Source organism: Micromesistius poutassou (genome assembly GCF_964030765.1).
Source record: "Micromesistius poutassou genome assembly, chromosome: 20".
NCBI lineage: Eukaryota > Metazoa > Chordata > Actinopteri > Gadiformes > Gadidae > Micromesistius > Micromesistius poutassou.
In genome coordinates, this window is record NC_140290.1 from 13852416 (window position 1) to 13983034 (window position 130619).

Genomic DNA, 130619 nt, shown 5'->3' on the forward strand with positions numbered 1-130619 from the left:
TGCTTTTAAACACAGTACACTCTGAATGATAGGGGTGGGAATCTCTTGGCACCTCAAGATTCAATTCCATTTCAGAGGTTAACGATTCGATTCTAAAACGATTATTGATGCATCTCGATGCAACATTTTTTTTTCATGTGGATTTCCATGCGTGATTTTCAAAAATATATATACATCTGAGTTTGCTAATCACTTCCTACTTTTGTGATCATTAAAGACAATCAACAGATGAATTACCTTATCTAATCTTTTATATTAGATATAAGTCGGTTCTCTGCGCAGAGAACCCGCAGGCAGAAAGGAGCGTTTTCTGTAGCGCTCTGCAGCAGGCGAACAAATTTAATTCCAAAAAAAAAAAAAGACGGAATCGTTCTAGAGAGAATCGCGTCAAAGATGCATCGAAGAATCTTATTATTTTTCCCACCCCTACTTGAATGACAGCTGTGAACCCACACTCTCAGCCACAGCAGCCCAACTGAGCGCTGTCTCTCCTCCCCCCCCGGTCCCCGGCAGAGTGAAAGCAGCAGCAGCAGCAGTAGCGTGTCCACCATGCTGGTCACCCAGGACTACATGGCGGTGAAGGAGGACGAGATCAGCGTGCTCCAGGGCGAGGTGGTGCAGATCCTGGCCAGCAACCAGCAGAACATGTTCCTGGTGTTCCGCGCGGCCACGGAGCAGGGCCCCGCCGCCGAGGGCTGGATCCCCGGCTACGTGCTCGGACACACGTCGGCGCTCATCGCAGACGGGCCCGACGGAACCGTCAAGTAAGAGACCAGGCCTCCCCCTGGGGTTGATCTCCGGGGTCCTTGGGTCCCATTGTGGACATTTATTCATGAATCTTGAGTTGCATACACTATCGTTCTAAAGTTTGGGGTCACCCAGACGATTTCATGTTTCCATGTCAGCTGTGCTAACATAATTGCACAACGGTTTTCTAATAATCAATTAGCTTTTTAACACGATTAGCTCAACAATGTACCGTTAGAGCACAGGAGTGATGGTTGCTGGAAAGTTATTTCATTAGAAATCAGCCGTTTAGGGCTAGAATAGTCATTTGACTAGACAATAGACTGCATCACTGATTCGTTTAATGTAATCTTATCAAAAACAAGGACATTTCTAAGTGACCCCAAACGTTTGAACGGTAGTGTATATTGGCCAGTTATATTGGCCAAAGTTTACAGGAAATGTAAACTTGACTTTGCGATCGGGTCATATTTGATGGCCATCTTGTATCGGTCCTTACTTGAACTTCGTCTTCATCCAAGCAGGAAGTGTTCCTCATGGCACACGACCCTGCGCATCCGGAAGAAGTCTGAGAAGAAGGAGAGGGAGGGGAAGAAGGAGATCAAGCTGGAGAACGGTTACAGGAAGTCCAAAGATGGCCTGGCCAATAAGGTTTCTGTAAAGGTCAGTGGATCGTGGGATTGGTTGTTCAACGTATAGGTCGTATCTGATTGGGCGCTTCCGTTCTGAAGTTGACTTCCTAATGGGTTGTATTTTTCTTCGCAGCTTCTAAATCCCAACTACATCTACGATGGTGAGTTTGGATTTTTTGTATTTGATCAAAGAAAAATGTAAATACAGTATTTTTTGTTCCATAAATGCAGGGGGGGTCATGACTAAGATTTGTCAAATCGATTAGTCAGGCCAGACCCATCGTCAACTGACTATAGGATCAAATACAATATTTATTTTCATATGTGGCTCAATAATGCCTAATTTGACTTTTGCCTGGTCTAAACACACAAATAATAATTTGACCTCCTTTACAATCAAGTTAACCTTCCATCACATATTGACATTGTGCACATTTGTTCCTGTCATCTGTATTCATTAGACAGAACACATAAGCTGCTATTAGCCTCATATGTTTTATATAGGCTAATATAATATACCGCAATTAATATAAAACAGTCAAAGAGTGGCAGGTCTCTGCAGGGAAGGAGAGCTCTTTTCGGTCTGATTATGCACAGTATTCACATCCACTCATAACCAACCCTGCTCCAGTAGAGAGAATGTAGAAGCCTTTGACAGTTCAACCATTTTAAATGCATGTGAACAATGCCTTTCAGTGTATTGAGGCAAAAGTAAAAACAGAAAATCTGAAAAACAAAAATAAATTGCTGCCAAGCCATATATGAATTTAGCCATCATAGGAAATGCATTACAATAAGGCTAGTTCACTGTAAGATACTTGATAATGGACCACATATGTTCATGAATCTGCTATTTCAATCCTCTATTTTTTTCTCCATATTTATGATTGTGAGGATTTAATTCATACACAGTCTGACTGTAAATGGCTCACACAGAAGCAGGCCTAGTCAAGTCGAAACAGATATTCTCAACGCAAATTTCCCGCGATAATATCAGACTCCAAATCCCACTAAAGTAGCAGCTCTTGAATCTTACCTCCAGCCCCTTTTTAGCGTCACCAACATCGGCTCCCTAGTATTTGTTAGCTCCCGTTACCTGTTAGCTCTGGTGTGTGTGTGTGACCTTTGACCCTGCCGTCGTCTCCAGTGCCGCCGGAGTTCCTGGTGCCCCTGGCTGACGTGACGTGCGACAGCGGAGAGAGCGTCACCCTCAGGTGTAAAGTGTGTGGGAGACCCCGCGCCTCCGTCACCTGGAAGGGCCCCAACCAGAGCCTCCTCACCAACAACGGGCGCTGTAGCATAGCCTACAGGTATGGGTAGCACACAGGTAGCATAGCATACAGGTAGCATAGCATACAGGTAGCATAGCCTACAGGTATGGGCAGCACACAGGTAGCATAGCACACAGGTAGCATAGCATACAGGTATGGGTAGCACACAGGTATGGGTAGCACACAGGTAGCATAGCCTACGGGTATGGGTAGCACACAGGTAGCATAGCCTACGGGTATGGGTAGCACACAGGTAGTGTGGGTTGCCAGGTGGAGGACACTGAGCCAACACCCCAGGGCCTCTTAAACAGGGAGCGTATTCCCATCAGTTAAGAATCACCGCCGTAGGTCAGGTGGTTCCTCATAGGACGCTGATTGGTCTGAACCACTGAAAGTCTGGCAACACGATTAAATGAATCAGATTGTGGCACCAGACAAGGAAACAGCATAATAATGTCACCATCATGCATAGAACCACTTTATTGTGTAGTTAGTCATTAGTCGAGGCCATGGAATGGGAGCGGTTTGGCCCACAGTAAGCGACCTGTACGCTTGGCCAAAGCACATTTCAAACACTTTTCATTTGCATCGTCGTACGTTAACGACGCTTGACTGCCAAAAAATGTGATTATTCGCGGCTCCACATTTCAGTAAGCGTCTTATTACACCTTGGTACTCGGACATTCCGGGCCTCTTATCCCAGACTAATCGCCGCTCCCGCCAGCGGTCTCAGAGAAAGCGGTTGTTGGGTTGAACTCTATCGGAGGAGGAGTGTGTGTTCAGAATGTCATCTGTCATAGTGGTACGTTGGGAGGGGCCCCGATGGCGCGGTCCTCGTTTGAGCGACGTGCCCGGTGGTGCAGTCACAGTCTGGTTTAGAGGACATGTTTCCAGGGTGTTTTCGTTGAGGGGGGTCACTGACTCTGAGATGTGGTTGTCGTAGCGACACCGGTGAGGCGACTCTGAGGATCACCGGCGCCGCCTCGGAGGACGACGGCTCCTACACCTGTGTGGCCACCAACGACCTGGGCACCGTGACGACCACCGCCAGCCTGAGAGTGCTGGGTACAGACCCCTACGCACACGCACGCACGCACGCACACGCACCTACGCACACCTACACACACACTCGCGCACGCACGCACACGCACACCTACACACACACACACACCTACACACACAGAGACACACACACACACACACTCCTACACACAAACACGCACACACACACAGAGACACACCCCTACACACACAGAGACACACCCCTACACACACAAACACACCCCTACACACAGACACACCCCTACACACACAGACACACCCCTACACACAGACAGACACACCCCTACACACACAGAGACACACCCCTACACACACACACAGACACACCTCTTCACAAACACGGCCACACAAAGCCGTTCATCAGCCCTCCCGCCCACACCTGATGAAGGCTGACTGATGAGGTGTGTTGGTGTCGGTGTGTGTTGCAGCTGTGTCCAGTGACGGTGTCCGGGTCAGCTGGAAGGACAACTTTGAGTCTTCCTACACCGAGGTGGCCGAACTGGGCAGGTATGAACCGCCACCAGAAACATCAACAAAAAAAAAACACTCACATATACCAAATAGTTACTTTGGTCCATAACATTTAGAAAACAATTACATGAAATAAAAGTTGAATTAAAATAACATGTCTCCTCCGCTCCTAGGATGTAAAATGTCTTCCTATTAACCTTTCATCGAGTAACCCCCCCCTTCCCCCTCCGGGCCACCAGGGGGCGCTTCTCCGTGGTGAAGCACTGCGACCACCGGGGCGCCAAGCGCTCGGTGGCGGTGAAGCTGGTGAACAAGAAGCTGATGAGGAGGGACCAGGTCACCCAGGAGCTCAGCCTGCTCCAGCGGCTGCAGCACCCCCACCTCGTGGGCCTCCTTGACACCTACGAGACCCCCAGCAGCTACGCCCTGGTCCTGGAGATGTGAGTGAGCTGGTCGTCGTACCCGTGTGTGTGTGTGTTATGAGGACATCGTACCCGTGTTATGAGGTCATCGTACTCGTGTGTTATGAGGTCATCATACCCGTGTTATGAGGACATCGTACTCGTGTGTTATGAGGTCATCATACCCGTGTTATGAGGACATCGTACCCGTGTGTGTTATGAGGTCATCATAACCGTGTTATGAGGACATTGTACGCGTGTGTGTTATGAGGACATCGTACCCGTGTTATGAGGACATCGTACCCGTGTTATGAGGACGTCGTACCCGTGTTATGAGGTCATCGTACCCGTGTTATGAGGACATCGTACCCGTGTTATGAGGACATACCCGTGTTATGAGGTCATCGTACCCGTGTTATGAGGTCATCGTACCCGTGTTATGAGGACATACCCGTGTTATGAGGTCATCGTACCCGTGTTATGAGGACATACCCGTGTTATGAGGTCATCGTACCCGTGGTATGAGGACATACCCGTGTTATGAGGACATCGTACCCGTGTTATGAGGTCATCGTACCCGTGTTATGAGGAAATACCCGTGTTATGAGGACATCGTACCCGTGTTATGAGGTCATCGTACCCGTGTTATGAGGACATACCCGTGTTATGAGGCCATCGTACCCGTGTTATGAGGACATACCCGTGTTATGAGGACATCGTACCCATGTTATGAGGTCATCGTACCCGTGTTATGAGGACATACCCGTGTTATGAGGTCATCGTACCCGTGTTATGAGGTCATCGTACCCGTGTTATGAGGACATCGTACCCGTGTTATGAGGTCATCGTACCCGTGTTATGAGGTCATCGTACCCGTGTTATGAGGACATCGTACCCGTGTTATGAGGACATACCCGTGTTATGAGGTCATCGTACCCGTGTTATGAGGTCATCGTACCCATGTTATGAGGTCATTGTACCCGTGTTATGAGGACATACCCGTGTTATGAGGACATACCCGTGTTATGAGGTCATCGTACCCGTGTTATGAGGTCATCGTACCCGTGTTATGAGGACATACCCGTGTTATGAGGTCATCGTACCCGTGTTATGAGGACATACCCGTGTTATGAGGTCATCGTACCCGTGTTATGAGGACATACCCGTGTTATGAGGTCATCGTACCCGTGTTATGAGGACATACCCGTGTTATGAGGTCATCGTACCCGTGTTATGAGGACATACCCGTGTTATGAGGGCATCGTACCCGTGTTATGTGGACATACCCGTGTTATGAGGTCATCGTACCCGTGTTATGAGGTCATCATACCCATGTTATGAGGTCATCGTACCCGTGTTATGAGGACATACCCGTGTTATGAGGTCATCGTACCCGTGTTATGAGGACATCGTACCCATGTTATGAGGTCATCGTACCCGTGTGTAAAGGTGTTTTTTTTCCTGGGCTCTCAGGGCTGATCAAGGCCGTCTGCTGGACTACATCGTGAGCTGGGGGAATCTGACGGAGGACAAAGTGGCCTGCTACCTTCGGGACGTCCTAGAAGCTTTACACTACCTACACAACAGCCGGATCGTACATCTGGACGTCAAAGTATGCCTTTGCTTCGTCGTTACGTTGCACATATTCATATTTACTGTTGTTAAAACAGATGGTCAAAATAACACGAACACTAGTCATTTATATACATTTTAAAAAGTGTGCAGCAGTCTGAGATGATATTGTTCATCTGTAGCTAGCGTTATAAAAGTATGCATTATGAGTGTGTTCTGTTCTTAGAAATAACACAGACAGTTTCAGGTTTCAGCGAGCGTTGTCGTGTGTTCTCTAACATGGACCTCACGGTGAACCCCGTCTCTCCTCCCCCCCCCCCCACCCCGCCGTCCCGCCCCCCAGCCTGAGAACCTGCTGGTGGCCCAGCCCTCCGGCGGCCCGCCCTCCGTCAAGCTCACGGACTTCGGCGACGCGGTGCAGCTCGGCAGCACCCACCACGTCCACGCCCTGCTGGGCAGCCCCGAGTTCGCCTCGCCCGAGGTGGTGCTGGGCGAGCCGGCGTCGGCGGCGTGCGACCTGTGGAGCCTGGGCGTGGTCACCTACGTGCTGCTCAGCGGCGCCTCGCCCTTCCTGGACGAGAGCGCCGAGGAGACGTGCCTGAACATCTGCCGCCTGGACTTCAGCTTCCCCGGCGACTACTTCCACGGCGTGGGCCGCGCCGCCCGGGACTTTGTGTGCCTGCTGCTGCGGACGGACCCCGGCCGGCGGCCCCCGGCGCGGCTGTGCCTCCAGGAGCCCTGGCTGCAGGGCGGCGCCGTGGCCGACGTCTGCCTGGACACCTCCCGCCTCATCTCCTTCATCGACCGGCGGAAGCACCAGACGGACGCGCGGCCCATCGGCGGCATGAGGAGCTTCCTCCACAGCCGGCTGCAGCCCGGGGTGTGACCCCCCCCTCCACCGCCCCACCTCCACCAACGCGGTGGACAGACGGGTGGATGCGGCGGTACAGGAGAAGACGCCTGGCTGGCCCCTTGTCGGCCCCCCCTCGTCACCTGGGGTCAGAGCAGATGGAGCGTGGCCCCCCGGTGGGATCAGTGGTTTAGACTGGTGGTTAGTGACGGTGGTCCAGCGGTCCCTCATCCACATGATGCCAACATGATGCTGGCCGTGAGTCTGACCCCCCCCCGCCCCCCCCACCACCACCACCACCCGCCTGAGAGGCGGAGCCTGTACGCCGATCTCTTCCTCTTTCACATGTCGCTCCGGTTCAAAGTCCTCTTCGCCCAATGAAAGCGATGAACCTGTTGTTCACGTCAGCCAATCAAAAGCCCTGGAGAAGAGTTCTCAGCCAACCAATGGGTGGATGTCCTTGTCTACTGCTGCTTGCTGTTTTCAGAATCAAAGCCCTTTTTTTTTTTTTTATAGTAAAGCGAAACGAAAAAAAGTGAAAAAAATAAAGATGGAGAATGAAGTAATTTATTTTGCAAGACATCGGAATCGATCAAAAAAAGACACGAGATTGAGCCTTGAAGCGACTGCACCGAGTAGCAGAGCTTCCACGGGAGAGCGACGCGAGCTAGGAACGGCCGAGCAAGGACGACCTCTGACCTCTGACCTCTGAGGAAAGGAGGGGAGGCGTCATCCCTCGGCCCCGTTCCTCTTTCACACTCAATCTGACTCTTAGAAGAAGCATCCCTTTTGTTATATAAACTATGTATAGAAAGGAAAAATAATGTCCATAGATTTTCAATTATTTGTTTTAAAACAAAAAAAAGCGTTGATTAATGTTGGTCAGTGGAAGGCTGCCGGGGGCCCCGGAGCCCCCCCCCCCCCCCCATGTGTGACCCAGTGTGCCGGTCAGCCAGTCTCTTTGCTGTCAGTGCTTCTTGTATGTGCCCTATCTACGATAACCATGACGACCACGTTGCACGTAAGACTGCGCTGCACTGTCCGACTTCCCGAAAAACGAAAAAGACTAGACGTAAAAAGGATGGTGGTTTGGGCTTTTCCTAGAACAAACGTTGCGTTGTGCACATATACAGATGTTTAAGCCTTACTTTGTATATAGACTTTGAACCGCCTTCGGAGTCCCCCTCCAAACTCCAAATGCCCGCTTTGGCCGTTGTGGCGGAAATGACTATTTGGGAGACCTAAAAATGTAAAGATTGTGATTGTGTATCAGAGCCTTAGCAGCAGGGATAGCCCGTCACAGGGGTGAATGCAAAGGGGGGAGGGGGATTGCATCGGGGAGGAGATTACTGTAAATGCACTCATCTTATGTTTCTTATTATGTGCAATGTTGCAGCTTTAACATTTTATGCAACTATTTATGAAGACATCTTGTTGTATCTGTAATAAATGTAGAGAAAACCATGTACTTGGTACTGCAAGTGATGCTGGTAGTTGTGTTTATTTAATCTGTGACAGTCCAGTATTTTCAGTAAGGTGTCGATTTAACAGGGTCTTTTTTCTTTTCATGGTGTTTTAAACAACATAATTAAACAATGTTTTGTCCTGGAGGCTTTATATTTAGGTATTGGTTCACCAACGTTGCCATAGCTTTACAAGAACACAGTCTTTTAGAATGTCTAATTGTTCTAACATTTTGCTTAGGTAAGGTGCAAAAATTAAGACTAGTCGATGAAAAAATATATTATTATTCTCAAATTCATATCACAGCTCTAAACACTTTGGGTTTTGGCTTCAACTGACCTGGACTTGAGCATTCTGACTCACGTCTAGATTCGGTTATAATAATTACAAATTGACCAATGCACCATCATCACTTTTGTAAAACCTTGCATCTATAGAAGGGCTAAACGGTCGTTGCTGTTCTATTGAGGTGGATGTAGTGACGGCACAGAACCAATCGTGAAACTGGGTCGTATTGATTCCTACAGGCGTTATGAAGTCACCCTGAAACAATGTTCGTATTCATTCACATACTTCAGCTTGTGAAATGGAACTGCTCAGCAGTTTTAAACGGCTTTGGTCTTTTTGATCCACACATGCCTTACACAACTCCCTGCCGATGCTATTAGGGAAAAGCTGAGGCTTTTCAAACGCAAATAGCTGGATTGGATAGCTCATTTTGGTTTTTCCTTCAATATATATGTTTATAAATTAGCTGGTTGTTTTTTTACTTCCCCTCTTTTGTTTTTTCTTATGTTTTTGTGTACATAGCCTACATACATATTTCTCTAATTTTTTTTTGATTTGGCAGTCAGTTATTTGAGGAGAATGAAATGCATTCAACGCATTTACATTTCTTACTTAAAAAATAATGAATGTATCCATTTTTGATTTGTCAGTCATGTTGTGTTTGTAAATATGTTGTGTAAATATTTGAAACATTATTTTAATGTTAAAGGATAAGTTTGCTATTTTGGACCAAGGGCAGATATAGTTTGTCTAGAATATTTCCAGAGTGTAGACACCAATATTTTGCAAATTGGTTCAGTATTGTTTAATCCTCCTGTGACTAACTAATTGGGCTAGAATGGAGGTTAACAGGGCAAGCTGTTTGTTTGAAAAGAGAATGGCAGTTAATAAAAGCAATTTACACATTCAGGATCTGTACATTTACAATGTCACAATATTTAATATTGACTGTTACATATACATGAAGGGCATTTAGCAGACGCTTTTATCCAAAGCGACGTAGTAGTAGAAGTACATTTGTCAGAAGAAGGTGAAACAATATATCGCTGTCGGTACAGTAAGGATGTCCACTGCGGTGCCACAACAGAGAAGAGTTGTGACATTGATGATCGACATTTGTTTGCTCTGAGCGATGACGGTACCAGACGTCCAGGCTAAGTAGTTCAGCGGAGCATTCGAGCTGGGGTGTGTGGTTTGACCAACGCTTGGATGTAGGCGTGGGCAGTTCCATTGACCACCTTGTTGGCCAGTACGATCATCTTAAATCTGATACACGCTACTACAGGGAGCTAGTGGAGGTCCCTAAAGAGGGTGGTCACATGGCATGGGAGAATTTAGGCAGGTTGAACACGAGGCGACTGTTGTCACTAGAGTCAAGTGCTGCTGGTTGGGGCCACTGGAGTCCAGGTGAAGGAGGTTTACCTGTATCCCCGGGACTCCATAGCCTTAGCTAAGGTGGTCACGTCACTCTTAAACATCATTACTTGTATCTTACTCCATCGCTGTACATTGTCCTTTCCATAAAATATGCAGTTTTATGTTATCCAATCCAACACCATTATATTTGAAATGCATGTTGCTTCCTGGATCAATAATATGCCCTACGTATCGATGCCAAATGGGCGGAGCTTGACCCACCTCTCTGGACCGGGTCCAGCTCCTCAGCCTACACATGTGAGGTCAGACTCATCTCCGCACGGCTCAGCGACCACGGGGCTCCATCCTATTACAGCTCTGGTAACAGGTGGCTGCACCACAGTCTTTCAATGATCATCGTAATGGTTACCTTGATCATTTTATTGCTGCTTATTATCTTAGTGTTATCTATCATTACCATTCTCAGGCAGTAAAGTCATTCATTTCAGCAGTATCATTATCATCCCTTTGTTCTTCTTTCCCTCCACAGATTAAAACCCTCTTGACACAGTTGAGCAGGCTTCATCACAGATCCAACTCAAAGCAGCTCTCCTGTCTGTTTCGCGACCAGAACTCACTTGACTTCAAGTTTTAAAGTGGCCCATGGCTCAACGCTGGCACCTCTTTGACGCTGTTTGCTTTATTATCAGCGAACATGGTAGTTCCATTTAACATATACAATGCTTACTTTAATTTGAGCAAGAGAAGGACTAGCCCCATACATGCTCTGGTGCTCTTCATACCTAACCCATTATACTTAATGTATTCATGGTTCATATAGAGCACCATAGCTCTTATTGGCCACAAACATACAGGGTGTTTTTTCCAAGACACCATTTTCCTACGTGTTCCACCGTATTCTGAACCAATCGTAACGTGTGATCCCAAAGGTGGCTGTTGCATATTTTCTGCAACAAGTCCTTCAGGTGCAGGAACATGCAAGAGCTTCAAGCATTGACCGAGTAAAAATAACTGTGAAAGGCTATTTGGGATTGACCAACACCACTTATTCACGTTTGTATCAAGAAAGAAAGAAAGAAAGACCCATCATCATGCTGCCGCCCGCCACCACAGAGGTAACTCATCCTTTTTGCGCCACTCAACGGCCCGGTGTCACATAACAACAACTTCATGTCAGTCTACGCTATAAACTTGTGCAAGTTGTAGAAAATGTGCAACAGCGAACTCTGAGGTCAAGTTTTACGATGGATAACAGAATACAGTCCAACACCGGCATGGATAGGACTGAAATTCGTCAACATTTTGTTCAAACACAAAAGCACATTTAGCGTGCTGTATTTTTTTTTTTTTTACAAAAACATTATTTCGGGTACGTCCTAATTATGTGTCCCGACGTTACCGTGTGAACTTTAATCGATTGCGTTTGTCGTTTCGGCTTGAGCTAGACCCATCGCCACAGCACATCGTTGATGCATTACATTGTAGCCTACTTACCAGGCTGTGAGCCAGATAGAAAAATAGTCATTTGGGAGTCATTTTAATGCTGTGCAGTGTTAAAGGTATCACAATTACATGGAAAAAGTGGATTCATTCGTTTTGTTAGGTTGTCTGGTTAAGGAGTGATGATGTCTGCGTTGGTCACTTGCGTGGACACGATTCAAGGTGGCTGCTCAATGAACCACCAAGCCATTAGTTGACCTGAAAAAGGGTGCTAGAAAATAGGTCACAAAGAAATGCCATGCGGGTACATGGGATTTCGCCTGTAAGACTCGGAGGGGGCTTTTCAACTCTCAAATCCTACCTACAGCCCTTTTAAGTGTGGCCAACAAGTGATTACCGGTATGTGCATGACTTAAGTGAGTAAATTAAAGTCGTTGCTGCAATTAGCATTTGGCAACAAAGGCAAACCTATTCTAATTTATGAAAATTACGATCACCTGGATTTGTGCTGTTGTAATTAAAAAGTACCAACAATCTACAATAACAAGGGGAAGTGAGATTTATTTCACCCTTCAAACATACATTCAGACGCATCCAGATTCAAATTAAGACTGATTGATTCTTTCTTTACTCCAGAAAGCAGTAATCATAGCAAAGAAAAGTATTAATCTAACCTCCATCACCATCACATTTTTCATGATATGTATTCATTGGGCAGACTAATTGAATGTTGATCTAGGCCCTTTCTGGATGGTGCTAGGATGTGGCTGTTACATTTTCTTCTTGCAGACGTGAATAAAGTAACACGGGGCATCGGTTTGTCCAGGGGTGTATGTCTTGAAATCTCCATAAACACTATGATCCATTTTCCCATGGAAGCCGGCCATCAGTAGAGATTTAAAGCTCTCCAGACAGTGAGGGTAGTAGGACAAGCGGAATTTACTGCGGAACGAAAACACAAACACACACAGTTTTAATTATATTGATCAGATTCACAATGTAAATGATGATTTCCTATGTTACTTGTAGAAATGACAATTATCACGAGTATGAAATCAGGTTATAAGGTAAAATAAAAAGTCATTATTGAAAACAAAAATCTGAACAGAAACTCTTTGATTTACCTGACTTCAGGTGAGCTCTGAACAGTCTCTTGCGGGACCTGAATGGTGTAGTCCAAGGTAATCATATGGGGCTTGTTCTCCACCCAGAGCACCGAGGTGGAAATGTCCTGAGTCAGGTCACTCTTTACAACAACACAAAACAAAGCATTTATAATACAAACTAAAACACAAATCCATGCTTTCCATCGCCATTGTGCTGCCCTAAAACAACGGGGGGAAAAAACGCTCTCTTGAGTTGTTGATGACCCTGAAAACCAACTGTGGGAAGGCATACACTTATTACGTATTTCCCTGGTGAAATTGGTTCATGGACATTGGCCGTTGACCATCGATTGGTGTACATTAACCAGTTGACCCAAGGTGATCAGAGCGGAGTACACTTCCAAGCATACAGTGACTTTTTTTATTTTTATCATTTATGTACAATTAAATTAAAAAAATGTTCTCCATTCATTAGAGTCCAACATGTATAACAAATGTAATGTATACAAAAAATGCATCATTATTATATTCATGCAAACCGTAATCTTTATAACTATGTTTAGTCCTTTTGTTCTTAAATTAATATCTATATCTATAACTAATTGTATTATCTATATATGGAAATGCTCAGTAAATGTATCAATGCAACCAGAGAGCTTGTAGACCCAGCAGTGGATTGTTCAAGATCAATGTGCAAAATAATAGTGTACCTGAGTGCAACACGGCCAAGACTAGACCAAACCAGATCAAAGCAGGACATTTCAGCACAGACTAGCCCAAACCGGAAATTGAGAGATCTCACACACACACGCACGCACACGCACGCACACGCACGCACACGCACGCACACGCACGCACACTACCTTGTAATAGATGTTCTTGCCCTGTGGTGCCCGGCCGGTCTCCAGGATGTAGTCGTAGTTGCGATGGTCGATAATGAGGATCCCTCCTGGTTTCACCATCGTAGCGATGTTCTGAAGGGCCAGTTTCTGGTCGCTCTGGTCCCCTGGAAGCATTTCAAAGACCAGTTCAACTTTGACCAAATAACATAAAGTTTGTATTTAGACCAGCACTATGCAAGCTTTACCATGAATAACCTCTGCTGGCTTTGAGTTGTAGTTTACAGTAATAACAGAGTAACATAGTTCAGGTTTAAAGAAAAATAGATGAGAATAATGTATGGATTGCAACTTATTTACTCTAAAACACATTCACACTAAACTGAAAAAAGACCTTTGAAATCTGGTAAATGGGCGAAAGAGTTTCCAAGGCAGATAACCGCATCAAATCCATCCCCTGGTTTCTGAATGTCTTCTGGTAGAGTCAGCCAGTTTGACTCCTCGATCACTTTGTGCAGAAACAGAAAGGCAGACTTTAATTATTATATGTGACTTTGAGACCATACTTAACATTATCATTTTTGTATTTTCTTACAACTGAGTGACTCTGGATGCCAAATAGCAAAACAAGTAGTGAATAGTATGTCAACATAGGAAAACAAGTATCTTTTAAAAATTAACTGCAATAAAATGGTATTTTAACAGGCATTTAAATTCCATAGGCCTACCCCACTGGTCAAAGGCTGGCTCTTTTCTCCGGTCCCATCTGGATTTCAATGCATACTTGAGCATTTTATCACTGGCATCCACACTCACCATCTTGAATCCATCCTCCAACAACATGATAGAATCAACTCTATAAGACCAAAACAATGTTTTTTTATTTAGGTTATTATTTCTGGTTGCTATACTTTTCTGCCTAGCCTTTCATAAATGATTGTTGCACATATTTAAAAGGTGTTGGCTTTTCAATAGGAATCATTTTTAAGCAATATTCTCTTGGGGTGATGGAAAAGATAAGAAATTACATCTTATCTTGTTCAACCTCAATGGGGGTTAAACCTACAGGAGTTGACCTGATTCCCTTAATACTGAACAGGTAACCACCAAACTACTCCTGAGAGGTTAGTGAACACACGGCATCCTTATCTTAACTTGAGATTATGCAAACAGGTTACGAAACATTCTCCAAGTAGTCCAAGGAGAAAGACTATTAGTTGTCAACATGGGCATAGTGCCGATCTGAACTGCAACTAATAGGTCAATCATGTCAATTATTTATTAGAAATTTATTTTTCTTAAATAAATTGTTACTATAAATATCTTAGCCAATTACACATAAACAGTCCATAATAATAACACCGAGCAGATGCAATACAATTGTATTGCGATACAAATAGAATGTCCGTACAGGTGTAATATTGGGGAATTTATCGCCATTTCATTTGCTTTAATACAATCGGATGCAAATTACATTTTCCTAAATAGGGCACTCCGTGAGGAGAATAGCAACTATATTGCAATGATGCGTTATTGGTCGCTTGCGGCTGCATACATCAGCAGACTAGACATATTGGACAAAACAATGCAGCCCATGCTGTGAGGTGGACTCGAAGCCTGGGGCTTCGTGAAACATGTCATAGCCCTCATTGCATCATGCATTGTTGTCAGTGTTATTTTTTAATGTGTCCATTCGCCTACTAAGCTGAACCTTACCCAGTTCCACAGGCGACGTCCAGTACATTCTTCACACCCTCTTTTTTCAGCAGAGACACCACCCAAGTTTTATACTCTTGCGTTCTGCTCTGCGTGTCTCCGATGTACAGCTGCCAGACTTTAGCAGCCTTGCCGTCGGCATATTGATCGGGGAGTCCCTCGGCCGCCACGCCGAGGGAGCGGGTCCTAAAAACACTGTCGACCGACATGGTGATGAGGCTGCAGACGGATGAGCCGTACTCTGGAAGTTTCTTGTTTGACTGCTGAACTGAACGGTTCGGTATCACTGTTTAACCCCAATATTGTTGACTAACTTTAACCCAATGACACTCACCTATGTTATTACGCCTCCTTTTCCATTGGAGTAATTGAGGGGTGACGCCCCTTCCGCCACCCGATGTCCTAACCATGCCCACTCACAGTGACAGAAACATGGGCTGCATTCCGAAAGTCAATCTGTACCTCGATCTCCATTGTATCCGGTGATGCAGAAGCGGCCCGACATGAAGCGACCGGCGGGGGGCGGAGCATCCCTCGGTGTACCTAACCGGAAGTGGTTCTTCTACGAGCGTGTTTTCATCATTAGGCAGCCACGAGGCTAGAATATTTTGTTCCAAAAAGGAATTTGAACTGTATATGTCCACTATTTTGAATCAAAAGATAATTAATAACTGCGGTTACAATTAATGAATTATAATTTGTGTATCCTTTTCTTTTTTCTTTTATTATTATATTATTTGTGGCTGTTATTGCACCTTATTGTTGGCCTGATCAAATTATATATAATTTGTTATGCACCGGTTTGCATTAGGTGTGCAAAATACGCGTTGGCAATCGGGGGCCCCCATTACATCAGTGCTGAGGTCTTGAAGCGACTCCCAGGCGGCCACTTGATGGTGCATGGGAGCAGATTTATGCGAGCAGTCCAGGGGACGTCACTACCGTCTCTCCAGTTATAATAACACCTCTACCCAAGTCCCGCCCCTGGAACCGCGGAGCCGTCTAATCAGAATCTACATCAGAATGAAACCGTGTAGGGTCCGGGAGGGTAAATTTGGGTGCTAGCTCAAGCCGGCAATTTACCTCGGGCAGTGTAAACGGGCAAACCATGCCGGGGAATAGGGCGTGCATACGACGGGCATATTTGGCAGTGCAAAAAAAGATTCCAAACAAAGCTCGAAGCTACAAAAGACGGATACAAATGACAATGAAAAATGTAAACACCAGGAGAGAGTATAATAAACCATAATTAACAATATATGTTAAGTAAGTATATAAAATAGTAACAACTTTAAAGAACTGCGAGATGGGTTCTTGTCCTCTATATTGGGCTGTTTTTCTGTCTGAGAAAGGCAATATTGAAACATCCATTTGAAAGGTTAATGTGTGTTGCCACCAGCAGCGGCAATGGACAGTCGCCTCCCAGCACCAGCCCTTTCCCAGAGCAGTGGAGCCCAGCGGAGGACGGGGGAAGCAGCACAGGGACCGTCTGTGGCCAGCAGCCCATTGAGTCGGCCTGCAGGGTGGCCCTGGCCGAGCCACACCTCTGCCAGCCACCACTTCAGCCCAAGGCCCCGGCTCCACGGGGGGAGACGGGGAAAGGCCCTGTCGACAGGGAGAGGGTGGCCCCTACGCAGGCCCCCTCTCTGCAGCCTGCCTGTCACGCCTCCACCAGCCCCGTCCAGAAAGCCCTGCAACCGCTACCTCCGCTGCCACCTCCGCCAGTCAAGGCAGCCCAGGTCTCCTGTCTCCAGGACGGAAGGGGAGGGTGAGTTGTCGTGTCACACTGGGCAGGCGTGTGGGGACATCATACAAAAATGTATGAGCATGTTGAATGTCGTGGTGAAATTTTTTCAAACAAAAGTCTAAATAACATAAGAGTTTATTATAAAAAAGAAAAGAAAAATAGTCTCTGAAGAGAGAGACCTCTCAACGCGACAAGCGGTTCTCAACACGAGGTTCAGTGTGCCCTGAACAGTGGGCCAACTCCAGTGGGAGAGCAGGGAAACGTCCTTGGGGGCACAGCTGTAGATAAGAATGCAACTACTCCTTTCGGCAATCCCAGGATGTAGCGTGTTATAGCTGAGAGTAAGCCGGGGCCTTCTCAGTCCCCCCCCATCCCCCAAGGGTGATAAGCGTGGTACAAACAGCGAAATGGCAACTATAGATAATAACTGAGAGCTTACAGTGTCATAGTGTCTTGAGAACACCATGTCTAATGGAAATGTCCATTATCACGTTGTTGTAACTTGCCTAACGTTACCGTACACATTAAAGTGTCTCTCCACAGAATCGGATTCGGCTTGGTGGTGGTAGCTGAAAGTTAATGATGGGCGGGTCGATAACAAGATGTTGTTACTAACATCCTGATGGTATTGAGAATCGATAAAAAAAAATTTAGAACCGGTAGTGTCTTAAAGTATCTGTTTTATAAACTTCCTTTTAATTTATTAATTTTTCAATTGTTGTTTAAGACAGGAACCAATTTTCCTTACGCTTTTTCTCTTCGCTCCCCATAAGGTATAGAAAGGCACGCAGAGAAACAGATTCTTCCAGTTAGTCACACACTAGCAGAAAGGAAACAAAGCATTGTTTGGAGCTTTCACTCTGTTGTCAATAACAATGAAGCCAAATGTGAAAAGTGTCAAAAGTCTGTAGGGTATTGTGGAAATAGCACAAACCTCATGAAACACATGAAAAACTGTCACTCAAAAGAGCATGACGATTGACAGCAGAAGCAACGGGAAGCGGAGAGAAAGCAGGCAAATACCGCCGCATCTCACAGATTGAGTCCGGGTTCTCTGACGGAAGCTTTTCAGAGATACAGGCATTATCCAGGGAGCCTATCCATTGGTAATATATTCAACCATTTGAAAAGTAAGCAGGACATACTCATTACTTCTTAAGGGGCAGAATATTGTAGCACTATAGAAAGTCATGCTTTAAAAGTCAGTCTTTAATAGCACTAACTTGATCCTTTATGGAAAGAAACCTTACTATTCCATTGATCCTGATGTGGTACAATAGGTATCTGTGGATACCTATTTTTATTCAAGGGTTTAGGTTTTATTATTAAATTGACTTTTTGCAACTGGGTTGCAAAAACTGACCTAGAATTTCCACAGTGTTAAAGAGGTGAGAAAAGGTAAATATGTATCTAACCTGGTTTTTCAGCAAATTGTTAAAGATGTGAGATCAATTTGCAACAGATCTTGACTTTACAATAATAATAATGATTTCTGCAGAACAAAGTATCACACTTCACACATTGCTTTTAAGGAAAAGCAATGTGGTGACAGCTTTAAACCAAAAAAGACGTAAGAACAATCAAAACAGCATTGACCTGAAGAGTTGGGGAAGCTGGGTCCAGAGTTTGTTTGTCCATTATGTCATTGATTATTGTGCAAAAATGTCCTAACAAGCATGCCAATGTATCACATCCACTTGTTTACATTCCTGTGACAGTGAATGTGCTACAGAGTGCAAGGCACAAAAATGCCACACCAAAATATCTAAAGGGGCGTGACCCCAGCAAGCGGTTGTCAATAATTTACAATTGGTACCAATTCCATCTGAATTTAATTGCTTGACACATGAAAATAGTCCCTAGTCCTAAGGGGGGCCAGAATGCTTGCAAGTGCCCAACAACATGCTTGCAGAGTAACATCCCTCAGATTATAAGCGTCCTCCCAAGGCAGGAGACTGACGATCACATAAATGTAGTTGAGTTAAAGCGTAGACTGACATTTAAGGGGAACTATGAAAAGAAACATGTAAATCAAGATGCTTTACGTATAAAGATAATAATGTAACTAGAAATAAATGTGTTATTTTGTATAGATGTCTCCCCATGGACTGCGGCGGTTACACAACGCCTGGGGGAGATTCTTGGTACCTCCGGCCACACTCACACAATGGTCGAGGACAGAGGCTTCAATGCATCCATGATATAAAATCACAAACACTTGATGGGATCAATCACAGATGAATGCATAAAATACTGAAGATAAAATAAGGGATAGACTTTAAAACATGTGCACAGTGTGGTTCAACATAATATTGACTTCTCGGTCCACTGAGGCATATTCGACTGTGAACTGTCATTTCTTTGCCAACTAGCAAATGCAAGCGTTTGTTTTATCCAATCCGAAACCAGGCAATCGGAACATCCCTCTTTTAGAAAACCGGAACGAACCTCTTGTGATATCCACTCAGCCGGACACAGTTGACCTTTGACTCGGAGGTTGACAAGCAGGTGGAACTTGGTGTAGTCTTTGAAAATCAAACTTCAAACTTCAAATATATAAAATAAATATGTAAGGAGGGGGGGAACGGGGATAACGAAAACCTACATGTTTATTTTTGATTAGGTCGAGAGCAACACGGTGAACCAAGGAGAGGCCAGACACCACAGGTACGTTTAAACAGTCTAAATTACCAGACAATTAAAATGTTTGTAATAAAAATAAAAAATATCCGTCTAAACTCAATTCCCAGCGTTCCCTAAAAGTCAGTCTACAGTGCTATCCACTGGTCTACCACACGCTGGTGAACTCGGTGACATGCTCCCCGCCCACACTGTCCGTCGTCCGCTCCCACAGAAGCCGTAGTGGGCCTCTGCCCGCTCGTTCCACTGCCCCCATGCTCTGCTCTGCAGTACTTCACTCCAGGGACGTCGCTACACCGGGGCTAGGGGGTGCTATAGCCCCGTCAAAAATCAGTGTAGCCCCAGTGTAACCCTAGCCCCTGTGTATCATAGCTGCTTTTATTGAAAAAAAAAGACAGAACCTCTTTATAAAGTAACTGAAGTCGTGAAAATCTATTATTTTCTTAGCACCCCCACCCAGGTGCTTCTACAAGGGGGCAGTAGTCTGCTCCGCCCCAGCCCATCCGAGCACAACCCCACACCAGCAGCATCTCCCTCTCTGGGAGGACGTTTATGTTACGGCCGGCTGGCTGGCCGTACATATTCAAACTCTGGTTTAGCAAAATGTAAGGGAGAGAGCAGACTGCCCTGGGTCCTTTAAAGAGAACATCTCATCAGGCGGTCACAACATTCATTACTACAATATATATATATATATATATACATACATATATAATATATACACACTAAGTAGTCTTAATACCCTCCACTTCGAGATCCAACACAGAATTTCAAAACCATTGACTGTTCTTAAACGTAAAACTACAGGGGCCTTCCCAAGCTCAGCGTGGGTGAAGTGTTTCTGCACCAACTGTTGCATTAATGTAACCTGAGACCCCATATCCAATAGTCCTTGCAGCCTAACCCCCACAATGGTTACTCCTGCTGTTTACTGACATTGCCTTTTAAACGCTTCAGTGGCCCTTGACTCATCTGGTGGATTTGTGATCCCTGCCCGTCGTAGCTCAGGAACAGGGATGGCTAGTTCAAAGCTGGCTGGGAGGTGGATGGTCTAGTACATAACCGGGCGATATGCCCAGCTTGTCTGCATCGTCTCAGTTGTTTACATATGAGACTGACTGCTGTCGCTCCCTCCCAGGCTATCTTGGGGCCCTGAGGCAGCTGCAGCTGGTTGCACAAGGGGTTTAATTTCGCCAGGAGTCGCTTCAAGCCAGTTCTCCTTCCAGTCAGTATCCTGAAATGGTTGAGGGGAGGGGGGTGGGGGGAAAATGGGAGTTGTTCACAGAAGAGCATGCTTCCTCTGGTTGTGAGTCACAATGCGCCGCATCCAACAGTAGGGCCTCCTGGTGTATTGTGGCCAAACCGTCATCTGGTTTGCGCCGTCCGTAGACTTTCAGGGCCTGAAAGTACGTTCCACAGATACGTTTTCAATTGATTAACCTGACCATCTCGACATTAAAATGTTTCTACACCTCTTTCTCTACACGTCACTCTCTCTCCCTCTCTCTTTACCGTTCTCTTAGTTCCCCTCCCTCATTCTCTTTATCTCTAGTGTGTGTAGCACCTTTTCAATATGAGTAATTGAAGCAAAGAATATTTGCATTGACTTGGACTGTCGGACTTTGTTAATTAGTTTAGTTTAGTTTGTTTTTATTTGATAGGGACAGACACAACATGCATGTGGATTGTGCACAATCCAGAAGAAAAGCATCATAACATTTATAGCTTTAGCTAATTTCCAACGCCCGTCCTTAGAGGGGCCTTTAAAATAACATGCATCAAAATATAGGAGGAACAGCCATCACCCATCCCTCTGTTCTAACATTCATTCATCCATCCATCCATATATGCAATAACATGTTCACATGTACAAATTTTCTCATTATTTTTCCCATGGACAGCACCAGATAAGCTTGAACGATGGGGATATGGATCAGTATACACCGGAATGGTCCTTCAACAACAAAGCTAAAATGACAGACAACTTCATATCGGACATGACAATCCAATTTGAGATGTAGAGGGGATGCCTGGCTCCCTACAAGACATGTAGTGTGTGATGTGAGTTTGAATTGAAAATCATATTTCTTTATGTCCTCAAACAGGAAACTGATCCAGATGACGTGGCTGCCAAGGGAGTCACTGTGGGAATTCTGTATGTCCTTGAGGACTGTGTGGCTGAAGCCTCATCCCCCAAGATCCAAAACATCGCACTCATCTTAGAGGAATCCATAGTAGTAAAGGACCTTCCGGATACTCCCTTGGCCTACCTTCTCGGCCTCCTTTATGCACTCAATGTTTCCTATCCGGAGGACCTTAAGTTCACCTTTGAAACACATCAAAAGGTGTTCCTGGAGAATAGCCCAAAATGCTCTAACCATGTGCGATCTCTAAAGAAAAAGCTTTGTCTTGTCTAAACGTTGCAAACAGAAAAGTGAAATGAAGAAACAGGTTTTCCCTCTTGGACTCTCAGCTGTGAAATTTGACAATTTCACATTATTTAACCTTTATTTAACCAGGTAAAAGACCCGTTGAGATCGAGATCTCATTTTCAAGGGCATAATTGTTTTGTGTTGTGTTCTCAGACTAATTGCTGGTTAATAACTCAAACGTTTGTAAAATGTGTGTTACACCCATTTGTAAGTCTATGTAGTTGTTGCTAAGAAGGCAACATGTGAAATTTGACATTGATTTATATTTTTCTACATAATTGTTACATTGCTACATTGTTCTAGCAAAATGTTAATGCAGAATGTATTTTCAAGTTAGACCTGTGAACCTGTGAAGCCATACATGTCAAGACAGCTGTGAATCATGTGAATTTTAACAGAACTTTTTCATGTTAATTCTCTTGATGCCCAGTCATCAAGTGTTTATCACACGTTTTTATTGTCTTACATTGTATCCTACATGCATCTATATATTTTTTTTTCAACCAAGCAGAGGTGATTGTTATAGTGTAAGTGTGTTAGTGTTGGAATGCTTTATGTTCCTAGCGTTTCTGCTGGTAGAAGCGTTCAACAAACGATTACTTTGCTAGGCAACGTCAGCTTTAGATATGATCCATCTTGTGGAATTTCTACGCATTCAGAAGAGCTTTGGGCCCGGTTTCCGAATAACGTCCACTCTTAGTGTGCTACGAAGACTCATACGTTTAGATGTATCATTTGTTTACCTCTATAGGCGTGGTTCCCGAATGGTAGGAAGGAAAGGTAAGTAAGGAAACACTCCTTACGTCGTTCGTAAATGGCGCTGTCCAGAAAGAATGTGCTGAAACGTGCTTTTCCATTTCAGGCGTAGGTGCAGGCGTTCCAAAAAAATATTGCAGTCTTTGCGAATCAATATTTTTTTTTGGAAAATATAGACACAGCGGAGGAGATTAAGGCAATCACATCCTTGATTACATCTGTCGCAGCGGTTCAAATTAGGCTATTTTCTGTTTAAAAAGGTGTCTGACTTATTTATGAAAATATTTAGAATAAATATAAAATTAATATTAATATATAACAAATATAACTAAAAAAGATGAATATAATTTCTGCCAAAAAAAACATGCAGGTCCAAAAACAAATAAATAAATATATATATAGGCCTATATATATATATATATATATATATATATATATATATACACAATGGTAGTCTCGCATGTTCGTTTTTTATATTTATATATATATAAAACGAACATGCGAGACTACCATTGTGCCTCTGATTTAAGCTGGTAGTTTTCAGTGCCCGACCTAGTAAGGATTATTGTAATGCAGGGATGCAAACAGCGCGCTTTTCGGCGGCTGCCGCTTTTTTCACGGCTGTTTGGGTGAATCGTGTAGATCCGATGAGGTTTTTTTTTGGGGGGGGGGGTCTGGGAGGGTCTTAGGGTCTGATTATAATTTCATCAACAGTAATTCTGTATTGCATCAACGGTAGATGCAATACAGAATTACTGTTGATGAAATTAGGCTATAATCAGACCCTCAGACGCGGCGCCAAACTCCAGGGTCAGACTATGTGAAAATCCTTGCAGCGCGAGATACAGGTGGGGGGGGGGGGGGGGTATTATCGATAATAGAAAATGCGGATCATTTTCTTTCTCGTGTGCCTCGTTTTTCGCCCGTGCCTAAAACCGCCACTGCTTATAATGCTAAAGCCCAGTTCAGGCCAAAGATTCGCGACGCAACTGCTTGCAACTCGCGACTCCTTGCGACGAGACGGGCTGAGACGTTCTAAAAACGGGGCAGTTCACACTGCTGCACCGGGCGGCGATTATTTTTATTTTGGTTGAGAGTAGGCTAGAGTTGCTGTGTTTCGCCATTCTCCACTACTTCTGCATTGTAGTAATTCGCTGGAGCAGTTTGTTTAGATCCCACTAGTTGTATTGCATTCTTTCGTAGTGGCGACTTCTCTACTGCAAGGGAAGCTCGGCTTCACCTACAATTTCGAAAATTAAATGGTCAGATATATACTGTTGTGTTAACATTTCATTGATTAAAAATGCGTTAGAACACGTCCATCTCGAAGACGAGTCCGTTCAGAATCAGCTGCTTATCGCAGGTCGACTGACTCGATTTCCTTCTCATACACTTACGTGTTTAATTTGCGTGTGTTTATACAGATGGGCGCGCACACCAAGCATCACCCGCATTCATTCATTCTATTAAATACTCACTCGCGGTAAAACTATGTTTTTTCCCACGATCAAATACTCATCAATACTAAAAGTAATGGGCTTGTACACGATGTCTGGGTCAAGAACATATGTGTTTGCTGTACGGTGTTTGCAGATGCATTGATTTAAAAGTAGGCTACAACTTACCGCTGTATCAGCTGTTCTTTCCCAAATAACTTTGTTTTGGAAGCCTGGAATATACTTTGCTCGAATGTATTATTGTTATTATTATTATTTTAACGGATGGCATAGCCTACTATACTTCATTCATGCAGGGAAAAAAATGTTTCCACAATCCACACGGATAAGCGGACGACGATGAGGATGAGGACACGCTATTTCTATGCAGTTTCACACGTATGAATAATCTTTGACATCATAATATTTAACATGCAAGTGTAGTGGTGCCTGGTTGCTGCGGGGGAAAATCAGCTTTGCGCCGGGTGCAAACTAGCAATGACACATGCGTCGGTGTAAAAAGTCAATTGCGCCGGGCGCAAGATAGGGCCCTTCTTCTGTTTGGCGCACATGGCTAATTTGCATACGCGCACAGGACTGTCAGAATGGGAACACGTCGGACTGGCAGCATTACGGGGGCGCGATTACGGGCTGGCGGAGTTACATTTAAAAATCGCGTTCAAGTAAAAATAAATAAGAAAAGCGGAATCAATTTGTGGCGCTCGTTGTTCAATATTGGCCTATGTGTGGGAAACATTGGAGTGGGCTTATTTTATCAACAGGCGGCACTGCTTTTTTAAGGATACTAAAATAATTTAATACATTTTAATTGAGTCAAATAGATTGCTGAAGGTGGCGCAGGGCACATTGAGGAAAGGGGGCTGAGTGAACTACTTTGCTCTCCGTTATGATACAGAAAGTCTAGGGTGATCAGACGTCCCGGTTTCAGTCTGGTCGCGTTATGCTACAGTATGGCTAAAATATTCAACTCTTCATTTGCAGAATGAGAGAATTTGATGAGAGTGCGGCACTTACTGTGCAACAAGTGGATAAAGGATGTAAAAACAGTTGGAAGTGGCCTTGGCTAAAAGTTGAATACTATATATATATATTATATATTTAAAAAAAATTATGAAAAAAAAAATTATAATTTTTTTTTTAATATATAAAAAAATTCTTAAAAAAAAATTAATTAAAAAAAATTAATAAAAAAAAATTGGACCTGCGCACAAAAGTTTTTTTTTCGACGTGCGCGCGCATCTTTTTTTTGGGACCTGCGCGCGCACGTCGAAAAAAAAAACTGCGCGCGCAGATAAAAAAAAAAAGATGCGCGCGCACGTCGAAAAAAAAGATGCGCGCGCACGTCGAAAAAAAAGCTGCGCGCGCACGTCGAAAAAAAAAACTGCGCGCGCAGATAAAAAAAAAAAGATGCGCGCGCACGTCAAAAAAAAAGATGCGCGCGCACGTCGAAAAAAAAGCTGCGCGCGCACGTCGAAAAAAATATTTGTGCGCAGGTCCAATTTTTTTTTTATAATTTTTTATAATTTTTTTTTTTTTTAATAAAAAAAATAATTCATAATTTTTTTTTATAATGTTTTTTTTTCATTATTTCTTTTTTTTATAATTTTTTTTTCATTATTTTTTTTTATGTATATATATTTTTTATATATAATAACCGGTAACCGTGTCGCTTTACTGCTTGCGTTTCCCTTTCCTCTGTTTGATGGTGAAGAGGTTCTCGTCGGCGGGGTACATGTCTGTGCCACCGCCTTTAGATGACCTCTTCACTCACTTACGTGTTTAATTTGCGTGTGTTTAGACAGATGGGCGCGCACACACACACACCAAGCATCACCCGCATTCATTCATTCTTTTAAACACTCACTCGCGGTAAAACGATGTTTTCTCACGATCAAAAACTCATCAATCCTAAAAGTAATGGGCTTGTACACGATGTCTTTGTCAAGAACATATGTGTTTGCTGTACGGTGTTTGCAGATGCATTGATTTAAAAGTAGGCCTACAACTTACCGCTGTATCAGCTGTTCTTTCCCAAATCATTTAACCAATCATTTACCCTAAAACTAGATTTTGTTTTGGAAGCCTGGAATATACTTTGCTCGAATGTATTATTGTTATTATTATTATTTTAACGCATGGCATAGCCTACTATACTTAATTCATGGTCATGCATGCAGCCCTATGGACAAAAAATGTTTCCACAATCCACACGCTATTTCTATGCAGTTTCACACGTATGAATAATCTTTGACATCATAATATTTAACATGCAAGTGTAGTGGTGCCTGGTTGCTGCGGGGGGAAATCAGCTTTGCGCCGGGTGCAAACTAGCAACGACACATGCGTCGGTGTAGAAAGTCAATTGCGCCGGGCGCAAGATAGGGCCCTTCTTCTGTTTGGCGCACATGGCTAATTTGCATACGTGCACAGGACTGTCGGAATGGGAACACGTCGGACTAGCAGCATGTAACCATAACAACGGCTAACGTGTAACGGTAACGGTAGTCCCGTTAAAATAATGTCAATGAATCAGCTGAAGCCTAACGTTATCTAAAATCGTTGTTCTGGAACCAAAGATAATACCGTTAGCATCTCCAACTTGTAGGCCTATTTAATAAGCCTAAATTGTTCTGTGCTGTGTCCTGATTGGCTGAAGAGAAATAACCACATCGTTGCGTTCTAAAACTGGACCTGGCGATTTCACATGTTCAATCTTTGGCGACTCCTTGCAACGCCTTGCGACGCCTTGCGACGACCAGTTCACACTGCTGCAACTTTTCCCCTGCGACGTTCTAAAACCGTCTCGTTGCAAGTCGTTGCGTCGCGAATCTTTGGTCTGAACTGGGCTTAAGTGTGTTAGTGTTGGAATGCTTTATGTTTCTAGCGTTTCTGCTGGTAGAAGTGTTCAACAAACGATTACTTTGCTAGGCAACGTGGAACCAGTCAGCTTCAGATATGATCCATCTTGTGGAATCTCTACACATCTAAATGTCTAAATACTTTTTTCAACCACCGCCTCTTTCCCATGACATTTAGTTTTCACCTGACAAATGCGTGAGGAATTCGTTACAATAATTCTTAATAGGTCGGGCACTGAAAACTACCAGCTTAAATCAGAGGCACAATGGTAGTCTAGTTGGAACTTGCAAATGCACAGCATGAAAGTAAATGAGAGACCGAAGTCTATAGAGGCTTGACAGATTTACAAGCCAAAATCTTTTTTATTTGAACAGAGGTTGAGCAGACTCATGGAAATGAAGGTAAAATATTAACAATTGCTTCCTTTGACAGCCACTTATCAATATCAATTTTGGTTAACTCGCCTTCACTTGACTTCACATTATATGCATAATGAAAAGCATTATGTACGGACTGGAAGTAAATAAACCAACCCACTTAGAAGACCATGAAGAAACATCTTCACATTTATTCTGAACCTGCCTTCCATTCATCTTTGAGGTTTCTGCTACTGCAGTATTTCAACCAGCTATAGCATGGTGCTGTTGGGGAGCGGTTCACTTTCTGAAACGCTGTCAGTGTCACACCTGTGTGACACCAGTCCTGAGATGAGGTGTGTGTGTGTGTGTGTGTGTGTGGGGGGGGGGGTGTTGTGTGTGTGTGTGTGTGTGTGTGTGTGTGTGTGTGTGTTAATATAAACCCACAGAATAATAACGAAAAATAGGGATAATGTGGTCTATGGTGTATAGCCTACGTTTGCATAAACCCGTCGTTATTGAGCTAGTTTACTTCAGGTGTAGGCCTACACCTTTTTTGGTAAATACATTCATGGGGTGGTCCAGTTTTACCTCAGCAGTACCCGTTCTTACCAATTACATCCATGGGATCCCACTGTGAGGGATTTATGGCTCACCATCGCCCCCTAGCTCAACATCGCCCCCTATGAGAAATGATCAAGGAGACAACCCAATTATGTGGAGTTAAGATCTTTATTGAAAACCAATAGTAACATCGGTTTAAATACAGGACAGTTGGATAATTCAGGGGAACAGATTTTTGTGCTTCTATTGGTCGAGGGAGCACCAACAGAACATTGAGGACACAATCGAGTCTTTCCACCATAAGGTGAACAGAATAAAAACTAAAAAAGATACAGAAACAAATGAGGGACACACAAAATAAGTATTTCGGATTTGAATAGGGGGGGGGGGGGGGCATTCATTTAGTTGCATCCAAAAAGTGTACTTCTGTTCTCCCTGCAAGTCGTTTTTTAATGCAATTAAGCAGGAAGGGCTATTGAACTGTTTTCCTCATGTAGGTATCAATTGTTGAATAAAATAATTTAGTTCCATTATATTTGTGTATTGTATTCGTGTGTCGCTACCAGTGTTTTGCTTCTCACTATACCTTTTTCATAAAGGCATAGTCGAAAGACCCATACACCGTTTATTATGGGTATGCTTCTTTTACAGGCGTCAAAGAAGAAGAAATACGTACGTACCATATGTAGGCCTACAATATTTTTGTAGAGATCAGGCAGATATATGTGGACCAAATTGTGTCATTTGATGTTATTGCTATTTTAGAATAAAACGTTTGTAGTTTTTCCGAAATGTTCGATGTACAGCAAAATCTATCCCGCTGGATATGATGGGTCCGTTTACAGCAAGTTTCATATTCGGAAATTCCGAGTGTTTAACTTTGACCGAAAAGTATAGGAATTATTGGAATTTCGGCACCAATTATTTTGGAGCCCTGCATAACGGGAATGCAAATATCGTAACATTTGTGCTGAGCTATAGGGGTTACCAATCCGTAATAATAATCACTAGAACAATAGGTATCCACCGATTCACTGTGATTACCTTAATACAAAATTGCTATAGTTTAAAACTGTTGCTTCTTAACTCCCATTGCTCCAACACAAAATACACGTCTGGGAGGTTGCACATTACGTCATTTAACATAACATTTTCTACCCCCACAATAAACCAAACTATCAGAGAGGCGTAAACACAGGTTTTGTCAAGCAGTTTGTACATGCCAATGCGTGGATTTTTTGTTTCCGTCATCGATATTAAGAGGCTCATGATTCTAGTACAAAATATATTGACGCACAGATTTGTCTTAGTTTCTTTACATGTTAATTTAATCTTAAATCAACGTCAACATACTGTAACCTAGGCTTATGAAAGCTAGTTTTGCCGCTGGTGCAGTTCCAAACACTATCTGGACGTAATGAGAAATATTTCCAGATGACTAAATCTTGACCAAAGCCATTACAACCACCATAACCAACAGTCCAATGTGTCGCGATGGAGAAGCCCCAGGAACATTACATCCTACCATTGAAAACCACGCCCCCTATAACGATTTAGGATGGTAGGCGGAATGGATCAGTTCCACAAATGCCAACTGTCCAGTTATGGTCTAACATGAAAGGCATCAACATCCCAAACTTATAAATGGAAAAAAAAGAAACGAGAATGCAATTTGATTTCCTCTGCTGGACTTTTTTTTATAAAAAACATTGGATTCTCGATCACATCAGCAGGGGACCACTATTGTTTGAATTACATTCTACTTGCTTGTCTAAGATGTCAAGTCAATACAAATAATTCCAATTAAAAATGATGGACACATGAATATTCTGTAAACTAAGGAAAAAAGTAGCAAACCTTAGAACCTTGGCCTCTTATAAATAAAAAGGAATTTGATGCTCTCCTTAAAAACGCCAATGCCAATTCAGTACAAAACGATCATATCAACCTTTTACAATAGCAGCTTTGCAGCAGGACTAACCGATCATGAGAAATATTATACATCTATAGATATAGAAATATCCAAGATATATACATCTGTCAGAGCAAGGCATACAGAAAAACACATTGTATACATTTTAGAACTTCCAGACATTTGAAAATATGTGAAAGATTAAAGCTCGCAGATTGAGTTGCCACGGTTCAGATTTATTGTCTAGAGTTAGGCTTTAATTTAGGCAGCAGTTTTGCTGACTGCATTCTATGTTTTTGTGGCAGCCTTTTCTAAATAATAGTAAGCTGCATTTGTAGAGTTCAGCTTCAGAAACTATTTGTGTTTCTATTCAATGTGACTTGAACAGCGTAGAAGCCCGTGTCCTCCATCTACAATCGCATCCTGGGACATCACTCCATGCCCTCAGTGTCTGCCTGGGCCATGTATGCATCTAGTTCAGCATCGAGGTGGCCCTTGGTTTTCGACATGTAGGCATCCAACTGATTGTCCAGCTGTTCCCGGGTTAAAGAGGAGGCGCGACCAGCTATTCTGCCTCGCCCGCGGCCCCGGCCACCTCGGGCAGGAAAGCCACCGCGTCCCCGCAGAACACCGCGACCTGAGGAATTAACAAATGAAACGCTTTGTTTGTACATAAACCAGAAGGTCCTTCTTGGTGCAACTAGTCAACTATTATGGTCAATTATTTGCCGTTTTGCTTTTTTCAGTTGTTGGACAAAAAACAACAACATGGAGCTCATTTTATCCGTTACTATCAGTAAGTTTGTCGTTATATTCAGTAATGCACGACTGTTACCGCAAAAATGTCGAAAAATAAAGAAATAAGATTATTCTCAGGAAATGCAAAAACAATCTTTTAGTCCATTATTAAAATGCAAACTAATAGAAGGGACCTTTCCAACTCAAACTGAAATAACAAACACACCTCTAACACCCACTCCTCTTCCGGCTCCTCGGGAAAGAGGCCCTCCCCTTTGCACTCCCCGGAGCGTAGCTCGTCCTGAAACACCACGACCACGCACGTGAATCAGGCCTGCTGAAATGCGCTTCCCTGAAAGAAATACAAAGAACTGGTAAATAAGAGTTTCTGGACACGATGAACATTGATAATAAAAGATGTGGCAGAACCGCATTCTGAAGAATAGACACCGGTTCCAAAACAATATTGGTTTCGGTATGTCTTGTTTTTAATTAAACAAGTGATATTTAATTCACCAACACTTCTGTAAAGTCAAAAGAGTTTAGGTCCATATATCAATGAAAGTTACTACAGGCTATTTTAAAAGCACAGCGCAGGTTAAATATTTGCATGGTCCATGTTGAGATGTAAATAAGCAAATGATTTTTGTTAAACTCGGCCCCTCTTGTTGTGTAGACGCGTTCTGAAGCAGGGCAGTTGGCCATCCATTGTATCCCAAACGTGTGATTAGCCACTCCCAAAGCGTTATCTTTGTTTTGGCCAACCCATGTAAGCACATAAGAACTGCACAAGCTAGGTAGCTTTCTCAAAAAGTACCAACAAACAAACAAATCCATAAGTTTTGATTCTGTGTGAACACGATACAGACTTGAGGTCTGAGGCTGATGGTGATTATTCTGAACTGATTTGAACGCAGCATAAGCATTAACTTCTGAATCCAAATCCAGCCTAATTTCTGGTGGTAAGAATGTATGTAGACGATCAACTCGTCAACACAAATTTGACATGCATTTAACCTTTTCCCCTCCGAGCCAGTCCGCTGGAGCTGCGGGGTGAAGCCAAAACCCCCAGTTGGATCAAAAATTCCTCACTGCTTAAATGATAAGGAGATTTAACATTCAACAATTCTAATTGATTGCCTCTCAGTCCATGTCAGTGTGCATGTAAATTTTTTTTTTTTTACAATGAATGTCAATTGATGGGCAACTAGCGAATTTCAGAATGCGCTTACTCTGCGAGAAGAGAGAATGTGATTAATTTACTGTTGGTTTAAAGGTAGTATAAGCATTATCTTGCCTACATTAATGGAATAAGTGTGGAAAAAGCACAGAACGAAGAACTCCCTTCTGAGTGACATCCACAAGTTTTACACCTTCTGCCACCACCAAAATGAACCCTTGTTTACTTAGCAGACTCCAAATGGACCCCTAAACCTCTATATCTCACCCTCTATATCTGGCTGACAGGAAAAGAAGGGCTTTATGACATCCACATGGTACTCATTTATACTGCCGCCCAGGAGCTTAACCTCTTTGCTTTATGATGGCCACAAAGAAGGGAGCCCCCTTCAACCCCTCTCTCACTTCTACTGACATATGTTTATGTTAATTCGTTTATGTTGCAGACAAAGCTAAAACATTTCCTGCTTTTTGAAATTATTCCACATACATTCATAAAGTCATATACAGTGGTATCGTTGTCAATAGTTTGAAATCATCCTCAAGTCAATGTTCGTTGGAAGTCAATTTCATCTCATAAGGGTTACATGTGGGTTATTATGTCCATTGGGGTATATGCATGTGCACAGTGATTGCGGCTCTTTGTGACCAATGACTCTTACCTCTGAGGCCCAAAGAACCCCGAGCTGCTCCTCGGATACGTCCTCGGAGACTGCCCCTGGTAATCCCTTGCATCCCTCCTCGACCGGCAGCCCCTCCGGCACGCATCAGTGCCCCAATAGGTCGGCCCAGACGTGCCTGAATGTTGCTTTTCCCCAAGCGCTGCTTCAGGCTCTAACAATGTAAATGATATGGTTTGACATTGTTGAGGAAACAATATCAAAACATAGGAGAAATTATTTAACATATTTCAGGCCAAAACATCTACTAAAAACTAAAATAACATGCAAATACAATTAAAAGTTTAAAATGGGGGTAAAATGTACAAAACAATACAGTTGGTGCCCAGTAAGGCTGTATGGTATGGACTAAAATGGATATCACGGTATGATTTTAGGCATAGATGGTAACAGTATTATATCACAGTATGTTCTTGTATCTTCTAAATTCAATAACTTCTGAAGGGGTAAGATACTGGTTAGGCAGCAAAACTGCATAGAAAAAAATGCAAAATCTTTACACAGGTAAACAGTGACGGCGTTTGTTATCTCGTTCCAACACTGGCTTTTTGTCGTAAGGAGTCAGGTCTGTCTTTGGAAAATGCCTGTGGAAGCGATGTCTGATGCAGAGACAGATTCACGCTACCAGCGTCTGTCTCGTACGGTGTGGAATGAGTGAAGGGTGAAGTGAATGCTTGTGAAGGGACTATCAAAATCCATACCGGTGTACTTTCTATACTGTACACCTAGTGCCCAGTAAACTACTAATCTAAAACACATGACAAAATAAGGGCCCATTATTGAGACCTAATCAGAGAAGTGTGACCAAAAGTTGCAAATCGATCATATAAATCGTGAATGCATATAAATTGAAGAAAGGGACAGGAAATACCACACGGTTTGTAGTCAAGTTATTTCTCCCATGTATTGCAAAGCAGTGCTTGTGCATGATTCAGTGCACTTCCTTAAAAATACCACAAGCTTAAGGCACCTTTTGATCAACCCATAACGTATTGAAATGCATGCTCAGTGTGCCGTAGATTAAAGCATAGCGTGGAGGATAATATATGCAAACTACCTCTATGACAATTAAGAAATCTTTGAAGAAAAGTCTGAAAAATACATCTGTGCTATCCGCATGTTGTATGAAAATGCGTATTTAACGCCACGGATTTGCAATGGAAACATGGGTGTAAGTGCATACTATGCACTTGCCATACTATGCATATACTATGCACTTGCCAGGAGTAGACTAATTGGGTAGCAGCTTGACCAGTGGATAAGTGATATGATAAACAATGGCACAGAGCCGCAGAGTAACCAGACAAAGAACATTGACTGATCTTTACAGTGTTATGTTTCACCTAACAATCGTTGCACATTTTTGGGTTACAGAATTAATCAACTCTGCAATTAGAATGTGGGCTTCTTGGTTGTACTAATATCTCATGTTAGGTTCATAAAAGTAGAGTAATGTCTCACCTGCTTGTAGTGCAGTGCAGCTTGCACCGATGGTCTGTTTTCCATTTGCTGGGCTAGCCGGCGGTTACGTGCACTGGCCAGGTGTTGTTGCTGCATTGTGGCTCGCACACTCACCACTGAGGGCGCCTTGTTCTTCAGCATGTTAGTGAAGCTTGATAGGTAAAAGGAAGGGGTCAACATGGAAATAGAGGAGGGAAGAAGCAGGAAAAAATGGATATATCTGGGAGAGGTCCAAAATCATTTTTCTTTTATACCATCACTGTTGCAGACTGATGTAGCTTTCATCAAGGGGGGTATACACACCAGATTTGTTGACCCTTCATTTCTCTCAAATGGTAACAATACAAAATATTGTTTACTAGGATTAAACCCACGCAAAAGGCATAGAAATGCCAATTTGGAGATGCAGAACAACAAGAGGATGAAGTGTAGAAGCATAGTAAAAGAGAGAAGAGCAACAGAGGACATGTTGCCACTTACAGGCCTCCTGCTGCACTACTGTGATGGCTTCATCATCGTGCCACACAGGAAGCCCTGGGCGGGAGGTGGTTCACACAGCTGCCCAGCCACTTACAACCTGCACCATGCGTTACTTTGTGTGGCTGGTCGAGGGCGTGCAAGCATGTCCAAGTCAGGACTGGGCAGCAGTCTGTTGCATAGAGTGAAAGAAGGTTAGAGAGAGAGGGAGAGAGAGAGAAAAGGGGAGTATCGAGCAAACACAACCTCCATTTGTGCCTCCACTCCCTTTTGAAACAGCATGTGTCTTGCACACTGTTTTACAGGTAACAGCAATTTGCACTCTTTTGATAGATTTTTCTACCAATTAGGGCCACAGCCTTTAAGAACAAAATGTGCCCTGTGCACACAAGATATCGGCTTTAGGGGCTTGCCGAATGCTTTATTCTAGCACAACCATAGCAAGATAATAGCATTTTCAGTGGTCGGTGCACAATTTGTGTCACAGCCGTCTAGCATCCTTGGAAGGTCTGGTCCCCTACAGTGGTATTCTGTGTAGAGACTACCCCTCAATCTTGTGTTTTATTGCTTGATAGCGTCTCACCGCTCGTTTAGAGATACTTTGGTGGTGCTTTTGAGCACGACTTTTTGGGACGAGGGGGCGGTCATTCTGTATTCCTTTGGCTGGAGGTTTCTGTAAAATAACCCAACAAAAAAAACATCGTAAATAGAAGAATACTGAAGCATGGGTTATAAGTAATACCCCATATGTATAGCTATGATAGCAAGTCATCATTCAGGTTAGGCATTGACGATTGATGGCTCTATATTTCACTAAACAACGGAGGATAGATGGGCTGTTAAAGGCTAACGATTCCATACACGCAATAACGATTAATTGGAACAACGCCTGAGTTAGTTGGTAGTTAATAATTGTACACATTAAAAACGTTAGCTCTAAATACATACAAACAAAGCAGTTTTATCATGAACTCAATACTCACTGACCGTTGTGTTAAACGAGAAGAGTAGTTAGCAGTCGAAGCGTTGCGGAGGCTAGTTTCAAAGAGCGTGTTCCGTTAGTGTTTGGTGCCCCACCGTACGCAAAACTAAATACTGGATGAGCGTTCACATGTAGTTTCTTGGTCAGATGTATGTCTAAAATTCCCTCTTCGACGAGTCTTTCTAATAGTTTCTTGATTAACTCCCCTGCTGTTTCATAAAATGGTGCTGGGCAAGGTTAGCCGGACCACGAAAATGGAGTTTATACATTCACTACGGGAAGTCGGGAGCTCGGCGTGCATCGTCACTTCCGCTCTGGGTCGGAGGTTAGTGGCAATGGCGGCGTTAGCGATGGACGAGTCTGTGTCCGAGAAAGATGCGATTGCAGAGGGATTGCTTGACCTATTGAAGCCGTCTGTGCAGCAGCTCGATTTACATGTACACTCCATGAGGTAATATTTTGCTTTTGTTATTTCATATTCAATCGTAAAACCTGTGTCAATTGCTGACAATGCATGTGTACATGTCTAACTGGAGACTTACTGTTTACATTTGTTGTAATACAATAATACCATACAAATAATAATAAATAACATTAAATAAATAACATAACCATCGTCGATACTACAAATACTATCAAGACGGGGGCAGTCTCTAGCCGTGTTTGTGACACAACACTGGTTTAAAGCTGGATGTACGGTTCTGTGTACATCTGTTTTGGTGGTGTCATGGGATGTACGGCTTTTTTTTTTTTTATCAAGCGCGCGTGCGTTAAGTCACATGGGCGAATTAAGCCGCACGCGCGCTTCAATTAAATCGCACTCACGTCCGCTTTAGTAATTCGCACATGCGGTTTACAGATCGTATACGATATAATACTGCTGTTTTATTTTCGGCTGTATAAAACTATTCCCTGTTGTCTTAACAAGACGTTTGTGAAGTCCCATGCAAACATTTGAAGATATTTTCAGCATAACAAACGTTTTGATGACTTTTCAAGTGTTAGATGTGCGTTTTATTTTCGTAATCTCGTTAATGTCCTTAATATCGTTGGCAGTGATTAATCTAGACGCTGCTATCCCTGGAACCACGCAGCTTGCATGTTGTTTAAATAATTGTTTGTAAGTCGATTTGAGCTGGAATGTTGTGTCATTTGATGATGAAAACTGATGATGAAAAAACAATCGAAAGGTTAATTTTATAAATACTATTTTTGTTTAAGAAGAGAATATGAATACAGCTATAAAAATGTATTCTTATTTGGGACGACTAGGCCAACGTGTTTTGAGTGTCTATGACCCCAATGTTGATCATTTGATTAGCCTTTTAGAATGATTTTATCTGTCTTTAATTTATTGATTGTACAGCTCAGAAGACTACACAATAACCATAAATTAATATTCAGACCAGCCCTACAGCAAAGTTAATTTGTATAATAGCTGCTGGATTATTGAACACAGTCTTCACCTTTTAAAGTACAATCTTAAATATAGGATAGGCCATTTGTTTTAGAAGCATTTTGTCATATTTGCTGAATTTCTTTTCACATACTAAAAGCAATCCCAAAATCAAATGCTTTGACAAAAAAAAAAAAGGAACAAATATGAAAACATATCACTTCAGTCATATCACTCAGCCCAATGAAATGATTGGATGGCCAGTTTGTCTACCTACATGTGCATTGCGAATGACTGGATTCTTTCACAATGCTAGGCAGACCTATTGCTATAGCTATCGAGTTAGTCAGTTGAGTTGAGGGGCGGGGCTTTGTAGGGAGGCCTGAAGGGAGAGGTGTGATTTTTTTTTTTTTCGGTTGGATACTTTTTTCTTATGTTTGGATTTAACGTCCTTATCACTTCTTCAACTGACTAACTTAAGTTTTGTATGATTCGTGTTATTTGACTAAACAATTCATATTTTTATATTTTCAGAGAGAGCCAGGTGGAGTTGCGGGAGCACATTGACAATCTGGCCTCAGGTGAAAAACTTTTAGAATGTTGAAGAAGCCATGGGGAAGAAAGTTGTTTAAAGTTGACTTTCATGAGTAAAAAAGCTAATTTCTGTGATTGTGGCTCTCTTATGTTCACTATAATGCTACCTATATAAGTAAATGTATTTAGACAAGAACATGATCAACATGATCACAACAGGATCAACCAATACATTTGATGAAACCAATTTTTCCAAATATTATACATATTTGCATTAAGTCTAGATAAAGCTGGTGAAATATGAAACATCTGAATTGGTTGTTAAGACAAAACAAAGCAGATTTTCTGGATATTTCTTATGCCTTTGACAACATGTCCAGTTAAGTGGAGGACTATCCCCTCACCTCCCCGACAGATGGGTTAGGGACCCGTCTGTAATCTGGGATGCTTTGAGTAAGATCCTCAATCTCCATACTGTAGCCCCCTTGAGAAACAGTTGATTGCTTTGAATTGGTGACAGACATACAGTAGGCTACTCAAGTTGAGTACTTACCTTGAGTCAAGCCAAATGCACTTTTGGGGTGCAGAATGAAAGTTTTCTGCACCCCAGCCGCCATAACTAGTCTATTTTGTATTTTGTTGTTGCATGAATATCTGTTTTTTGCAGAGCTTGGCCGAATAAATGAGCACCAGAAGGTTGCACTAGACCTTGACCCGTATGTGAAGAAACTGCTTAACGCAAGACGCAGAGTTGTGCTGGTAAACAACATACTGCAAAATGCCCAGGTGAGGGTTAATATAGCTATGGATGTTTGGATATTGGAATGATATATCTCTCTTTACACCTGTTAAATATTGTGACGTTACAATTTAGACATGGGCTCAAAGATCCCCACTTGATATCTGTACAAAAACATACCGGTTTATGGTTTCCTCAAAGAATGGTTATAGTGGCAATGGTATACATTTACTTTTAGGGCATTTAGCCGACGCTTTTATCCAAAGAGACTTACAATAAGTACATTTGTCAGAAGGAGAAACAATATATCGCTGCCGGTACAGTAAGGATGTTCATAGAGCGAACTGCCAAGCACTAGCTAGGATAAGACGCTACACAGTGCTAAGTGCTATTTTTTAAGTGGAATGACGTACAACATACAATAAGTGCGTACATTTAGTGCCAGGACGTACAACATGCAATAAGTGCGTAAGAGGGGGGGCTGGCTGTGTAGAGCCTAGGTGAACTCTGAACAAGTGAGTCTTGAGTCTTTTGTGGAAGCTGGTTGTAGTGGCAATGGTATACCAGTTTATATTTAATTTTAGTGCATTTAGCGGACACTTTTATCCAAAGCGGCTTACAATAAGTATGTGTAATGTACACCAGTTTACATTGCTTTGAATGATGTCATGAAGCATGCACCTGGTTTCGTACTCGGATCAAAGGTATATATCTGTGTGTATTCATTATATGTAATATCTTGGTCTTCCCTCCCAGGAACGACTGAGACGACTGAACCATAATGTAGCCAAGGAGACCGCACGACGGAAGACGATGCTGGAGGCATCGGGAGCATTCACCACACGTTCATCCAGCAAACCATGAACCGGGCTCTTGATTTAATTTACAGTCATATATTAGACCTGTTCAATTTTTTTTTACTTTGTTATACAAAACCTTTTCGTAATCTACTGTGTTCAGTGATTTATTTCTTAATTAATGTGTAATGCTTTCACAATGTTGTATTGCAGTAGATGTACTGCGGAAATTACTAGTGTCTGTAGCGTAAGCAAAATACGTCTTTCAGTCTCTAACAAACTTAATAGACTATGCTTGTGAATGTTTTAACATGTATTTTCAATATCAATTTCTAACATCACATAAATGTATTACTATTAAGAGGCTGTATAGGCCATATGTCATACTTTATCTCATGTATACCGCTGAAATGCTCTGACTTACACATTGAATGCTCTCATCGTACTAGCCTACTGAAAGTCCTCCTTATCAAATATTGCATAACTTTGATTCTTTTTTTGTTGCTAGCAGGGCAGTGTTGTTGAGCATGAGTGTTAAGCATTGTTGTACACACACACACTTCACTGGTGTCACTTAATGACAAAGTTACGCAGACCGTGAACACAAAGAATGTGATCTGATTCACAACAGAATGTTCAGAAACTGGTTGGAGGAGAATGGCACAGATGTGTGTGTGTACCCCTCGTACAGATGGGTGCGGATTTGACGGATCAAGGATGCCCGTTCGTGCTAGATAAAGATAACCCTATCGGTGAGAGACAAAGGAAACGCAAGATGAAATGCCCACAAAGACGCGTGCCTGAGATCTGCAATTTCTCTATTTAAGCTCAGCTCGGCCGGATAGAAGCACCTCTCTGGAAAATGTGAAATATAAGGGATGTACAATATATTATATAGCCTACAATAAATTAAGTACTGCAGGCCTATACCCAATTTATTAAATGTCTCTAAAACAACAAATTGTCTGTCTGAAACAAACCAAATATATAAAATGTCTCAAACAAATCAATCAAATGTGATGATAGGCAATAATATAAAATGAAGTACAATAAGGGTGTGTGCACTGGTAAAAATAAAAAAAATAGGTTCCTACAGGCTTATTTCAAGCACATCCTTTTTAGCAGGCACCCATAGTTGAACTGGGGACCTCTTGATCTGCAGCCACTGAGCTATACTATACCTACTTAAATTTTTTTTTTTTTTCAAACCAGTACTTTTAACGCAAACAAAATAGTACCATTGCTCAGATTCTTAAGTTTAATATAAGTGGAATAGATGCCTAGGGTTTTATTTCAAGCGGAAGCTTTGTAAGGGGCACCCCGAGTTGAACGGGTGCCCTCTTGATCTGCAGTCAAATGCTCTGCCACTGAGCTATACCCCCTTTACGCTATACCTACTTAACTTTACATGCTCACCTTTTCTTTTTTCAAACCAGAAGAGTACTTTTAACGTGAAGAAAATAGTGCCATTGCGCAGATTTTTAGAAAAGGCAGTGTAGTGTAAAGGGGGTGTAGCTCAGTGGCAGAGCATTTGACTGCAGATCAAGAGGTCTCCAGTTCAACTGTTGGTGCCCCCTAAAAAGGATGTGCTTGAAATAAACCTCTGGGCATGTATTCCACTTAGATTAAACTTAAAAATCTGAACGATGCCACTCCTTTGTTTGTGTTGAAATTACTCTTCTGGTTTGAAAAGAGAACAGGTGAGCATGTAAAGTTAATAAGGTACAGTGTAAAGGGGGTATAGCTCAGTAGCAGAGCATTTGACTGCAGATCAAGAGGTCCCCAGTTCAACTCTGGGTGCCCCCTAAAAAGGATGTGCTTGAAATAAACCTCTATGCATGTATTCCACTTATATTAAACTTAAAAATCAGAGCAATGGCACTGCTTTGTTTAGGTTGAAATTACTCTTCTGGTTTGAAAAAATAGCAGGTGAGCATGTAAAGTTGGTATAGTGTAAAGGGGGTATAGCTCAGTGGCAGAGCATTTGACTGCAGATCAAGAGGTCCCCAGTTCAACTCTGGGTGCCCCCTAAAAAGGATGTGCTTGAAATAAACCACTAGGCATCCATACTACTTATATTAAACTTAGAAATCTGAGCAATGGCACTACTTTGTTTGTGTTGAAATTACTCTTCTGGTTTGAAAAAGGAACAGGTGAGCATGTAAAGTTGGTATAGTGTAAAGGGGGTATAGCTCAGTGGCAGAGCATTTGACTGCAGATCAAGAGGTCCCCAGTTCAACTCTGGGTGCCCCCTAAAAAGGATGTGCTTGAAATAATCATCTATGCATGGCTTCCACTTATATTAAACTTAAAAACCAGAGCAATGGCACTGCTTTGTTTGTGTTAAAATTACTCTTCTGGTTTGAAAAAAGTACAGGTGAGCATGTAAAGTTAGTATAGTGTAAAGGGGGTATAGCTCAGTGGCAGAGCATTTGACTGCAGATCAAGAGGTCCCCAGTTCAACTCCGGGTGCCCCCTAAAAAGGATGTGCTTGAAATGAACCACTAGGCATCCATACTACTTATATTAAACTTAGAAAACTGAGCAATGGCACTACTTTGTTTGAGTTTAAATTACTCTTCTGGTTTGAAAAAATAACAGGTGAGCATGTAAAGTTGGTATAGTGTAAAGGGGGTATAGCTCAGTGGCAGAGCATTTGACTGCAGATCAAGAGGTCCCCAGTTCAACTCTGGGTGCCCCCTAAAAAGGATGTGCTTGAAATAAACCACTAGGCATCCATACTACTTATATTAAACTTAGAAAACTGAGCAATGGCACTACTTTGTTTGAGTTGAAATTACTCTTCTGGTTTGAAAAAAGAACAGGTGAACATGTAAAGTTGGTATAGTGTAAAGGGGGTATAGCTCAGTGGCAGAGCATTTGACTGCAGATCAAGAGGTCCCCAGTTCAACTCTGGGTGCCCCCTGAAAAGGATGTGCTTGAAATAAACATCTATGCATGTATTCTACTTATATTAAACTTAAAAATCAGAGCAATGGCAGTATTTTGTTTGCGTTGAAATTACTCTTCTGGTTTGAAAAAAGAGCAGGTGAGCATGTAAAGTTAGTATAGTGTAAAGGGGGTATAGCTCAGTGGCAGAGCATTTGACTGCAGATCAAGAGGTCCCCAGTTCAACTCTGGGTGCCCCCTAAAAAGGATGTGCTTGAAATAAACCACTAGGCATCCATACTACTTATATTAAACTTAGAAAACTGAGCAATGGCACTACTTTGTTTGAGTTTAAATTACTCTTCTGGTTTGAAAAAATAACAGGTGAGCATGTAAAGTTGGTATAGTGTAAAGGGGGTATAGCTCAGTGGCAGAGCATTTGACTGCAGATCAAGAGGTCCCCAGTTCAACTCTGGGTGCCCCCTGAAAAGGATGTGCTTGAAATAAACATCTATGCATGTATACTACTTAGATTAAACTTAAAAATCAGAGCAATGGCAGTATTTTGTTTGCGTTGAAATTACTCTTCTGGTTTGAAAAAAGAGCAGGTGAGCATGTAAAGTTAGTATCGTGTAAAGGGGGTATAGCTCAGTGGCAGAGCATTTGACTGCAGATCAAGAGGTCCCCAGTTCAACTCTGGGTGCCCCCTAAAAAGGATGTGCTTGAAATAAACCTCTATGCATGTATTCCACTTATATTAAACTTAAAAATCAGAGCAATGGCACTGCTTTGTTTGTGTTAAAATTACTCTTCTGGTTTGAAAAAAGAACAGGTGAGCATGTAAAGGGGGTATAGCTCAGTGGCAGAGCATTTGACTGCAGATCAAGAGGTCCCCAGTTCAATTCTGGGTGCCCCCTAAAAAGGATGTGCTTGAAATAAACCACTAGGCATCAATACTACTCATATTAAACTTAGAAATCTGAGCAATGGCACAAATTTGATTGAGTTGAAATTACTCTTCTGGTTTGAAAAAAGAACAGGTGAGCATGTAAAGTTGGTATAGTGTAAAGGGGGTATAGCTCAGTGGCAGAGCATTTGACTGCAGATCAAGAGGTCCCCAGTTCAACTCTGGGTGCCCCCTGAAAAGGATGTGCTTGAAATAAGCATCTATCCATGTATTCTACTTAGATTAAACTTAAAAATCAGAGCAATGGCAGTATTTTGTTTGCGTTGAAATTACTCTTCTGGTTTGAAAAAAGAGCAGGTGAGCATGTAAAGTTGGTATAGTGTAAAGGGGGTATAGCTCAGTGGCAGAGCATTTGACTGCAGATCAAGAGGTCCCCAGTTCAACTCTGGGTGCCCCCTAAAAAGGATGTGCTTGAAATAAACCTCTATGCATGTATTCCACTTATATTAAACTTAAAAATCAGAGCAATGGCACTGCTTTGTTTGTGTTAAAATTACTCTTCTGGTTTGAAAAAAGAACAGGTGAGCATGTAAAGTTGGTATCGTGTAAAGGGGGTATAGCTCAGTGGCAGAGCATTTGACTGCAGATCAAGAGGTCCCCAGTTCAACTCTGGGTGCCCCCTAAAAAGGATGTGCTTGAAATAAACCACTAGGCATCTATACTACTCATATTAAACTTAGAAATCTGAGCAATGGCACAATTTTGATTGTGTCAAAATGACTCTTCTGGTTTGAAAAAAGAACAGGTGAGCATGTAAAGTTAGTATAGTGTAAAGGGGGTATAGCTCAGTGGCAGAGCATTTGACTGCAGATCAAGAGGTCCCCAGTTCAACTCTGGGTGCCCCCTTAAAAGGATGTGCTTGAAATAAACCACTAGGCATCCATACTACTTATATTAAACTTAGAAAACTGAGCAATGGCACTACTTTGTTTGCGTTGAAATTACTCTTCTAGTTTGAAAAAAGAACAGGTGAGCATGTAAAGTTGGTATAGTGTAAAGGGGGTATAGCTCAGTGGCAGAGCATTTGACTGCAGATCAAGAGGTCCCCAGTTCAACTCTGGGTGCCCCCTAAAAAGGATGTGCTTGAAATAATCATCTATGCATGGCTTCCACTTATATTAAACTTAAAAACCAGAGCAATGGCACTGCTTTGTTTGTGTTAAAATTACTCTTCTGGTTTGAAAAAAGTACAGGTGAGCATGTAAAGTTAGTATAGTGTAAAGGGGGTATAGCTCAGTGGCAGAGCATTTGACTGCAGATCAAGAGGTCCCCAGTTCAACTCTGGGTGCCCCCTAAAAAGGATGTGCTTGAAATAAACCACTAGGCATCCATACTACTTATATTAAACTTAGAAAACTGAGCAATGGCACTACTTTGTTTGAGTTTAAATTACTCTTCTGGTTTGAAAAAATAACAGGTGAGCATGTAAAGTTGGTATCATGTAAAGGGGGTATAGCTCAGTGGCAGAGCATTTGACTGCAGATCAAGAGGTCCCCAGTTCAACTCTGGGTGCCCCCTAAAAAGGATGTGCTTGAAATAAACCACTAGGCATCCATACTACTTATATTAAACTTAGAAAACTGAGCAATGGCACTACTTTGTTTGAGTTTAAATTACTCTTCTGGTTTGAAAAAATAACAGGTGAGCATGTAAAGTTGGTATCGTGTAAAGGGGGTATAGCTCAGTGGCAGAGCATTTGACTGCAGATCAAGAGGTCCCCAGTTCAACTCTGGGTGCCCCCTAAAAAGGATGTGCTTGAAATAATCATCTATGCATGGCTTCCACCTATATTAAACTTAAAAACCAGAGCGATGGCACTGCTTTGTTTGTGTTAAAATTACTCTTCTGGTTTGAAAAAAGTACAGGTGAGCATGTAAAGTTAGTATAGTGTAAAGGGGGTATAGCTCAGTGGCAGAGCATTTGACTGCAGATCAAGAGGTCCCCAGTTCAACTCTGGGTGCCCCCTAAAAAGGATGTGCTTGAAATGAACCACTAGGCATCCATACTACTTATATTAAACTTAGAAAACTGAGCAATGGCACTACTTTGTTTGAGTTTAAATTAATCTTCTGGTTTGAAAAAAGAGCAGGTGAGCATGTAAAGTTAGTATAGTGTAAAGGGGGTATAGCTCAGTGGCAGAGCATTTGACTGCAGATCAAGAGGTCCCCAGTTCAACTCTGGGTGCCCCCTAAAAAGGATGTGCTTGAAATAAACCACTAGGCATCCATACTACTTATATTAAACTTAGAAAACTGAGCAATGGCACTACTTTGTTTGAGTTGAAATTACTCTTCTGGTTTGAAAAAAGAACAGGTGAGCATGTAAAGTTGGTATCGTGTAAAGGGGGTATAGCTCAGTGGCAGAGCATTTGACTGCAGATCAAGAGGTCCCCAGTTCAACTCTGGGTGCCCCCTAAAAAGGATGTGCTTGAAATAATCATCTATGCATGGCTTCCACTTATATTAAACTTAAAAACCAGAGCAATGGCACTGCTTTGTTTGTGTTAAAATTACTCTTCTGGTTTGAAAAAAGTACAGGTGAGCATGTAAAGTTAGTATAGTGTAAAGGGGGTATAGCTCAGTGGCAGAGCATTTGACTGCAGATCAAGAGGTCCCCAGTTCAACTCTGGGTGCCCCCTAAAAAGGATGTGCTTGAAATGAACCACTAGGCATCCATACTACTTATATTAAACTTAGAAAACTGAGCAATGGCACTACTTTGTTTGAGTTTAAATTAATCTTCTGGTTTGAAAAAATAACAGGTGAGCATGTAAAGTTGGTATAGTGTAAAGGGGGAATAGCTCAGTGGCAGAGCATTTGACTGCAGATCAAGAGGTCCCCAGTTCAACTCTGGGTGCCCCCTAAAAAGGATGTGCTTGAAATAAACCACTAGGCATCCATACTACTTATATTAAACTTAGAAAACTGAGCAATGGCACTACTTTGTTTGAGTTGAAATTACTCTTCTGGTTTGAAAAAAGAACAGGTGAACATGTAAAGTTGGTATAGTGTAAAGGGGGTATAGCTCAGTGGCAGAGCATTTGACTGCAGATCAAGAGGTCCCCAGTTCAACTCTGGGTGCCCCCTGAAAAGGATGTGCTTGAAATAAACATCTATGCATGTATTCTACTTATATTAAACTTAAAAATCAGAGCAATGGCAGTATTTTGTTTGCGTTGAAATTACTCTTCTGGTTTGAAAAAAGAGCAGGTGAGCATGTAAAGTTAGTATAGTGTAAAGGGGGTATAGCTCAGTGGCAGAGCATTTGACTGCAGATCAAGAGGTCCCCAGTTCAACTCTGGGTGCCCCCTAAAAAGGATGTGCTTGAAATAAACCACTAGGCATCCATACTACTTATATTAAACTTAGAAAACTGAGCAATGGCACTACTTTGTTTGAGTTGAAATTACTCTTCTGGTTTGAAAAAAGTACAGGTGAGCATGTAAAGTTAGTATAGTGTAAAGGGGGTATAGCTCAGTGGCAGAGCATTTGACTGCAGATCAAGAGGTCCCCAGTTCAACTCTGGGTGCCCCCTAAAAAGGATGTGCTTGAAATAAACCACTAGGCATCCATACTACTTATATTAAACTTAGAAAACTGAGCAATGGCACTACTTTGTTTGAGTTGAAATTACTCTTCTGGTTTGAAAAAAGAACAGGTGAGCATGTAAAGTTGGTATCGTGTAAAGGGGGTATAGCTCAGTGGCAGAGCATTTGACTGCAGATCAAGAGGTCCCCAGTTCAACTCTGGGTGCCCCCTAAAAAGGATGTGCTTGAAATAATCATCTATGCATGGCTTCCACTTATATTAAACTTAAAAACCAGAGCAATGGCACTGCTTTGTTTGTGTTAAAATTACTCTTCTGGTTTGAAAAAAGTACAGGTGAGCATGTAAAGTTAGTATAGTGTAAAGGGGGTATAGCTCAGTGGCAGAGCATTTGACTGCAGATCAAGAGGTCCCCAGTTCAACTCTGGGTGCCCCCTAAAAAGTATGTGCTTGAAATGAACCACTAGGCATCCATACTACTTATATTAAACTTAGAAAGCTGAGCAATGGCACTACTTTCTTTGAGTTTAAATTAATCTTCTGGTTTGAAAAAATAACAGGTGAGCATGTAAAGTTGGTATAGTGTAAAGGGGGTATAGCTCAGTGGCAGAGCATTTGACTGCAGATCAAGAGGTCCCCAGTTCAACTCTGGGTGCCCCCTAAAAAGGATGTGCTTGAAATAAACCACTAGGCATCCATACTACTTATATTAAACTTAGAAAACTGAGCAATGGCACTACTTTGTTTGAGTTGAAGTTACTCTTCTGGTTTGAAAAAAGAACAGGTGAACATGTAAAGTTGGTATAGTGTAAAGGGGGTATAGCTCAGTGGCAGAGCATTTGACTGCAGATCAAGAGGTCCCCAGTTCAACTCTGGGTGCCCCCTAAAAAGGATGTGCTTGAAATAAACCACTAGGCATCCATACTACTTATATTAAACTTAGAAAACTGAGCAATGGCACTACTTTGTTTGAGTTTAAATTACTCTTCTGGTTTGAAAAAATAACAGGTGAGCATGTAAAGTTGGTATAGTGTAAAGGGGGTATAGCTCAGTGGCAGAGCATTTGACTGCAGATCAAGAGGTCCCCAGTTCAACTCTGGGTGCCCCCTGAAAAGGATGTGCTTGAAATAAACATCTATGCATGTATTCTACTTAGATTAAACTTAAAAATCAGAGCAATGGCAGTATTTTGTTTGCGTTGAAATTACTCTTCTGGTTTGAAAAAAGAGCAGGTGAGCATGTAAAGTTAGTATCGTGTAAAGGGGGTATAGCTCAGTGGCAGAGCATTTGACTGCAGATCAAGAGGTCCCCAGTTCAACTCTGGGTGCCCCCTAAAAAGGATGTGCTTGAAATAAACCTCTATGCATGTATTCCACTTATATTAAACTTAAAAATCAGAGCAATGGCACTGCTTTGTTTGTGTTAAAATTACTCTTCTGGTTTGAAAAAAGAACAGGTGAGCATGTAAAGGGGGTATAGCTCAGTGGCAGAGCATTTGACTGCAGATCAAGAGGTCCCCAGTTCAACTCTGGGTGCCCCCTAAAAAGGATGTGCTTGAAATAAACCACTAGGCATCTATACTACTCATATTAAACTTAGAAATCTGAGCAATGGCACAATTTTGATTGAGTTGAAATTACTCTTCTGGTTTGAAAAAAGAACAGGTGAGCATGTAAAGTTGGTATAGTGTAAAGGGGGTATAGCTCAGTGGCAGAGCATTTGACTGCAGATCAAGAGGTCCCCAGTTCAACTCTGGGTGCCCCCTGAAAAGGATGTGCTTGAAATAAGCATCTATCCATGTATTCTACTTAGATTAAACTTAAAAATCAGAGCAATGGCAGTATTTTGTTTGCGTTGAAATTACTCTTCTGGTTTGAAAAAAGAGCAGGTGAGCATGTAAAGTTGGTATAGTGTAAAGAGGGTATAGCTCAGTGGCAGAGCATTTGACTGCAGATCAAGAGGTCCCCAGTTCAACTCTGGGTGCCCCCTAAAAAGGATGTGCTTGAAATAAACCTCTATGCATGTATTCCACTTATATTAAACTTAAAAATCAGAGCAATGGCACTGCTTTGTTTGTGTTAAAATTACTCTTCTGGTTTGAAAAAAGAACAGGTGAGCATGTAAAGTTGGTATCGTGTAAAGGGGGTATAGCTCAGTGGCAGAGCATTTGACTGCAGATCAAGAGGTCCCCAGTTCAACTCTGGGTGCCCCCTAAAAAGGATGTGCTTGAAATAAACCACTAGGCATCTATACTACTCATATTAAACTTAGAAATCTGAGCAATGGCACAATTTTGATTGAGTTGAAATTACTCTTCTGGTTTGAAAAAAGAACAGGTGAGCATGTAAAGTTGGTATAGTGTAAAGGGGGTATAGCTCAGTGGCAGAGCATTTGACTGCAGATCAAGAGGTCCCCAGTTCAACTCTGGGTGCCCCCTGAAAAGGATGTGCTTGAAATAAGCATCTATCCATGTATTCTACTTAGATTAAACTTAAAAATCAGAGCAATGGCAGTATTTTGTTTGCGTTGAAATTACTCTTCTGGTTTGAAAAAAGAGCAGGTGAGCATGTAAAGTTGGTATAGTGTAAAGGGGGTATAGCTCAGTGGCAGAGCATTTGACTGCAGATCAAGAGGTCCCCAGTTCAACTCTGGGTGCCCCATAAAAAGGATGTGCTTGAAATAAACCTCTATGCATGTATTCCACTTATATTAAACTTAAAAATCAGAGCAATGGCACTGCTTTGTTTGTGTTAAAATTACTCTTCTGGTTTGAAAAAAGAACAGGTGAGCATGTAAAGTTGGTATCGTATAAAGGGGGTATAGCTCAGTGGCAGAGCATTTGACTGCAGATCAAGAGGTCCCCAGTTCAACTCTGGGTGCCCCCTAAAAAGGATGTGCTTGAAATAAACCACTAGGCATCTATACTACTCATATTAAACTTAGAAATCTGAGCAATGGCACAATTTTGATTGTGTCAAAATGACTCTTCTGGTTTGAAAAAAGAACAGGTGAGCATGTAAAGTTAGTATAGTGTAAAGGGGGTATAGCTCAGTGGCAGAGCATTTGACTGCAGATCAAGAGGTCCCCAGTTCAACTCTGGGTGCCCCCTTAAAAGGATGTGCTTGAAATAAACCACTAGGCATCCATACTACTTATATTAAACTTAGAAAACTGAGCAATGGCACTACTTTGTTTGCGTTGAAATTACTCTTCTAGTTTGAAAAAAGAACAGGTGAGCATGTAAAGTCGGTATAGTGTAAAGGGGGTATAGCTCAGTGGCAGAGCATTTAACTGCAGATCAAGAGGTCCCCAGTTCAACTCTGGGTGCCCCCTAAAAAGGATGTGCTTGAAATAATCATCTATGCATGGCTTCCACTTATATTAAACTTAAAAACCAGAGCAATGGCACTGCTTTGTTTGTGTTAAAATTACTCTTCTGGTTTGAAAAAAGTACAGGTGAGCATGTAAAGTTAGTATAGTGTAAAGGGGGTATAGCTCAGTGGCAGAGCATTTGACTGCAGATCAAGAGGTCCCCAGTTCAACTCTGGGTGCCCCCTAAAAAGGATGTGCTTGTAATATACCACTAGGCATCCATACTACTTATATTAAACTTAGAAAACTGAGCAATGGCACTACTTTGTTTGAGTTTAAATTACTCTTCTGGTTTGAAAAAATAACAGGTGAGCATGTAAAGTTGGTATAGTGTAAAGGGGGTATAGCTCAGTGGCAGAGCATTTGACTGCAGATCAAGAGGTCCCCAGTTCAACTCTGGGTGCCCCCTAAAAAGGATGTGCTTGAAATAAACCACTAGGCATCCATACTACTTATATTAAACTTAGAAAACTGAGCAATGGCACTACTTTGTTTGAGATGAAATTACTCTTCTGGTTTGAAAAAAGTACAGGTGAGCATGTAAAGTTAGTATAGTGTAAAGGGGGTATAGCTCAGTGGCAGAGCATTTGACTGCAGATCAAGAGGTCCCCAGTTCAACTCTGGGTGCCCCCTAAAAAGGATGTGCTTGAAATAAACCACTAGGCATCCATACTACTTATATTAAACTTAGAAAACTGAGCAATGGCACTACTTTGTTTGAGTTGAAATTACTCTTCTGGTTTGAAAAAAGAACAGGTGAGCATGTAAAGTTGGTATCGTGTAAAGGGGGTATAGCTCAGTGGCAGAGCATTTGACTGCAGATCAAGAGGTCCCCAGTTCAACTCTGGGTGCCCCCTAAAAAGGATGTGCTTGAAATAAACCTCTATGCATGTATTCCACTTATATTAAACTTAAAAATCAGAGCAATGGCACTGCTTTGTTTGTGTTAAAATTACTCTTCTGGTTTGAAAAAAGAACAGGTGAGCATGTAAAGTTGGTATCGTATAAAGGGGGTATAGCTCAGTGGCAGAGCATTTGACTGCAGATCAAGAGGTCCCCAGTTCAACTCTGGGTGCCCCCTAAAAAGGATGTGCTTGAAATAAACCACTAGGCATCTATACTACTCATATTAAACTTAGAAATCTGAGCAATGGCACAATTTTGATTGTGTCAAAATGACTCTTCTGGTTTGAAAAAAGAACAGGTGAGCATGTAAAGTTAGTATAGTGTAAAGGGGGTATAGCTCAGTGGCAGAGCATTTGACTGCAGATCAAGAGGTCCCCAGTTCAACTCTGGGTGCCCCCTTAAAAGGATGTGCTTGAAATAAACCACTAGGCATCCATACTACTTATATTAAACTTAGAAAACTGAGCAATGGCACTACTTTGTTTGCGTTGAAATTACTCTTCTAGTTTGAAAAAAGAACAGGTGAGCATGTAAAGTCGGTATAGTGTAAAGGGGGTATAGCTCAGTGGCAGAGCATTTAACTGCAGATCAAGAGGTCCCCAGTTCAACTCTGGGTGCCCCCTAAAAAGGATGTGCTTGAAATAATCATCTATGCATGGCTTCCACTTATATTAAACTTAAAAACCAGAGCAATGGCACTGCTTTGTTTGTGTTAAAATTACTCTTCTGGTTTGAAAAAAGTACAGGTGAGCATGTAAAGTTAGTATAGTGTAAAGGGGGTATAGCTCAGTGGCAGAGCATTTGACTGCAGATCAAGAGGTCCCCAGTTCAACTCTGGGTGCCCCCTAAAAAGGATGTGCTTGTAATATACCACTAGGCATCCATACTACTTATATTAAACTTAGAAAACTGAGCAATGGCACTACTTTGTTTGAGTTTAAATTACTCTTCTGGTTTGAAAAAATAACAGGTGAGCATGTAAAGTTGGTATAGTGTAAAGGGGGTATAGCTCAGTGGCAGAGCATTTGACTGCAGATCAAGAGGTCCCCAGTTCAACTCTGGGTGCCCCCTAAAAAGGATGTGCTTGAAATAAACCACTAGGCATCCATACTACTTATATTAAACTTAGAAAACTGAGCAATGGCACTACTTTGTTTGAGATGAAATTACTCTTCTGGTTTGAAAAAAGTACAGGTGAGCATGTAAAGTTAGTATAGTGTAAAGGGGGTATAGCTCAGTGGCAGAGCATTTGACTGCAGATCAAGAGGTCCCCAGTTCAACTCTGGGTGCCCCCTAAAAAGGATGTGCTTGAAATAAACCACTAGGCATCCATACTACTTATATTAAACTTAGAAAACTGAGCAATGGCACTACTTTGTTTGAGTTGAAATTACTCTTCTGGTTTGAAAAAAGAACAGGTGAGCATGTAAAGTTGGTATCGTGTAAAGGGGGTATAGCTCAGTGGCAGAGCATTTGACTGCAGATCAAGAGGTCCCCAGTTCAACTCTGGGTGCCCCCTAAAAAGGATGTGCTTGAAATAAACCTCTATGCATGTATTCCACTTATATTAAACTTAAAAATCAGAGCAATGGCACTGCTTTGTTTGTGTTAAAATTACTCTTCTGGTTTGAAAAAAGAACAGGTGAGCATGTAAAGGGGGTATAGCTCAGTGGCAGAGCATTTGACTGCAGATCAAGAGGTCCCCAGTTCAACTCTGGGTGCCCCCTAAAAAGGATGTGCTTGAAATAAACCACTAGGCATCTGTACTACTCATATTAAACTTAGAAATCTGAGCAATGGCACAAATTTGATTGAGTTGAAATTACTCTTCTGGTTTGAAAAAAGAACAGGTGAGCATGTAAAGTTGGTATAGTGTAAAGGGGGTATAGCTCAGTGGCAGAGCATTTGACTGCAGATCAAGAGGTCCCCAGTTCAACTCTGGGTGCCCCCTGAAAAGGATGTGCTTGAAATAAACATCTATGCATGTATTCTACTTAGACTAAACTTAAAAATCAGAGCAGTGGCAGTATTTTGTTTGCGTTGAAATTACTCTTCTGGTTTGAAAAAAGAGCAGGTGAGCATGTAAAGTTGGTATAGTGTAAAGGGGGTATAGCTCAGTGGCAGAGCATTTGACTGCAGATCAAGAGGTCCCCAGTTCAACTCTGGGTGCCCCCTAAAAAGGATGTGCTTGAAATAAACCTCTATGCATGTATTCCACTTATATTAAACTTAAAAATCAGAGCAATGGCACTGCTTTGTTTGTGTTAAAATTACTCTTCTGGTTTGAAAAAAGTACAGGTGAGCATGTAAAGTTAGTATAGTGTAAAGGGGGTATAGCTCAGTGGCAGAGCATTTGACTGCAGATCAAGAGGTCCCCAGTTCAACTCTGGGTGCCCCCTAAAAAGGATGTGCTTGAAATAATCATCTATGCATGGATTCCACTTATATTAAACTTAAAAGTCAGAGCAATGACACTGCTTTGTTTGTGTTAAAATTACTCTTCTGGTTTAAAAAAAGAACAGGTGAGCATGTAAAGTTTGTATAGTGTAAAAGGGGGTATAGCTCAGTGGCAGAGCATTTGACTGCAGATTAAGAGGTCCCCAGTTCAACTCTGGGTGCCCCTAAAAAGGATGTGCTTGAAATAATCATCTATGCATGGCATCCACTTATATTAAACTTAAAAATCAGAGCAATGACACTGCTTTGTTTGTGTTAAAATTACTCTTCTGGTTTGAAAAGAGAACAGGTGAGCATGTAAAGTTAGTATAGTGTAAAGGGGGTATAGCTCAGTGGCAGAGCATTTGACTGCAGATCAAGAGGTCCCCAGTTCAACTCTGGGTGCCCCCTAAAAAGGATGTGCTTGAAATAATCATCTATGCATGGCTTCCACTTATATTAAACTTAAAAACCAGAGCAATGGCACTGCTTTGTTTGTGTTAAAATTACTCTTCTGGTTTGAAAAAAGTACAGGTGAGCATGTAAAGTTAGTATAGTGTAAAGGGGGTATAGCTCAGTGGCAGAGCATTTGACTGCAGATCAAGAGGTCCCCAGTTCAACTCTGGGTGCCCCCTAAAAAGGATGTCCTTGAAATAAACCACTAGGCATCCATACTACTTATATTAAACTTAGAAAACTGAGCAATGGCACTACTTTGTTTGAGTTTAAATTACTCTTCTGGTTTGAAAAAATAACAGGTGAGCATGTAAAGTTGGTATAGTGTAAAGGGGGTATAGCTCAGTGGCAGAGCATTTGACTGCAGATCAAGAGGTCCCCAGTTCAACTCTGGGTGCCCCCTAAAAAGGATGTGCTTGAAATAAACCACTAGGCATCCATACTACTTATATTAAACTTAGAAAACTGAGCAATGGCACTACTTTGTGTGAGTTGAAATTACTCTTCTGGTTTGAAAAAAGAACAGGTGAGCATGTAAAGTTGGTATAGTGTAAAGGGGGTATAGCTCAGTGGCAGAGCATTTGACTGCAGATCAAGAGGTCCCCAGTTCAACTCTGGGTGCCCCCTGAAAAGGATGTGCTTGAAATAAACATCTATGCATGTATTCTACTTAGATTAAACTTAAAAATCAGAGCAATGGCAGTATTTTGTTTGCGTTGAAATTACTCTTCTGGTTTGAAAAAAGAGCAGGTGAGCATGTAAAGTTGGTATAGTGTAAAGGGGGTATAGCTCAGTGGCAGAGCATTTGACTGCAGATCAAGAGGTCCCCAGTTCAACTCTGGGTGCCCCCTAAAAAGGATGTGCTTGAAATAAACCTCTATGCATGTAATCTACTTATATTAAACTTAAAAATCAGAGCAATGGCAGTATTTTGTTTGCGTTGAAATTACTCTTCTGGTTTGAAAAAAGAGCAGGTGAGCATGTAAAGTTGGTGTAGTGTAAAGGGGGTATAGCTCAGTGGCAGAGCATTTGACTGCAGATCAAGAGGTCCCCAGTTCAACTCTGGGTGCCCCCTAAAAAGGATGCGCTTGAAATAATCATCTATGCATGGCTTCCACTTATATTAAACTTAAAAACCAGAGCAATGGCACTGCTTTGTTTGTGTTAAAATTACTCTTCTGGTTTGAAAAAAGTACAGGTGAGCATGTAAAGTTAGTATAGTGTAAAGGGGGTATAGCTCAGTGGCAGAGCATTTGACTGCAGATCAAGAGGTCCCCAGTTCAACTCTGGGTGCCCCCTAAAAAGGATGTGCTTGAAATAAACCACTAGGCATCCATACTACTTATATTAAACTTAGAAAACTGAGCAATGGCACTACTTTGTTTGAGTTGAAATTACTCTTCTGGTTTGAAAAAAGAACAGGTGAGCATGTAAAGTTGGTATAGTGTAAAGGGGGTATAGCTCAGTGGCAGAGCATTTGACTGCAGATCAAGAGGTCCCCAGTTCAACTCTGGGTGCCCCCTAAAAAGGATGTGCTTGAAATAAACCTCTATGCATGTAATCTACTTATATTAAACTTAAAAATCAGAGCAATGGCAGTATTTTGTTTGCGTTGAAATTACTCTTCTGGTTTGAAAAAAGAGCAGGTGAGCATGTAAAGTTGGTGTAGTGTAAAGGGGGTATAGCTCAGTGGCAGAGCATTTGACTGCAGATCAAGAGGTCCCCAGTTCAACTCTGGGTGCCCCCTAAAAAGGATGTGCTTGAAATAATCATCTATGCATGGCTTCCACTTATATTAAACTTAAAAACCAGAGCAATGGCAGTATTTTGTTTGCGTTGAAATTACTCTTCTGGTTTGAAAAAAGAGCAGGTGAGCATGTAAAGTTGGTGTAGTGTAAAGGGGGTATAGCTCAGTGGCAGAGCATTTGACTGCAGATCAAGAGGTCCCCAGTTCAACTCTGGGTGCCCCCTAAAAAGGATGTGCTTGAAATAATCATCTATGCATGGCTTCCACTTATATTAAACTTAAAAACCAGAGCAATGGCACTGCTTTGTTTGTGTTAAAATTACTCTTCTGGTTTGAAAAAAGTACAGGTGAGCATGTAAAGTTAGTATAGTGTAAAGGGGGTATAGCTCAGTGGCAGAGCATTTGACTGCAGATCAAGAGGTCCCCAGTTCAACTCTGGGTGCCCCCTAAAAAGGATGTGCTTGAAATAAACCACTAGGCATCCATACTACTTATATTAAACTTAGAAAACTGAGCAATGGCACTACTTTGTTTGAGTTTAAATTACTCTTCTGGTTTGAAAAAAGAACAGGTGAGCATGTAAAGTTGGTATCGTGTAAAGGGGGTATAGCTCAGTGGCAGAGCATTTGACTGCAGATCAAGAGGTCCCCAGTTCAACTCTGGGTGCCCCCTAAAAAGGATGTGCTTGAAATAAACCACTAGGTATCCATACTACTTATATTAAACTTAGAAAACTGAGCAATGGCACTACTTTGTTTGAGTTGAAATTACTCTTCTGGTTTGAAAAAAGAACAGGTGAGCATGTAAAGTTGGTATAGTGTAAAGGGGGTATAGCTCAGTGGCAGAGCATTTGACTGCAGATCAAGAGGTCCCCAGTTCAACTCTGGGTGCCCCCTAAAAAGGATGTGCTTGAAATAAACCTCTATGCATGTAATCTACTTATATTAAACTTAAAAATCAGAGCAATGGCAGTATTTTGTTTGCGTTGAAATTACTCTTCTGGTTTGAAAAAAGAGCAGGTGAGCATGTAAAGTTGGTGTAGTGTAAAGGGGGTATAGCTCAGTGGCAGAGCATTTGACTGCAGATCAAGAGGTCCCCAGTTCAACTCTGGGTGCCCCCTAAAAAGGATGTGCTTGAAATAATCATCTATGCATGGCTTCCACTTATATTAAACTTAAAAACCAGAGCAATGGCAGTATTTTGTTTGCGTTGAAATTACTCTTCTGGTTTGAAAAAAGAGCAGGTGAGCATGTAAAGTTGGTGTAGTGTAAAGGGGGTATAGCTCAGTGGCAGAGCATTTGACTGCAGATCAAGAGGTCCCCAGTTCAACTCTGGGTGCCCCCTAAAAAGGATGTGCTTGAAATAATCATCTATGCATGGCTTCCACTTATATTAAACTTAAAAACCAGAGCAATGGCACTGCTTTGTTTGTGTTAAAATTACTCTTCTGGTTTGAAAAAAGAACAGGTGAGCATGTAAAGGGGGTATAGCTCAGTGGCAGAGCATTTGACTGCAGATCAAGAGGTCCCCAGTTCAACTCTGGGTGCCCCTTAAAAAGGATGTGCTTGAAATAAACCACTAGGCATCTATTCTACTCAAATTAAACTTAGAAATCTGAGCAATGGCACAATTTTGATTGTGTCAAAATGACTCTTCTGGTTTGAAAAAAGAACAGGTGAGCATGTAAAGTTAGTATAGTGTAAAGGGGGTATAGCTCAGTGGCAGAGCATTTGACTGCAGATCAAGAGGTCCCCAGTTCAACTCTGGGTGCCCCCTAAAAAGGATGTGCTTGAAATAAACCACTAGGCATCCATACTACTTATATTAAACTTAGAAAACTGAGCAATGGCACTACTTTGTTTGAGTTTAAATTACTCTTCTGGTTTGAAAAAATAACAGGTGAGCATGTAAAGTTGGTATAGTGTAAAGGGGGTATAGCTCAGTGGCAGAGCATTTGACTGCAGATCAAGAGGTCCCCAGTTCAACTCTGGGTGCCCCCTAAAAAGGATGTACTTGAAATAATCATCTATGCATGGATTCCACTTATATTAAACTTAAAAATCAGAGCAATGGCACTGCTTTGATTGTGTCAAAATGACTCTTCTGGTTTGAAAAAAGAACAGGTGAGCATGTAAAGTTGGTATAGTGTAAAGGGGGTATAGCTCAGTGGCAGAGCATTTGACTGCAGATCAAGAGGTCCCCAGTTCAACTCTGGGTGCCCCCTAAAAAGGATGTGCTTGAAATAAACCACTAGGCATCCATACTACTTATATTAAACTTAAAAATCAGAGCAATGGCAGTATTTTGTTTGCGTTGAAATTACTCTTCTGGTTTGAAAAAAGAGCAGGTGAGCATGTGAAGTTGGTATAGTGTAAAGGGGGTATAGCTCAGTGGCAGAGCATTTGACTGCAGATCAAGAGGTCCCCAGTTCAACTCTGGGTGCCCCCTAAAAAGGATGTGCTTGAAATAATCATCTATGCATGGCTTCCACTTATATTAAACTTAAAAACCAGAGCAATGGCACTGCTTTGTTTGTGTTAAAATTACTCTTCTGGTTTGAAAAAAGTACAGGTGAGCATGTAAAGTTAGTATAGTGTAAAGGGGGTATAGCTCAGTGGCAGAGCATTTGACTGCAGATCAAGAGGTCCCCAGTTCAACTCTGGGTGCCCCCTAAAAAGGATGTCCTTGAAATAAACCACTAGGCATCCATACTACTTATATTAAACTTAGAAAACTGAGCAATGGCACTACTTTGTTTGAGTTTAAATTACTCTTCTGGTTTGAAAAAATAACAGGTGAGCATGTAAAGTTGGTATAGTGTAAAGGGGGTATAGCTCAGTGGCAGAGCATTTGACTGCAGATCAAGAGGTCCCCAGTTCAACTCTGGGTGCCCCCTAAAAAGGATGTGCTTGAAATAAACCACTATGCATCCATACTACTTATATTAAACTTAGAAAACTGAGCAATGGCACTACTTTGTGTGAGTTGAAATTACTCTTCTGGTTTGAAAAAAGAACAGGTGAGCATGTAAAGTTGGTATAGTGTAAAGGGGGTATAGCTCAGTGGCAGAGCATTTGACTGCAGATCAAGAGGTCCCCAGTTCAACTCTGGGTGCCCCCTGAAAAGGATGTGCTTGAAATAAACATCTATGCATGTATTCTACTTAGATTAAACTTAAAAATCAGAGCAATGGCAGTATTTTGTTTGCGTTGAAATTACTCTTCTGGTTTGAAAAAAGAGCAGGTGAGCATGTAAAGTTGGTATAGTGTAAAGGGGGTATAGCTCAGTGGCAGAGCATTTGACTGCAGATCAAGAGGTCCCCAGTTCAACTCTGGGTGCCCCCTAAAAAGGATGTGCTTGAAATAAACCTCTATGCATGTAATCTACTTATATTAAACTTAAAAATCAGAGCAATGGCAGTATTTTGTTTGCGTTGAAATTACTCTTCTGGTTTGAAAAAAGAGCAGGTGAGCATGTAAAGTTGGTGTAGTGTAAAGGGGGTATAGCTCAGTGGCAGAGCATTTGACTGCAGATCAAGAGGTCCCCAGTTCAACTCTGGGTGCCCCCTAAAAAGGATGCGCTTGAAATAATCATCTATGCATGGCTTCCACTTATATTAAACTTAAAAACCAGAGCAATGGCACTGCTTTGTTTGTGTTAAAATTACTCTTCTGGTTTGAAAAAAGTACAGGTGAGCATGTAAAGTTAGTATAGTGTAAAGGGGGTATAGCTCAGTGGCAGAGCATTTGACTGCAGATCAAGAGGTCCCCAGTTCAACTCTGGGTGCCCCCTAAAAAGGATGTGCTTGAAATAAACCACTAGGCATCCATACTACTTATATTAAACTTAGAAAACTGAGCAATGGCACTACTTTGTTTGAGTTTAAATTACTCTTCTGGTTTGAAAAAAGAACAGGTGAGCATGTAAAGTTGGTATCGTGTAAAGGGGGTATAGCTCAGTGGCAGAGCATTTGACTGCAGATCAAGAGGTCCCCAGTTCAACTCTGGGTGCCCCCTAAAAAGGATGTGCTTGAAATAAACCACTAGGTATCCATACTACTTATATTAAACTTAGAAAACTGAGCAATGGCACTACTTTGTTTGAGTTGAAATTACTCTTCTGGTTTGAAAAAAGAACAGGTGAGCATGTAAAGTTGGTATAGTGTAAAGGGGGTATAGCTCAGTGGCAGAGCATTTGACTGCAGATCAAGAGGTCCCCAGTTCAACTCTGGGTGCCCCCTAAAAAGGATGTGCTTGAAATAAACCTCTATGCATGTAATCTACTTATATTAAACTTAAAAATCAGAGCAATGGCAGTATTTTGTTTGCGTTGAAATTACTCTTCTGGTTTGAAAAAAGAGCAGGTGAGCATGTAAAGTTGGTGTAGTGTAAAGGGGGTATAGCTCAGTGGCAGAGCATTTGACTGCAGATCAAGAGGTCCCCAGTTCAACTCTGGGTGCCCCCTAAAAAGGATGTGCTTGAAATAATCATCTATGCATGGCTTCCACTTATATTAAACTTAAAAACCAGAGCAATGGCAGTATTTTGTTTGCGTTGAAATTACTCTTCTGGTTTGAAAAAAGAGCAGGTGAGCATGTAAAGTTGGTGTAGTGTAAAGGGGGTATAGCTCAGTGGCAGAGCATTTGACTGCAGATCAAGAGGTCCCCAGTTCAACTCTGGGTGCCCCCTAAAAAGGATGTGCTTGAAATAATCATCTATGCATGGCTTCCACTTATATTAAACTTAAAAACCAGAGCAATGGCACTGCTTTGTTTGTGTTAAAATTACTCTTCTGGTTTGAAAAAAGAACAGGTGAGCATGTAAAGGGGGTATAGCTCAGTGGCAGAGCATTTGACTGCAGATCAAGAGGTCCCCAGTTCAACTCTGGGTGCCCCTTAAAAAGGATGTGCTTGAAATAAACCACTAGGCATCTATTCTACTCAAATTAAACTTAGAAATCTGAGCAATGGCACAATTTTGATTGTGTCAAAATGACTCTTCTGGTTTGAAAAAAGAACAGGTGAGCATGTAAAGTTAGTATAGTGTAAAGGGGGTATAGCTCAGTGGCAGAGCATTTGACTGCAGATCAAGAGGTCCCCAGTTCAACTCTGGGTGCCCCCTAAAAAGGATGTGCTTGAAATAAACCACTAGGCATCCATACTACTTATATTAAACTTAGAAAACTGAGCAATGGCACTACTTTGTTTGAGTTTAAATTACTCTTCTGGTTTGAAAAAATAACAGGTGAGCATGTAAAGTTGGTATAGTGTAAAGGGGGTATAGCTCAGTGGCAGAGCATTTGACTGCAGATCAAGAGGTCCCCAGTTCAACTCTGGGTGCCCCCTAAAAAGGATGTACTTGAAATAATCATCTATGCATGGATTCCACTTATATTAAACTTAAAAATCAGAGCAATGGCACTGCTTTGATTGTGTCAAAATGACTCTTCTGGTTTGAAAAAAGAACAGGTGAGCATGTAAAGTTGGTATAGTGTAAAGGGGGTATAGCTCAGTGGCAGAGCATTTGACTGCAGATCAAGAGGTCCCCAGTTCAACTCTGGGTGCCCCCTAAAAAGGATGTGCTTGAAATAAACCACTAGGCATCCATACTACTTATATTAAACTTAAAAATCAGAGCAATGGCAGTATTTTGTTTGCGTTGAAATTACTCTTCTGGTTTGAAAAAAGAGCAGGTGAGCATGTGAAGTTGGTATAGTGTAAAGGGGGTATAGCTCAGTGGCAGAGCATTTGACTGCAGATCAAGAGGTCCCCAGTTCAACTCTGGGTGCCCCCTAAAAAGGATGTGCTTGAAATAAACCACTAGGCATCTATACTACTCATATTAAACTTAGAAATCTGAGCAATGGCACAATTTTGATTGTGTCAAAATGACTTTTCTGGTTTGAAAAAAGAACAGGTGAGCATGTAAAGTTAGTATGAAAAAAGAAGAGATGAGCATTAAGTAGGTATAGCGTAAAGGGGGTATAGCCACATAGCCAAATAGCCACAGTAATAATAGATAGCAATTCATTTAATTATTTCATTTGCATAATTTAATCTTAGACCCTTAGTGAAAATATACTCTGTTTGTCCTTCATATATGTACATTTATGACAAAATTGTGAGGACTAGGCTTGACGGAACCTTCTGATGGTACAATTGTTGCTGACAGATGGATTTCTCTGAAATATCGCTCAAGTTAGCCTGACAGTTAACCTGCTCCCGACCAGGTTAATTTGGTCGGATAAATTGCCATGGTTACTTAGCGGAGATTCCCTTAAGTCACGTTCACGGAACGCAACTCTAAGAAGCCAGGCTAAGCGAAATAAGCCCGGCTTTGCGCTTAGCCTGGTTGATGGAATACCCCTATGGGCAGAGAGTATGTAGCGACCACTTTATAGAGTCTGATTACGTCCAAGAGGGAGCTTTTGAAGATGGGAGATTTGTTCGCCGTCCCACCAATCGCCTGAAGCCAGATGCTGTGCCAACAATTTTTAATTTTAGTGGCTATAGTGCTGGAGACACTGACAGACCTGTCAAATCGGACCTGGGCGCTGTTCTTATTCGCAGAGACAGAGCGCAGAAACGCGCTTGCCAGGCAGAGGAACGAGAGGTATACTTAGCTTCTACTACTAGGCCTATATGAGAAATTGTCAATTTGTGATTGTCCTGCCAAGTGGGTATGCGTCAAGTCAACATTTCGAGATTATGCTACGTGTCACGATTATCCAAATCCCAGTAGGCCTACCCGATCGCCCCCCGTCAACAATCCCGATCGTGGGGTATTCCAAGAACGGAGGTTTAACAAACAGAGTTAACGCTGAACTCTAGGTTGATTGACCCTGTGCCGACTAACCCAGAGCTGTCGGTTCCACCGCACCGGTTATGAATTAGTTCAATCAACATGGGTTTGGTTAACACAGGGTTGTGCGCGTTCACGGCAAACCTATAAAGAGGTGATGTATGGATCATGGAAATCCTGATCAAAATGGCGAAACGGGCCGCATATTTTACCGATCTCGAGCAGAAATTCAAAGTGGACATGATATTGCTATTCAAGGTAGGCCTACTAATGATATTCTTTTTCCTCCCTCAGCAACTAAAGAATAAAAATGATGGAAGAACAGTGTTTGGTGTGTTTTTTATTTATTTATTGAAATTATTTCTGCAAATGTGGTCTCGCATCCTTTGTCCAGCCCTTACAACCATTTGCGGAATGTGTTCCTCCTCGAGGAACGGGTCAAAGGGGGGAGGCATCTCTTTGTGCAGAGTGGCTATATTGTGGAGGACGGCGCATGCAACAATTACATCGCATGCCCGTTCCGGTGTTACACCGAATTCTGCGACCCACCGAAAAGTGTGACCGGCGGGTCTTTCTTTTCTTGATACAAACGTTAATTCTAAACAGCCTTTTACACAGTAGCCTATAATAGGAAATGCCCAAAGGTAAATCTACGTAATTAAAGACTGACTGTAGCTTTGAATGGGGAAAGAAGCAACGGTGATGGACCGTAGGCCTACTAAACGCCCTAAAATCTATTTATTAAGCACATTTATTAACAAGGTGAGGGGGTGGGGAGATCTTATGTTTTATTTATGTTTTTGTTATAATGCACACCGTTTTTTCGACTTCATGGCTGTCTATTTCAAACTCGTGCTGCGTGCATGTATGCAGAAAATGTGAAACAGCGCCCCCTGGGGTCCCACTTTTCGGTGGGTCGCAGAATTCGGTGTAACACCGGACAAACTCTTCGTCCACGTAGGCATTGGAATCTGGACTTCAATATCCTGAATGTATTTTCAATCTTAACGCGGGTTCTGCTGTGTGCCAGTAAATGTTGTCTGTGGTCCAGGAGCGGGATTAGGGTACGGGGTGATGAGCGTCGGGAGGCATGGATACCCTCGATCTCCTAGGAGATCCCCATCGAATTGCCCTGCGATCAAATACAAACTTTGAGCTATCTTGCACAAGCACAACAATTATATGAGGTCTATGATATATTCATAATGCAACGCACCCTGTTGAAATGTATTGCTCACATTGGATGTGTGCCATCAATGCACCCAATTACATTAGGAAATCTTGAAATATAACACCCAGATGAAAAGTCAACAAGGATAATTTCGGTGCCATTTGGGAACACTTAAAGTAGATAGGCCTAATGCTGACCTGACCTGCAAGTTGGTGAAACTCCATTTTAATGCGTCTCGTGGGTTTATGTCATGGAAAAACGATGAAGTTACGCAACAACCGCTTCAGCGCAAGACAGACTTTACGCACTGAGCGGCAGACGGTAGCTTTGCATATGTGCTCAGCATCTCCTACACTGTACAAAATGCTACCCGTCGCAAAAAAACGGAAAGCTATGCAAATTGTTTGTAGTGAACTGAGGGCAGATCCACGATTGGTAACATTTGCAATGTAGGGTTGGAGAAGGCTAGAATCACGTGAATCACGTGAAAAACGATATCTCTCCAGCAAAAAGTCATCCGGAAAGGACAATATGTCGAGCCGTGGTCTAATTAATCTCTCTGTGAACACGAATTATTTGCGCTCCGATATCAACAGGCCTCTCGTCAAAAGGGCATGCCGTTGTAAACACGCAGAAGCTGTGATAAACGCGGGTTTAAATACCCTGAGCAAAACCGGATTATCTACCAAACTTAACCAGCGCAAAACCTGCTCCGACCAGGTTTGATTGAGAGAATATGTTTCTTATAGCAACTTACATACCGTGTTCATTTTGGAACGGAAAACCTAGGGTTGCCGCTAACCCTGGGTTAACTTAGCTGGGTAAGTGATAAAACCGGCTTCGTGGAATACCCCACCGATCGTCCAACAATCCCGATCGCCCCCCCCCCCCCCTCAACAATCCCGACCAGGTACAAGATTCTACAGAATCTCACTCCGGCCAAAACCCAAAAGTGGCAGCCCTGGAAACGTCTGTTACCGAAGTGTATTGCAATCTCCATAATACTCGTTTTTGCGTTGGCTTTGTTCTGCTGTGTGTAGTCCACATGATGCAAAACAGAGAAATTAGTATACTCACTGTTTGAAGATGGTCTTGTTTGCAGACTAGCTCGCTCCATGCTCTTGATCATTTCTAATCCATCGCCAAGATAATCCATGGTTTACGGAAATAATCAATTTGCGTCGGTTGCACTATTGTCGCATATTCATGTGCACACCCAAATGGCACGACAAGTACTTGTATCATGAAATGAACGAACTGTAAGGCAGCGTGGTAGCCCAGCTGCTGGTGTACTTTTCATAGCTGACCGCTATGTAAACAACATAGAACGTTGTACCAGCCATTCTCGTGACGTCATCACGTTCTGAAAACAAAGATGGCGGCGCACGGGCTGAAATTATTATAATTAATGCAACTTGTTTGTGCTTTATTCTGAATAACGGGTCATATTTCCGACTTTATTTGTATTTATGGTAAATTTAAATATTTAACCAGTGCTATGGACATCTGTTTTATTTGACTGCCGATCTGTTGAATGCATAAGTGGTATTAAGCGTAACATATTTTAATTTAATATTGACCATAGATTTAGAATCAGATAGTTTCGAGTTGACGTGTCTGACTTGCACCCGGTCGTCCGGGGTTCAATCCCCACGCAATTAGTAGCCTAGGAACGATTAGGCCTACTAGCGAAATCAAAGAACTTTTCATGCCATTTATTTCCATTTCTTTGAATATTCTTAATTATGGAATTAATAAAATTAATAAAGGGAATTACAAAATTAAGCCAACGCCAAGAATACTATGAAATACTCTGGACGCAAACTCGGGTCACGCGTAGGGCCTATCACAGGGAAAGTGCTAGAAGACCATTCACCCAACTGCTGATTCCTGATTTCGTTATAATACATAGATTTGTATAAAAATGTTAGAAAAAATAGCCACAGTAGCCTAACAATAGATAGCAATTCATTTAATTATTTCATTTGCATAATCTTAGACCCTTAGTGAAAATATACGCTGTTTGTACTTCATATATGTACATTTATGACAAAATCGTTAGGACTAGGCTTGGCGGAACCTTCTGATGGTGTAATTGTTGCTGACAGATGGATTTCTCTGAAACACCGCTCAAGTTAGCCTGCTACCGACCAGGTTAATTTGGTCGGATAAATTGCCATGGTTACTTAGCGGAGATTCCCTTAAGTCCCCATCACCGTATAATCAAGCTTACTGTAGGATACAGCATGGGTATTTGATGTCAGTGCCAAAGAAACGTTTCAAGAACATCTGTGCCTGAAAACCTGTGTTTCACATTAAAAGTCGACAACAGCAAGTTTTATTTCTTTTATTTAGTAGAAAAACATACCCATGGGGTTTTATACAAAATAGAAAAGTACAAAATAGTCAATGTCCAAATCACCATGTGTGTACATACATACATACATACATATCTCAATCCCTGGGTTACATTGAACAAAAATATCACATCAAAACCCACTGAGAAATATTTCTTGGACAAAGTAGATTTACACAAAACGTTTTCATTGAAAGTGCATTGCCTGATAAGAGCATAATTAAGCAATAATACGAGCAAGAACTGTGGGGGCATATCAGGTGATGTATTATTGGTCTTGAAGGAATCCCACACAACCTGTGCCTTCTGGTAGGCAGTAGTAGAGCAAAATACATTTATCAAAAAGTGCTATAGCATATAAAACAAACTTCAATTACAAATAAACAGCAACCATGAGTCTCCTGACAATATGTCTGATCATAGCATGAAGATTAAAGGAAATAAATCATTTACAATCTGCAACAGCCTTCTCATTCTGAACGGAAAGGAAAGAAACGGTTTTGTGGAATGTCCATTTTGAAAAGCAAAAAAAAACCCTAAAACCAACAGTTGTTTTAGCTGTACATGATGGGTTATTAGCATTCTTATAATCTATTGTGGTGATTGCACGTTTTCAATAGTTCAACCACCAAAAACATCCAAGACACCATCAAATCCATTGTTTACGTGTCACTTGGCCAGTTTAGCTGCTCTATTGGAAAAAAGGTGGCTTGTAATGGCTTTGTTCTTGGGATTCAGCAGACTTGCAGCATTTGTGTGTTGCCATTGAACCCTTCGTCAACCTATGACCAAAAATGAAAAGGAGAATATGAAAGGAGAATATGCAGATGTATGCATGCAAACATCCTCATCATGAATTCAAGATCATCACTGAAGGGCCTCATACTTACTTCTGTGTATACTGGTGGTGGTTGGAACTGGAATGCTGGTGCAGTGATAAACAGTGGGCTGTCATCCCCCTCAAAGTCATCCAGCAATGGTGTGAGAGGCGTGTCAACGTCACAATAAGTGGGTGGCACTGAAGGCATTCTCAAGGACACCCAACTCAGGGAGGCGTTGCTCATGGAGGCGTTGCTCATGGAGGCGTTGCTCATGGAGGCGTTGCTCATGGAGCCGTCCTGACTGCTCATGCTGTTGGTGCGACTGCCTAGGCCAGCTGTTCCGATGACCAAGGGCAGCTCCAGGATCAGCTTCTCACTGCCTGGGATGTGGACATAGATCTAGTGGACAACAAGTGGATCATGGTCAGTCATTTCATTTCCTTTGGGTTCAATTGCTTCTAATAGATGATTTGTTACTTGATATCCAATATCAGATGCGCACTGCTAAAGCCATGCTGAAGACTGTCAAGACATCTCCCTCCACCTGCTACCTGTGGCAGGTTTCCTGGCACGTCACTAACACAACTCTGATCCGCCCCCCCAAGTCCTAACCCACCTGTTTTGTAATAAACAACACCAATATTGATCACAAATAATATGGATAGCGCTCAGCCTCACCCATGTGTCTCTTCGGGTGAATGTAAGACAAACTGCCGAAAATGCAAGCATAACAAAATCAAGAAGCCTCACCATGAGGGCATACTCCACACGGATGATATTACAGCCGAGGATGGATGGCTTGAGCTTGGGGACTCGGATGGACTTCCCTTGCCAGGCATCACACATGCCTGAAATAACGTGGTTCCCCCGAACCGAGGAAAGCTTCTTGAGGAAGACTTTGGTCCGACCGTCGGCCTGGTAGATGTGTTTGGCGTAAATGGCTGCTTTGGGAACCACAATGCGGGAGCAGGTATTCTCAAACTTGGCATTGATGCAGATGTCCTCTCCCTCGCAGAAGCCTCTCCTGTCAATTTTGGCACTGAGTGATACCTGGCCATCTGGAATGAACAGGCAGGTCACCTTCTTCTCCTTTGTACCGCCTGTTGGAGACTGAAATAAAGAGCTGGTTTAAGAAATAGCAATATGCTTCTCATGAGTCTACAAACAAATACTTTTGTAATTACGAGCATGTTTTTTCAGCTATTGTAACTTATAAATCATCTACATTCAGTACAAATCATGCATATATATTTTTTTATTAATATTGAATGCGAATGGGGAAAACAAGCTAAAATCAACAATTACAATCGAGTCGTCAAATGATGTAGGCCAAGACAGGAAGTAAAGTGGTCTCCAAAAAGATTGGTAGCGCTGTGACCACTGGTAGCGCTGTGACCACAGGGAGCGCTATAACCTCAACTGCCTTAAGCTAAGCACTTCCATAGACTGCCATTGCTGTTTAAGATACAGGGACGTCACACCTTATCTCGATGAATAATAACTCACCAACAGATCTGGGGTGCATACATCTAAGGGTTCCTCCACCTCAAAGGTCTTCTTGCACTCGAGTACAGGCTGGCCTGTCCTCTCCATGGAGGCTTTCACATAGTACTGGACACAGCCAAACTTTCCCTTGTAGGAGGACACCAGCTGCCTGTGAGGAAAAGAGGAATCAACACTTAGAACAATCTTTCAGACGTGTTGATTATGATACTATTCAGTGTTTAATTAAAATAAGGGACACAACATACCCTTCCTGGGGGAGCTCAAATCCAAATCTGTATTCATATTTATTGCCCGGCTTCAATATTACCGATCCATCAGTATCTGTTAAAGAAATTAAAAAAAAGTGTTAAAATCCAATCTCTTATTAAGAAAAATATAAAAAACATTTTAATCTGTCATTATATAAATAGTACTACGGAGTATAACAAGCCCACTTCCATCCCCTGCCTCGTTGAAAATATTAACTTTGTAACAAAGTTATCTAGACTAGAGCGTGTAGATCAGGGGCCCAAATGTCCCTGTGGGTAAGGTTTGCTTGTTGTTCGACAATTTTAATGTTATCTCGGACCAGCAGCTGCTCTGAATCACTCCGAGGGACGATTTTAATGTTATCTCGGACCAGCAGCTGCTCTGAATCGGGTTAATATAAAAACCCCAACATCGACTGACTAAGACTTGTACCGAGAACGTTTGACATGTAGGCCTATAATAATACGGACTATTGCCTGGGCTATGTTAAACTATGCATGTTACAAACATGCTAAAAGTGGTTTAAAAAGTTTCACTTCGATGCATTAACCGTAGGCAGAGGTATTTTGAGACCCATATGGTCCCCAAACTAATGCCATGTCTTACCGATCGGCTGGTCGTCCAGCAGGACCACCTGCTCGTACTTGAGGTACTCGGTCTCCTGTCTGCAGCGCTGCTTGCCCTTGGAGTACTGCACCCTAGCGCAGCCCACCCCGCGGACTCGCATGGACGAGACCCGGGTCGCCTGGCTCACCTCCACGATGATCCTCCCTGCTACTTTGTCTCCGCTGCAGTAAAAAGTTTTGTTCGGCTCGTTGAAAATAACATCCAACGTTTTCACACCCTTTGTCATCGCCACCATGACTGCGTAGGCATATATCCTCCTACTAGGGCCTACTTGAAATATCGAGTGAAAAAAAAAAATCGCAAATAATTGATTAAATTATTTGCAATGATTAACGAAAAGTTCGATTTAGATCCTCTTCTTGACTCGGTAACCAATTTTCACGTAGTTCGAAATAAAGAGCAGATGAGGTGAATGCTTCTAGTAAAGGACGCACACCTAGAACTGGGGACGGGGTTGTTATTGCAAGCCCTTGTACACATCAGAAACAAGCGTGGTTCAGCGCATGCACATGGATGCCATTGGTCGAGAAAAGTTGTTTGTGTCAGCCTCAGCCAATCGGCTCTCAATCAGGACGCGTGGACAATGCGTGGCAAAGCGCACCCAGCTTGTGCTTGACTGGTGCCCCTCTGCGAAAGAACACATGAGCTGCGTGTGGAAACCTATTTCCGAAATATTTGATTATTTATTTCACGGTTTGTTCGTAAATAAACAAATTGTAACGCAATTCAATAATAAACATGGTTATGAAATAAATTCTGAAATAAAGAAATGAGGCAATACATACATAAAAGTAAATCTATATATATAAATTAGTCAATATAGTTAAATAAATGAATAAATAAAAAAAGATAGGAAAGTTAAGGTCATTTTACATCAGGTATAAGGACATGAAAAAGCGAGAAATTAAAACTGCGTGGATGAGGGGGATTGTGATGTTTTACTGTAAGTCTGTACAGAAAACGGCGGGTGTTGAAATGGGTAGGCTGTAAACAACTGCTGCCCAACCCCAGAAGCTCCTATACTTTTGGAAAGTACTCACGTGTCCCCCTTCTGAACTCTGCATCGCGGTGGCAGGTAGCGGAATTGCAGCATTTCTTGGAAATATTATTCGTGTTGATTCTTTTGTAAGACAAGAGTCATAAAGGAGGGGTTCTGGCTTGATACATGCAACCTTTGTAGGGGTTAAAAGTTGACTAGACTTGAATACCCCACTCATTGATAGGCTGTGTTCTGTCTCGGTGCTCTTTCCAATGAAAATAAAGTTGAATGTAATCTAAAATATATGTATATAATTATAAAGCTGTGAGGAAGTCTGGCTTCCCTGCTGTTTTTGTTGCAGGTGATCAGTTAAAACTTCGACCACACTAATTCACAACTGTCAGATGAATCTGGGTTCTGGATAAAGTAACAATACGCAAGCGTAAACATGTAATTAACACAAAACATGTCAATAGTATAAATACTAATAAACTATTTAAATAAGACATGCATAAACAGTGCTCATATGAGTACGCTACTCAACGAACTGCGGGAAGTGTGTGTGGATGATGGCTGGTTTAAGCAGCGTCACCTGGCCGAGTCTGATTGGACTGGGGCAGGGTGAGGCTGCACACTGTCGTGGCAATTTCCTTTAACAGATATATATATATATATATATATATATATATATATATATATATATATATATATATATATATATATATATAAATATGACAGATGAGATTTCTCAATGCAAAAAAGCACACAATACTTGGCAGACAATTATCCCAGGTTTAATGCATGCATACATTAGACTCCTCTCTAGCAGAGTGAGACCAGTTTGACAGTTATTTATACCGTTTCAGATCCTTTTCACATTGCAGATGTCAATAATCAAATCAAGTAATGTTTACCCAGAGTTGCCTGTGTTCTTATCAAGCAGAAGAGTGCCTAAGAGGATGTCTTCTCCCTTGTGACCCGTTTACCCAAGTACGAAGGTTACATCATTGATTGACTCTAAGGAAGGTAGGCCGGCTACCCATAGAGAAGGGTTTACATTTATGCCACTGAGGAAGGTGGGACAGCTGACCACAGCACAAGGGTATTGATTCTAAGAAGGAAGGTGGGACAGCTGACCAGAGCACATGGGTTAACATTTTGACGCCATCGCTCACTTGTGAGGTGGCTGAATCACAAAGGTCAATGAATAGTCTACTCTGGGGAAAGGCAGGATGGCAAGACAATACACGAAAGGAAAGAACAAGGCCTAAGTTATAAAATGAACCAACATGTCGATCTTTCCATCACAACACCTGTTGCACATTGAGTAATCGGTGTGCACAGGTTAAACCAGCCATCTCCACACACACAATCTCCTAGATGACAACATGGAGCACCCGGCCATGTATCATAATCAACAAACTTCTACAATAAACCGGTCTTTCAACATCACCAGGCACACTGCGCCCTTTCTTTGTCTAGAGGAGCCCAATAAAAGTCACCTGGCTGGAGTGCGGCAGCCAGCTAGGTGACGTGCACCACAGGCAATTGCTACACTAAGGGCAGGGCACACTACTATGGCTCTTCGGGTTTTAGTGAGCGGACCAATTACAGCCCTTGCTGCTGCGTCGCCTCGACGGAAGGTTACAATTTTTGGGAGGCGCACGTCAGGCCCTTGCGGTGAACGCAAGGAGGGTCCGCAAGGACGGGGTCCGTAACCCCCTTGCGTTGCGTGAACGTGGGACCATAAAGACCCCTTAAAACGTTTGCATAAATAGCAGAGAAATGGGTTAACACCAGCAAGGCATCACTGCCCTCTACTGGCCGAAACCTTATGGGCTGGCCATAATAATCTGTGGTTAAGCTACATGTCTTTGAATAATAATAAATAGAATAAATATATCTACTCTGGAGGTCCTTTGAACTTTGTCTTTTCAAATTGCATGTACCCGTACAACATATTGATACTTTTTTCCAATTGGGCCTTTTGCTTGAGTCTTACTGTAAAACAGTTAACAGAACTCTCATAACCGTATAAAATAAATAGCTATGAAATTGCTGGTATACAGGCAAACCCTGGTGGAGGGAACCATGTTCGGACCGCAGTGGACTTGGTCTTTGGGCCTTGGCATTGAGTGTGGGATTGATCCTTTGCACAGCTGCATAGCAGAGATTTAGCCTGCTGGATATCTTGTGGACATCCTCTGTGAGTAGTTCAGAGTAACCATTGGAATGAGTGTAGATTTACCTGTGAACTGGGGGGCTATTTGTGTGATGTCCATTTGCATACTTAAAATGATATTCTGTTAATGTCCACCTAGATGTATGACGGATGAGCCACGTTTGCTACAGTCCACTGAGTAGGCTGGTAGACTGATCTATCCAGCGCACATCTAGGTGGACACACCCACTTGTGGTGTCAGAAGAGGCGGCTAATCACACTCACACCTGGTGGTATAATATATCACCTTTAACTTCAAATTTCCTTTTACACCTTAACCAAATGTTATTTTTCCACAGATAAACAGTTCAAAGAAGTACAGTATAAGGAATACATTTCAGTTGGGAACAAAAATAATTTTGTATATTTGAATACTGATGTATTAAATGTACCAAAACCTACTTTACATTAGTTCAATATAAATAAATGTATATTATATACCAAACACATTATTTGATATATAAAATGTTTGGTATATACCAAACATGTATATACCATTTTCAGATGATAACAATTAAGCTATGATCTGATCCCTATCAGATTAGAACTTCATCATATATCACTTGTCCACAATGAGTACATCTTTTGTAATTCCAATACTTTGATATTTTGAAATTAAATCATGTAGCAAATGAACTACCATCACCTCCTCGTTCTATTTATTCTCCAACCTCAAGTGACAAACCTAGGGAGCCTTGTGCCGTGTTCTGGAGTACATATTTTAAGGAACCATTTTAATGCATATGTTCTCTTAACAAGGCTAACATAAGTGCCTCCATTTAAAAAAAACTAAATTAATTTGTAAGGAATTTAAGTGTAATATGAACATTTCAGCCGTTACATATGTCACACTGCATAACAAAATTGTTTCAACCTTTATTAAACATAGCTTGCAAGAGATAAATATTACAAAGTTTTTCCTTCAAAATTAGCTTATTTTTTTCAGTCAATGCATAATTTTTTTCAATCAATTGGCAGTATTTAAACAGCTAATCTAAATTTCTTTTCTGAAGACATTTAAATATCAAGGATGTGCAAAAGGTAAGGATTAATGTCATGAGCAAAATACAAACTGATTTATTAAATATCAGATTAAATTTACTTAACTAATATTGTCATTCATTCTCCTGATGTCAATTTTTAATCGATAACATTAATATTCCCTGCATTTTCAACAGCAACTAATGTGACAATAGAACAGATTTCTATTCATATTGTATTTTCCAGCTCCTAGGAAAAGTGATCACTTTTGTTATATGGTTTACAACATTTAAAATAGAGAGGATGGCCTTGACCTTTTTAATGCTAGAGTATTTAAGCAAAAGCATTTCATTCAGTATTACCTTCTTATGCTTTAGAAGAGCAATTTGTTGCCATGAATATACATTTAATCGAGATCATGTAAAAATACTGAATGCATCTATACCAAGATCAGCTTATTTGTATCCCGAAACAGAATTGGTTTGACATTATTGAGGTAATGTTGGTACACAACTACTCACACCTGAACCCCAAGTAGGAGAGGCATTTCACTTTACATGCCCAGTTAAAGAAATATGGTGCATATTCTTTCTACAAAGAACTTGGGGAAGGATGGGGTGCATGGGACTCTCGATACCAGAACCAAATGCTATTATATCTCCCCTGTAAACCAATGACCACTTTCCTCCCAAAGCAATACAAAAGGAAACACATTCTGGGAGATCTACAACAAGAGTTAAATCTCATACATTTTGCACATTTGTAACACAATAATATACGGGGAAATCACAAAACGAAATGACAAGCTTCACAATATTCATGGCTTTTTGTTTGCGTTTTTACACAATATACAACCATTTAAATTGATTCCTTTTTTAGTACAAGGGAGGAAAAAAGCTTATTTACATTAAGTCATTACTTCCAACATAGCAAATATTGTTCCATTTTATAGTCAATACATTTGTTTTTGATTTTTTTACTTCACCATGGGATGTTAACAAAAAGAATGGTTTTGGCAAGCTTATGAATGTACCTTAAAAAAAATCTAGATACAAAGTTATCTGGACGTTTTTACAGTTGGAAGAGAGGGCAAGTGGGAGACACTGTTTTTAAACCATTAACATTTTTTATATAACACACAAAAACAAATTATTCAAAATGTAAACTTCAATGTATGTATTGCACTGATTAATTAAATCCTAGGTAGTTTCAAGGCTATAGGGCTATGAGTGCAGCTTGTTCTCATTTCAATGCGTTTCATCATGTACAAAAACAGCATAATACTCTTAAAAACATATCAGACCAGGGGGTGGGCGTTAACAACTCTAATTGCAATTCAATCAAATCTGTAGCAGTTTAAATTATTTTTGGAAGCCCAGAAAATTCTTCTCATAACAGATCTTATTCCCATTTTAAAGGGTTATTAGACCAAGAAACAAAACAAGGCTTAAGACAAAAATGTTACTTGGATTTGTCTACAGAAATATTTCTAAAAATGGTCTGTGTTAATGAAAAAAAAAATTCAATTAGCTAATTGTGACGCATTACACATTAAAATACATAAGGGACAGAAAAGAGTGTGGGAGAGCTTGCCAAATGAAAGCCCTGTGTGATCAGTCACTCCTACCATTATTCCACTACGGAGTTTGAAGCTCTCTTTGTGGTCATCTCAACTTCAGAATAATACTTTAAATCGACTAAACACTGCTCAAATATTTGGACCGCTGAAAACAGGAGTGTATATGACTCCACAAGAAAACAATTCAAGTGCTTTGTGGAAAATAGCACAAGATGTAAATCATTGGACTTGAAGAAAGCTAAACACTTTATCCAAGAAAGGCAAAGAATACTATAACAGAATAACTGACTTAATAAGTGATGTATACACTAAAATGACAAACAACATACAGTAATCTCCCGCGACACTCTCTCACAAACAATAAGATATTATCCAATCCATCTAATGTCTTGAAATTGTACGACTTTTCCATTAAAATAAGTCTTTTCAATAGGAAATATGAAAAGTGCTCCTCCAGAGTGAGGCTGTGTGCGATCACACAATGATTAATCCAAGTCTCTCTTGCATTGGATAAGATCCATATCCGTTTTTTCCCTCTCGAGTCAGGCATCTATATATATTCAATATAGATATCGTTTGATTATCGTCTCCAAGGGGCCTTCGTACCTCTCAGGTACACCACCATTTTATTCAGGAGACGTTAGAAAAACATTTTTTTTACAACGCGAAAATAGCAATCAGAATACACTAGTACAACAGGAAAAAAGAAGAAAACTGTCCCGAAAAAAGAAGAAAAAATGTCTCTAGGTAGAAAGGCTATTTCTTAAGCGACACAAGCAACTTTTTCCACCTTCAAATTCAAGTTTATGTCAAGTTTGAAAGTAACACATGATACCACAAGTAACTAGCGAGTTGAAACGTCTGCGTACCGGATCACGAAGGACATGGAGGCTTTTTGATGCACTACTTAGTATTGGATCAATAGTTTTGGCCACGGGTCGGTTGACAGGAGTGCTGATCCCGAGCTTCCTCTTAATACTACAACTGCACCATTTTCAGTTTCCTGGTTACATCTAATAAATTGTTGTGGCTGTGGAATATATTTTTCTTTTCCAAGGGCCTTTTCGTTCAGCGGTGTTCTTGAAGAAGGCATGCCTGGGGGTCTGCGCTAGGCTCTTGGTTATTGCAAATTCTTCTCAATATGGCACATATATGTCAAACAATGTGTTCTTGTATTGAATTGGTCACTCTACGACAAGTAAGAAGTGATTCCAATTATAAAACAATCAAACTGAAAAAAGACAATCCCACAATGTGTATCCTAAAAATAACTATGTGCCGACTCGTCTAAATATTCACACGTGAAAAAATATAGACTACTAATACTACTACTACTACTACTACTACTACTACCACCACTTCTACCACCATCACTAATAATACTACTAGTACTACGACTACTAAGCACAATAAAAGAAGAAAGTCTAACAGTCTAGCTAGCGGTCTTCATGGAAATCATTCTCACCATGGCACGTTTACTTCTACCTAATTATGTTCTGCAGTATGTCCATTTTTGTCACTGTACCACAAATAATAAGATGCCAATATAGTGCCAATATTTAAAAACAAAATACTTTTAACAAAAACTAAAGAAATCAAAATTCAGCCCCACAAGGTGTGCTCTCAAAATGCTCTTCTGGTAATGAGTTTCCCCACTCCCAAAAACATGACAGGGTGAGTAATAAAAAAAATAAGATTACGAAGCAAGTGAAATTCGGAACTGGGTCCTAAATAATTCCTTCCACCATTCCTACCAGATTGTAATGCAAGGGAGTGAGTAAAAAGCTTATTGTGAGCAGTGGCCAGCATTTTAATTCTGATGAAGCGCTTGCACTATGCATACAACTAGTTCTAACAAATAACCGCACGCAGGGCGGGAGGAGGAGGCAAGGCAGGCAAGCGATCTCAAACTCTTCATTGAAACACTTGTACGTACGACATTAAACACAATTTAAAATTAACAACATAAATCCACACACCACGTTAACTCTCTAGGACTCTGAACAAGAACTCTGAATGCAGTATCCTACCCTTCAACGCAGTGGAAGCGCATTGAGGAGCCAATAACCGTACAGCAAAGGCTAAATGATAACCCTTGCCAAACCGAATGCTCAAATTAAATATTGACTTACTGCTGGCATTAAATTTGTTGCGGACTACACCTTTGTAATTTGTTCTCATCGCCCATTATTGCCGACACAACTTGGTTTTTAGTAGCCGTCACTACTGTATGAACGACTCACACAGAATCACATTAGGTGTTGAGCAACTATTTTAATAGCAATTCAATTATCTATGTCATTCATTGATAATTGAATTGCAATTTGCACTACAATATGTGGATATAGCTGATTGATCATGGTCAATTATGTTACTGCCAAATAAAATAGGAACAATGTATCTTTTCTACACATTTATATGTCTTTGTTGCTCTATAAATGCCTCTTAACCATGACTATTCCGAGATGGTGACTGTGAGCAGATCAAGTGTTAAGGCCCTGACACACTCTTCCGACTGCCGATCATCGGCAGAATCGCACAGCGCACACACCGAACAGACTCAGGTCACAGAGATTATCTGGTTGGTCTGTCAGGGCCTTTAGGGTGCGGTCTTCTGGGCCACAGGCTGCACTGGACTGCCCAGGTGCTTTTGTGGGTTGTCCATCAAATTGGATGTGAACCATAGAGGCTAGAGGCTTCCCTACAACCTCTGCAATGAAATATGCATACTCTCATCTTTGCTGAATTAAAATGTGGAAATAATTGATACTAGTTGTATTATTTTACAAGCTTATCGATTTATCACACAGATAATGTGCAACCACAAAAAAGCGACTATCACAATCACTTATTGAGCTTAATAAGTGCAATGCACAGACCAGAGACCATAGGCATGGACTTTAATAAACGGGAAACATCACTGCGGACGCCATTGTGAACACGGTATACTTATTATTGTTGATTCCCTAGGTCTTCAAAAAACGTTGATGTGTATAACTTTGTATAGCCGTGTATAGCTTTGTTAAATGTATGTTTTTAATAGAACTATATAGCTTTAAAAAACATACGGTTTGAATAGCCGTAGTATTACTTCAAGACGCTGCCAGTGCCATTTATGTTGGAAATGTGCGGAAAAAACTACGAGAGTGAAGTAGTTTGCAATCAATATTCACTCAATCCCATCCTATTGGCCTATTGGTAGAATGTAGGACTTCAGTGGAGAACCCACCCACATTCACAAGTATGGTTTACTAACATGTTTAGTCTCTAGGAGATTCCCATCATGCATGGAAGTGAACTGAACTGAACAAAACAACGGAAGGTATAATGACAGCTACAAAAGCCATACACGCTCTACAGCTGTACACAAAGACAAAATTTAGGCTCTTCTATATGAAGAGCAACAAATCAAATTGACATAATCTGCCAAGGCTTGGATTCTTCTGCGTTCGTTAATGCTACAACAATTAGATGCTACAATTAGATAAGGGCTACAACAGAAATGTAAATGCTGTTAATCACTGGCTGCACTCTGCACCTCGTGTGTGGCTCTCTGAAGAATGGCGAATATATTTCAAGGTGGTGTGTGGGTTCGCCTGTGTAGGTTAGCCTGTGTGTGCTGTCCCTGGCCTGCACTGTTTCCAGAACATTCATCCCTCCAGTCTTAACTTGCAAACTGACTTTCAGGCTCATGTACTCACATCAATGCAAAAACAATCTATTTAACATCCTATTTTGTGTAGATGATATGGCTAAGCTCATTTGTGTTGTTCAACTAAATATTGACATGCACCAAATAATTTATCCTTAAGTTATTAGGTTGTGTAAGTATAAAAAGATCTGTTTCATATTTTAAAACGTATGGTGTACGTTATTCTGCAACACTAACTTTTAATTTCGAGCTCACTGGATTTCGGACTGAACTCCAAAAGTCGGACTAACACTGAGAAATGCTTTGTGTGCCCTGGTCAGGAGCGCTCGTAAACACACCGCCAACTCATCGCGTCCTTATCAACAACTTCCTGGGTGCCTCCCTGTACGAGCACCCGTGTGATCAAAGCGGTGAACAGGGTGGCCAACTGACCGACTAGCCTAGCCACCGTCAAAGCCATCCATAAGAGTCCCTCTCGCAACAGGGCTGAAAAGCAAAAATAACAACAACAACAACAACAACAAAAGGAACGTGGCTGTGATACTTATAGAAAACACAGCGTAGAGTAATCACAACAACAGGTTTATAATTTAACAACCGTGTCAAACAATTATAAAGTAAGACATTTTGGGTGGACCGACAAGTTTGGTGTATTTGTCTTGCTGATTGCTGTTCTCTGGGGTTAGTTTAAGGTAGGCACATGGACAGGCACTGCATGCTATGGGTAGGGACATGTTGATTGAGGGAAGAGTGCTGTGTCAGGGTTTTTTTTTTTTTTTAAAGGAGTTAGTGGGAGGGGCAAAGAGGACTATTTCTGTCCAGAGATGGACTGTGAGATGGAGCGAGGTGGGATCATGTCCAAAAGGTACTCCCTTTGCCGGTCTGCTAAGCTGGGACTCTTGTGGCTTCCAACAGCTGCTGGGTTCAGGTAGGCAATATTTAACCCTGAGAGACACAAAAAAAAAGAAGAAAGAAAGAACAAACATTTGGTGAGAGAGCTCTCATCAGCATCATCAGAAGAAGGTGACCTATGAAACAATGAGGACGAATCACGACGGCTCTCTCGCCCGCTGACCAGGGATGTTGTAGATCTGGCGACGGCTGTCGTGCTGGAGCCGGTTGCCGCCGCCGCCGCCGCCGCCGCCGCTGCTGCTGCCCCCGGGCCCGCCGTTGCCGCCCCCGCTGGTGCAGCGCTTCGCACTGGTCATGCCCATCAGACTGGTGGCCACGGACAGCTGGGAGGCCTGGGCGAAGTTGGACAGGACGCCGCGTGCCGAGCTGGACATCCCCCGCTGCATCTGGGCCTGGGGCTGGGGCGCCTGGGCAGAGACGCGTTGGGGTTGGGGTTTCTCTTTGGGCATACTTGTATGCATCGTCGTCAATCCTCTCATTGGGATTGGGGCGGGTCAAAATATTAAAGATAAATAACCAGCAAAGGAAGCGTATAAAGTTTTTTTTTTTTTTATGCGTGTTCGTTTTGTGTCCATGATTGAGCTCAGACCGGGGTCCAGCTACAGCGGGCAGTGCCGTTATGAGGGCTAGGGCTGCAACAAACTAGGGACTATGCTGTCATGAGGTCTAGGTTTCAAGAAACTTGGTTGTTGACATGCACGTACTATGGCGGCAATCGTTTGTCCAAGTGATGCTTCGGTCACGCCGTTTAGAGACGTTGAAAATCACTCTGGCTCATCTTCCATTAAAGGAAGTTAGTTTCACATAAAGCAGAGGGAATAAGCGGAGAGCAGTCTTATCAGGTTGTAGACTCTTCAGTAGCTTCAACTAACAACTAACATGGGGATGTGTGATTAAACTGAATAAACTGCACAGGGTCAACAACGCTGGCGCCGATGGCTGGACTCAAAAACTTTGCTTGTGAGACTCAAGACGGATGAGGTTGCCAGTGTTGAATTTGGTTAGTGGCATTCATCTCCTCCTGGCTGCGGAGGAGAGCAGTATCCCTGGCAGCCAGGAGGAGGACGCAGGCCAGTCAGCCTGCGCTCATCACTCACGAAGACACAACGCTTCTGTCTTTCCGCGGTGTGATACGGGACAATGTGTTCCTGATGTATACAGGAGCACTTACTGAGCATGGTCGATTTGCCTCAAACAATGCTGATTTTCTTCACGTTGTGTTAGAGATATCTCTGGGGGGGTTTCTGAACCGTCAAACTCAAAAGAACCCATCGGAAACGTACCTGACGGAGAGCATGATGTCGTATCATGGACTCTGGCTTGCTGGCGTTCTGCCCTGTGTTCTGGGCTGTGCTGGGGGACAGGGCGGCCTGCTGCTGCAGCCTTTGCTCGATCTCCTGTCGTCGAGACACAGACACAGATCAGACACAGACACTCTTGACTCAGACACCGCCCCCCCCCCCCCCCCCCCCGCCCGCCCTTGGACTCAGTGGCTAGGACCCAACGCTGACCTGCTCCTGCTGCAGGGCCTTGACGAAGGCGTTTTTCAGACGGTTCGTGTGCTCCGCCTTCAGAGCCTTCTTCTGGTTGGAGGTCATGCACTGCTCGCAGAGGATCCGCCCGCTCTTCTCCTGCTTCCAGTGGGGGGTGAAGTCGGTCCTGCACTGGGCGCAGTAGAAGGGCTCCATGCGGGACAGCGCCCCCCGCAGCTTCCCTGAGGAGGGAGGAAACCGTGTGAGTGAGGAGCACTTCTGGTGAAGGCCACTGTGTGGATGGAAGATCTTCAACGTTTTTTTTTTTTTTTTTTAACTAGTTTTTTGGCTGTTGTAGGATTTGCCGTTTATGACCCAAGGATCCCTGCTGCTAAACAGCACTCTCTTGGAAAAGAGGTGCTTCACCTCAACGAACAAAAAGGTCAAATATTGATTAAAATAATCTTGTACGTCTGTGTCGAAGTCAGGACCTTGCTTAATGTATTGTCCCAACGCACCCAGGCAAAAAAGACGATGACAGTTAGTTTAACCTTAACACCCTAAACATCTACTTGGACATTAACAGATTGGTCGACCGATGGGGTTTGTTCTGAAGACTAGTTCCATGAAGTGTTTATTCTGAATGCGGACCACGCAGTTCTTTTTTCAAGCACTTTAGCCGAGCATTTCTAGCACGAAATAAGCAGGTACACCGAGTGCAATGTCCCACCCGTCCTTCAACCTGAATGGTTTCTTGTTCTAAAATAGACATTGCAAGTGGCACCGTACATCAGGGATACATTTCTAAACTCAAATAGTACATTACCCCACCCACTAAAAAAGGTACACTATGTAACATTGACACAGAGGCACGTTTAAAGTGTGCTGCAGCACAAATCACAATAATCCGACTCAAAGCTCACGCCGGTTCCCACATTCAGGAAACTGAACAAACAGGAATGCAAGTCAAGCGCAGCAATAAATTATGAGACGAGAGCACGTCTATATCTTGACATAACAAGCAAAGACAAGTCCTGCGACTTAATCAGCTAACGTATACATGTGCAATGTTTTTTTCTGCATTCCACACATTTTCCCCTCCCCCCCCCTGCTCACCCTGGCTGTCGATGACGCTCTGCACCACCTCCTCCAGCCCCACCATGTAGATGAACTCGCTGTTGGCGGCCGACGGCAGGAAGTGGAGCAGCGGCGCCGGCGGCTTGGGCGGGGGGATCTCCAGCAGCGTCTTCTCCAGCTGCTTCCGGAGGGCCAGCTTGGCGGCCGCCTGGCTGCTGGCCTGGTCGGCGATGGAGTTCACGCCGCTCCCCGTGGCGCCGGGCATCGACGAGGGGCTGATGGCGGCTCCGCCCCCGCCGAGGCCTCCCGCGGCGCTGCTGCTGCCGGCCCCGGCGGCGGCGGCGGCGGCGGCGGCCGCCTGCATCTGGGCCAGGTTCATGTACATGGCGGTGGAGCCCGTGCGCTGGGAAGCGGCCACCTGCTGACTGGTCGCCTGTTGTTGTTCGTACGAGGAGCACCAGGAGCGGTTAGGAGCCATCAAGCACTCAAAAAGGGACCTTGCACGGCCGGAGACGCCGACTCACAAACTGAACGCGCTTTAAAAAAAAGGTGACACGTTATACCACCAGGTGTGAGTGTGATTTGCCGGCCTCTTCTGACATCGCAATTGGGCGTGTCCACCTAGATGCATGACGGATAGATGAGCAACGTCTGCCACAGTCCGCTGGGTAGGCTGATCTATCCGGCGCACACATCTAAGTGGACCCTAACGCCCACTTGTGATTTTTTTTAAACGGCTGGTAACCGCTATTCACACTAGCACCTGGTGGTATAATATGTTACCTTTAAGATGTGGTTACAAGTTGAAAATCAACCGGCATGTGTGTTGCTGAATGATAAAATGTACGCATTCAGGAGGAAAAACTAACTTTGAACGTTAGAAGTGGGCAGGATAGACAAGATGCATTTTCTGAGCTGGACAAATTCATGAAGGAAAATAAACAGACTATGACTGGATTTGATAGCCTTTCTCAACACTGACTTACATAAAACCCCATATCGAAAAAATAATACAGGCCACGACCTAACGTGTAGAATGATCTCAGAGTGGCCGTCTGCGGACCTTAACCCAGACTTGCTGCGCTCCAAGCACTTAGTCAAGCCATCTCATGAGGGGAGTATAACTTTATTACTGTAATTACTATATGAGCCTACAATCAATGTGATAAAGTAAAAGCGATATGATTATGGTCGTACGGCTGTTTGTATCATCAGAGCGATGCGAGTGTGTTTGAACAGGCCTGCTGCTTTGTGTGCATGTAAACATTGTCCTGCCTCAATACCCAAAGAGCATCCACAGCTTTTACCCTAGTTTAGCTTCATGTCACTGTACCTGCAGACAACTTTTGAGAATTATCATCATCATCATCATCATTAGAATATATATTTGTTTTGCAGATCTACACGTTCCACGTGAATGACAAAAATGGCAAATCCAGCCGAACGGCTACTTAAAATCGAAAACTACAACTTAAAACTAGGACTGCGAGAAGAAGTCACAAAAAGGTGTTCACAGCCGATCCCTTTTCAAGCCAATAATGGGGGCGGTCTTTACTCCTAGACACAAACACGCCTCTGACAGAGGCCTTCGTTGTTCAGCACTGGCTCTTTTTTTTTGGACTCCGAAAGCGCATTTGAAAACGTTTGTGCCATCAGGGGCCGAGATATAAGCGGTACCAACCCACTATTAAACATAACCCACACAATAACATCAGGTATCCACAGCTCCACTGTGAATACCTCATTAAAAAGACTGTAAGCAGACAATAATGCATCTAGTCTAAATCATTGAGAAGCTCAACACCACTGAATAACAGCAGGGCCATTCCACCGACGAGGTCCTACCTGCTGGTAGCCCACAGAGTTGTTCATGCTGCTGGAGCTGGTGCGGACCATGCCCGGCTTCCCCATCAGCCGCTGGCCCTGCAGCTGGGTGGGGTTGGGCGCCAGAACCCTTTGGGACATCACCATCTGAGGCATGCTGGCGTTGGCTGCTGACCTGATGACGGTGTGACCCTGTGAGCCAAGAAAGAGGTTAGGATGATCTGATGATAATGTTAAATAATTGAGACTACTTTGTGATCCTACTGCTATTTTCTATATTGTATTCATGAGGCCAGGGGAGGAAAACGGACGCAGGAAAGAGCTTTAAATGTTCATCATTGACCGTTTTTTTCTTTCTAAATTGCTTCGGGAACTTCATGTCGAGGGAAGAAGGCAAGAACAGAGCCGTTGTTGTATTGGTTCCGTTCTGACGGCAGTCTTTGTCTGAATGAAGGGCTCTGCGTATTTCATCAACAGAACATCGAGTGGAGGATATCTATAAAAAACGTTAAACACTCGTTTTTACAAAACAATCTGCGTTTGTGGCTTGCTATAATCCGTAGTGTTTGACTGCAGAACACAGGGTACTTTCAATGTCCCACTTCGCCCAATATGCACGGGAGAATGTTCACTCTTCTTCGTCATTTTCAACCTTTTCTTTTTTTTTTTCCAATACACACAGAACAAATATGTACATTACCCTATGAAGATATTGGCTGAGTGCCACAAAATAAGTAACTATTCTACAACCCGTTTTGTACCTAGATTGTATCTAGATACGTGATCTAGAAGCTTACACCTAAACAGGAAGCAAGGGCGCACAAACAGCAGGTATGTTAATACACGCACACACACACACACACACACACACCTGCACATTGCGTAGATTCTGGGGCTCGGCGGCGTTGAGACCAGGTCGAACAGGCAGCTTCCCCATCCCCTGAGAACTGTGAATGGGTGTGGGCTGCAGAGAGGTGGCATTCTGCACCACTGGGACCTGAAATATGGGAACGAAACACACAGCCATTTATCTCTGGGTCTACAACAGCAAAAAAAACAGCAGAAAACCAGTGCCTGGTGTTCCTGTGTGGGTATAACGAACAAACATCTGAAAACACTGCTTGCAAAATGAGTACACGAGTAATCTTTGACATTTAGACCGTGCAATCGATTTGTTTTCTGATAATTCTTGCATCCTTAGCAAGTACTGGAGTGGAGCATTTCACATCAATCTGTTACTGAGACATGCATGTTCTGGCCTTGCATGCTGCTTTATAAATAACAATCACTTGAGATTCCAGTAATAGAATACATTAAGGTGACTCATTGTGGTTGATGAATGAGTCATTTCCATAAACCCTCCACGTATTGTGGACAGCCCCATTGTTCCTCCATGCACATGGGTGACATGGGTAGGTAGGCCACATCGTGGACCAGCCCGGGCACCAGGACCTCAGGACCTCTGCACGCAGAGAGGGGGCTTTGAGCGCTGACCTTCTGGACCACGTTCTCCTTCTGCATCTGGCTCTGGCGCAGCTTCTTCAACAGCACCAGGCGCGCCTCCTCCAGACGCAGCTCCTCCCGCAGGACCTTGATCATCTGCTGCCTCTCCACACCCGTCTTCCCCTGCATGCACGCACGCACGCACACACACACACACACACACACACACACACACACACACACACACACACACACACACACACACACACACACACACACACACACACACACACACACACACACACACACACACACACACACACACACACACACACACACACACACACACCAAGTCAGTGAGAAGTTACCTTCCAGCCAAAAACACTGATCAATCTAAAGAACAGCCATTGCAGATGTAACACATCCATAACGTTTATTTCCAGTGCTCTAGTGTGCCCTGGTCTGTGTTTGGAGACTATGCCTGGGCAATAAAACAATAAATTATCGTATCGTGATAGACTTTTGATCAATATCAATATGAAACATGTTCAATATATATCGGTAAGAGACTGGACCACCGAATCTAGCAGCTTGGTTTGTTACACAAACACGGTTCCATTCTTATATACAATATTTTAATGTTTTTCATTGTTGTATCGACATTGGAGTATTTATCAATGAAGAACAGTGGAAGGTCATATTAAGTGTTAAACAGAAGTGTTTAATTCCAGCATGGTAATTCCTAGTCTTTTTAGGTCATTACAATGATCAATAGTTATCGATATCGATCAATATGATCATAAGTTATATCGTGATATCGTCTTTCAGCCATATCGCCCCCAGGCCTAGTGGAGACCCCCTTGGGGCCGGTGCTCACCCTGAAGATCTCCCTGTTGGCCTGGTGCAGTCTCTCCTCGGGGTGGGGGGTGCTCCTGGGACTGGTGGCCTCGTTGTCAGACAGGACGATCACGTCCGGGGAGAGAGAGCGCCTCTCGCAGGCCGCCTCGCTGGCGATGAGGACACACACACACACACACACACACACACACACACACACACAAGAGACCATGATGGGCCACGAGGACACTCCAGGCTCAAAGAAGAACCAGAGGTTCAGAGGACCGGAGGGCAAGGACCCCTGGTGTTAAGGCTCTTACAGGCGTTTTGATGACAAGTTGGCGGAACAGAACCTATCCCAGAATACCTCTGGAAACGGCGGTGCCAGACTCTAGAAGCGATCTAGAATATGAACAGACTCTCTGTGACAGTGTGGCACTATTTTTTGAGTCACTTTTAATTGATCACATGCCTATACTCGCTGTAGTTGGAGTAGATCCAACGGTGCGAGCAGGCAGACGCTCCTTATAAGATGTGCATGTTGTGCATTCCCGGGCCTTCTGAAAGACGCAAAATGTTTTAATCTAATAAAAATAAAACCATTTTCTTTTCCATTAACATTATTTGTGGGAATTTGAAAACATTCCAATATTGTTATTTTCTTTCTCAAACAATTACGTTCAAATGCCAAATTGCTGGAGTTGTTGGGCTGGGTTTTCCATTTGCTACCATCAGTGAGTGTATGCTGGTAACGGGGTAATCCTGCCAGTCAGCTCATGCTCTCTGTTCCATCTTCCAAATTCATGAGGGAGGGGCACACATCACTCAGAAGCTGAATCCCCTCAGCCTTTAATCACACAGCTCAACAACACTGCCCTCTGTTGACTCAGCCAGGTTACCCATGTTGAAACCTCACTTTTCCCTCACCAGTCACATGATTAGAAACACAATTTGAACTCCAAAAATCAACAGAAACAACATCTTGCGTGTGAGAGAGGGGGATGTTTTAGCAGGTTTGGTTAGTGTGTGGCATATTTTAATTGTTTATTGGCGTTACAGGGTGGTAGATGAATCAACCTGGTTCTTGTTATGGCGACCATTGACAACACATTGGTGGGTTAATGTGGAGTGTGTTTGGTTGATGGCTGGTTTGGGCAGCCTCACCTGGCCCGAGTGATGGTGATGGAGGGTTGATCCTGTCTGCATTGATGGCCCAATGCACTCAAAGTGTGCAGCCTCACCCAGCCCCAGAGTCGAATCAGTCTGACTCAGGCCAGGTAAGGCTGCCCAAACCAGCCATCAACCAAACACACTCGTACGTAATCACCTCATGTTTGTCTACTTCAGAATTCTTCCTCACACAGGTTGCGTGACGTGAATAGCACACGAGAACATCACACACACACACACACCTTCTAGTGTGAGCCTAATATCCACTACAGTATGCATTACGTACATTTCCACAAAGTAAAATTGTGTAAATATGAATTGCCCAAAAACATAATTTACCAAAAAAATGAACCATGATAAAAAAACATTTGCTTTGAGGCTTACTATTTAATAAAAGCTGCACCACCCCGTGTAGAGGACCGGCGCCCACTCACCATCTCCGACTGGCGCTCATGTCCACCGGTTCGTCCATCATGTTCTCCTTCCCGTTCTTGCTGAGCTCCCCGTGGCCGCCCGCTCGCAGGCTGCCGTTCAGCTTCTCCTCGTAGGCCGCGCTGGCGCCCATGATGCTCTGATGCTGCTGCTGCTGCTGGTGGTGGTGTTGGTGGTGTTGGTGATGGTGCTGGCTGCTGATCCCAGGCCCCTTCCCTCCGTCCCCCAGGGACCCGGCCGCCGCCGCCGCCGCCGCCGCCACCGCCGCCCCCTCCAGGGCCGCCAGGTCGGCCAGGTCCTTGCGCTTCAGCAGGGCGAGCATCTTGAGGCGCTCCATGGCCTCGTGGCCCTCCATCTTGAGCCGCTTGGCCAGGGCCTCCTCGCGCTCAGCGGACGACTCCAGGCCGCGCTTCAGCAGGTTCAGCCGCAGCGCCTCTTCTGACATCCGCTCCATCCTGATGGGAGGAGGGGAAAAAAAAACATGAAGGAATTTCAGGTGGTGTTTACGTTTACATTCAGCAGCACTTCTAATCCAAAGCGCCGGCGGAGTCAACCGCGCAAGGCAAGGCGGCCGGCTCGTCACGTCGGTGGAAATTAGGGTTGGGGCGTCTTGCTCATGGACTCCTCGACACACAGCTAGGAGGAGCAGGGGATTGAACTAGCAACCTTCCCGTTAACCAGCCGACCGGCTCTACCTCCAGAGCTAAGCCGGTGTAAAAAGAAAAAAGGAGCTGAACGCACATTTTTGAGAGTTTGGTTTGAAAACAACCGCATCACATCTGATCATCGCCTCCCCAGAATAAACACCAGACTGTTTCAGTTTCATTAATGCTGCATGGGCAAACGCAGAAAATGGTGGTTTAGTAATGCTGCATAAATAAACCACGGGTTGTGCAGCAAGTGTAAGTGTGCAGTGTCCTTTCTGTGTGCAGTATTGTAATTTAATAACGACAACACTGCACACAGAAAAATCACCAATGAACCTGTCAAACCTTCTGTACAGAAACAGCAACACACTCCTTGAATAAGACGCAAACACTTCCTGGGAAAACCTCTAAACATAGTTGTTTTAGTATCAGCAGTACTGCAATAAACCCATTAGTCAAATGTACTGCAGTGTCTGTCTCGCCATCGTCCTCTCATTGAAGTGAGGCCAGCTGGTTCTGTGTTGCCCTAGAGTCAGCCGTTGACGCAGTCGCTCATTGACAGAACACATTATAATCCCGCCTCTTGCACAGGATTGGACTATAACAATTGGTCCGACTTATTGCATTAGCCAATTAGAGGACGTCCTGACACTACAGCCGGGGACTCTTGAAAACGATTGTGTATTATTTATGTCTGTTATGGCATTTGTATTACATTTAATAAAAATACAAAACTATAAATCCAATCTCCAACGCATCTGTTTCGTTTCACCACGACCCCATCTCCAAATCCACCTCCCTCCTCTCACCCCAAAAATCGAATTCCCCCGTATGGCCCCCTGACCCTGAACCATGCCGTGGGTGGGATTAATGTACAACACACCCACCCGTCCACTCCTCCACCCCGCTTGGCACCCTGCTTCCGCCCAACCACCCCCCCCCCCCAAATGCGTCAACTAGCCCTGGTCAGGGTCACGCATTCTGCAGACAATACTACCTGAACGACGCTAAGAGTGCTGGGATTTCCCTCCTTGTGTTTGTAGGGCGCTGTGTGCATGTAGTCTTCATGCACTGAAGAGGCCTATCGTTCTCTGCACAAACCCACTGACTCAGGGCGCTGCGAAGAGTGCGTGATTGAGGCAGTGAAATGTATATAGAAAATATTAGAAATGTATAAAAAAAAACATATCACAGTTATCGCGGCAGATATTAATCACGATAGGTATTAATATTGAGTAAGGGCCCATCCCTAGCTTTACACGACAGAAATACAGATCCATACACACTATCGAACAAGCACTTGTCAACGTTACACGAGGATAGCAACTAAATCCGCGATCAGCCGATCCACCGAATTACCGACCGCTTCCACAAACAAATGTACTTTTCACAGCAAAAGGCTTTGAAATAAAGAAATATGAAACGTGTGCTTCCGTTTATGGAAACATCTGAATTCTATTTAAATTCTATATCATTCGAATCAAGTCCGCAAACTAAATAACGCTAGGAAAGCTGGGAGGGAAAGGTATCGTTAGTCTAGTATAGGTAGCTGCTGGAACCTGACTGGTAGTCCCAGTCACCATGGCTCTAGGGCTAGTGGTGTTAGCTGCTGGAACCTCACCAGGTATCGCCCCAGTTTAACGCCATTGTTTCTGCGTTTCTGTTTTCATTTCACAGCACTAGACTTGGACCGCTGTTTCCTATTTGTTCCCCACTGAAGCTCTCTTTATTGCGGGCGTGATTCTAGAGTAAACATGAACAGCTCTCAGCTCTTGCAGCACTTTCCAATTCTCAAATCTCGCCTACAGCAGCCTCCTATCCCGTTATTATTGTTTGAGGGAGAGTATTTGAGTCGACTCGGAATGAGGATTCCACTATTTAAAATGTTGTGTACAGAGGAAGCACCGCCTCCACAAAACTCTATTTTGTGGGAAGTCCTGCTCAGCTTAGCAGTATTTTGGCCTCTGAAACACCAATGACCAACAAAAGCAGGTACTGTGAAGAACAAGTCTTGGATCGATTGCATTCTGATGTAACACAACAAATCTATACCAACATTTTAAGAATCACAAAGGACAACTATATAATTAGTGTGTGGCCAAAGAGTCTCACAATACGCTTGTGGAAAAAAAAAACTCACAAAGACACCGTGACACACAGACGCTATTACACGGCACGCAGAGCGCTGCACAAGATGGGGAAGCAAAAACAAAATGATTGGAAGGATCCTGGAGCAAAGCAAGGACCTGACTTGTTGTCTTCTGAAAACAGGCCATTGATTCAAGCACTGCATCAAGCACTGCATCCTCTCACTGGAGGGGCTAGAACCTCTGCATTCTCTCACTGGAGGGGCTAGAACCTCTGCATTCTCTCACTGGAGGGGCTAGAACCTCTGCATTCTCTCACTGGAGGGGCTAGAACCTCTGCATTCTCTCACTGGAGGGGCTAGAACCTCTGCATCCTCTCACTGAGGGACTAGAACCTCTGCATCCTCTCACTGAGGGGCTAGAACCTCTGCATCCTCTCACTGGAGGGGCTAGAACCTCTGCATCCTCTCACTGGAGGGGCTAGAACCCAGCTCTGCATCCTCTCACTGGAGGGGCTAGAACCTCTGCAGCACTGAATCCTCTCATTGGAGGGGCTAGAACCTCTGCAGCACTGAATCCTCTCCAAGAAACTCAATGGGGCCCCTTTAGCTGTTTGCTTGTGCTCCGCCTTCCAAGACCAGAATCTCTTGCAGTGTAACCATAGGATGTGGAGCTCAGAAAGTAAATCAAGTCCACTACCTCGAGGACAAATACGAAAGAAGAAAAAAAGGTCGGACTTAAACATTTTTTGCATGCTTTAAACCATTTTATGGCGAGATTATTATGATACATTAAAGATTGGCCCACAGAACGCCGTCAAGTGCAGCGCAAGCAGAGGCAGCAACAACCAACATGGACGCTGACTTCACAACAACGGACGTCCTTGATGCAGTTTGAGACGCTATATTGACAAAAATATTCACTGTATCTGCACTTGAATTGTGTAAAATATAGATTTATCGCTACATATTGATACTGAATATTTGTAACAGTTTCGATACAAATTTCCTTAAAAATATATATATATTAAGAACCAACTAACTAACCCTAACCAGGGTTAGGGTTAGTGTACAGTGTCTGGGCACCATTTTGTAACTAAACATGCTGTTAACAATCAATGTATACAGTAGCCAAGAGGGCGTTTCAGAGGAAGTAAGAATTGCCTTCAATCAGAACACACATTCTTCGTCATCTGGTGGTGGTATGGTGCAATTTTGATTGTTTAGCTTGGTGTCATTTAATTATATTCACTAAAAATCCTGTCAAAAATTGTATATTGGGGTCTCAAGATATCTAACTAACCAATATATGCATTGGTTTAATTTATTAATTTGGAGAATTTGCCTAAACCTACCTCTGCTAAAATCCCTCTATTTTTGCTCTACTTCACTTTATTGGCATCAAATCTTAACCCAGGTACTCGTGAGATGTTGTGCTATGGCCCTATAGGGTTACCGACTGACCGTACTAGGTGGTACTCAATCTAAAACCTTACATTTATTTAGGGCGGATATGAAATCTTCCACTTATGCTGTGTTCTACCTTTATTCTTTAACCACGTCGTATCCACATTTGATTATGTCACTTGCGCAACAATCTCACAGGTGCCATCTTTTATTTGATACCAATATTTAATATTATAGCCCCAGTTGTGGCGATATACTCCATTTACTTTGAGTATTTCATTATCAGAAAACTCCGGAATAGGGCCAGTGATGATGTCCTGTTGTTGGCCCAACAGCCATTTGTAATTCTTCAAACTAATCTACCCCAGAACCCTAGCCCTGAGGAATCTCAAACAGCAGAGTTTCAGTTGATAGGAAAATACTTGGTCAGAAGTAAATTAACTTGGATGTTGTTGTCACACACACACACACACACACACACACACACACACACACACACACACACACACACACACACACACACACACACACACACACACACACACACACACACACACACACACACACACACACACACACACACACACACACCTCTCTAAGATTAGATAATTGCATTTATTAACATTAGATAAAATGCATAAAAGTGTGATATTGTCTTATAGTACCAGAGAGCAGCTGAGGAGAATCAATCTGCAGCGAGAATGACACATTATTTGAACAACATAGAAAGTATGATGGCAACTCAAATTAAGCTAAGAAACTGAACAGGGCTGTAGCAGAGTACATATATGCATGGATCAGGTCAGAAACCCAGGTTCAGACAACTTCTTCAACAGTAACATAACAGGTATGCCCTTCCTTCACAAGATTACTTCAAGTACACTGAAATCCCTGCCCTCTGCAATGAAACAGAATATCTGATCATGGATAATCTTGGGGGAAACCCTTCTTTTCATGCACCACTGACCTATGGACCAGCATGGGCCACATCCACATCCATGACAGTAACTGCAATTCATATCAGAATCCTGGAGGACGAAGAGCTGGTGTTTGGGCCGGACTCTGAGCACACAGCTGGAGCCTGGAGGGAGGCGTGGAAGCAGGGCATGCCCAATATGGTTGGTATCGCCACTGATAACGCCTCAAAACAACAAGAAAGCATCTGAGCAGGTCTTCACGTGGGTCCCCTGCTTTGGGCACAACCTGCACCTCGCCATTATCAAGGGCCTGGTTAGAGACTGTGTCTGGAGCCCTGTCGAGGTAGACCAGACAGCACCTGCTTTCAGAAGGTCACCAAACATGTTCAGACAGACTGAAGGAGAAGCAAAAATATTTGCAGGAGCCCAAACCCAGACTGTTCCGATGATGAGCCGACACGCTGGGACTCTGAGTGTATGAAATGGTGGAGAGACTTACAGAACAACAGCAAGCAGTCTGTTCGGTTCTAGTTGATGATGGGAAGGAATGGCACCTCATGCCTAAAGATTACCACATTACAGTTCTCGAGGCTGTAAAAGAGATATTGAGCCCTGTCAGCTCTTTCAGGGAAGCCCTTAGTGGTGGAAAACACACCACCCTCGCCTCTGTCCTGCCCCATAGTTGGAAGGTATTTTCTACTTTGACCGTTGAGGAAAGTGACAGCAACCTAAAACGTAAACTCAAGGAAAATATTAGAGGAGATCTCAGACGAAGATATGAGGACAGGCATCTGCAGCTGATACTGAACACGGCCAAGTTTCTCCACCCAAGATTCAAGGACAGTTTTGTTACCTTAAGAGAGGAGGTTAAACAAAGTCTTATGGACAACGTCCACGTACTGGAAATAGGAGGCCAAAGTCGTCTTCCCCCTCTCCAGATGGCAAGCAACCAGCAACAAAAGCTAAAACAGACCTGAAGGGACGGTTAACAAGCATTCAGGGGAACAGAGAGAGTGAACGTGGAGAAGACGCATCATAAGGGGACGCAGATGCAGCAAAACGGAGATAGATGGTATCGAATATCATATAGGCGATACAGGTATTGTAACGTGTGTAACGTGACTAACACTAGTCAAGATGATTGTTTGGAAAAAATATATACTGTATATTTAATGAAGTTAATTCATAGTCTGTATCTTCACCTCCATGTAGAACAGTACTGCAGAATCTCGCTTTTATGAAGCGACCGTTTTAGCTTTTATGAACCGAACGTATCGTGTAACACCACGGTGTGGGATGTGTGCAGCTCGATCTGGACAGCCGTAGGTTTCGATGATCGCATAAGCTCAGCTTTCTCTCGGACGCCGCAGTCCACTGCTGCCCAGGCAGAGCGCCACACGTCCCCACACACACACCGCCGCCGCCGCCGCCGCCCCTTGGTCGTGACGTCAAGACTACCTCGGAAAAGTTAGGCTGACGTCACGAACGGAACACCGCCCGCGTTCTGCAGAGTGGTTCACATAGTGTTTTGGGAAGAATGCATCTTACCCCTTTTACCTAGACTGGGTGGGTACCCTCAGCCCGTTCTGCCGGCGATTTGAATTCGCCCTGCAGCAGGGTCTGGAGAGGAGCAATACATTTCTTTATGCTTGCGATACCCTTTTGCGTGAGCCAATCACAAAGCTGGCTTTCCCCCCCTGGCGCGCTATTCGCCGGTTTAACACAATGACGACGGCAAGCAGCCAATTGCGTACAGAGTCGATTGAACTAGGCTCGTTGAACACGCCTCTTGTGCTGAATTGAGCTTGGTCTGGCAAAAGCCAGGCTACCTTTTACCCCTTTGTTCTCTCAATTGAGGACTTATTTCAGTAACGTGAGAAAATGGTTCGAAGAATAGATTAATATGTTGACGATCATGTAAGACAAATTACCACGTTTAAATGTTACGTAATGTTGTGTAAAGTGGTACGGGGGGTACACAAGCACAGTATTGGCCAGAGTCAGAGTACTGCCATTGATACGTCCCTACTAAAAAAAGGATCACAAAGTTGCCGTGGGTCGCAACACGGTCCTCCTTCCCAGAGGAACCCTATTTTAAATGTTCAAATCCCAACTTGGGGAAGGTTATTTGCTCTTTAAGGCAAAACACCAGAAAATCTGTGGAGGTTTTGGCAGAAAATGCACATGAATAAATTCAACTGAACTTGCATTAATAATTGCTTGGTGTTCTGTTGTTGAATGTTAACATTCAACAATGTCATATTTAGCTGTGAAGTCAATTATAATAATAACAATACATTAGAACAATTTATAAATTAGAACATGATGGTAATGGCGGTAAATTAATGAGGTTATTGAGTGCATTACCATAGACCTGTCAGTGCATTCACTAAATCTATCAGTACTAGCTGTTTGATAATTGTTAAATCAACAGATGCAATCCCAACGCCTGTATTTTGCTGATCATATCATTTATTTTTCTTTGTATTATATTTTTTTGTGACTTATTTTAGTTACTGGGTTCCTAGGCATCGATTCTTTACATAAAAAGAGGTTTCCCTCAAAATATATCCACTTCAGTCAAGCCTTTGTTAGACAAATATGACAAGGCCTATATGAGAGATATTCCCCACTAGCAACATAAATACTTTCATTTTTTAGATAACTTGCAACCAACAATTGAACAAAATGACACCCTATAGTTCTGAATGACTTTCTGACAGCTTAGGGCATTAGCTAAACCAAGGCTAACTTCTAACTGTGGCAGATTTGCTGTTGTAGTTGTGCTAAGCACAGTACAGTAAGTACAACCAACTAATCTGCTAGTATGTCCCATAATTGAGACTTAAAACATCATCTTGGACTGAATATACTAAGAAAGGCCCCATATTGCCTTACATGTTGAGACAGATAGGTAGTGAGTTACCTGCCAAGGGTTTTAGCATAAGCTATTCTGGAAACATGCATATGTTATGAAATTATTAGTTAAATATGTGCCTTTTACACAACAGTTAACAACTTCAAATGTATTTTCTTCCCACATTTTATGGGGTGGAGCTGTTGTGTACATTGTGTACATTGTGTACATCTACACATATTACCCAACTATACATCCCAAAACATATCTGGGCAAACGGAGTATAATGTTATTATGCATGTATTATTCATTCCGAATTTTGGGAAGCATAGTGAGGTTCGGCCTGGAGTCGACTGAAGGCTTTTTTTAAGCAACCCATTACGCTCACCCTGCATTAGAAACGGAATAAACATGCTCATAGAGATTAAGACAAAGAGCTACGTGAATCCATTACTGTAATGGGCCAAAGACGTTCTGCAACAACCTGCAAACCATAGTCGTGCCGTGAGGACTATTTGTCTATATTTACAAATGAATAAACTGATCCACAAATAGCACATTCTTCGGCAGAAAACCAGACAAACATCGATCTGGTCCAGGATGCCAGTACCAAACGGTGTGGGCAATAGTAGGGAAATGTGTCAGTGACGGGCCCGCTGCCACCAACATAAAGAGCCGGGCAGAAAACGCTCTGTAAACAGCCACCATCTGCAAGACCCCGAGAAACCAATGCACTTCTTCTGCGTGAAGGAGGCCATTTACACCAAGTTCAGACAACGTCTACACTCACGTCAATGGCTGATGCGTTTTCCCATTTTTATTCTTCTAATTGAAAACAGCCCCTAACGACGCCAGCCACTCGCAGACCACCGTCGCGCTTAGACCTCATATCACCACGTCGCTAATCAGCTTATTGTGGTTGTAAATAATCTCATCGTGAGGTTATTAAGCACCGATATATGCACATCGGGTCTGGATTTAGCGGTGTATACCTTCAGCATAGCTGGTCGCACGCAATCCGAGTTAACCCCTGGAGACTCGGGGGTACAACAATGAAACACATTTTAGTCATTTGCCAAAATGTTTTAACCCACCGCGATTAAACATTACAATGAACAACCCATATTTTGACAAAGATACATTTGGATTTTTACATATTCCCGTTTAGGATTGTTTTGCTGCGTTTCCAAGCCCTTATATTTGATTCATGCAATTGAAGCGATGACTGCTGGCTAACATGTCCGTTTTAGTCTACATATTGACGGCAAAGCTCTGCGATCTCATTGTCTGTGACGCTAAATAACATCGCCCGTCTCTAGTTATCAAGTCCGCACGACGACTACCCGCTCAGCTGTCTCAATATGCCGCTGCGGGTTCAAATCGACCCCGATGTCGGCTAGGCCTCACGCATGTCCTCGGGCTCACCTGTCTCGCCTTTACCCCTCGGTTTCCACAGGCTCCCGGTTTACTGTCAAATCCTGAAGCGCTGCAATTGCTCCTCACAACCAGTCTCCGGCACCGGCAAACAACACAAAAGCGCTGATTGGGCCTCGACAAGCGTTCATCCCCTCGGTGCTAGCTCAGACAGAGACGGGTTATTGGTCGGTGGCTGTGTCGGAGACGCGCCCCTATTAAGGTATGTTGTTGTCTCTGTCTAGAAGGGAGGGGACGTGCGCCGTGCTGGCAGCACGAGGCAAACCTTCAACCATTGACTGTATTAAATAGCCTCCAACACTGGAAGATGAATGCTGGTCAGCCATATCAGCTCGAATTACATCCTAAAAATGACTATCAAGGATCTAACGGGAACGTGGGCTTCTCCCTGCGATCGACATAATATTTTACTATATTTTTGGAATTTGTTAAATATGTGTTTGTATATATTATATGACATTATATACATATCGTAATAATTGGTTATGTATGTTTTTATTTATTTATGCATTTTTATTTCATTTTTAATTCAAAGTGATGATATTTCTTTAGAAACAATGACCATCGCACATTCAATGAGACCGTAGGATGTGGATCCTTTCCATTGTTACTATACAAAATGGAATATACCGTCAATATTCAACTGTGCTTGATGAACACACACACACACACACACACACACACACACACACACACACACACACACACACACACACACACACACACACACGAATGTTACTCCAAACTGGTTTAAAAAGAGTGCCAAGGTTATGTATATAATAAATGTATCTGTGATACGGTGATACAGACACAATAGACACAGTGCCATCTGGGTATGTTGGGAAACTAAATACCTGTATATCAGCTGTTCAGTGTTAACTTTGAAACACACACTATTCACTGCAATGGTAATGCACACTATCACGGCAAGCAGCAATACACTATTGATGCAACCGGGATATAAGGCACTGCAAAAGCACTGCAAACTGGATACCATTTAGATATCTGGGTGGCTGCTGCCACTTGAAGATGGAGACAATGATTGTTAATGCCTTGCATCTGCAATCATAACCATTTCTTAGACAGTCTTCCTTTAGACAGTGCCATATTGGGTACCCAGGTACACACACACACACACACACACACACACACACACACACACACACACACACACACACACACACACACACCATTTGGTCTAGGTTCACACCTGAATATTGAAGTTCAAGTTTCAAGTTCAAGTTTCATTTTATTTGTCATTCAACATGTTACACACATAGAAAACGAAATTCGCTCTCAGGACCAGCGATATGGTGTGAATAGGGTCTGGTTGCAGCCCGCAATCTGAGGACGACCTCAGCAATGAGTAAACTGCACTCTCAGGCAAGGAAGTGACGGCACAGAGAGGTAATTGCATCACATTCGTCAAGACCAAAGACGATGGATCAGGGTATAGAGCTGGATGACATATCATGTATTCTCTCTCTCTGCTGCTGTGCAGGTGATATCTCCTAGCAGATGTCATCAACTTTAGCTTTAATGTTCTCCGCCCTCTCTTTTATGCTCAGGAATGGAGTCAGAGACACCATCTGCACCTGTACCTGTCTGCATTGTTTTGGTTTCCATTAATAAACAAAATACTTAAAAGGTTTGCTTGTAATTTATGCATTTCAATCATGGCACCTATTGCACTCCTGACGTATTGGATCCCTCACTCTGCATTCCTTCTCAAGATTTCTTGAAATAGATTTGACTTGACAAAAAGAGAACTATCTTAATTAACATGGTCGCCTCCGCTTTAAAAGACTGATATTCCAACATAAAAAAATTCTCCAAGATCAAGAATATCCTTTATAATATGGTTTAGACACCGGCTTTCTGAGCAACAGAAGAAGACCATGACCGCATAAGGTCAGGGATACAATCAGAGAGTGGGATCTGAAATTAAATATACAGAAATGTTAAATTGGTTATGACAGATGATGGAGTAGCTCCATGCCGGAAGAAAGTAACTGCCTTCACTGCCTTGAACCACCAACACATGTTACACAGTAAAATAGGATACCAGACCTGGTGAACTACATTGATAGATATCTATCACATACATACTGCATCCGCTCAAACAGATGTTGAAATCAATGTGATGTGGAGGAGTACGAGGCTTCAAGAAAATAAAATAAAAACAGAATCTCCTCTGCACCAGTAATACAGTACTTTGATCTGAGGAGAGCAACTACTGTAAGCACCAACGCATACAGCGTGGGTGGAGTATCGCTGCAGGACCAGGCTGGAAAACGGAACCCTCTAGCCTAGAGTTTTAATACTCTTTAATACTCTTAATGCCAACGCCGAAAATAAATATGAGAAAATCAGAAAAGAAATGTCTTTACTTGTCTTCTGAGAGGTCTTACCAGTACATGCTTCTGACTGTTTTTATTGTTGCCATTGTTGCTTCAATAAGTATTTCTCCTAAATATTTCAAATTAAATAAATAAAAACTTAAACAAGGCCCGTGGCCGACAACCTACCGGCCATTCTGTAATTCTCCAGAACTCACAGATGCCGAGTCCTCCCCTGTCCATGACAGGACCCCCTCGAAAATGAGATGTCTCAAGGGGCTATCCTTGAAATAAAGAATAAAGAATAAAGAACCTGTTTTTTTCCCAGTGTATTGTCCAGACATCCAGAACCAAACACAGAAGATGCAGCGCTAGAAGCTCACGTCCAGGTCAATGTTTACTCAATCGTGAAACATTTGTCTCAGAAAAAAAGGATAAAGACTGAAATTGAAAGAGATAATACACTACAGATGTCAGAAATGGCTGGCCAACATATACAAATGATCTCACCAAGCTGTCATGGATTTATTTGAGGAGAGAAGTTGCCTTATTGAACATAATAGACTTTTGAGGAAGGGATATTAAAGAGTGCTTAGAACATGAGACAATAAATGCTGCAAAATATCAGTTATGGACATTTGGGATTAAGAAATGTAGAAAATAAGTACTACAGTGATGCCTATGATCTGCGTGCAGTAGGCCTACAAAAAAGTGGAGTACCTCTTATGTAGGCCTACTCCACGTAGATCATAAATCCTTGAATTTTAAAATGAGTCATTGAAATCGATTGAGGAATGTTAACGTCAAAGTGCGTTTTATCCAACTAGAAACTATCGTATTTGTTTACAGGCCGGTCTTCACCGCTAGATGGCGCTACATACAACCTCTGTATCTTTAAGTATGTAGGCTATAGACAAGACAATGAATATAACACATGGCGGAGTCATTATAGCGTTTTTTTTAAATGAGATTGCCAACAACCTCGTAGCGTCTATATCGTATATTTGGGTTTATAAGCATTATAATGTTAACTAGGCCTACATACAAAAAACGTTTAACAAACGTTATTCAGACAACATGTGGTTTGTTTGGGTTTTGGTGTATTGGTATAAAGAAAATATTATTTATAGCAGTTGCTCAAATGCAGGGTTGTTTGATTAATCAGATTAGGCCTTTGTGTGTATGAGCTCCAATATACATTACTGTAACATAAAATGCTCCTTGTATACCAACATTATAGTTAGTATTTAGGTACATATTTGTATATCCCAGTTATGTGCATTTAATGACATTTAATGTTTCTGCCAAGTTTTGGTTATTCAATTAGTTAAAATGTTGCCGTATAAATATAACCCAATGTAATTATTTAAAATATGTTCCATGTGTGTAATTATGTTGCAAACTGTTTGGTCTGCATTGTTAACTGTAGGCCTACTTAGCCATTTTGACGTAGTTATTTTGGTCAGGTCAATTTTTACACATTGTATTTAATTAGGCTAAACACACAGTGAAACAATGTCATGAAAATTGTTTAATTTAATTGATAATATGAAGTGTTGGGAATGTTATTTCTTGGTACCTGATCCGAAGTAGGCCTAACCCGAGTTTCAAAACCGAGGAGATTGAATAGAAATAAATCGCATGATGTTCTTGTGATCGCCACAGACAGCGCTACTCTTCCTTAAAATAATGTTTTACTAAATCGTATTAAAAAACGAAAATGTCCGGATCATTGTCTTATTATAACAATTTGTATAATTATCATTACTTATCATTTCTTAAGTTGACTGGTTTGTCCCTAATGATAACAATAACAACAATAATACAACTAATATAAATCATGATAATTTTGAGTTAAGAAGTCATTTAAATAGAGACGAATAAAGGTTCTCAACAAAGAAATCAAACAACCAATCAAGCATGAAATCTTTACTTAGCTACACATTTGAAACTTCATGTAAAACCCTTTTTTTTATTCATGTACATTTTTGGTATCAAGACGGTTTTGCAACTGCTTGAACATTTATGATAACCATATGGAAAGAAAAAAAAGTACTTTGGTGGATCTTCATGTTTTCATCGTTTTTTCTTGGTTTTAAGGAGATGGCTAAAGCTTTTGATAATGGATAAATACACATCTTTGTAATTAAAATTTTTGGTTAATCTGGAAATATGGGTAAGGCAATACAGTAGCATCAAAATACATTCAGGGCTATTGTACATATGTATAAAAGGTTTACATACAAAGCTTTAGTATTTTTTGTTTTTTAGATGGTTATCATAATGTGTGTTACTCTATGGTGGTAGCTTTGGGTAATTCTAAGCGGAAAACATTTCAACATCTAGACTTCTCTAGCTAGTTATTTAGCAAATTACATCTAAAGGAAAAACACTTAATTTTTGAATAAACATAGAAATCGTATTAAAATATGTCATTTTCATTGGTAACTTTGAACAACATTCCATTATTCAAGAAAAGAAAAAAGCTAGACTGGACATTTTTGGCTTGGTTTCAGTTAAAGCACTTTTTCGTAACCCCTTTAAAACAGGAACATTGTGAAATCAAAGAAACTAACAATTATAAGCAACATCATATTTGGGAATACAAATAGTTACATCTTTGGATACAATAAAGCTTGTTTTTCTAGTTTGGATAGGCTTTAAGAGGGGCTCTACATGACGTTATATCTGTATGCCTCTCTCTTGTGATCTCTTCAGGAAGAACAGTATTGGAAGTTGCACAAGATGGTATTTCAAGGCCTTTGCTTGTTCTTACGTTTCAACAAAAAAGGTTGCTGATCTGCATCAGGAGTTATGCAGAAAATTAAATACACCCAATACAGACAAACAGCCCAAAAAGAGAAGGTATGCAGAACTGAACTGGGTGCAAGTGAGCACACAAACTCGAGGCGTTCAAATTGACACATTCTCGCACATAACATTTTCTCAATCACCATGGCCATCATCCGGACGGGCACTCTCAACATAGTGTAAAAGGCAGCTGGCATGGCCCACTGGCACAAGTCCAACGAAGTAAGGTATTGGGTTTCATAAGGGATCAATAATATTTGACTGAGGTAGGACAAGCAGCATTAACAGGCGTAATCAATAATGGCTTTGAGGTTCTTATCACACTGAGGTAGTTCTCTTTGGGTGTGCACAGCTATTTGATAAAATGGTATAAAAGTATTTGCAGTACAAGATCACTTTCTTACAATCCTCCTCCACTTCAGCTTGTCAAGAGACCAGCTTGGTTACAGACAATCATTTCAACGTTTTAAAGACACACATCAGTGTGCATTCAGGCTATGGCTAAGGCCGCTGGGTTGCTTAAGGAACTTTATGTGCCAAAAAACCAGCTGGTCTCTTGACAGATAAAACAATATATTTGGTATCATATGGTTGAACAGCTCTTGGTATTTAAGCTTCCCAAAGTATTGGAATAGGACTTTTGGTTTTTGGTTTTGCGGAAAAAACACTTTTGTGGGGCACATATCAACCCACATATCTCAACGACACTCTAGAGCCCTGAGAAAGACGGTCTCTTTACATGGCTTTCATTAAGCAGACACACACGCGCACACACACACACACACACACACACACACACACACACACACACACACACACACACACACACACACACACACACACACACACACACACACACACACACACACACACACACACACACACACACACACACACACAGGAAAGAGTGCAGGAAATCGATTCAATTAAGCTTTGGCTTTGTGGGAGCTTGGTGTTTGGTTTGTACTGCCCCCTATAGGTGAGCAGAAGTGATGCGGTCCGATAAGGCGCTATGGGTCTTGTGGCTGGTATGAGTGGCTTGTTGAAAGTTAAGCAGTGTCCAAACCAGGCACACATGATGGGTCTTGCTCAATATTGACCGGACATTGGCTGGTCGTTCCTCCTACCTGTAAGGCCGAGATTAAGAAGTAAGGAAATAGAAACAATAAAGAGTTGATGGTTATACAGTGAAATCATACAAAGGCATTGTGTTAACAGGTAAAATAACATGTAATGATGTCAAAACATACACTCAAAAACAAGGAAACACGTCTGGTTGTATCTGGTTCATGTCTTACACTATTACAATAGTGTGGTTTACCTTACAACCACACTCATCAAATCAAATAGCACACGAAAAATTAAGCTGTCATGTGGTGGTCATGTTTGTGGTGGGGAAACCGTACCTTACAAGCTTGTCCACCTCTAAGGGGAGATGTGCCGTCTTTGGGGGCTACATTATGACCATTATGTTCCATTGGGGAGGACCAGCCTTCATGGGTCGCTTTGCTGCAAAACAGGCTGGAAACCATGTTCAGGCTGTTATGAGTCATATTACACAACAACATGTCAACGTGTCTTGGAACACAGTCAGACTGAACAACATGCTGGTAAAGTGAATTTACTGATTTTGGAAACAACTTATGTTTGAGTCCCCTAAACATAATTAAGAAATGATATCATTATATCCATCATTTTTGGGGGATTTGGTAACACTTTCCAATAAGGATTCAATAATGAACCATTAATTAACAATAGTTAATGCAGTATAAGCAGTAACTAACAATGAATTAAAAGTGAAGTGACTGATGGTGTTTAACATGTCAAACATGTTACATTACATGAGTTAATAGGGGTTAACCCTAACCCCTATTAAATCATTTATAGATGAATACCTTAGTTAACATGAAAACCATTGGGGAAGCATTATTATCAAACCATCATTTACTGTTCCTTAATTGTTGGTTAATTATTATTATAATGTTAACACAATGTTAATAATTGTACCCCTATTGTAAAGTATCACCAGGGGTTCTCACCTTCGACGGTATCCGAACATGAGGAAGAGGACGCAGAAGATGATGCAGGCCATGGCGATGTGGATGCCCACGATCACGCCCCCCATGTTGCCCTCGCCGTCTCTGCACTGACAGGACAGCTTCCCTCCTGCGGCAGAGGAGACAAGGCCTGCAGTGTCAGCCATGTGACACAAACATATCTGTTCCCTGAATGACCCGGCTGTCGAGGAACTGAAAGCCTGTAACACACTACCGTGCTGCGACACTGTTTAGGTCATCAGACGGAGCATTCCAGGGACTACAAGGTGAGAACAAGGTGAATAAGAGGACCACCACAATCAGTTCAAGTCAATCACGTCAGATCACACAGGATGTAACCGATCTGTGACCGAGCGATGAATGGCAGGGGTGGATTTAGCTCCGCTCTATGTACAATGTTTGAGTTGCATGTGAGTGTAGACAGATGGCAGAAAGAGGGTTTTAGTAGAAGTTACCAGTGCTGTGCGCGCTCTCCTCTGCCAGCGACACGAGCCTGTTGGAGGAGTCGCTCTCCCCGTTCCCGTTGTAAGCCACGAGTTTCACCTCGTACACGGATCCTGATTCTAAAAGAGACAAACGTGATGGTGGTCAGTTATGCACGTTGTTGAATCTTTGCATTCAGCAGTGTTGGGAGATTCCAGGTTAAGAAAGTGTTGTAATGCCATGGAGTCTCACTTCACTGAGCCAACTGATCCCACTCATATGTACTTCCTCTTGGCTTTACTATTTACAGAATACTTGGAGAGTCCATCTGGCTCTCATATCTCAAACGGTCAAACTTATTTCAGTTGTTATTCTATCTTTCTATGGTGCCTCATTGAAGATGATAAGAGAGAAGGAACATTTTTGCAATGCATCTTTGTAAATATAACTAATGCAGATAATGCATTGTAGACACACACACACACACACACACACACACACACACACACACACACACACACACACACACACACACACACACACACACACACACACACACACACACACACACACACGCAGGCTTACCGAGGAACGAGATGGTGTGGGTATTGATGTGGAACGGCAGCTGGATTGGCCCCCCAAAACCTTCATGTGGAATTCTGCGGTAGGAAAGCCGAAAGCCCTCCGCCTGACCGGCCCTACTGGGCAGCTCCCAGTGGACCTGCACGGCACTGGAGTTAACCACCTTGGTGAAGAAGTTCGGTGGGCTGGGCACTAGAAACGTGAAACGTGACACGTTAAGAGTTTGTAATAGAAACAATAGGGGAAGAATAATAAACAGGAGAACCGTAGGTAGGATATGGATAAAGTATACAACAATAAGACAACGATAAAAGGCAATTTTATTGCCTTGTTTCCACTTGTCCCACAGTAAAATCTGTGCAATATTCTATAGAGCAGGGTTTCTCCAGCCAGCGACAGGCAACATACAACAGGGACTGATGGGCCACAATCCAGACATAGCTATATCATATTATGAACTGTTTATACGCACACTGTATGTTTGTTGATAGGTTGACCAAATACTCTTTGACCCATCACACCACTGAAGTTGTGGTCAACAAATCACATTGCTCACAATCACTGATTGAAAACTGACACCCACATAATGTTTCATCTTCCTAAATGTTCAGTTTGAAATTAAAGTTTTTTATATATTCAGGTTTAAAAATACTAGTTTGAGCTCCTTACCGCCCCCTAGTGTCGTGGCCACCACAGATCCAGAGTACTGGCTCTCCCCCAGAGGGGAGTAGGACTTCAGGGAGATGGAGTAGGTGGTGGACGGCTCTAGCTTGGTGAAGTCATGTTTGAAGACGGTCTTGCTGACAGCCTCCTGTAGCTCCTGGCTCTCCGTCTCTAATAACAGTCAGCAGGATATCAACGTTTATTGCAAATGTCCTTTAGCATTTTGCGATCACCATAATGACAACTGAAGATATGCAGAGCATGTCACTGGTAGTCCTTCTGTCTCGAAGCAAGCATTTGCACCGAACATTGATTCAAGACAACATAATACGGCGACGGGAATGTGGAACACGTGTGTAACCTATCCATGTATTTCAACAGTGACAGGGTACCTACACGTCCTGCAAAACCCGTTTTAAAAAAGGTGTCATCCACTCATGGAAAACTAATGGGAAATGTCCAAATTGATCAAATGTCCTGGAAAAAGAACATAACAAATGTCTTTAACGTGTCTGTAACACTACCAAACAAATTCATGTTTGTGCGGGCTATGTACTAAACGTTACACAGTTGTCTCTCAAAGGTTGTGAGCCAGCTTGCAAGGCTTTTCATGGAGATACTCGTATGAGGGGCGAGATACTCGATAGTGCCAGCCAGTGGTGTGCATAGGTAATGCAGACTTAGAGAGATTCCATTGGGGCCAGGAGCTCCGAGGGGCCCGAGTTGGTCTGCCCCACTGTGGGTGGTCCCAGGCCCAGTGACGTCTGTGGTGATGGACCACTGATTGGCACTGAGCTCCTCTAAGGCTTAAGTACTTAAGTTTAAGCTGGAAGCAATTTTTCAGCATTGATATAATTGCCTTACCGGGATTCCAATCTACATGATGGTTCTTTCCAGCTTTCACTCGATAACAGATCATATAAAAAATATGAAAATATAATACATTATTTATGACTCAAAGCTTTTTTTTTATTAGTTTTAGTTTTGTGAAAGGGCTATTGGAATGCAATTAGGGGGTTCTGGTATATTATTGATGCTCTTGAAGTTGACTGCTTGTATGTCAAGGGGCTAAATGCGGCACTTAAAAAACCCATAAAGTTCCTGCTACTCATTCAATAGATATTACAGTAGCGGCTGCTGACAGTTCAGGCACTGAATTATGATTCCTCCGTGATCATAGAACGGTTATGGAGAAGGTCCTGGTAAACACACGGAAAACGATGAGCTGAACCCTGCACTGATGGAACTCACCGCCAATCTTACGAATATGCAGCACATAGCCAATGATGGTGTCGGTGACTTCTGCTGCAGGCTGGCTCCAGGTGATCTGAAGAGCAACGTTGGACACGGCCGTCGCCCGAAGACCCCGGGGGGAGGCGGGGAGGTCCTGCACGCGGGCCACAGCCAGCCGCGCGCTCGCCTGGTTGGTTCCCGCGCTGTTCTCGGCGATGCACTGGTAGATGGCCTCGTCCTCCATCGTGATGCGCGTCACGGCGAGGGTGCTGGGGCAGAGAAGACCGCGTATGACTCAACGATGATCCGTTCAAACTTTCTTCAAATTTTTTTTTGTGGTAATAAGGACAATGCGTGACTCCACTAAACCGGAGTAACACATCCCTACAGTCCACTTCCATTGACTCTCAACAAATACTGTCAGATAACAGAAGACGACTACTTTAAGATCATAAGGTTGAGAAACCTGGACAATAATCGCAAATGGTCATTTAATGGTTGTAATTAATTTGCGCTTAACTTATATTGCTGGTCATTAACTGAATCATGAAGGTTTCCAAAAGATTGAATGAGTTTCTATTCAGTAAACATACAAAACAACGTTTCAATTTTGCTTCAACATCAACCATAGAAATCGCAAACTGTCTTCGGTCTGTTGCCTCACCTGTTGTTGTTGGTGAGTTTGAGATTATCTCCAGGGAAGAGCACCTTGCCATTCTTCAGCCATATGAGGTGGGGTTCCGGGACGCCTTGAGCCACGCAGGTGAACACAGCACTGCCCCCTACTGGCTTGGAAATGGACTGCGGCCACTGCAGGAACTCAGGAGGGGCTGGGGAGACGAACACAGAGTACCAGCCACAGAGGGGATGCATTAATACACAATGTCATCAAGCAGACTCGTTCTAAAGCAACTTACAGTGCATTCAGAAACATGTCGTTAGGAGGCGGTGAGGAATGTTGCTCAGGGAGACAGGTTAGGCTGTGGAGATTTTAATCTTTAATCTACTTTACATTGAATACCTTTCTTCACCTCAAATGGTCAGCTGAAATAGACGAGAAAATGTAATAAATGAAATTAAAATAAATAAACCACACCCATTTCATCATGAAAAAAAATATAAGATTGAGTATCCAGTAATTAAAAAGATTTAATTTTAAACCTCAAAGAGCTATTATTGTCATTGTAATAAACCTCTCATCATGGTGCCTCATTTCCTTTTATTCACCTGTCCAACAATGTATTCCAGAAAATAAAACCAAACTAATCTTAATAGAGACACAAGATCTGAAACAGCAAGTTGGTGTGTTCTGTCGCTATGGCAATACGCTGAAGGATCCAAACCCATTCCTGCTGCGCTTATTCACAGTTCAACATAAAAATACATCAGATTACCACAAACACTCCATATTAATTGACAGTTGTGTTAGTATGTTCCAGACATGTCTGCAACCTTCAGCTCATTATGCCGACAGCTTTCTCAGCGAGACCAGCGACCTGAGAACTTAAACAATGTGCTCTTCTCTTATTTCATTTGAAAAGCAGATTTTCATATTCGCTTGATCCAAGTATTTTTCATGCATATGGTGAAAGGACAGTGTGGCTGAAATGAAGACGGGGACGTGTGAGCGTATGTTATGTGTGAATCTGATCTGTCCTCTCATCTACTCAAATGAGGTCTCAATTGCTGAAGCTCTAAAGCTTCCTCAGTTGACCATTCATCTGAAATGTGTGGACCATATATGGACCATATAGTGAAAAACCATATTTAAAGTTAGTGTGTCCATGTTGTTTCTACCTCAGTTGGAAACCACTTTTTTTTATATTCATTCATGTGTTTTTCCTCATCTTATTTATTATCATAGAATATTATCATAGAATAGCAGTCCTTGCTCAAAGTCTTTCCATTCACATTATGTGTTTTCTCTTTCTTTACGTCCCCTTTGTGGCGGGGGGGTCCCCTGCGAGGGAGAGGGGGGGGGGGGGGGGTCTCCACTAAGCCGTCATTCATCTCCCCAATCAAATCTGCATCCACAGGGTTCCCCCCTTCAGCCCTTCCCCCCCCTCCGCCACATCGGACCGTTCCCAACCCCTTTTCCTTCTCGTTGAATGACCGTTTCCATGGAGACTCCTCCTCCTCCAAAGCCCGGGTCAATGTCAGGGGTCAGGGGTCAGGGGTCAGCGGGGTCACTGCTTAACCCCAGGAACCTGCACCACACTTAACATTGAACATCTTGCTCGCCCCCCCCCCCCCCCCAACCCCCCCTCCCTGCCCCGGCGGGTCCTGCTGCCCGTCCCCCTGCCCACCCTGACCCTTTGTCTGGCCCTCTTTGTCTCCCCTCCATCAGCCCAGCGGACCGGGAGGAGACAAAGCCGGGCTGACGGTTCACGTTCTGGCTGCCCTTCAACCCATTCTGGAGGAAAATTCATAAGCAAGTTCACACACACACACACACACACACACACACACACACACAGACACACACACACACACACAGACACACACAAACACAGACACACACACACACACACACACACACACACGCACACACACACACATTTGTATATATATATATATATATATATATATATATATATAAACATGTTATAAAACAGGTTTACTGAAATAACATTTCAGAGACTACATTCAACACTGACCTTATCGGGAGAAAAATGCATAAGCAAGTTCACACACACACACACACACACACACACACACACACACACACACACACACACACACACACACACACTCACAAACACCCATTTGTGTGTATATATATATATATATATATATATATATATACAAATGTTAAAAAGCATGTTTACTGAAATAACATTTCAGAGACTACATGCAATGCTGACCTTCCCAGAGCACAAAGAAAGCTGTTCACTAACCACCTTTGAGGAAGATCAATAAATTAATGAATATATTAAAGATTAGTTGCAGAACCCCCTCCCTGTCAGGAGGATTGTCAATCCACTTGTGAAAGACAGATAGGGAGAGCGCATCGATTGTTCTGAAACAGTCGAACACAATATCAGGGGTGGATGGACAGTTGAATGAATGAATGAATGGATGGATGTAGAGCTGAGAGGGAACATAAAGGAGTCGGACGGACATCACATGAACAAGCTTCATGTGATGTTAATTCTCCTTTAAGGTTATTCACTCACGATATCTGTTGACATAAATAACAAGCGGGCCTTTGTGTGTAAACATTCTGTCTTCTTCTTCCAAATGACTCACATGAATTACAATTTTTATTGCCCAATTTGAAATGAATGAAAATGAGGTGTTCGTTGATGGATGTATCATGGATGTATCCATCCATGTTTTAATAAATAGACCCAAATGCAAAACTAAGTCAGTGTTATAGCATTTAACGCTTTTGTCCCCTGTCAATTAGGGATCTCATTCTACTTGTTTGTGTGAAAGTAGCGAGCCTGAGGAGGCCTTCCAAAACGTTTGCGATGATCTAACTCAGGGATCTATATCATATTGTATTGCTGATTGCCTTTTCCAAATCAATGGAACGTTGACGCTGTGCATTCTGATCATTTCTTTCTTCTTCTGAAAATGAAAAAATGAAAATGAAATGAAAGGTTTGGGCCAATCGTACTGAGAAATGTGAGAAAAGGGAATGAAGGCCTGCTCACACACACACACACACACACACACACACACACACACACACACACACACACACACACACACACACACACGGACACACGCACACACACACACACACACACACACACACACACACACACACACATACACATACATACACATATGCAATAGTATTGATACCTCATTATCAAGCAAGCAGCTGGGATGAGAGGGGAGCATTTGCATGAGTGTTTCAGGAGGCAAAATCCAATATCCCCCTCCATCAATCCCTCCACCTCCTTACAAGTTACTAAATTTGAGTGTGCAACTGCAAACTATATCATGAATGGCACTAGTTTCCTCACACCCTGGACATGACCATCAAATTCAATTGTTTATTAGAAAAATAATAGAATTTAGTATTAGATTTTTTTTTGACAGCCAATCAAATGAAGGCAATAGGATGTCCAATTTCTGCTCTATAAATAAAGAACAGCCACAACGGTAAATGGATTGCATTCCTGTATCGCTTTTATCCACTACGTTTTCACAAATCATTTGACAATGAGCAGCGTCGCCATGTGCTCCCCGAGACATTCACACCCTCATGGAGGTGATGGGTGGAACCAGCACAGCCACTGCGGGGGAATCTAGTGACGCTCTGGGTTACCCCTCCCTAGATACACAGGTCTGGGTTACCCCTCCCTAGATACACAGGTCTGTGTTACCCCTCCCTAGATACACAGGTCTGTGTTACCCCTCCCTAGATACACAGGTCTGTGTTACCCCTCCCTAGATACACAGGTCTGTGTTACCCCTCCCTAGATACACAGGTCTGGGTTACCCCTCCCTAGATACACAGGCCTGTGTTACCCCTCCCTAGATACACAGGTCTGTGTTACCCCTCCCTAGATACACAGGTCTGTGTTACCCCTCCCTAGATACACAGGTCTGTGTTACCCCTCCCTAGATACACAGGTCTGGGTTACCCCTCCCTAGATACACAGGTCTGTGTTACCTTGATAGACAGGTCTGAGTTACCTATCTAGATAGACAGGTCTGAGTTACCTCTCTAGACAGACAGGTCTGAGTCACCTTAATTGACAGGTCTGAGAGACCTTGATTGACCGGTCTGAGTTACCCCTCCCTTGATTGACAGGTGTGAGTTACCTTGCACCACCAGCCTGCCGAGTGCCGTCCTCCTCATGCGGGTACCGGGCCGGTTGGCGGCGCACACGTACACCCCGGAGTGCTGCAGGGACACGTCTGAGATCATCAGGTTCCCGGTCCCCAGCACCTGGATGCCCTCCACGCCGATGGAGCGCCCGTCTGGAGGGGGGAGGGGGAGGAACGAGGAGATCAATTGTTTTGTTTTAACGAGCACAAAGAACGCGTCATGTAGGCCTGCATCGTACATCGCTCCGGTCTGATCGTTGTATGGTCACTCACGTGTTGCAGACCCTAGCTGTGGTCGAAATCGTTCCCTATCACGGATAAAGTGCACTGTATAGGGTGCTCGCCATTTTGTAGTGGCGTTCGAATTCTCAGTGGTTGATTTCATTCACTATACAGTGGGCAATAAGATACCCAAAATTTGAGTGAACATACGATGCTCCCTACATGTTACTCCCGTATACCACAATGCAATGCGGTCGTGTTTTTACGTTTAGAAATGTTCAGCGTAGTGTCCGAATTCTCGTTTGTTCGTTACCTATAGAGTTCCCTATATCATAAACACTATATAGGGGATAGTGAGTGAGTGAATAGGGAACGATTTTGAACACAGCTTGTCTTAGAAACCACTTTCCTCATTCAGATGTACGACACTGTGAGCCGTGTGTTAGATAAGGTCTGATGCTGCATGAACATGAGGTGACATTTTCAGACTTTATTTTACTCTGTTTTGAATGTCATAAATGCAAACCATGTCATTGGTGGCACCTATCATAAACAACTAATTATCTAATTATCATTATTTGAAAACTCTTTCCCACTACCCCAACAGGAGCTACATTGTGTTAAATGCAAAAGCCAACGTGTCTTCTGGTACCTAGCCTGCTCCAGGAGACGATGGGCCTGGGGTTGCCAGTAGCGATGCACTCCAGGATAGCGGTCTGGTGGACGGTGATGGTGAGATTCTGAGGTCCAGACAAGATAAAGGGTTCCCTGTAAATCCTGGAGGCACCACCTACGGAGAGACAGGGAAGTGTGAATAGCAGGGTCTTTGACCGTCTCCACCCCTGGACCACTGAAACCCTGACCTCTGGACGGTTTGTTCTGCTGACGTTCTGGATGCGGTCGATTTCTTGATACTCTATATACTATCAATTAATGAACATCGACAATTGATGTAGATCTGTGGACAGTTTGTATGGAATGGAAGGTTCGGTTGGAATGAGGTTGGAATTATACTCCTGCATCGTATAGCTGCCATAAGTACATTATGGATATCTATCTTGCAATCATGAGTTTGCATTGATGATTGTGAGCATAGTCCACAAGGTATCCCGAATTCAGCGACACCCGGTGATGTTTCTGATGTGAGGATGATGTGTCGCACAAACGTATGAGTTATCCGCCTCAATGAGTCGCAATCATAAACAAAGTGATAAACCATCAGGAACACAAGCTACACTAACCATTGTTTTTACAAAATATGGCAGGGAATGCCATATTCAGTTCAAAAAGTTAACCCAATCACTCACGGCAGCTGTAAGACCTACTGCTTACCCTGGTAGGCACACAACGTTACATCTGATTGTGTTCATTTCCCACATGGGTGAGTTCAGCAGGTATAATGCAAAGTCTGCCTACCGGTGACATTGAGCGTAGCCTCGTGGCTGAAGCGGGTGTTGGCGATGTTGGAGGCCACACAGCGATAGACGCCCGCGTCCTGCGTGGTCACCCCTGTCACCTGCAGAATCCCCATCGGCAGCAGAGTGTACCTGGGAGCCAATGACAGGACTCATCATCATTTCATCCTTCACTAATGGTGTTAAGTGTGTTTGTGTGTGTTTTAAGTTAAACAGTGTCTGTGTTTTGCGACGGTATTCATTGATACATTATCTAATAGTAAACCCTCACCCTAACCAACTACCCCTAACCCCAACCCCAATGCTTACTACGGCATTAACTAATGTTAACTAATGGTTGATGAAGGGACCACTGTCCCCATGCTAGACTGGGAACGCACGCCGCGTCGCGTCGCCTTGCATGGAACCGTTAGGCACTCTAATCACTGAATGCTGCTACACTGAGCACTCTGACTTGTAGACTTGGTGTCTACAAGTCGTTGACGCGTCCCTCTATGAATAAACTGTGTGTTCATTGAGTTATATGAGCCCAGACATTGTTCATACAAGGATGAATGATGCCGTTTGGAGGACTATTGGCGCTGTCATCGGAGCTTCAAGTGAGTTTGGTTGGACGGACAAATTTTACCTTTTTTCTGAAGTGCTGAGCTGAATGTGGTTCCTCTCCCAGGTGATATTGGCCTCTGGGATGCTCTGGATCTGACATTGGAAGCGGGCGACGCCTCCCTCGTCCACTGCCATAGACTCTGGGTGGGTGTGGAACTTGGGAAGTGCTGAGAAAGATGTTGGCGGTCGATATGTTAGCCTTTTCAAAACAAGTTTGTTTCAAAGCAATGCCAAAACTTAGGCATCAGACAGTCAAATCTTAATGAGTGCGAGAAAAACATTGCCGGAAAATGAGCATAACTGAGTATACATCAATCAGTATGCAGAAAGGACTCGCTGTTTGACCGGAATATGAAACGACGCGCAGAGACTCTTTCTAGTCGTATAGTTGTATACTTTAAACTTTAGAAGCAACGACTAGACCATGGCATGAAAAACAACGACTAATAATTCTGTTCATCGTTAAGTAACCACGAGCAGCAGCACATTTTAAACTGCAGTAACCCCCTCAATACATTGAGTCCATAATGAGGTGTTAGGGTTGTGACGTGACACTTACAGGCCAGCTGGACTCGGGCCTTGCGGCTGACCAGCATGCCGTAGCGGTTCCGGGCCGCGCAGTCGTACTCGCCCACGTCGCCGTCGCTCCGCTCCCGTCTCTTCTGGAAGCTCTGGATGAGGAGCGTTCCGTTGGCCAGGACTTGAACCCGCTGGCTGGCTTCGACCGGGGCCCCGTTTCGCCGCCACGTGATCACGATGGGTCCCTCGCCCTGGACCTGACAGTCCAGCATTAGCAGCTTGTCCCTGACCGCGATGACGTCGCTGGGCTCCAGCAAGAAGGAGAGCTCTGTGGCGCTGCATCCACCTGGGGGAGAGAGAGAGGGAGAGAGAGAGAGAGAGAGAGAGAGAGAGAGAGAGAGAGAGAGAGAGAGAGAGAGAGCAAAGGGCTTGAGTTCACTGGAAAGAGAGGAGATGTTACGGTGGGGTGGAGATATCGTTGGGTGCGAGCAAAAAGCTAAAACAGGGATTCGTTTGTTTTGAATATTTGCTTTGAAAACCATGCTGTGCCCATGCTGTGGCACATTTGTAATCTGTCAGCATAGCCTCTGAAACTCAGGCCTTCTTGATTAAACAAGGAATTCAGCAGATGTTGGTGGTAGAGTAGCTTAAAAATAAGTAAGTCAAAATAACCTACTTTCAATTAGTGTACACTTCAGTGTACCTTAATTGAGGCAATCAATTGAACAATATGGTTAATCATCAGGATACAAGAGCAACATAGGTAAAACCCGATTAAGTTCATATGATTATAGCCAACCAGGAGACATTGAAAACAGGTACCCCTTGGCATGGCAGATAGAGTCCTTGCATGGCAACTATCTCCCTGGACAAAACAAAGGAAATAGAAAGATGGATCCGAATTCCTTGCTTTAGTCTCAGCCATCAATTGAATACATTAACATGATTATATTGCCTAGTATACTAATATATATACTTCTGAAATAGATTAAATAAGAAATACATACCATTCCCATACAGGCAATCGTAGCTGATAATAACTTATAACACTACTAATAACACCAATACTATTGACGACCCATGGGTGAAATGTACTCTTAAATATGTTAAACTATTATAAAAGAATATAAACTAGAAGTTTGAACAATTTGCTTCAAACTGGAAAAATTGGGTTCACTAGGTAACGATGAACCGCCCTTTAGTTTCACAAATCAAGGATTATGTTCCAAAGAAAAGATCTCTCTTATAATACATAGTTTATTAAAATGATGTTTGTATTTTATGTTTTTTTCGTGTTTACTCATTGAACTTACTTATTGTGATGCTTGTGATACTTATGAAACATGAATATATGTGACGTATACATACAGTGTCTTATATATATTTAATGGAAATGTTTGTTTGATAAATATTATAAATAATAAGAGAAGATATAAGAGCACTTTGACATAAGAAATTATGTCAAAGTGCTTTCTAAAGCCCCAACAATAGGAATCCTCTCTAATTGGTGTGAATCTATTGATTATTATCTATTGATTGTTGATTACCATATGGTACGCTGACATTACTGACAACGAAGAAACACTTTAACGTTTCTTGGCCCATCCAAGGGAAAAAACTAACAACAAATGTTAAAACACATATTTGACTTTGACCACTGACAGAACTGACATCTGGCTGGAGACGTTCAGAATATTCAACAACCCAAAGGATCCTTGGTGCTTCCTGCACACGGGGTCATGTTCATGACACCCTCTATGGAGCCTGCAGTGAAGGATAACAATAGGGTTGGTGCGCTGCTTCCCAGCACCCTGCCCCCAGCAGCGCCACAATGCACCCCCCCCCCTCTGAAGAGCGCCATATGCCCTCTCCTTTGCATACGCTTAGCTCCACTTCTTTCAGTCCTATCTCTGAGGTGACTTTCCCATGCCACTGGCTGGCTCTCTGCTTAGTTAATCCCTGTTGACATTGACCTTAGTGACACACGCTGGACCTGCTATTATACTGAGGGGTGACGTTCGCGAGAACAGGGGGTTCCCCCCCTTCTGATGCGGTGAACCGGCGACTGTGTCTCCGTAACACTAGAGCGAGTAGATGGTGACCTTGATGGTGAAGTTCCCAAGGTTCAACGTCAGCGTGTCCAGCTGCTCTGTTGTCTTCTGCTCTTTGGGCTGTTTCACACGTGTGCCCGTGCGTATGTGTGTGTATGCAAAAAGGGAATCCAATCTCACAAGAGATATAATTGTTTCCTGTGCGAGGTGAAAGAACTCCCCATGTGGCTGTGGTTTGGTGGGTTATCAGCACACAAACACACAAACATTCATGTTTCAATTTGTATAAGAAAGATGGCAAAAAAGATAGTCACTTTGAGGCTATACTTTAATATTATGAATCTTCAGATCCTCCCATTTTCATTTTTAAAAACTGCTGTATCTTATTAATATTGACTTCATATTTCTGCGTTGTAATGAGTGAGATTCCCCAGCCCCTATACAGATACAGCCAGCAGAGATCGCGGGTCTATTGCTGGTGCCTCTGTTCCAGTTATATAATCCCACACCTGCCCCCAGTGTTTTACCTTGGGGAGGTGTTAATCCAATTCAGTGGTAACATATATTGGTCATATAAACCTGCTGTATGTTCTAAGTAAAGGTGAGTCCTGAGGGGTGTGATGTTTGGAGCCACTGAGCCCCATCCAGCCTTCTTTCCCTCAGTCAATGGTTAAGCAGGGCTGGTTCAACGTGGTGTTGGCCTACAGAAGCACACCCTATTGTCCCCACAGTACAGAATAGGACATGTGTTATGTTATTAGTACCTCTGTCAGCACCTGTGAGGCTGTTGGTTTTGCTTAGTTGGTCAGGGCCAGTCCATTACAGAGAAATATCATACCATGAACCCATACCCTCTTTCAATGGTTTGATAGACGGCATGGGCTTTAAGTAATAATGTCACTTAAATCCACATGTCAGTGGGGAACCTGCTTACAATATGGATATAATAGAGCTATCCACTGCTGTGGAGAACATAGGTCCAGCAGAAGTACCGTTCCCACTGTGGATTAAACCACAGTGGTGTGTGTGTGTGTGTGTGTGTGTGTGTGTGTGTGTGTGTGTGTGTGTGTGTGTGTGTGTGTTTTTCTGTGTTTCTGTGTCTGTATATGTGTGTGTGTGTGTGTGTGTGTGTGTGTGTTTGTGTGTGCTTTTGTGTTTGTTTTTGTGTGTTTGTGTACATGCATGTGTGTGTGTGTGCGTGTGTGTGTGTGTTTGTGTGTATGTAAATGTGTGTTTGTTTGTGTGTGTGTTTGTATGTGTGTTTCTGTGTATGTATATGTGTGTGTGTGTGTGTGTGTGTGTGTTTGTGAGTGTGTTTGTGTGTGTTGGTGTGTATGTATATGTGTGTGTGTGTGTGTGTGTGTGTGTGTGTGTGTGTGTGTGAGAGTGTGTTTGTGAGTATGTTTGTGTGTGTTTGTGTGTATGTATAGTTTTGTGTGTGCATCTGTGTGTGTTTGTGTGTATGTATAGTTTTGTGTGTGTTTGTGTGCGTTTGTGTCTATGTATATACGTGTGTGAGAGACAAAGAGAAGGGAAGCCAACGAACATGAAAAAAGCTGCAGCTTGAGGGAAATGGGGGGGGGGGGGGGGGTGGGATGCACTCCCTGGAGACATAAAAACACATGCACCCACACACACCCCACACCCACCCCACACCCACCACACACACACACCCCACACCCACACCACACACACACACACAGGGTGTGAGGGTCAGGTCACTGAAAGACGGGTGCAGCAAACATTAACGTCCACCACCGGGGTGACACAGTGAGGGGGGGGGGGGGTTGGCAATAAGGAATATGGAGATGAGGGTGTGAGGGTCAGGTCACAGACAGAGAGGGGGTACTGCGGACACTATTGACCTGATGGCTTGATCCCTATCCACCGCCAGCTGTGGCAAATACAATGGTGAGGTTGAGATGGTTCCCTCAAAGCCACACATCACATCTCAGTGACTAGCTCCCCTTAAAAAGTTCCACCTAGAGGCCCTTAACTATGAACCGATTGCTCTGTTTGCTTGACCGATATGGACCGTCACCTTCTTTTCTTATTTTCTTATAAGACATTCATACTTGGACGCAAAGTAGTCCTATATCCAGAAACCCCCTGAATAATAATCAATAATAGAGATAACCCTCAGAACAAAAAAAATCCCCTTTAATTTCCATCAGCAATGAAGCCTGTAGTCTATTTGTTGTTATAGGGCCTATTCAACCATCTGAATAAAATACCCTCGTGAAACATGTAGTAGACCTTAATGCATCAAACTAATCATTCATGCCTATACAAAGTTAATTCGTTAAATTACAATGGATTAAAATCTATTTTTCTTAGTAAAATCGGTCCGTTCAATTAATGTGTAGACTTCTTACGTTGAGTTATGTAACTATCTATAATAAGGTTATTATGAAAAAGGCTACCGGTTCACTTTGTCAACAGGCCTGTCATCTGATAGATAAACTCCGCAAAGGTGAATGGTCTCAGTGTTATTTCTGGGCAACAGATTCGTTTATTTCAAACTACTTAAAATCATACTTACACAAGCAGAAGATGGCAAAGGAGAGAAGTGCAATTCTTAGTATCATTTTGGACGTCCAAAAATCCTTTTAGTCTTAGGTGTGAAACTTTGTCCCACCGGTCCAGCAAGTTATTGAAAAAGGCTATATAAATAAGATATATTATTGATAGATTCCTCTTGTTTGAGTTGTTAACAATCCTCTGCTTCGGCAATGCTCGATGTTTGGATCTTCATTTAAACATTGCTATTCGTTATTATGTCCAGTGCGAGTCCGGCGACCTTCAATCTTGACGCCATTTAGTTGTACGATGTCTCACGAGGGACGACCGCCTGGGGAGAGCCTGTAAACTGTTCACCCCCCTGTCGCCGAAACGGTCCGCCCGGTCAGTGAGAGGGTGTGGTCACCACAGCTTCGCTCGGACATTGGCAGCAGGTCGCTTGCCGATCCACCAATCACAACCAGGCGGCGAGGCGCGGCGTGGCTTCAATGCCAGATTGGCGTATTCTTGCTTTCGCAAAGAAATGTATTAAAATCTCTGATGGCTATATTGGCAATCCTTCTCTCAAAATCTTTGATCTGCCTTGTCAGATAGGCCTACCAGTAACAATATTGCATAGCGCAAATAAATATTTAAAACAGCACACTTTTCCCATTACCTTAACATTTCCCTTTAGCTTTCTGACCCATCTCCTCAGTAAATCGTGTCTTGTTCAGGACAGGCTTTCATTATAGGCTGATTGATGTATAGGCTATAGCCGACTCAATCTCTCCAGTCCAAACGTATATAGTAAAATTAGAAAGTTGTTAGAATGTTCACATTTCCTATTAGTTGGAGTCAAATATTATTGATTTAATATAATGGAATAATATGATTTACACTTTTAATTAGAGAAGCTCAAACTATTCATATTTCAATGTTTCATTTGTATTTTTCAGAATTAGATAAGTGTAGTTAAAAGCAGTAGTATTTATATTTATTATTATCACATGGGGGATTGGAACATATGCTTCATTACAGAGTTGTCACTAGTAATTACGTGATCAGATGTTTACACCTGCATGCACATTCCCTGAGGAAAACACATTAAACATATTCATAATTTCTACACACATGTTCACCTTGGTGCCATGCCCTCAGTAAATATATTTGACATCATACTTTTTAATCCTTTTATTGTGGTATGATGAAGGAATGTTGTTCATGAAAACAAATCAACATTCCTTTTAAAGGAAACACTCACCATGCATACCAAACACCATTCTTCCATTTAATATTGAATCACGTAATTTCGTCTACAAATAACGGCCATGAATACACAATATATCAAAAACGCTACACAAATATACCACATCTGAGATAAGATCACTCATACAGTCCACAGATCTCAAGGTACAAAAATGAATGATGCACATCCTAAGATGATCGGCTCTTTAGGAAAGGACATGGCAAAATAAGGAACAGCTATCAGTTTTAGAACTAAGAATACAGTAAATACAAATGTGCTCATTGGTGACATAAGACACACACATACCCACATGCACCCACATGCACGCAGGAAAGCATGCATGGATAGAGGTCTTAGCCAGCCGTGACTCATTTGATCCCAGCATGCTGGCTCTAGAACACTCGGTGGGTTAACTAAGATAGTTAGCCAGAGGTGCCTCCATGTTTTAACACTGGTCACAGCAGTGACTGCAAACTGGAGGTTTATACTACACCTACACCTAGGCTATAAGCACTGTGGTGCTTCCCCATACTGTCTCGAGGTGAGAGCCTGTGGGCGAAGGCAGCCGCAAATCTGCAAAAAGCTCATTGTTATTTCGTCAACTTCCTCTTCCTCAGAGCTGAGTGGTGACCGACCTCCCTCTAATATTCATACATTGGAAAAGCTCAAAATAGGATTCATGAATATCAGATCCCTGTCAACTAAAGCACACCTGGTCCATGATCTAATCGTTGGAAATAAGATAGATATCCTCCAGATAGCCTATGTGAAACCTATTCTGTTGAGTTGCTTTTTAGGGATTTTAACATTTGGATGAATAACTTGTTTAATTCTCTCTCTTTTCACTCTATTACAGACAGATTTGGCCTCAAACAGCTTCGCACAGCACCTCACAATGGTGGCAACATGTTGGATCTAGTCTTGAGCCATGCGGTTTGGATTGTCTCACCTCATGTCTGAGCTTTATCTGACCTCTTTCTGCTCACGTTGGTGGTGTCCCCCCCCCCCCCCCCCCTCCTCTTTCTAACGATAGGTTCTCCATGGACAGTCTCACTGATGACCTCAACACGGCCTCATCTGCAGCCATCGACTCTGCTACTCCTCTGATTGTTGAAAAGCGAAGTACGAAAGACGGGTGCAGACATGGTTCAGTGAAGACAATCGCAGCATTAAATGACTCTGAAGAAACCAGAACGCAATTGAAGCTCAACTAAACTTGAAGTCTATCAATGCTCAGCTGAAACACCCTCTTCTGTCTAGTCATTCATTTAAATAAAACCAAACCTTGAAAGTTTCTCTTCGATGCTGTGAAAAGTAAATAAAAAGTAAATAAATAAATAACCTCAGAAAGTGGGCTCCTATCTCTCGGCAAGCAACTTCATGGAATTCCTGGAGACCAAATGAAATAAATTAGAAAATAATTGTGTGCTTCGTCTACTCTTCATCTTGAACATCTTACAGCAGCGGCACCAGGTGTACCCTCTGAAACAACCTTCACTATAATCTCCCTGGATGAACTGGCAAACCTAACACAGGCATCGAATCCCACGACCAGTATGCTAGATCTTCTCCCTACAAAGCAGCGGATGCAGAGACACTCATCCACGCATTCACAACGTGTAGACTTGATGATTGTAATGCACTTTTCTCTGGTTTATCGAACTCCACTACGAAAAGCCTCTGGTATAGAATGCCACTTCTCAAATCCTAACTAGGACAATAACGTGTTAGCACATTACTTGTATTATCTCTCCACTGGCCCCCAATAACCGCCTGATCAAAATTAAAGGGCTACTGCATACCTATAAAACCCTGCAGGGATTAGCTACCATCCTACCTGAAGGACCTTGTTATCCACTGTCCTCCATTAGCACCAGCCTAGCTGAAGGACCTTGTTATTCCTGTCCTCATTGACCCCTCCGGTCTTCGGGAGCTGGCCTTCTTTCAATAACAAAAGTTAAAAATAAATCATCAAGAAACAGAATGCTCCCTTATAGTCTGCCACCTGCAATCAGGGAAGCGGATTTTTCTGAGAAAATGAACAAACTGAGAAGCTCTTTACTCTTTCCTTTGGCTCCTAGGGGGGGCCCTTAGCTCTTGTTTCCACTTGGTCGTCCTGTGACCGGCACTGGCCTACCTCTGCGGCCAATAGGCACTAGATTAGGGGTTGATTACATGTTACCTGTCCACCCAGCCCCATCCAGCCACAATTCTGTCTCTGTTTTGGTGTGTCGCAGTGACTGTGATTGGATGCCTGGAAATCCCTGACGGCTACCAGTTTGCCGACTGGCCAGCACCCCAGCCCCAAGTACAATACATTTTCTTCTTTCTTTTCTCTTTCTTCTTTTAATGTTTATTACTATGTACATCAATTATGGTACCTATTGCACTCCTTACCATACCTGGAAGGAGGGATCCCCAAATATTTGATTTCTTTATTTTGGGGTCTATGGCCTGTAAAGGCCTTTGACATTGTAACTGTGATTAAGGCTATACACACACACACACACACACACACACACACACACACACACACACACACACACACAAAAAAAAAATTACATGGAATAAGTAGGCATATAAAATAAATGGATAAATATATCCATTTATATATAAATTAGAAGACTACTGAAATATACAGGCCTATACAGACGTTTTTAAATTAAGATAAATATATGACTTTCGACATTCGTATATTAATTTATTGCTTTCACTTGCAGGTTTGAGAAAGGTTGAGTGGCATCAAACAATATTGGTGTAATGACTACATTTCCAAACCACTAGCGGCGCTGTTTTGGCCTTGAAAACCAATATCTTGATCCTTAGCCAATGACAGCTGTGGCAAACAGAATGGTGAAATGTAGATAGTCCACTCAAAACAACAAACAACATCTTACTACCAAGGATATTACTCCTTATCTATTCATTGTTTTCTCTAGGCTTCCTTGATCAATATGGAGAAGCATTGTAACCCACTCATGGCATTGTGGATGTTTATTATTCTCAGGAAAATGGGACTAGTACTACTATATCCCGAAACCCCTTAAATAATAAAATATATAATATAATCGAATAGAGATATTACTCATATGGAAGGCCCTTCATTGCCATATGATTCTAAAGAATCTGAGTTGTTCAGGGACATTGTGGTGGTTGTATGACATTAATCAACCATCTGAATTAAAAGACCTATGGGAACATATAGCAGACTTAAATATATCAAACTAAACATTCATGCCTACACAAGTTAAATTCATTAAATATCAATACAATGAATATGCCTTAACGTTGTAAAATCCACCCCTTCACTGAATTGTGTAGACCTATAGGTCTACTTGTATGTAAATCTAAAATATCTATAATATTGTTATTATAAAAAAAGGTTGCCGGTGGATGTCTGTGAGTCGAGGGTCTTCACATTATGGCAATGACAAAGAATAAATTGGCATTGTGGGGTAATTAGCACATCTCCGGGTCACTGGGGGCGCTGTTTCGGCCTTAAAGACGTTCTGCGTTTTCCACGTCAGCCTAGACAGGGGATGTAGCGTTGTACGCATGCGCTGGTCTAGTTCTTCTCAGATTTGACTGAAAGGAAGAGCCTTCGTGAACGGTATGTATAACTAAGAGTGGGTTTGAATATAATGTATCAGTCTGTGGTTTAAATGTTAGCAATGTTTGGCAGTGGGTCGACTTAACGAACAAGAATATGTGCGAAACAATGTTGTGTATTATCTATTTTTAATTTGAATGAGACCACTCCGTGCAGGCCAGTATTGTACACGTAAGCGTAGTGACCAGGCTTGTGTGGCGTACATGGACCATCAATAATAACAATCCTCATAATAGTCGTACCTTCTTTAAGATTGTACTCAGTTTAGAAGTCACACTGTATTGTATTAAAAAATAATACTTAAGACCAACTGGTTGACTTGAGTGACTTGGTACGTACCGGTATGTACACGTACTCCTCCGAGTTCACGGGTCAACTCAGCTCTAAAATACCTTCCACATGGTTAATGTTAACAGTGGTTTGAGTAAGACAACGTGTATTTAGACAACGCGAATTTAGATTTTTTTGTGTTTTTGTCTATTATATTGTGATTCGATTGAATCCCGTATTTTACTAAACTTGTCATCCTCATGTCCTACTGCAGATGAAGACACTGTGCATCTTTGCCCTGCTGGCCGTGCTGGGCCTCGGGACCGGGGAGGAGGGGGCCCGGCTCCTGGCGTCCAAGTCGCTGCTGAACCGCTACGCCGTGGAGGGCAGAGACCTGACTCTGCAGTACAACATCTTCAACGTCGGCACAAGGTAACAACGTTGGCAAATGGGCCGTTGTCCAGCTCGTTAGTGTAGCGTGGTCCCTACAGCGTTACGGATTAGATGGTTGAGTTTCACTCATGCTTTTTTTCTGGATAAGAAGAATGATTTTCCTAAAGCCTGATTTTCCGACTTTTGCTGCAACAAAATCCCCCAAATCACGGCTAAACCATAAGGCTTGTTTATTGTTGGACAAAATATATATATTAATCTTGACTTGTCACCAATATTACATTCAGTCATTCATGAGATGCCGATCATTGGCCAATATCCGCCAAATACACTTGATGGCAGATCAATTTGACACGTAGCCAAACGATTGCAGCCAAAGTACTTTCATGTCAACACAGTAAAGCAAAGGCTTTCTTGAAATCAAAACTTTATAAAAGTGCTATTTGCTGTCGTTTATATCCCAATAAACAATGAATGAAACCAATATGCTACCGTTGATTAACAGTTGCATGGGCTGGAGTCGTCAAACTGAAAGCCTTTTACTTAAAATCCTAACGCAAGACCTGCAGACTTTAAAGTGATCCCCTATGCACATCGCGTTTGTCTGGTTAATATGCCTACGCCGCATGACGGCAGGTGAGAAGTAACAATTTCAGCATCTCCCATGTACACACGTATGTTGGCGTTCGCACTGTTGTCATAAACAACCCAGACGCACACTGTAAATCAGTTAAACCGTCCATTCACACATACGATACTGACCATGGGACGGTCCAACTCATTATTTGTTGTTCAAAGCATGGTCACCACAAACACTTCCTCCCGGTAGAGGGCCGAGAAAGGCCTAGCTGTCCGTTTCTCTGCCTGCGCAGATACGTGCAGAGCGTTTCATAGGCAAAACTAATACATTTGGTTATTTGTTGGATTCAATTGGTGGTGCGGTTGGCTTATCTATACAGTCCACGATATCAGTTTGACCTCTTTTCCTAAGTAAACGGGATACTGTTTTCGGTCGTCTCGTCACGCTAATAAATCGCTAATAAAAACAAATAAATCCTGGCAAAAAGTGTTATCTTGTTTATAGTGTTCACGTGTAGTATATACTAAAACAATTATTCACCTCAGGCTCCATGAATAGTGGGAAATAGCCCCATTATTCACTTCGCCTTCGGCGAATAATTGGTTAAATATTTAATAGTCCAACCACCCCACTCTTCTCTGCCCAATGTAAAGTGAGTGCATGTTAAAACATACATGCACTCACTTTTTACATACACTCACTTTACATCACTCACTCCCATGTCTAGCGATCCAGTGTGCGTGTCATTTGACTTGGTTTCAACGAATCAGACGTCGGCTGTGTGTTCTAACTCCGTCCTCTGGCTCTGTGTCTCATCTGTCCTGTGATTGTGTTTCTCTAGTGCTGCCCTGGAGGTGGAGCTGTCTGATGACTCTTTCCCCCCTGAAGACTTCGGCATCGTCTCTGGGATGCTGAACGTCAAATGGGACCGCATTGCTCCGTATCCTTAAAATGACTCGAATGGACATCCCTAGAATATTAACAGGGTTTATTAAACCATGGCTGCTAGCCAGCGTTGGCCGGCCTGGATTCATAGGTCTCTTGTTTTAGTGGACTATCTCATTCATGTTTCTGATGCTTGCCACTGCAGCTTTGTAGAGGTAGCCTGAACAAAAAAATAGAAACCTGAGGTGAAATTAATCACTTATAAATGCTTGAAAGTTATACTTCTGGGCCTGATAGTCGAAGTTCTAGTCAATTGTATATGGTAATTAATGATTATTCCATTAAGGATGCGTAATAAAAATGCAATAATGATAAAAAAAAACATAATAAAATTGTTATATGGCATATTCTACACATTGACAGTGTTGCAACCTTAACTCTTGGGGTCCCAGAGCGAGCAATGTCTCTCACACTGTGGTGCTGCGCCCCTTGAAGGCTGGCTACTTCAACTTCACATCTGCCACCGTGAGCTACCTGGCCCAGGAGGGAGGACAAGTTGTGGTAAGCTCAATGTATTTGAGATGATGTATTCTGTGGGACCGGACCTACCTCTTTACGAGACTTATTTAGATTGAGACCACTCTCCACTCTACCCATCAGGGTATCACACCGGGTCTGTGGAAACCACCTGGTCTGTCAATAACGTGTTCAAACGGCGTTCTGTGGATGGTTTCTCAACCCTTGAATAGGATTGGCTAACCCAGCCAATGTGGTTCCTCATGCTTGTTTTGGTGAAGGTTCAGGTGAACTTTAGTAACCTCCCTGCTATAGCTGCTCCGACAGAAACAAATGTGGATGTTCCAGTTCAATATGTTCACTGCTCACATTTGTAGAACGTTTTCAAATTAGATATTTGAAATTCGCTTTGTAGTTAAAGCAACAAGTAGGCTTTTCCCAAGCTATGTATAACCAAAAGGCCAAATGTGCTTCACCAGCACTCCTCTCCTCCCCCCTCCTGGCCGGGAGCGGTGAGGGCAACCTGTAAACAGAGAGCTCCTTTTGAGGAGAGGAAATCTTTTGGTCGATGACAGTAGTGACGGTTGTTGGATTGTGACCGTGGATCACCACCAGTCAGACGATGATTACAAAACCGGCCCAGCCCTACTGCCAAGTTCTGGTGAGCTGTAATTAGAAAATATCAGCGGCACATTAATGAGACTCTTGTTTGATTTTACAGCAATGTTTTCTGTGTTTGCTTTGTCGTTTTGGAAGGGAATGTGGCTGGAAATGTTTGTGGGTTGTAGTATAGGCTTTTTGCCATGTGTGGGTGCAAAGAAAACAAGATTCACTTGTTTTCTGGTTCTGTCGGGGGAACTGGTACACGGATAAGAAAGATCTGTTCCTGTTTGAGAATGACCCATCAATAGCTGATCAGTGGTCAGTATGCTCTTTGGCTGTAGCCAGAACAAACTGCCTTCTTCTGCGCTTCCTTTGACACAATGAGCTGTCCCAGTCACTGCGGTATTTCACATGCATTTTAAACAGGCGCACAAAAGCGCGTTTGAACATGCCAACACAGCAAGACAAACCGGAATTTCTTATGAAGGAAAAACTGCTAACTATGGGTAAACCTAGGGTTAAGTCGTGATTTTTAACTGATGAGTAGTATAAAAATTTATACTTGTACAACTTGTACAACAAAAAACGATAACAACTCATGCATACAGTAACAACGTTACGTCCACCTCTCCAAAGCGGACGTTCAGAATCTGTGGACATTTGAAACGTTGTCTTATTGTGACGTGTCGTGTATTTTTTTTTGTTGTCTCCATATACCCTGTTCTTGCTTAGTTGACAGACACACCAACATACAAACTTGTCGGGCGATTGGAATACAAGTGTTTGAGCAGAACTCCTGCTGTGCCTCATGTTTCGGGGGTTGGTCTCTAACCCCGTGTCTCATCGTCCTCCTCCCTCACAGGTGGGCTACACCAGCGCCCCCGGACAGGGAGGGATCCTGGCTCAGAGGGAGTTTGACCGGCGCTTCTCCCCTCATTATGTAAGTGGTGCATTGTAAACACGTGGTCATCGAGTGTCGCGGGTTCCACGCCTGTTTTATCATCCTGCTTCATCGTCTCCGTTTCCGGTGTTTGTTCTCCAGATGGACTGGGCTGCGTTCGGCGTGATGACCCTTCCCTCCATCGGCATCCCCCTCCTCCTCTGGTACTCCAGCAAGAGGAAGTACGACTCCCCCAAGTCCAAGAAGAACTGAGCGCACTGCAGGGGTTGGGATGAGGGGGTGGAGGGGGTTGGGAGTGGGGGTACAGATCTTAAGGCTTCAATGTTTTTTTTTTTGTTCATTTCTAATTTACCCATATTGGGGTTAAAACGAAAAAGTGATTCAACATTTAGAGAGCATCAGGTTTTTGACTTTATGATAGGGAAGTTGTGTTTGAGCTTACAACAGCACATGGAACAAGCACGTTTTAGGAAAATGGTTCACTTTTCCTGCTAACTGCTATTGTGGTGACCTCCCGCAAACCCATCAACATCCAGAAGCCTGGAACCAGAAGCTAGCAGGATATTGGGCTGGCCTTCACCTTTGCAAGTCACATTTCAACGCTACATTGACATTAGTATACTTTTTGAACTCTGGTTATTTCTTGTACAGGAATTTCTGTGTGAAATGAAACCTCAAAAGAGAATTAAAGTTGTTTTTTTTGGAAGAAAATGTATTCGAATTGTATACTTCTTGAACCAAACGATTGGCAGTGAGTTGGTAATGGGTACAGAGAACCACTGTAGTTTCTAGATTGCAATGGAACTAATAACAAGGTCAAAAGGGGATTTGGTCAAGTAGGCTTACATTTGATTTGGCAGAAAATAAATGCATCGAACCGTAATAGAAGTAGAGTAGAGGCTAAGTAGTAGTCCTACGTTTCTTTTCATGCAGACTTGTGAATGGTACACTTAAACCTAATTTGGCGGCGTTGTGTCTACATGAACTGCGAATCAATCGAAATCCGCATTCCATTAGTTACACCATCATGAGAAGTCCGTAGCAGGCGTTGAGTCATGGGTTTACAAACAGGTTTGTTCGAGGAGAAGGAGTCTACGTCACTGGAGAAGTTAGATGCTGCCTATGAAGGGGAGGGTCCTTTAGTGAAGCGTCTGCAGCATGTTATAAACTGGACGGCTGCTCTCGGCCCACATCCTTTCCGCATTCAATCTCAGACTTCAAATTGTAGATTTTAAGTAACGACGAACAGATCAGGACGAGGTGCGTGTACTGAAGCGTGACGACTTTGTCAGTGGAAGAGGCTCTGACACGATCCAGTGAGGACCGCATCACCTGCAGTCATGCATTCCTGCGAGTCGTGTTGTTGGTGAGTACGATCCCTCACCGTGGACTGTTCTCAGCTTGGGTCACTTCAGGGCAGACTGTTGCATTCACCTGATCGCATGGCATGGTGGTTATGCGGTTCTTCAGATAGTGTAAGATCTAACATCTAGTGATCGTGCGCCTCCATAGTCTGGGGAAATGTCTCAACGGTGTGTCGCTTTGCAAGTCCAGACGAGTCTGGGGGGACTTCCTGTACCGCTCACACCTGCACTTCTTTACCATGTCTACCTACATAGTTGTGTTTACATTACCCGCTTGGGCACAACAAGGTTTAAGACTGACGACAGGTTGAGATTGGCCCTATTTCAGCACTCTGTTATGTCACGTCGCAGCTGATCTCTTTAAAAACAGGCAATTCAGAATCTGGAAGGATCTTTTTGATATTCCCCCGATCTGCCTTCCTTGATGTCCTTAGTTTAACCGTAATGTTATCCGGGAAGAGGGCCCTGCCACCAAAATCCACATGAACATTTTGTACTACATTTGTAACCATGTCTTTGTACGCTATCTCTTCCTTACGCCGCTCTTACTCCTCTTAAGATAATGTAATGAGGCTGTGCGCCGCTGGGGGGCGCAGACCACAGGCGCTCATGTCATTTTCGATACCTTTACCTGAGTTTACTATCATTGTGCACGAGAATCCATTCTCCTCCATTGTATCTCTAATATGCTTAATAAATCGTTGCGTTTATGGGCATTATATTTTACCACATTTGGTATGTGCTCTCTAAAGTCTATGTCGGTATACGTGCCAAAGAGGATGGACGTACTGTCAGTGTCGTCAGCTGTTGGTTTGCACAAGTAATGTACTGTTTTAAACGGTCGTGTAGACATAAAACGTGTGAAACTATATTAAGACCTTTAGTTCCTATAATATATTCATTGTGTAGATTTGTCTTCTGTGTCCTATCTCTAGTCAGGATGCGTCACTCACTGGCGGGCCTGGCACCTGAATATGCAAGGCAGTCATGCAAAGAAGCTTAAGGGCTTTAGATACAATAGTTAGTGTTTGTGTTTATATAAACCACAGCATAGTAGCAGGAGCGGGGCCACATGGAGGGACTAGGATCACAGATCATACATTAACTCCAGAGGGATGCATGCAGGATACATGGGAGACCCCTCTCCAAGTGCCATGGATAAGGTCATGTACGGACAGTGTCAATGAGGTGATCTTGTGCTACAGGACACCCACTGAAAGGTGGATCAGTACACAAAATTCCCGACGTTGCTCACATCAGAGCTATTGACTTAAGGGATTAATGGTTTCACAGTCGGCCAAATGCCCTCAACTTTCCATCCTC

The 130619-nt window shown here is 42.6% G+C and overlaps 10 protein-coding genes and 93 non-coding genes across 107 annotated transcripts in view; 97 read left to right on the forward strand and 6 right to left on the reverse strand.

Moving 5' to 3' along the window:
• The window catches only part of trioa (trio Rho guanine nucleotide exchange factor a), a 78130-nt gene extending 68855 nt beyond the window's left edge, over positions 1–9275 (forward strand). Inside the window, exons 54-62 of one of the 2 annotated variants that reach the window (XM_084484495.1) lie at positions 514–764; positions 1269–1410; positions 1513–1540; positions 2527–2689; positions 3594–3715; positions 4141–4219; positions 4423–4623; positions 6058–6196; positions 6500–9275. In XM_084484495.1, coding sequence (XP_084340621.1) covers positions 514–764; positions 1269–1410; positions 1513–1540; positions 2527–2689; positions 3594–3715; positions 4141–4219; positions 4423–4623; positions 6058–6196; positions 6500–7042 — 1668 coding nt within the window. In that variant the 3' untranslated portion in view covers positions 7043–9275. The remainder of the gene's footprint in view (positions 1–513; positions 765–1268; positions 1411–1512; positions 1541–2526; positions 2690–3593; positions 3716–4140; positions 4220–4422; positions 4624–6057; positions 6197–6499) is intronic. The other variant, XM_084484496.1, reaches the window with a different exon arrangement.
• Positions 9276–11656: 2381 nt separating this feature from the next.
• On the reverse strand, positions 11657–15516 carry gnmt (glycine N-methyltransferase). Its single transcript, XM_084484773.1, has 6 exons — positions 15237–15516; positions 14249–14376; positions 13915–14028; positions 13545–13687; positions 12700–12821; positions 11657–12517 (listed from the first exon to the last, which is right to left on the reverse strand). Exons 1-6 carry the CDS (start codon positions 15443–15445, stop codon positions 12346–12348), a joined length of 888 nt encoding a protein of 295 aa, XP_084340899.1. The 5' UTR covers positions 15446–15516; the 3' UTR covers positions 11657–12345.
• A 767-nt stretch (positions 15517–16283) lies between these two features.
• LOC311365214 (uncharacterized protein) lies at positions 16284–23185 on the forward strand. 4 transcript variants are annotated; one of them, XR_014639370.1, is made up of 5 exons: positions 16284–16452; positions 16636–17004; positions 19393–19491; positions 19607–19650; positions 21729–23185. XR_014639370.1 is itself a non-coding variant. In XM_084484743.1 (4 exons), the coding sequence occupies exons 2-4, from the start codon at positions 16644–16646 to the stop codon at positions 22038–22040; spliced, it is 717 nt and encodes a 238-aa protein (XP_084340869.1). In that variant the 5' UTR covers positions 16284–16452; positions 16636–16643; the 3' UTR covers positions 22041–23185. The 4 variants fall into 4 exon arrangements, 2 of the variants coding, with proteins under 2 accessions (XP_084340869.1, XP_084340870.1); XM_084484743.1 differs by lacking the exon at positions 19393–19491; XM_084484744.1 differs by lacking the exon at positions 19393–19491 and having other exon boundaries at positions 16639–17004.
• Positions 23186–28717: 5532 nt separating this feature from the next.
• On the reverse strand, positions 28718–35722 carry chtopa (chromatin target of PRMT1a). The gene is made up of 6 exons (XM_084484522.1): positions 35482–35722; positions 35078–35167; positions 34018–34168; positions 32539–32710; positions 30924–31049; positions 28718–30596 (listed from the first exon to the last, which is right to left on the reverse strand). The coding sequence occupies exons 2-6, from the start codon at positions 35140–35142 to the stop codon at positions 30391–30393; spliced, it is 720 nt and encodes a 239-aa protein (XP_084340648.1). The 5' UTR covers positions 35143–35167; positions 35482–35722; the 3' UTR covers positions 28718–30390.
• A 78-nt stretch (positions 35723–35800) lies between these two features.
• snapin (SNAP associated protein) lies at positions 35801–39970 on the forward strand. The gene is made up of 4 exons (XM_084485191.1): positions 35801–35927; positions 37407–37453; positions 38074–38192; positions 38902–39970. Exons 1-4 carry the CDS (start codon positions 35812–35814, stop codon positions 39007–39009), a joined length of 390 nt encoding a protein of 129 aa, XP_084341317.1. The 5' UTR covers positions 35801–35811; the 3' UTR covers positions 39010–39970.
• A 282-nt stretch (positions 39971–40252) lies between these two features.
• Positions 40253–40324, reverse strand: AC3HAE_035734 (transfer RNA cysteine (anticodon GCA)). The gene has a single exon. It is a non-coding gene; the product is annotated as a tRNA-Cys (tRNA).
• Positions 40325–40676: 352 nt separating this feature from the next.
• AC3HAE_035855 (transfer RNA cysteine (anticodon GCA)) lies at positions 40677–40748 on the forward strand. Its single transcript has one exon. It is a non-coding gene; the product is annotated as a tRNA-Cys (tRNA).
• Positions 40749–40900: 152 nt separating this feature from the next.
• Positions 40901–40972, forward strand: AC3HAE_035856 (transfer RNA cysteine (anticodon GCA)). The gene has a single exon. It is a non-coding gene; the product is annotated as a tRNA-Cys (tRNA).
• Positions 40973–41124: 152 nt separating this feature from the next.
• AC3HAE_035857 (transfer RNA cysteine (anticodon GCA)) lies at positions 41125–41196 on the forward strand. The gene has a single exon. It is a non-coding gene; the product is annotated as a tRNA-Cys (tRNA).
• A 152-nt stretch (positions 41197–41348) lies between these two features.
• On the forward strand, positions 41349–41420 carry AC3HAE_035858 (transfer RNA cysteine (anticodon GCA)). Its single transcript has one exon. It is a non-coding gene; the product is annotated as a tRNA-Cys (tRNA).
• A 152-nt stretch (positions 41421–41572) lies between these two features.
• AC3HAE_035859 (transfer RNA cysteine (anticodon GCA)) lies at positions 41573–41644 on the forward strand. Its single transcript has one exon. It is a non-coding gene; the product is annotated as a tRNA-Cys (tRNA).
• Positions 41645–41796: 152 nt separating this feature from the next.
• On the forward strand, positions 41797–41868 carry AC3HAE_035861 (transfer RNA cysteine (anticodon GCA)). The gene has a single exon. It is a non-coding gene; the product is annotated as a tRNA-Cys (tRNA).
• A 152-nt stretch (positions 41869–42020) lies between these two features.
• AC3HAE_035862 (transfer RNA cysteine (anticodon GCA)) lies at positions 42021–42092 on the forward strand. The gene has a single exon. It is a non-coding gene; the product is annotated as a tRNA-Cys (tRNA).
• Positions 42093–42244: 152 nt separating this feature from the next.
• AC3HAE_035863 (transfer RNA cysteine (anticodon GCA)) lies at positions 42245–42316 on the forward strand. The gene has a single exon. It is a non-coding gene; the product is annotated as a tRNA-Cys (tRNA).
• Positions 42317–42468: 152 nt separating this feature from the next.
• On the forward strand, positions 42469–42540 carry AC3HAE_035865 (transfer RNA cysteine (anticodon GCA)). Its single transcript has one exon. It is a non-coding gene; the product is annotated as a tRNA-Cys (tRNA).
• A 136-nt stretch (positions 42541–42676) lies between these two features.
• AC3HAE_035866 (transfer RNA cysteine (anticodon GCA)) lies at positions 42677–42748 on the forward strand. The gene has a single exon. It is a non-coding gene; the product is annotated as a tRNA-Cys (tRNA).
• Positions 42749–42900: 152 nt separating this feature from the next.
• On the forward strand, positions 42901–42972 carry AC3HAE_035867 (transfer RNA cysteine (anticodon GCA)). The gene has a single exon. It is a non-coding gene; the product is annotated as a tRNA-Cys (tRNA).
• A 152-nt stretch (positions 42973–43124) lies between these two features.
• On the forward strand, positions 43125–43196 carry AC3HAE_035868 (transfer RNA cysteine (anticodon GCA)). The gene has a single exon. It is a non-coding gene; the product is annotated as a tRNA-Cys (tRNA).
• Positions 43197–43348: 152 nt separating this feature from the next.
• Positions 43349–43420, forward strand: AC3HAE_035869 (transfer RNA cysteine (anticodon GCA)). The gene has a single exon. It is a non-coding gene; the product is annotated as a tRNA-Cys (tRNA).
• Positions 43421–43572: 152 nt separating this feature from the next.
• AC3HAE_035870 (transfer RNA cysteine (anticodon GCA)) lies at positions 43573–43644 on the forward strand. The gene has a single exon. It is a non-coding gene; the product is annotated as a tRNA-Cys (tRNA).
• A 152-nt stretch (positions 43645–43796) lies between these two features.
• On the forward strand, positions 43797–43868 carry AC3HAE_035872 (transfer RNA cysteine (anticodon GCA)). Its single transcript has one exon. It is a non-coding gene; the product is annotated as a tRNA-Cys (tRNA).
• A 152-nt stretch (positions 43869–44020) lies between these two features.
• Positions 44021–44092, forward strand: AC3HAE_035873 (transfer RNA cysteine (anticodon GCA)). Its single transcript has one exon. It is a non-coding gene; the product is annotated as a tRNA-Cys (tRNA).
• A 152-nt stretch (positions 44093–44244) lies between these two features.
• On the forward strand, positions 44245–44316 carry AC3HAE_035874 (transfer RNA cysteine (anticodon GCA)). The gene has a single exon. It is a non-coding gene; the product is annotated as a tRNA-Cys (tRNA).
• Positions 44317–44468: 152 nt separating this feature from the next.
• On the forward strand, positions 44469–44540 carry AC3HAE_035875 (transfer RNA cysteine (anticodon GCA)). Its single transcript has one exon. It is a non-coding gene; the product is annotated as a tRNA-Cys (tRNA).
• A 152-nt stretch (positions 44541–44692) lies between these two features.
• On the forward strand, positions 44693–44764 carry AC3HAE_035877 (transfer RNA cysteine (anticodon GCA)). The gene has a single exon. It is a non-coding gene; the product is annotated as a tRNA-Cys (tRNA).
• A 152-nt stretch (positions 44765–44916) lies between these two features.
• AC3HAE_035878 (transfer RNA cysteine (anticodon GCA)) lies at positions 44917–44988 on the forward strand. The gene has a single exon. It is a non-coding gene; the product is annotated as a tRNA-Cys (tRNA).
• A 152-nt stretch (positions 44989–45140) lies between these two features.
• On the forward strand, positions 45141–45212 carry AC3HAE_035879 (transfer RNA cysteine (anticodon GCA)). The gene has a single exon. It is a non-coding gene; the product is annotated as a tRNA-Cys (tRNA).
• A 152-nt stretch (positions 45213–45364) lies between these two features.
• AC3HAE_035880 (transfer RNA cysteine (anticodon GCA)) lies at positions 45365–45436 on the forward strand. Its single transcript has one exon. It is a non-coding gene; the product is annotated as a tRNA-Cys (tRNA).
• A 152-nt stretch (positions 45437–45588) lies between these two features.
• AC3HAE_035881 (transfer RNA cysteine (anticodon GCA)) lies at positions 45589–45660 on the forward strand. The gene has a single exon. It is a non-coding gene; the product is annotated as a tRNA-Cys (tRNA).
• A 152-nt stretch (positions 45661–45812) lies between these two features.
• Positions 45813–45884, forward strand: AC3HAE_035883 (transfer RNA cysteine (anticodon GCA)). Its single transcript has one exon. It is a non-coding gene; the product is annotated as a tRNA-Cys (tRNA).
• A 152-nt stretch (positions 45885–46036) lies between these two features.
• Positions 46037–46108, forward strand: AC3HAE_035884 (transfer RNA cysteine (anticodon GCA)). Its single transcript has one exon. It is a non-coding gene; the product is annotated as a tRNA-Cys (tRNA).
• A 152-nt stretch (positions 46109–46260) lies between these two features.
• AC3HAE_035885 (transfer RNA cysteine (anticodon GCA)) lies at positions 46261–46332 on the forward strand. The gene has a single exon. It is a non-coding gene; the product is annotated as a tRNA-Cys (tRNA).
• A 152-nt stretch (positions 46333–46484) lies between these two features.
• On the forward strand, positions 46485–46556 carry AC3HAE_035886 (transfer RNA cysteine (anticodon GCA)). The gene has a single exon. It is a non-coding gene; the product is annotated as a tRNA-Cys (tRNA).
• A 152-nt stretch (positions 46557–46708) lies between these two features.
• Positions 46709–46780, forward strand: AC3HAE_035887 (transfer RNA cysteine (anticodon GCA)). Its single transcript has one exon. It is a non-coding gene; the product is annotated as a tRNA-Cys (tRNA).
• A 152-nt stretch (positions 46781–46932) lies between these two features.
• On the forward strand, positions 46933–47004 carry AC3HAE_035889 (transfer RNA cysteine (anticodon GCA)). The gene has a single exon. It is a non-coding gene; the product is annotated as a tRNA-Cys (tRNA).
• A 152-nt stretch (positions 47005–47156) lies between these two features.
• AC3HAE_035890 (transfer RNA cysteine (anticodon GCA)) lies at positions 47157–47228 on the forward strand. Its single transcript has one exon. It is a non-coding gene; the product is annotated as a tRNA-Cys (tRNA).
• Positions 47229–47380: 152 nt separating this feature from the next.
• Positions 47381–47452, forward strand: AC3HAE_035891 (transfer RNA cysteine (anticodon GCA)). The gene has a single exon. It is a non-coding gene; the product is annotated as a tRNA-Cys (tRNA).
• Positions 47453–47604: 152 nt separating this feature from the next.
• On the forward strand, positions 47605–47676 carry AC3HAE_035892 (transfer RNA cysteine (anticodon GCA)). Its single transcript has one exon. It is a non-coding gene; the product is annotated as a tRNA-Cys (tRNA).
• Positions 47677–47812: 136 nt separating this feature from the next.
• On the forward strand, positions 47813–47884 carry AC3HAE_035894 (transfer RNA cysteine (anticodon GCA)). Its single transcript has one exon. It is a non-coding gene; the product is annotated as a tRNA-Cys (tRNA).
• Positions 47885–48036: 152 nt separating this feature from the next.
• Positions 48037–48108, forward strand: AC3HAE_035895 (transfer RNA cysteine (anticodon GCA)). Its single transcript has one exon. It is a non-coding gene; the product is annotated as a tRNA-Cys (tRNA).
• Positions 48109–48260: 152 nt separating this feature from the next.
• AC3HAE_035896 (transfer RNA cysteine (anticodon GCA)) lies at positions 48261–48332 on the forward strand. The gene has a single exon. It is a non-coding gene; the product is annotated as a tRNA-Cys (tRNA).
• A 152-nt stretch (positions 48333–48484) lies between these two features.
• AC3HAE_035897 (transfer RNA cysteine (anticodon GCA)) lies at positions 48485–48556 on the forward strand. The gene has a single exon. It is a non-coding gene; the product is annotated as a tRNA-Cys (tRNA).
• A 152-nt stretch (positions 48557–48708) lies between these two features.
• On the forward strand, positions 48709–48780 carry AC3HAE_035898 (transfer RNA cysteine (anticodon GCA)). Its single transcript has one exon. It is a non-coding gene; the product is annotated as a tRNA-Cys (tRNA).
• Positions 48781–48932: 152 nt separating this feature from the next.
• AC3HAE_035899 (transfer RNA cysteine (anticodon GCA)) lies at positions 48933–49004 on the forward strand. Its single transcript has one exon. It is a non-coding gene; the product is annotated as a tRNA-Cys (tRNA).
• A 152-nt stretch (positions 49005–49156) lies between these two features.
• On the forward strand, positions 49157–49228 carry AC3HAE_035901 (transfer RNA cysteine (anticodon GCA)). The gene has a single exon. It is a non-coding gene; the product is annotated as a tRNA-Cys (tRNA).
• A 152-nt stretch (positions 49229–49380) lies between these two features.
• Positions 49381–49452, forward strand: AC3HAE_035902 (transfer RNA cysteine (anticodon GCA)). The gene has a single exon. It is a non-coding gene; the product is annotated as a tRNA-Cys (tRNA).
• A 152-nt stretch (positions 49453–49604) lies between these two features.
• On the forward strand, positions 49605–49676 carry AC3HAE_035903 (transfer RNA cysteine (anticodon GCA)). The gene has a single exon. It is a non-coding gene; the product is annotated as a tRNA-Cys (tRNA).
• A 152-nt stretch (positions 49677–49828) lies between these two features.
• Positions 49829–49900, forward strand: AC3HAE_035905 (transfer RNA cysteine (anticodon GCA)). The gene has a single exon. It is a non-coding gene; the product is annotated as a tRNA-Cys (tRNA).
• Positions 49901–50052: 152 nt separating this feature from the next.
• Positions 50053–50124, forward strand: AC3HAE_035906 (transfer RNA cysteine (anticodon GCA)). The gene has a single exon. It is a non-coding gene; the product is annotated as a tRNA-Cys (tRNA).
• Positions 50125–50276: 152 nt separating this feature from the next.
• On the forward strand, positions 50277–50348 carry AC3HAE_035907 (transfer RNA cysteine (anticodon GCA)). Its single transcript has one exon. It is a non-coding gene; the product is annotated as a tRNA-Cys (tRNA).
• A 152-nt stretch (positions 50349–50500) lies between these two features.
• On the forward strand, positions 50501–50572 carry AC3HAE_035908 (transfer RNA cysteine (anticodon GCA)). The gene has a single exon. It is a non-coding gene; the product is annotated as a tRNA-Cys (tRNA).
• A 152-nt stretch (positions 50573–50724) lies between these two features.
• AC3HAE_035909 (transfer RNA cysteine (anticodon GCA)) lies at positions 50725–50796 on the forward strand. The gene has a single exon. It is a non-coding gene; the product is annotated as a tRNA-Cys (tRNA).
• Positions 50797–50948: 152 nt separating this feature from the next.
• Positions 50949–51020, forward strand: AC3HAE_035910 (transfer RNA cysteine (anticodon GCA)). The gene has a single exon. It is a non-coding gene; the product is annotated as a tRNA-Cys (tRNA).
• Positions 51021–51172: 152 nt separating this feature from the next.
• AC3HAE_035911 (transfer RNA cysteine (anticodon GCA)) lies at positions 51173–51244 on the forward strand. The gene has a single exon. It is a non-coding gene; the product is annotated as a tRNA-Cys (tRNA).
• A 152-nt stretch (positions 51245–51396) lies between these two features.
• AC3HAE_035913 (transfer RNA cysteine (anticodon GCA)) lies at positions 51397–51468 on the forward strand. The gene has a single exon. It is a non-coding gene; the product is annotated as a tRNA-Cys (tRNA).
• Positions 51469–51620: 152 nt separating this feature from the next.
• On the forward strand, positions 51621–51692 carry AC3HAE_035914 (transfer RNA cysteine (anticodon GCA)). The gene has a single exon. It is a non-coding gene; the product is annotated as a tRNA-Cys (tRNA).
• A 152-nt stretch (positions 51693–51844) lies between these two features.
• Positions 51845–51916, forward strand: AC3HAE_035917 (transfer RNA cysteine (anticodon GCA)). The gene has a single exon. It is a non-coding gene; the product is annotated as a tRNA-Cys (tRNA).
• Positions 51917–52068: 152 nt separating this feature from the next.
• Positions 52069–52140, forward strand: AC3HAE_035918 (transfer RNA cysteine (anticodon GCA)). Its single transcript has one exon. It is a non-coding gene; the product is annotated as a tRNA-Cys (tRNA).
• A 136-nt stretch (positions 52141–52276) lies between these two features.
• Positions 52277–52348, forward strand: AC3HAE_035919 (transfer RNA cysteine (anticodon GCA)). The gene has a single exon. It is a non-coding gene; the product is annotated as a tRNA-Cys (tRNA).
• A 152-nt stretch (positions 52349–52500) lies between these two features.
• On the forward strand, positions 52501–52572 carry AC3HAE_035920 (transfer RNA cysteine (anticodon GCA)). The gene has a single exon. It is a non-coding gene; the product is annotated as a tRNA-Cys (tRNA).
• A 152-nt stretch (positions 52573–52724) lies between these two features.
• On the forward strand, positions 52725–52796 carry AC3HAE_035921 (transfer RNA cysteine (anticodon GCA)). Its single transcript has one exon. It is a non-coding gene; the product is annotated as a tRNA-Cys (tRNA).
• Positions 52797–52948: 152 nt separating this feature from the next.
• AC3HAE_035922 (transfer RNA cysteine (anticodon GCA)) lies at positions 52949–53020 on the forward strand. Its single transcript has one exon. It is a non-coding gene; the product is annotated as a tRNA-Cys (tRNA).
• A 153-nt stretch (positions 53021–53173) lies between these two features.
• AC3HAE_035923 (transfer RNA cysteine (anticodon GCA)) lies at positions 53174–53245 on the forward strand. Its single transcript has one exon. It is a non-coding gene; the product is annotated as a tRNA-Cys (tRNA).
• A 151-nt stretch (positions 53246–53396) lies between these two features.
• On the forward strand, positions 53397–53468 carry AC3HAE_035924 (transfer RNA cysteine (anticodon GCA)). The gene has a single exon. It is a non-coding gene; the product is annotated as a tRNA-Cys (tRNA).
• Positions 53469–53620: 152 nt separating this feature from the next.
• Positions 53621–53692, forward strand: AC3HAE_035926 (transfer RNA cysteine (anticodon GCA)). Its single transcript has one exon. It is a non-coding gene; the product is annotated as a tRNA-Cys (tRNA).
• A 152-nt stretch (positions 53693–53844) lies between these two features.
• Positions 53845–53916, forward strand: AC3HAE_035928 (transfer RNA cysteine (anticodon GCA)). The gene has a single exon. It is a non-coding gene; the product is annotated as a tRNA-Cys (tRNA).
• Positions 53917–54068: 152 nt separating this feature from the next.
• On the forward strand, positions 54069–54140 carry AC3HAE_035929 (transfer RNA cysteine (anticodon GCA)). Its single transcript has one exon. It is a non-coding gene; the product is annotated as a tRNA-Cys (tRNA).
• A 152-nt stretch (positions 54141–54292) lies between these two features.
• Positions 54293–54364, forward strand: AC3HAE_035930 (transfer RNA cysteine (anticodon GCA)). Its single transcript has one exon. It is a non-coding gene; the product is annotated as a tRNA-Cys (tRNA).
• A 152-nt stretch (positions 54365–54516) lies between these two features.
• AC3HAE_035931 (transfer RNA cysteine (anticodon GCA)) lies at positions 54517–54588 on the forward strand. The gene has a single exon. It is a non-coding gene; the product is annotated as a tRNA-Cys (tRNA).
• A 152-nt stretch (positions 54589–54740) lies between these two features.
• AC3HAE_035932 (transfer RNA cysteine (anticodon GCA)) lies at positions 54741–54812 on the forward strand. The gene has a single exon. It is a non-coding gene; the product is annotated as a tRNA-Cys (tRNA).
• Positions 54813–54964: 152 nt separating this feature from the next.
• On the forward strand, positions 54965–55036 carry AC3HAE_035933 (transfer RNA cysteine (anticodon GCA)). Its single transcript has one exon. It is a non-coding gene; the product is annotated as a tRNA-Cys (tRNA).
• A 152-nt stretch (positions 55037–55188) lies between these two features.
• Positions 55189–55260, forward strand: AC3HAE_035934 (transfer RNA cysteine (anticodon GCA)). The gene has a single exon. It is a non-coding gene; the product is annotated as a tRNA-Cys (tRNA).
• Positions 55261–55412: 152 nt separating this feature from the next.
• Positions 55413–55484, forward strand: AC3HAE_035935 (transfer RNA cysteine (anticodon GCA)). The gene has a single exon. It is a non-coding gene; the product is annotated as a tRNA-Cys (tRNA).
• Positions 55485–55636: 152 nt separating this feature from the next.
• Positions 55637–55708, forward strand: AC3HAE_035936 (transfer RNA cysteine (anticodon GCA)). Its single transcript has one exon. It is a non-coding gene; the product is annotated as a tRNA-Cys (tRNA).
• A 152-nt stretch (positions 55709–55860) lies between these two features.
• Positions 55861–55932, forward strand: AC3HAE_035939 (transfer RNA cysteine (anticodon GCA)). The gene has a single exon. It is a non-coding gene; the product is annotated as a tRNA-Cys (tRNA).
• A 152-nt stretch (positions 55933–56084) lies between these two features.
• AC3HAE_035940 (transfer RNA cysteine (anticodon GCA)) lies at positions 56085–56156 on the forward strand. The gene has a single exon. It is a non-coding gene; the product is annotated as a tRNA-Cys (tRNA).
• Positions 56157–56308: 152 nt separating this feature from the next.
• On the forward strand, positions 56309–56380 carry AC3HAE_035941 (transfer RNA cysteine (anticodon GCA)). Its single transcript has one exon. It is a non-coding gene; the product is annotated as a tRNA-Cys (tRNA).
• Positions 56381–56532: 152 nt separating this feature from the next.
• AC3HAE_035942 (transfer RNA cysteine (anticodon GCA)) lies at positions 56533–56604 on the forward strand. The gene has a single exon. It is a non-coding gene; the product is annotated as a tRNA-Cys (tRNA).
• A 136-nt stretch (positions 56605–56740) lies between these two features.
• Positions 56741–56812, forward strand: AC3HAE_035943 (transfer RNA cysteine (anticodon GCA)). The gene has a single exon. It is a non-coding gene; the product is annotated as a tRNA-Cys (tRNA).
• A 152-nt stretch (positions 56813–56964) lies between these two features.
• On the forward strand, positions 56965–57036 carry AC3HAE_035944 (transfer RNA cysteine (anticodon GCA)). The gene has a single exon. It is a non-coding gene; the product is annotated as a tRNA-Cys (tRNA).
• Positions 57037–57188: 152 nt separating this feature from the next.
• AC3HAE_035945 (transfer RNA cysteine (anticodon GCA)) lies at positions 57189–57260 on the forward strand. Its single transcript has one exon. It is a non-coding gene; the product is annotated as a tRNA-Cys (tRNA).
• A 152-nt stretch (positions 57261–57412) lies between these two features.
• AC3HAE_035946 (transfer RNA cysteine (anticodon GCA)) lies at positions 57413–57484 on the forward strand. Its single transcript has one exon. It is a non-coding gene; the product is annotated as a tRNA-Cys (tRNA).
• A 152-nt stretch (positions 57485–57636) lies between these two features.
• On the forward strand, positions 57637–57708 carry AC3HAE_035947 (transfer RNA cysteine (anticodon GCA)). The gene has a single exon. It is a non-coding gene; the product is annotated as a tRNA-Cys (tRNA).
• A 152-nt stretch (positions 57709–57860) lies between these two features.
• On the forward strand, positions 57861–57932 carry AC3HAE_035948 (transfer RNA cysteine (anticodon GCA)). The gene has a single exon. It is a non-coding gene; the product is annotated as a tRNA-Cys (tRNA).
• Positions 57933–58084: 152 nt separating this feature from the next.
• Positions 58085–58156, forward strand: AC3HAE_035951 (transfer RNA cysteine (anticodon GCA)). Its single transcript has one exon. It is a non-coding gene; the product is annotated as a tRNA-Cys (tRNA).
• Positions 58157–58308: 152 nt separating this feature from the next.
• On the forward strand, positions 58309–58380 carry AC3HAE_035952 (transfer RNA cysteine (anticodon GCA)). The gene has a single exon. It is a non-coding gene; the product is annotated as a tRNA-Cys (tRNA).
• A 152-nt stretch (positions 58381–58532) lies between these two features.
• AC3HAE_035953 (transfer RNA cysteine (anticodon GCA)) lies at positions 58533–58604 on the forward strand. The gene has a single exon. It is a non-coding gene; the product is annotated as a tRNA-Cys (tRNA).
• Positions 58605–58756: 152 nt separating this feature from the next.
• AC3HAE_035954 (transfer RNA cysteine (anticodon GCA)) lies at positions 58757–58828 on the forward strand. Its single transcript has one exon. It is a non-coding gene; the product is annotated as a tRNA-Cys (tRNA).
• A 152-nt stretch (positions 58829–58980) lies between these two features.
• Positions 58981–59052, forward strand: AC3HAE_035955 (transfer RNA cysteine (anticodon GCA)). Its single transcript has one exon. It is a non-coding gene; the product is annotated as a tRNA-Cys (tRNA).
• Positions 59053–59204: 152 nt separating this feature from the next.
• AC3HAE_035957 (transfer RNA cysteine (anticodon GCA)) lies at positions 59205–59276 on the forward strand. The gene has a single exon. It is a non-coding gene; the product is annotated as a tRNA-Cys (tRNA).
• A 152-nt stretch (positions 59277–59428) lies between these two features.
• Positions 59429–59500, forward strand: AC3HAE_035958 (transfer RNA cysteine (anticodon GCA)). The gene has a single exon. It is a non-coding gene; the product is annotated as a tRNA-Cys (tRNA).
• Positions 59501–59652: 152 nt separating this feature from the next.
• On the forward strand, positions 59653–59724 carry AC3HAE_035959 (transfer RNA cysteine (anticodon GCA)). The gene has a single exon. It is a non-coding gene; the product is annotated as a tRNA-Cys (tRNA).
• Positions 59725–59876: 152 nt separating this feature from the next.
• On the forward strand, positions 59877–59948 carry AC3HAE_035961 (transfer RNA cysteine (anticodon GCA)). Its single transcript has one exon. It is a non-coding gene; the product is annotated as a tRNA-Cys (tRNA).
• A 136-nt stretch (positions 59949–60084) lies between these two features.
• AC3HAE_035962 (transfer RNA cysteine (anticodon GCA)) lies at positions 60085–60156 on the forward strand. Its single transcript has one exon. It is a non-coding gene; the product is annotated as a tRNA-Cys (tRNA).
• A 152-nt stretch (positions 60157–60308) lies between these two features.
• On the forward strand, positions 60309–60380 carry AC3HAE_035964 (transfer RNA cysteine (anticodon GCA)). The gene has a single exon. It is a non-coding gene; the product is annotated as a tRNA-Cys (tRNA).
• Positions 60381–60532: 152 nt separating this feature from the next.
• AC3HAE_035965 (transfer RNA cysteine (anticodon GCA)) lies at positions 60533–60604 on the forward strand. Its single transcript has one exon. It is a non-coding gene; the product is annotated as a tRNA-Cys (tRNA).
• A 152-nt stretch (positions 60605–60756) lies between these two features.
• On the forward strand, positions 60757–60828 carry AC3HAE_035966 (transfer RNA cysteine (anticodon GCA)). Its single transcript has one exon. It is a non-coding gene; the product is annotated as a tRNA-Cys (tRNA).
• Positions 60829–60980: 152 nt separating this feature from the next.
• Positions 60981–61052, forward strand: AC3HAE_035967 (transfer RNA cysteine (anticodon GCA)). Its single transcript has one exon. It is a non-coding gene; the product is annotated as a tRNA-Cys (tRNA).
• A 4512-nt stretch (positions 61053–65564) lies between these two features.
• txnipa (thioredoxin interacting protein a) lies at positions 65565–69242 on the reverse strand. The gene is made up of 6 exons (XM_084484669.1): positions 68770–69242; positions 68160–68235; positions 67915–68062; positions 67159–67518; positions 66478–66807; positions 65565–66369 (listed from the first exon to the last, which is right to left on the reverse strand). Exons 1-6 carry the CDS (start codon positions 69023–69025, stop codon positions 66322–66324), a joined length of 1218 nt encoding a protein of 405 aa, XP_084340795.1. The 5' UTR covers positions 69026–69242; the 3' UTR covers positions 65565–66321.
• A 3642-nt stretch (positions 69243–72884) lies between these two features.
• gatad2b (GATA zinc finger domain containing 2B) lies at positions 72885–96798 on the reverse strand. The gene is made up of 11 exons (XM_084484911.1): positions 96709–96798; positions 87372–87824; positions 85808–85937; positions 84982–85113; positions 84359–84484; positions 83509–83679; positions 81703–82096; positions 80626–80828; positions 80398–80511; positions 79278–79521; positions 72885–79147 (listed from the first exon to the last, which is right to left on the reverse strand). Exons 2-11 carry the CDS (start codon positions 87821–87823, stop codon positions 79011–79013), a joined length of 2103 nt encoding a protein of 700 aa, XP_084341037.1. The 5' UTR covers position 87824; positions 96709–96798; the 3' UTR covers positions 72885–79010.
• A 5976-nt stretch (positions 96799–102774) lies between these two features.
• LOC311365443 (immunoglobulin superfamily DCC subclass member 3) lies at positions 102775–119180 on the reverse strand. The gene is made up of 14 exons (XM_084484979.1): positions 118969–119180; positions 114416–114721; positions 113879–114023; positions 113252–113382; positions 112488–112625; positions 111608–111766; positions 107490–107655; positions 106844–107094; positions 105599–105763; positions 104933–105121; positions 104380–104487; positions 103907–104033; positions 103274–103388; positions 102775–102994 (listed from the first exon to the last, which is right to left on the reverse strand). Exons 1-14 carry the CDS (start codon positions 119012–119014, stop codon positions 102917–102919), a joined length of 2124 nt encoding a protein of 707 aa, XP_084341105.1. The 5' UTR covers positions 119015–119180; the 3' UTR covers positions 102775–102916.
• Positions 119181–123710: 4530 nt separating this feature from the next.
• ssr2 (signal sequence receptor, beta) lies at positions 123711–128643 on the forward strand. Its single transcript, XM_084485109.1, has 6 exons — positions 123711–123784; positions 124329–124486; positions 125869–125967; positions 126365–126473; positions 127894–127971; positions 128074–128643. The coding sequence occupies exons 2-6, from the start codon at positions 124329–124331 to the stop codon at positions 128182–128184; spliced, it is 555 nt and encodes a 184-aa protein (XP_084341235.1). The 5' UTR covers positions 123711–123784; the 3' UTR covers positions 128185–128643.
• Positions 128644–129029: 386 nt separating this feature from the next.
• LOC311365174 (death-associated protein kinase 2) overlaps positions 129030–130619 on the forward strand; it is an 18278-nt gene continuing 16688 nt past the window's right edge. Inside the window, exon 1 of the mRNA XM_084484690.1 lies at positions 129030–129298. The gene's annotated coding sequence lies outside the window, so the exon portion shown is untranslated. The remainder of the gene's footprint in view (positions 129299–130619) is intronic.

Bases quoted from the DNA above. Each gene is read 5' to 3' on its own strand.
- gnmt (XM_084484773.1), bottom strand. From the start codon at position 15,445: ATGTCGGTCGACAGTGTTTTTAGGACCCGCTCCCTCGGCGTGGCGGCC. The intron at 14,029-14,248 runs GTAGGCCTATGG...TTCTGCACAAAG, and splicing joins GCCAGCCTTTGACCAGTGGG to TGATCGAGGAGTCAAACTGG. The intron at 12,518-12,699 runs GTAAATCAAAGA...TTCGTTCCGCAG, and splicing joins CAGAGCTCACCTGAAGTCAG to TAAATTCCGCTTGTCCTACT.
- LOC311365214 (XM_084484743.1), top strand. From the start codon at position 16,644: ATGGACAGTCGCCTCCCAGCACCAGCCCTTTCCCAGAGCAGTGGAGCC. The intron at 17,005-19,606 runs GTGAGTTGTCGT...ATTTTTGATTAG, and splicing joins CTCCAGGACGGAAGGGGAGG to GTCGAGAGCAACACGGTGAA. The intron at 19,651-21,728 runs GTACGTTTAAAC...GTCCTCAAACAG, and splicing joins GGAGAGGCCAGACACCACAG to GAAACTGATCCAGATGACGT.
- chtopa (XM_084484522.1), bottom strand. From the start codon at position 35,142: ATGACCGCCCCCTCGTCCCAAAAAGTCGTGCTCAAAAGCACCACCAAA. The intron at 34,169-35,077 runs GTGAGACGCTAT...TTACCTATCAAG, and splicing joins AAAGTATCTCTAAACGAGCG to CTTCACTAACATGCTGAAGA. The intron at 32,711-34,017 runs GTGAGACATTAC...TTACATTGTTAG, and splicing joins CTGCACTGCACTACAAGCAG to AGCCTGAAGCAGCGCTTGGG.
- snapin (XM_084485191.1), top strand. From the start codon at position 35,812: ATGGCGGCGTTAGCGATGGACGAGTCTGTGTCCGAGAAAGATGCGATT. The intron at 35,928-37,406 runs GTAATATTTTGC...TTATATTTTCAG, and splicing joins TTACATGTACACTCCATGAG to AGAGAGCCAGGTGGAGTTGC. The intron at 37,454-38,073 runs GTGAAAAACTTT...TGTTTTTTGCAG, and splicing joins CATTGACAATCTGGCCTCAG to AGCTTGGCCGAATAAATGAG.
- txnipa (XM_084484669.1), bottom strand. From the start codon at position 69,025: ATGGTGGCGATGACAAAGGGTGTGAAAACGTTGGATGTTATTTTCAAC. The intron at 67,519-67,914 runs GTGAGTTATTAT...TCTTTATTTCAG, and splicing joins TATGCACCCCAGATCTGTTG to TCTCCAACAGGCGGTACAAA. The intron at 66,808-67,158 runs GTGAGGCTTCTT...GTTGTCCACTAG, and splicing joins GTGTGGAGTATGCCCTCATG to ATCTATGTCCACATCCCAGG.
- gatad2b (XM_084484911.1), bottom strand. From the start codon at position 87,823: ATGGAGCGGATGTCAGAAGAGGCGCTGCGGCTGAACCTGCTGAAGCGC. The intron at 85,938-87,371 runs GTGAGTGGGCGC...CCTCATCGCCAG, and splicing joins ATGAGCGCCAGTCGGAGATG to CGAGGCGGCCTGCGAGAGGC. The intron at 85,114-85,807 runs GTGAGCACCGGC...GCGTGCATGCAG, and splicing joins CCAACAGGGAGATCTTCAGG to GGGAAGACGGGTGTGGAGAG.
- LOC311365443 (XM_084484979.1), bottom strand. From the start codon at position 119,014: ATGATACTAAGAATTGCACTTCTCTCCTTTGCCATCTTCTGCTTGT. The intron at 113,383-113,878 runs GTAAAATTTGTC...ATTGGCTCCCAG, and splicing joins CTCAGCACTTCAGAAAAAAG to GTACACTCTGCTGCCGATGG. The intron at 105,764-106,843 runs GTGAGTTCCATC...GACTGTTATTAG, and splicing joins GCATATTCGTAAGATTGGCG to AGACGGAGAGCCAGGAGCTA.
- ssr2 (XM_084485109.1), top strand. From the start codon at position 124,329: ATGAAGACACTGTGCATCTTTGCCCTGCTGGCCGTGCTGGGCCTCGGG. The intron at 126,474-127,893 runs GTAAGCTCAATG...CCTCCCTCACAG, and splicing joins AGGAGGGAGGACAAGTTGTG to GTGGGCTACACCAGCGCCCC. The intron at 127,972-128,073 runs GTAAGTGGTGCA...TTTGTTCTCCAG, and splicing joins GGCGCTTCTCCCCTCATTAT to ATGGACTGGGCTGCGTTCGG.